This window comes from Pholcus phalangioides, unplaced genomic scaffold (assembly GCF_987345545.1).
Source record: "Pholcus phalangioides strain wild (caught in Gottingen) unplaced genomic scaffold, Ppha-v1.0 ptg000015l_1, whole genome shotgun sequence".
Lineage (NCBI taxonomy): Eukaryota > Metazoa > Arthropoda > Arachnida > Araneae > Pholcidae > Pholcus > Pholcus phalangioides.
Window position 1 is genome coordinate 53,710,992 of NW_028301608.1, and position 117,948 is coordinate 53,828,939.

General features: G+C 35.4%; 2 protein-coding genes across 5 annotated transcripts; both read right to left on the reverse strand.

Moving 5' to 3' along the window:
* Positions 1 to 15,522: 15,522 nt before the first annotated feature.
* Positions 15,523 to 31,053, reverse strand: LOC149076227 (T-cell activation Rho GTPase-activating protein-like). Its single transcript, XM_089243791.1, has 9 exons — positions 30,639 to 31,053; positions 26,322 to 26,385; positions 23,087 to 23,248; positions 22,801 to 22,910; positions 21,998 to 22,199; positions 20,945 to 21,095; positions 19,169 to 19,299; positions 18,804 to 19,011; positions 15,523 to 16,092 (listed from the first exon to the last, which is right to left on the reverse strand). Exons 1-9 carry the CDS (start codon positions 30,674 to 30,676, stop codon positions 16,043 to 16,045), a joined length of 1,116 nt encoding a protein of 371 aa, XP_089099917.1. The 5' UTR covers positions 30,677 to 31,053; the 3' UTR covers positions 15,523 to 16,042.
* A 9,259-nt stretch (positions 31,054 to 40,312) lies between these two features.
* insc (spindle orientation adaptor protein inscuteable) lies at positions 40,313 to 100,933 on the reverse strand. 4 transcript variants are annotated; one of them, XM_089243795.1, is made up of 18 exons: positions 100,798 to 100,933; positions 90,924 to 91,143; positions 82,646 to 82,939; positions 75,055 to 75,350; positions 73,031 to 73,528; positions 70,353 to 70,797; positions 67,343 to 67,676; positions 65,391 to 65,563; positions 65,037 to 65,239; positions 59,624 to 59,676; positions 58,251 to 58,365; positions 56,619 to 56,735; positions 54,361 to 54,486; positions 52,749 to 52,947; positions 49,703 to 49,884; positions 49,338 to 49,569; positions 44,938 to 45,014; positions 40,313 to 41,357 (listed from the first exon to the last, which is right to left on the reverse strand). In XM_089243795.1, exons 1-18 carry the CDS (start codon positions 100,888 to 100,890, stop codon positions 41,226 to 41,228), a joined length of 3,789 nt encoding a protein of 1,262 aa, XP_089099921.1. In that variant the 5' UTR covers positions 100,891 to 100,933; the 3' UTR covers positions 40,313 to 41,225. The 4 variants fall into 4 exon arrangements, with proteins under 4 accessions (XP_089099921.1, XP_089099920.1, XP_089099919.1 ...); XM_089243794.1 differs by having other exon boundaries at positions 41,107 to 41,357; positions 82,646 to 82,942; positions 100,798 to 100,929; XM_089243793.1 differs by lacking the exon at positions 100,798 to 100,933 and having other exon boundaries at positions 41,107 to 41,357; positions 90,924 to 91,502.
* Between the last annotated feature and the right edge of the window lie 17,015 nt (positions 100,934 to 117,948).

Sequence of the window (117,948 nt, forward strand, 5' to 3'; positions counted from 1 at the left end):
ATACATAATACAGTAAAACCCTTCTTAACAGACACCCCTCTTTTATGGCCAAATAATTTCTGTGATAAAACTTTCCAAATCTTTGATTAGGTCACCCCCTCTTTTACAAATTTTTGATAATGGTGAGCTCAAATTGCAATGACACAGGTCAGAACCATCTCAAGCTCAGCATCATAGGCTCCTGGGCTGTGATTTTTCCAAGACCCCTTACCTGGCTAGATTATTAATATAAAACATTTTTGATTATATTAAACTTTGCTAATAATGCAGTATTATTAAAACTGAGTGCAGTAATTTTTTTAGCTAAATTTCAGACCCTTAATATTGTAGGTTTACTTTCCTTTTTGTCAATTTTAGTCATTTTTAGCAATTTTATTTGGACCATTTTTAGTGCCCAACTTTGGGGCTGTATTTAACCCTAGAATACTAACTAAAAAAAATAAAAACTACATGTTACCTATAGACGTTTATACCTCTGATACGTTTAGCGTTAGTATTCTAGGGTTAACCATACATCATCAAATTTTAATAAGTCTTATTTTGTACCTGAGTTCACCAAAAAAATAACGTGTATCGAGATGTTGACAGTTCGATAAAATGACGAATCAATAATGAATTACATGATACGTATATATGATCAATGACATATATCAGGGATTCTCTCTCAAACTATACGTGCCAACCTTTGTCAGAAGCGACAGCCTAGACAAGGTTCTACGAAGCAATTCTTTGTAAGATTGCTGTGGGAGAGCCACGGATAAGCCGTGATTAGGGAAAGGTGTGGCATGGGTGAAAAAATTTGAGCTCTTCTGACTTAAATGATTTGCATCGATAAACTTACATGTCACATTAGTTTATTTCTCAAATACAATATAACCAGTGTAAGTAATAAATCACAATATTAACAGATATAAGTTCTCACAGATCACAAATATACAAATATATCACTCTTAGAGAGACCACTAATGTTTTAATTTTTTTTTTTTCTTATTCTTTAAACACCATTTAATGATATACAATGACTAATGTTTGCTAATAGTCAGCCATTAATTTATTATTTACACCATTTTATTAAAAGCATTTGGAAAACACTAATTTCTCAGGTAATTTATTTTTAATAACGAGGAGGGGGGGGGGAAGAAAGTGTTTTTGTTCCCCAAATAAGCATTTGTTTTAAGCTCTTGAAACATGAAAGAAAGGAACTGATAACACAAATGTACAAAATAATTCTAAGTATAATCACATGACCAAAAAACTATTTGCTTCTAACAGATCTTTTTAGATGCTGTTTGAGACCGAATGGAGAAATAAATTCTCCAGAAACTAATGCTGAAATAAAAATGTATTTCTTTTATGGAAGACGATCACATTTACAGTTCCGTTATTATTGAAAATACAGTAGACTCTTGATAATTCAGCCTTGCTTTAATCCAGTGTTTTTAGGGGGTTTATCGAGCATAGAAGAGAAAACTTTTCACTGCATGTTTGTGCACAAAAAGGTTTAGAGACTTGGCCTGCAATATTTCACCTCGGAGAGGCCAAGTGAGTGTGTGAGTGACCTATGAGTAACAAAGTAGGGGAATGTATGGGTGAGTGGTCAGAAAGCTCACTACTTTACTGCACACTAACTCTGGTCATGTATTGCCATACGGCCATTTCCAACCAGTGGAGTTGGGTGGGAAATGAAGGTTTATTCTATTGGTGGCTACCCCAGTCTTGGTAGGTAGAGAACTTGTTTCTGATGTTCTTGCCATTCAAACCCATGGACCTTGACGGTAACCTTCATAGTGGAAGACAAGCATCTTACCATTGGGTGCCAGAAAATTCACTGACGAAATTTCACACCACCTTGCACTTCACCAAAAAGAAAATTCATCGACGACAATTCATTGACAAAGTGACATAGTGAGTGGATGAGCAGATGAGGAGTCACTCATTCAATTGCTCACTCACTTGGTTAACTCATACAATCATTCACTCACTCATATAGGCTCTCACCTACTTACTTGATCACTTATAAGGTCACTCAACCACTTACTTGGCCATCCAGGGTGAAATGTCCTGAGAGGGAGGAAAATGTCTCAGTCAAATTTTTCCAGATCCTATGCAAAATTTAATATTATTCAAATGGGCTTTTTTAACTAACTTCCAGCATTCCTGCGATTTTATTAATCCAGTGCACCTTGGTCTTACATGCACCATATTAGGGGAGAGTCTACTGTATATGCATTACCAAAAGATAAATGAATTTTTGAACAAGTTTATCTTGGAAATTTTTAAGGAATTTTTTTCAAATTTTATCTTTATTTCAAGAAAAATCAGCTACAAATGTCTGGAAATAAAATTTATAAATGTCTAAAACATGGGCCAAAGTTTCCATGACACACACTGTTCTAGCAGAATTTTTTTATTTTTTTTTTGTGCGAGCATGGTAGCTCAGGCCAATAAAAAGATTCATTGCCCTCACACGGGGACTGTGACAAGACACTCCTGTGTCTTATTATAAATTTACTTTAGAGGGGGGGGGGTGGCCAGTGAATAATCCTTTCAGCTAAAGAATCAGCTAATCTCAGCCTAGAGCAGTGGTTCCCAACTTTTTTTTCCTTCCCACACCCCCAGAGCAAGACAACTTACCTTCCCACAACCCCTTCAATAATACATTTTTTCTTATGTAATTGATTACATTAACTACCCAATAATTCATTTCTATGAGTTATATCACTTATTGTTTAATGTTTTTTTGGTGATGGCTAATATTTAATTTTGGCTTTTTTTCCATTCAAAAACGAAACTAAGAAAAAGATTAGTTGTGAACAGTTCACTTATTGTGATTCCAGCCACTATAAATTATGTTTGAAACTATAAATTAATGTTTCTTTGGCACTTGACTGAATTTTTTAATGTTTTTCCTGAGTCATGTGTATTGACAACAGTATGAAATCTAAGCACAACATGCTAATAACACAAGTTACCAATGTAAACAAACTACAAAATAGTTTAGGTATGGCATTTTTTTCTCAACCGAAATGGGAAACAAGTACGATTGCTAATCGAAAAAGAAACTTTTACAAAGTAAAATTTGTACGACACATTTTTGTGAACAGAAGTCAAAATATTAGTATGATTCATATTTTTTTTTAGAATTGAAAAATTCAATTTTTATCATTTTAATTTTCCTCAGTAATCTCTCTCAGTCAACATATAATTTTTTTCCCATCTCGCACCCCCGGTTGGGAACCACTATCCTAGAGGAGCCATGAAGAGATCGCAGTCTGTTGCACTGTTTTAAACTGCACTGTCATGAGCAGGGCCACAACTAGGGGAAAAAGGCAGCACTGCACTAGAGCGGGAGCCAAATTCACCTTCTAACTGTTACTTCTACATTACATGAGGGTGACAAAGTATCTAGTTGCTGTCCTGGTCCCGAGCACCTATTGGTGAAACAGAGGACTGTGCCCTGTCCATAGCCCCTCCCCTCCCATGCTAGAGGTCTCTTCAGTGCACAACCAGTGAGCTCAGCTCTCTGGTAATATGTACAGTATTTAGTATGACTGAGTAGCCTTCTACTACTTAACCAAACATGCACCTCGTACACATTCCTCTGAGGAATTAATAACAAATTGGTACATGTCGGAACATGTTGTATGAGTATATGCATGGCTTAACATATTTATGTTGTGTAAGAAGTAAGTTTGTTTCGTGTTTTTACTGGTGCTGCCATCTGTGTTTTATATTTTGAAGTTAATATGGTAAATGTGTTTGAATTTTCACATGTGTGAAAATCTTGTTTAAAGTGTACCTGCTCTCTGCAGAGAGACTGGCTCAAATGGGGGACCGGCTCTGATTCACGCTTTGAAGTTGGGAAAACTGCAGAAAACCAACATCAGCCACAACCACCACTGTACGTCAATGGGGTTTGAACCTAGATCCTCAGGCAAGCCTTTGTATAAAATGTCAGATGAGGTCTGTACCGTGTCAATAGTTGAAGGAGCTTACCCATGTGATATAAAAATAAAACAACTTTGAAAATCAATTTTGTGGCCAGTCCCGCAAATCTGCTGCCAGAATTAGGCAACTTTTTAATGCAAAAACATTTTTTTTTCCTGCTACTTCAGGACTTACTGAATTATGGTAACTGTGTCGAGGGGCAAAAGTCTGAAGGAATAGTAAGATCCAAGTTTTGCCCAGGCAAGTTGGTAAAAAAGCCTGAAATATGCTTCATTTCAGACTTTTAACAAGTCAAAGCCTATTTTTAATAATAATTATTTAATAGTTATAATAATAAAGTAATCCATTAATTCATCACAGTGATCTTATTAGTTCTATGCTAACTAAGTGCTAAAGAATTATCATTAACTAATTAATTAATTTAAAGGTTGTCATACTATTCAGAATAAATTAATTAATCACCTCAAACAGTAAAAGTTGTTAATAATGAACCAATTGGCCATCATGAATTTATTAAAGTTCCTGACACAAATAAAAATTTGTAAGTATAATTATTTATTAACAATAATTAAAGGTTAATTAATTAGGTATTCAATAAATACAAATACAGAGCCACAACAGACAAAATGCCCAATGAAGTGACTGAGAAAAAGATGCCCATAACACAAATCTGGATGTCATATATTTCAAAAATACAGCAACCAAATTACAAATTAAACTAACTGGATTAAATTAATTGACTTTTTAATCACAAATGAAATAGTAAATTAATAATTAACTGATGAATTGATTAACAGCCATGAACTTATTATTTCCTAATGCTAATCAAGTAGGTACAGGATCATGATCCACTTGGTGTGTAGGATAATTATTCATTGATTATTACGACCACAAAAAATTGTCAAATAATTATTAATTGCCTTTAATTAATAATTATTGATTGAGTGAGAGATTAATAAGTGTTAGGAACTAACAAATTCGTGATGGTGAATTGATTCATCAACAGGCTTTTACTGGTCAAAGTAAATTAATTAGCTAATGATAATAATTCCTTAATTATTGTCAGAAACTAATAAGTTCATTATTGTCAGAAACTAATAAGTTCATTATTGTCAGAAACTAATAAGTGTGGTTCATTAATTAATTTTTATGTCATGTTATTATGTTGTTTATAATCAATGTAAATTAATAAATACAATTATTAAAAAATAAACAGCAAGAACTAACAAGTTCATGATGATTGATTAATTAAAAACAGGCTTTGACTGGATAAAAATCTGACACGAAAACGCTAACAAGCGTATTTCAGGCTTTTACCAACTCACCTTGGTATAACTTAGGTTTTACCAGTCTTCTGGCTTTTACCGTAATATACAGACATGTGAAAGACAAACAGCATTTCTTATCACTTAATAAAATTATAAAGCAAAGAAAGCTCTTAGCATCCCATGGTTTCAGATCAGTATGCAAGTACAGAAACAAATATTATTCAAACCAAATGCATCTCTTTTTCTTTTTTGTAATTGAAAATAGGATTAATAACCATATTTTTTCCCCCAGTAAAGTTCATGTAAATAGATAATTTTTATCCAAACACATTCACATTATATTCAAGCAATTAGCACTATTCTCGTATAACAATGGCTGACTATATTCTCCCTCTAGTAGCGATAAAATAAAAAAAATGCAAAGAACAATATTTGCAATTTAATATAACATGATGCAATTGACACAATTATAATAAAATACTTAAAACATTTATATAAATTCTTTTTTTTTTCATAACAAGGAACATTCGATACTTCAATTTTTTTTAAATATCACTTCAATTAGAGCTATTATTCAACTTTTAGTAACTCTACGAACTGGGTCAAATTCAATCACTGTCTTGGTGGGATAATGATATATAATTAGTGTGGGGGGATTAACAAATACAGTAAAATCTCTTTCTTTAATAGACACCCGCAATCACAGGAAAATTTGTCGATAAGTGATAGATACCCATGAAAAAAAAAAGTTGTCCATATCTTTTATTCATTCCTTTATATGAAATTATCATCATTCTTTATCATCATTCGAAGAGATCCACAGAGTTTTTGTTCAGATAATTACACACTCTTACGCTGCCACAAAAGCATTCCAACAATATGTTAATTTTTATATCTATTTTATATCACTGAAGGAGTGGTATTTAACAAGGGGGAACATGGACCTCTTGGGCCATCCTTGGAGAGATGTCATGGGGGGTGGGGGGGGGGGTGGGGGGGGGGGGTCCATTGCACATGATGAAAAATTAATTCATTTATTGTTCTTGCATTATTATGTGCTGTATATCATTCGGTAGGGGGGGTGTCTGTAGCACTCATCTGATTGGCGGGAGGGGGATGGGCTGGCCCAGTAGCATGTGTAGGATTTTCTCAAATAGGGATCTGGAAATTTCGCTTTCAACATTTTGCCCAGATGCTCCATTTCTCAGTGCATTTCACCCACAGAAATTTTACCCCTCACATTTCACCTGCCTGATCGTATGGGTGACTGAGTGAGTGACCAAGTGATTGGGCAAGTGACTGCATGAATAAATGAGTGAGTGACTGTTTTGCTGTGTGATTGGTCAAGACCGTATGACTGGTGAAGTGAATGGCCATATGAGTGTATGAATGACCATATGGTCATGCACTTTGTCACACATACGGTAACTCCTATGATCATTCATTCACTCATTTGTTCATTCATATGGCCACTCACACATTTACTTGGTCACTCATGCACTCACTTGGTCATTCATATGGTCACTCGCCCACTCAATTGCGAAATGACAGGGACAAAACATTGGAGGCAAAATTTTGTTAAACCTCTCAGATGGGGAGGGGGGGGAGAATCAGGGTCGAAATTAGGTTTAATGGCGCCCATTATATGTCCAATTCCGGCTGTCCTTTGTCAATGATAAATTATCACTGTTTTTTTTGTTAAATATATGATACATGGTAATTTATGGACTCAATATGTATACACATTTGTTATGTGAGGTAAGAAAATTCTGTACTTTCTGTCATTGAGTTAAAATTTTATCTTTGAGCGATTTCTCCAAAAATAACTGTTTGAGATCATTGAGGCCCTCTGCAGACCTCGAGGCCACATGCTGCAGCCTGTCTAGTCCATAGGGAAATCCGACACTACAGGGATATAGGTTTTTTACTGCAAAAATTCACCACAATCTCGGCTTTTGCATACACTGGTCTTATCGGCTCAAAGGGTCTGCAGAACACAAAAGGTTAGAAACCGCTGCTCCAAAGGATGATAGTATTTCCTGAATGAGTGTCTATTGTTGAGGCATATAGTTAGTAAAGCACCTGGACAGAATCTTAATTCTGGAAGAATTATGGAAAATGTTGAAATCTGACTATAGTTTAAAAATAAGTATGAAATACACTATCAAACATAAAAAAGTTCCTAGAAAATAAATTTGTTAGTGGTCTTGTTTGTTACATCATCTATTAAACATTGATCACACTACTACTACTTAACCATACATGCACCTCGTACACATTCCTTGATGGAATTTCTAACAAATTGGTACATGCCAGAATGTGCATATAGGTGTTATAAATCTACCGTGAAGTTTATTTCTGGTTAATGCTTGTTATGTGTAGTGCTGCCATCAATTTTCCTAACCGTGAGTGAAGTGTAATGATTGAATAATTGTACCGTTGTAGGTCTGTTGCTCTCTGCAGCGAGACTTGGATCATACTACTACTTAACCATACATGCACATTGTATATAATATTCCTCTGTGAAATTTTTGATGAATATGATTATATATTAGCCATGATTACATCATGCCCACCCCCCCCCCCCTCCTGCAGCAGGGCTCTAGGTTGAGATCTTTGGAGGGACCCTCTATAGAAAATTTATAGGTTTTTCTATAGAGGAGAAAAATTTATATGCTCCTTTGTTGCTCCTCCCCTTTGTTGGGGCCATGGGTTACATGGAAGAACGCGTGTGTGATTATCCGTGGCCCTTAATATATTTATGATGATATTTTACACCACACACACACTGATGTTAATACTTAATAGATGGCATCACATACAAGACCATAAAAAATCTGAGAACTTTTTTTTCAGACATTGTATTTTAAATTTAAATTTTTACTTTGATTTGAGTATAAAAAAATGGGGAAAAAACTTGGGATGTCTGTCGAAAGAGGTTTTACTGTATATACATGTATAATATGTACAGCTATCACGTCTTCCAATACTTCACAAAAAAAAAATCAACTCTTATAAAAAAACACATGCACACAAAAAATATGAAAAAAGTAATATCAAAGATAATCACAAAAAATTAAAAACTTTATATTTACACATCATTTCTAAAATATAACAAATGAAAATTAATACAGAAAGAAAAGAAAACACATATAAATAAAGTATCTCAAATTTGAGAAAATTATTCGAAAATAACATCTTAATTTAATGTTTGAAAGTTCATCTTTTTCTCTTTTTTAAATTTTATGTTATGACATGAATGTTAAAAACGTATTCAAAAGAGGTAGTTTAAAAAATATAAGCTCGTAACATTTTTTTAAAACATTGATAATGTGACTGTAGATTTTTGAACATCTTTTTTATATATAAAATGCGAATAAACTGTGTGTTAAAAATGCTAACAGTGACCTAATGAATGTGTTATGATATATTGGGTAAAAAAACAAAACAAAATAAATGTATTATATCAATATTTAAAATCATCATAATTTTTACATGGAAAAAAACATGCACAGTATACAAAAATTTTGGTTTGCACAGATCTCTCTCATGAACATGTGAATCTTTTTCACTGGACAAACCCTTATTTATAAAAACTGGATTCAAATGTTTATAACTTTCAGATACTGAAGCATCTTTAAAAAATCAAGTTACTACCGATTTGTTTGAATGTACTGTTAAATAATGATCAGTAACTATTTTCCGTGTTATTTTTCAAGAACCATTTAATTAAGAGTTGACCGCCCAGCTGAGAATCCATCATTATGTGTATTTTTATATATATAGCTACCTGAAGTTCTTATAACAGCATATTCCGAGCATAAGCAGGTATTCCCACGTTTGCGCCTATCACCCAGTTACAAAAAAATTCTTGGGAGAACACTGATGTGTTTAACAACAAAGAAAATAACATCCATGATGCTTGAATTCAGACTTACACAGATGAAGACTGATGGGGGTATCTATTCAGTTGGCAAGGGGAAATACATAAGTTCTAAACAGTTCTCAGCTGTAAAAAAGAAAACTTGAAAATATTCATAATTTCACATGAATCTCTTGAACCATATGATGGACTAATCTAATGTGGCATTGTCTATACATATTTACCGTATTCCCCCTGCATTATACCAGTTTGCCATAAAAATTGAAGACAAAAGCCTTCTTTTATGTCAGCGTCTGGTCCATTCATGGCATACCAAAAAAAAGCAAGGTTTAATAAGGATAGCATGACACACTTGCAGAACCGATATCAATCTACATCAGAAACTCAATAAATATGCAAATCAGAGAATAAAATTATAGTTTTCACTGTAGCAAACAAACATGATTTGTCCAGGAATTTGATAGAGTTTTCTTGGCAGGCCAAAAAACATGGGTATTCCCAGCATACTGGTCTTTTTCACTGTTTCCGAGCATGCCGGCCAATGGGAGGAATATGGTAAGATCTAGTTCATGCCCACGCTACACTTTCATGAAATAGTCAAAAACTTGCATGTTTTCCACAAATACAATATTAATTCCAATTTAAAAAAAAATTTTCAATTAAAAATTACAAACTAAAATTTTGTTGAAATACACCTTTATAGCTACCTGGCTAAGACCTCCAGATTGTGGAGCCATGCAACTATGCCCAGATTTTTCATGGAGGGCTGTACATAATAAATATTGTAAAAAAAATCAATATGATTCATCAATGGCTGGAGCCCCATCAAACTTCCTTATGGGGCTGGGGGAGGGATCCTGCATAGAGCAGCCAAGTGGTTTTGCAAATCAGCCTTCAGCTATGCAAGTCTGGGTTTAAATGGGTAAATAATATAGAATTTCTAAGTATATAGTGAGGCGACAGACCAATATAAGTGAAAGACCACTTTAGCATAATATTCAGCATTACTGTTTAATGGGCATTTAAAAAAAATAAATTTTTTTGAAGAAAATCTACACGTGTTATATCATCTTCCATATAGATAAAACAAAAATTTATAAATTCTCAAACAGGTTTTTAAATTTACTTTTTTTTAAACATTTTTTACATGAAAACTTCAAAATCTCTTCTGATTTAAATAAAACTCAACTATATTTTTATACAACTTCTTAATATTTTCCTCATTGGAAGCTTTAACTTAAGGGAAAACTATATTCCAGCTAATCTTCAATTTATCCTAATCCACTCAACGTATAAAAATAATCGACAAAAATTGTATTTTTCTTTCAATATAAAAATATGGTTTTTTTAAATCTTGAATTTTACTAATCTGATGATAATTTTTTTTAAATAAACTTTTATAGATGATATAGAAATTTTTTCATAGGATTTGATGACGATTCCTCTACAATGAAATGTGAGATATTCCGAAATTCAAAACTGTATCATGATTTTTTTTGGTACATAAGTATTACAAATGGTCTTTATACATGTTATATATACTCACATCACTATGATTATAAATTTTTGTAATTTTATATGATATAATTCATTAAATTATTATTATTCAGTTCACTTAAATTTTATCTCTGATTGGTCCAACAAGAAAGGGGTGATCAAATTTTGCATTTGAATGATATGGAAATCAATACATATAATATGTATATACATACATTTATCTGATGGAAGAAAAAAAACCCATATTGAGTATCACATTTAATATGAAAAACAATATTCTTTTCATAATTATTATAAATATTTTACACTATACATTCGGGGAAATTGAAATTTAAGGATTACCGGGTTTTCGAATTGAGTATTGAAAGCTTATCATATACAGTGTATCTCGCTCAAGACGTCATTGTTAGGCCATACAAAAGAAAGTTTTAAGTGGGTAAATGTTGTTAAATGGGGGTGGAGGAATAGGACTTTGGAAGTAAGACTTCTTAAATGGGAGGAAAACGTCTTAAGCAGGGACTTCTCAAATAGGATGTGCTGTAAAAAAAGAATTAAAAAGGTCATTACTGCATCAAGAGGAAAACAATTTTTTCTACATAAAACATTTTTTTTTAAAGTTTATAGAAAGAAATAACGTAAAAATTGTTTTTTTATAGAAAAGAAAAAAGAGATAAGTCTGGAATGAACTTGAGCGTCATAAAATACAAACATACGCACACACACTTAAAAATAAGCCTCGATAAGAGGTACAGAAGTTAAAAGATGCTCAAATGGCCTTTTAACAGAATTTTACCTTCAAACACACTACAGATCATATAAGACTCTACAACACATCTTTGAACAACTACAACAACAATGACAACACCTTTTCGCATAATTAAGAGCTCTGAGCATTTTAAATACGAAAATCTCCCACTTCTTTTTTTTTATTAGCAGCAGAAATTCTCCTTCTACGGTCATCATATTCTACATTTCAATGTAATAGGGCAGGTTTTGTTAGAAGTTATCTAATACTGAAACAGTCTTTTTACAGAGCACAAATGAATTTTGTCTTTTGTTCATGAGCACAATCTTAACCTCCTCAAGAAAAAAGCACCTAATATGCAGACACTCACATTGGTTTTGAGTGCATTTTTTCGAAGATCTATTGAGCACATTCCCACTGAAGTAACGTCAAACATGATTAATAATATGATTTAATCAATTAAAATTATCTCTGTTAAAGGACTTTTCTTATTGAAAATAAAATAAATAGATTAGCATAATCAAATTATTTCTATCCACATTTTTGATGTGCAGTAAAAAAAATCCCTTTCTAAAATATAAATATGAGATTTTGAAAATATCAACAAATTTCACCCATCTAAACTGATGTCCATACATTAAGAGACTGACTGAGAGTTTACATTATTAAAATGTAAATTTAAGACATAATATGGCAGAGAGTAGCTGAATTCAGCTGACAGCAAATGTATAAGAAGGATAGAACTATGGTGTAACCCGTATGAAATGAAACATCAATAGGAAAATAATATTATATTTCAAACAGATTTCCGTTTTATAAAGCATTAATCATCGATGGGACTGTCCATTGATAATTTATGCTAGTCCCATGGTTCCATTCAAGACAGGTTTTCATCTTATAAACAGGTGTCACTATAATTATTTCATGATTTTTTGAATCAGATGACCGGAAGTTTTGAATCAATCAATTCTGGGATGGAGATAAATGGTGAAACCGGATAATGCACAAGACATTTATTGTGTCTGTTTTAAACAGCAGATTTTGTCCCCTCATTTTGCCAAATGAAACATGAATTAATGGAGGCGTCAAGACTATTTTTTCACTAAAGTTATTGTGCGTCCATGGATGCCATTTGTGCATTACAATGAGAATCGGGAGTATACCTCTACCGAACTCTGATGGCACAAGACATCACAATCATGAAAATCCTCTTCTTTAAATTTATTTCAAGTTCAACTGCATTCAAATTAATACATTCTATTATCATGAACCTTTCAGTAACTTTTTCTATTGAAAATACAACTGTTTTTTAATCTATGGACACTAAAGGTAATGTAATAGTCCAGTGTTTCTTAAAGTGGGTGATGGGATGGTCTGGGAGGCAGTAGAAGCTATGAGTATAGCAGGGCTTGACTGATCAAAAAAAATTAAGTGCCAGCAAGCTTTGATTGGCGCCAAGTATTTTTTCCCTCCTGTCCAAATTGGTCCAGAATAGCGTATTCTTTAACTTGTTTGGAACTTAGGGCCCCTTTCCATTCTAGCAGACATGCTGAAATAATTTTTGATAATTTTGTGCTGTCTCCAGACTTCAGTTACCATATATACAAAAATAAAATAAAAAATACAAATGTTTCAACAGCTGGCTGATGAAAATTCAGATAAATTCAGGAAAGAAAGAAAATTCAACTGCCCTTGCAGGGAATTAAATCCATATACTCTCACTCACCGGATAAGCAAACTAGACCACTATGCTACAAAGGCATCGAACCTCAATCTTTTCTTAGAGCCTGTGTGCTGAATGGAACTGTACATGGACAATCAGACCTAACTCAGGCCAAAGCTAGCAATTGCTGACATTGCCACCAGATGGTGACTTATCCAACGATGGTGAAATCATTCTTGGACAAAAAAAAAAGGCACCAATAATGATTTTTTAGTGACCACAGCGACTTGGCACCTGGGATTTGTCAAGCCCTTAACATAAGGTCTTATGGGATAGCTTGAGTTGGGGAGAGGGTGATGAGAGAGAGAAAGAGAGGGAAAAAAAATTGAAGAAGGAAGCGATGGTATAACAAGTTTGTTAGAAACTATATAACAGTTGATCTAAAGCTCTATAATGAATGATTACATTTGAAATAAATACTTATGAGTGTAAATGAATTTTGGTGAGTATGAGCCAAACATCTCATAATACTGAATTATTGACAAATAAAAGTAAAATTACAGGTATGCTCGTTTGGTGTGACCTCTCTTTTATTTCAGCTTATTTTTTCATCACCTCTGCTACAAATTACATTAGCACATTTTAAATTTTATCAATTATTTTACTTTGCTATAATTTAACTCTCTGTTGTGAGCAATAAAAAGTGTAATAGAGAACTTGTTTATAAGAAATCTGTCTAATCACTTACACCAGATGGAAAGTTAAATTGTTATTAGTGATTGTAAATATATGCCATTCCACTAATTAATGTAGAATTCATGTCACTAAGTTTTACTAAAATATTTGAAATGCCATCTCTAAGTGTAAAAGGTCCCCCCCCCCCAACTATATTACAGTGGTACCTTGACATATGAGTGCTTCAGCTTGTAAATAATCCACATTACAAGCTGACATGTTTTATAAAAATGTTCCAACTTGCAAACAAATTTTTTGAGCAATAAACATGCAAAAAATGGTACTGAGATATTTTAAGGGAGGCCACGGTAGAATATAAAGTGAAAGCGGAGTCATGATAGGAGTTAAAGGGGCCACAGAGAGCTGAAAACAGAAAATTTGGATGTAAAAAATAAAGCTTTTAATATGATGGGAAAAATTTTACTTTTATAATTCATCAGAACCACCCATAAAACAGGGAAAATCCTTATGCATGGCCCCATACGTGCATAACCCTGGGGTCCCCATGTTCATAAGGGGGGGGGCCTACCTGAGATGAAATTTGGTGATATGATTCATAAGAATAAGTGGTAAAAATGTGAAAGCTGTTACTTTCAGCTAATGATGAAGCTCCCAGAGTATCACTTTGCCCAGGCTCCTATGATGTTGATTTTGGCCCTGAATAGAACTAGGACAAAAGGGAAGTTTACTGAGCTCAAGCCTTCAGAAACTGATCGTATTAGGTAGGCATTGAATGAACTTTTGCAATCAGCGGTTACAGATTTTTCACTTTGCTGATCTCTCGGCACTTGTAGCTCACCATTAAATCCAGAAATTGGGATTGAGGGGGTGTCACCTTATAAGATTTTTTCTGCAAAATCAAATTGTTGGCAAAATCTGTAATTGCCAATTCCTATTGTTCACTGAATGTCTACTTCAACGAATGCATATTTCACTGATGTACAGTATTGCAAACAAAATGTTAAGTTTTTCCTGAGCTAGAACACATTATGGTTAATTGTAGGCTCTTCCAAAAGTTGGAATGAAAAAGTTTTTGGTAAATTTGATCGATTATAGCTAGAAGAGCGTCTCTCTGTGGAATTGACGGTTACAGATTTTGGCGACAATTCAATTTTGCCTCTTGGGCTCATCTTTCAATGCTTGTAGCTTGCGATTAAATCCAGATATCCTGATGAACATGGTGTCACATTAAAGGGATTTTTTTTGCTATGTATATTGCCATACATTTTTTAGAAACTTCACAAATTTAGATCTTTTTTCAAATTTGATGCATTTTACTTCTATTCATCAGGACCGTCTCAAGAGCATCATGGGCACCGGGCCAATTGGTTTCCCTGAGGCCCTACCTCCTAAATTCTAGAAAATTTCAACCGAATCTCATTTTTGTGAGGCCCCTCTTCTCCTGAGGCCCCCAGGCTGTGCCCGGGTGGGCCCATGTGTTAAGACAGCACTGCTATTCATCATAACTCAAAAACTGTTAGAACAGAGTTGCTATGATGTGTTATGCTCCACTTGGGCTCATCTATTACCCACTTTCATTTGGTGGATCAATCAAAGTTCACCCTGTATATGAATATTATTATTGTTGGGATGGGGGTCAAATTAGAGATAATAATTTTGTATTGAAAAATGTGGTTTGACACGTGAATTTTCAAAGATGCAAATATCTCTCAGGAATAAATTAAACTCCTAAGTTGAGGCGCCACTGCATTTTACGCACAGAAATCATGTATAATCAACTATAAATTAATTTTTTTTTAATATTTCATTTGATATTTTTTTTAGAAATGTTATAAACATTAGGTTTATTCATTGTATTACATTTATTAGACTATAAGTATTAGATTTTTTTAACGTTAGATGTAAAAGGGATTCTGCTGCTTCTATATGAAAGAATTGATTTCACATTGATTTTGAGTGGGTGACTTTTTTTTTCACAGAGCATTTGATCGCATTTTGTATACTGACCAAAACATACCAGCTGCATTACATAAGTTTTATCAATGCCGATAAAACTTTATAGCTGTTGCACATTTTAACTGCAATTAAATGAAAGACAAATATACACACAGCATTCTCACATGACAAAATTTTAAAATGCGTCAAACACAGTTCAGCAGCTACAAGTTTTTCTTTTGCTTTCTCCCACTTAAAAACAAAAACCTTTTCCATTTTCTTCATTCTATAAATGGAGTGTTGGGAAAAGGGAAGGGAAGGAAAAAATGAAACAGATGAGATGTATTCACGAGGATTAATTTCGTTCCCATATTCACAAATGTTACTACCAACAGTTATCACTAATATTAGGCAGACATTGAGCAAGTGACTTTTCCCTTGTTTGGCACAGCACCACCTGAAAGAATTTAATATATATATATATATAACTTCAGCATATTCAGAACTTCAAATTATATTTCATCTGATTTAAAAATAACAAAACATTTCTAGTATTTTAGTAAAAATATTCAACACTTAAATTGCTCCTGTCACTTTCGAATGAGAGGCCTGCCCAATTGCTTTCAGATGATTTAAATTAATTATATCAATGATTTTTTTAGATTTAACTTTTTAAAATTATTAATTAGTTACTATACCTAATAACTGGTGGTTATTCATGCTTACCAATCATATTAGTAAGTTTGATAAATTTATCACTTTTACTGGTGAATATGCATAATACCCAAGCATCGTTAGTAAATTTGACAAATACCTGCAATTTTGATAAAGACTGCCGCCTGGCAGTCGAGTGGTTAGGGAACTAGCTTCTCACTGTACAGGTCTGGGTTCGAATCCCGGTTCGGGCATGGATGTTTACGAACACTAACAAATTCTCTGGACGGATCATGCTGATCCCTTGGGAATACGTGAGGATCACGTTATTATTAAAAAAAAAAAAATTATCACTTATACTGGAGATTATACATGATAACAAAGTGTCATTGGTAAATATGATAAATGTTTTAAATTTATTGCCTTTACCTGTGATTATGAATAATATCCTAGTGTAATTGATATAAATATGAAAAAAAAATTCCAAATGAGTCTAGTATGTGTGCTGAATATATATAGTCGGACCCCAATATAATGGTAACAAATTTTACGATCATTCCCCGATATAATGATACAATACATGTATAAGTTATCATGTATAGCATATCATATAGTGCAATTTATCACATTTACCAACGACGCAATGCTTAGGTAGGTATTGTGTTTAATCAACAGTGAAAGTGTTAATTTTTTAATACTTATTAAATTTACAAATGACGCTAGGGTTATTATGTATAATCAGCAGGAAAAAGTGATAAAATGCATAAAAACCAAATTTATCACATTTACCATAACATATACATGACATTTGAATATATATTTTAGTTTTTTTCTTCTTTCTCTGGCAGGTTTCTTCAATATTTTTCTTATTCTATCAGATCTATAGAATATCTGAGTTTGAGTGTCATCTATCTCCCACAAAATATTTTTAAAAAAGCGCTAAACTGTCAGTGTCATGCTCTGTGTGGCCAACATAAAAGAAAAGTTTGATCCCACACAGAACAAGTTTTTCCCTTGGTGTTGCACAGAGTATGTAAATAAACTATCATTGGAACAAACGAAAGAAAATTTTTAGGTTAAAAAAAATTTAATGGTTTAATCGTGATCCTCTGTCATTTCTCTCACAATTTAATTTTTGTGTTACCTCTTCAATACATTTTCAGTAATATTTTGATTCAAACGTTTGTACACTTCAAACCAGTGGTTCTTAAACTTTTTGATTCGAGGAACATTTTTTATATGAATAGAACTCTGTGCTGGGGGTCTCTTCAAGCCCTTTTTTTTTATTCACTAAATTTACTGATTAATTTGATTTTGCTGGAATGGTCAAGAAGTTCTAAGGGCTGCACGGAGCACAGGTTGTGAACTGCTTCCTTAAAAAATAGAATTTCTCTCCCAATCTAGAGAAAATACTTGCATAGGTGGATTATAGGCGCATAAAAAAACTTTCTCTAAATGTTATACAATAAATCAAAAAAGTTGTTCAATAAGAACCTTGCCAACATTACACCTCTATAGTTCAATCATTTCTACATTGTATTTTCTGTTTCAACCCCTTCTTTCCAACAAATTTAATTGTCTTGTCTAGGACTTATTTTTCAATTCAGGCCCTTCTGACACTTTTTTTTTTGTGGAAAACAGTGTGTAATTTTTTTCGTTTTTTCATTTTCATATACAGTTGAATCCCATTTTAACAAAATTTGTTAAAATTTAATTCAACTGTATAAGAAAACACAGTATTTAATACCGTTATAGCAAAAACCTCATTTTAATGAACAATTTTCTAATCCCCCCCCCCCCAGATAAGTTTGTATAGGAACAATGCAAAAACCTGGAGTTCCATTATAATGCCAAGTATTTATTCCCTTCAGCCAAACTTTCATTATAATGTGGTGATTTCTCAGACCTCTTGGAGTTCATTACAACGGCATTCAACTGTACATCATATAACTAGTATAGTGTCTCAATTTTTGTTTGGACATTTAACTTTGGATTGCTTTGGAAAAAAAAAATTATTTACATTTTTCTGGAATTTTTTGCAGCACATCTATGTTTCTCTTATGACAAATCGGTTGAAAAGCCTTGGTTAGGCTATCAATTACTGTATAACCTCCCCATATTTGAAACAACCAAAATAGTTTTTTTACTCATGCATTTCTAAAAATATGGGGTATATGCAAGACCATTGACCAAACAAACAACACAAATAATTTTTTTAGTGATTTTTGTGGATTTATTTAAAAATTTGTCAGTAAAACAGTGATCAGCCAAAAGTGTCAAGTATATTTCAGATCTTGACTCAAAAATTCCATTCTTAAATCGTGGATTGGCTGCACTAATATTTTCATATCTAAAATGTGTTCAGCCCCCCCCCCCCCCACCAACTCCTTTTTATTTTGGATGAGAGAAATTCTCCTGCATTAAAAAAACTTGGTATACAAGTTTTTCAATGCATATTTGAACAATAGCTAATGTACTGAAGAGAAATGAAACATGTTTTACATGACATATTACCTTGATCAGGTTGAGTTTCAGTTTGTTTTGTGCATGAGAAAATAGCGGGAGATGATCCAGGACTGCAGTACCATTCTAAGCGAGATCTCAGTCTAGCTGTCTGTCGCTCATGCACCTGTGGAAGAAATGTCAGCTCACGTGTGCTCTCAGCTTGTCTGTTTGCAGCCTTTAGTTGCCTCTCTTCTAAGCTTACAGCTGGACTAGATGCCTAAAATAGCATGACACAAAAAAAGTGGTTATTTTGCCCGCATGTTTTAATGATTAGGGAAAAAATTGAGTAACAAAAAATAATGCACTGCAAATATTTGAAATATAAAATGTTGAGAACTTAGAAACATGAAAGCTGAGCTCAAGGCACCGCTCACCACTTCATCACTGCTGCCATTAGGAGAAATGGGACTGATGTCAGAGTACAGGCTCCTCTTGCCAGGAGTATCTTTCTGGGAATCATGATTGTTACCACTTCTTGCTGGGATCATTGGTGGTCCAGGTATCACTAGAAAAAAATGCTATGCATGAATAGAAATATTTAAACTATTCTAACTGTGCTACAATTATAAACTTTTCATTTTTTTGTGCATATGTAGGTGCAATTGAGTTATTCAATCAAAAAGATGAGCAATGCACTTTTGAATGCAATCCATGCTCGATTTTATGAACCAACACATTTTTACATACTAGTTTTCTTTTCCCAAATAATATGGCATTTCTTTGAATACCTTGCCATTCTTCAAATTCATAAAAACAACCATTGACTACTTATATATTGTGCACAACCCAGCAGAATGAAACGTGTATTATTAAAATTCACTCCTACAACACATTGCAGAATCATCCATTGTCCATAATAATTTTCTCAGATGTAGGGCAACCATATTTCATTAAGAAAAATAAAGCAAATATGGATTTCAAATAAAGGAAAATATGGAATATCACCAACTGTGTCACTGAAAGAGGAAAAATTACCAGTTACTATTAAAATTGCTCAAAAGTGGGCAGGAAATACAACCTACAGCATATCTGCAGTGAACTGAAATGTGTTTCACTAAAAAAATGTTTGAGTATGAAAAATATCTATGCAAACACATAGTTATATAGTAGAAAAGTTATTAAAATTATGTTCATCCAAGATTTCAGTCAAGTTATAAATTTAAGTAAGCTACATAAACATGTGACACTTTATAGCAATATCGGGATAGATAAATTTACTACTTCCCCAAAAACCAACTCAGGCCATATCACTATATTGCAATTTACTGCCATTAATGAGTTGGATTGGAAATGAAGATGTCATCTATCAGTGGTCACCTCAAGCTTATTAGGGAAAATATCTTGTTATCTATATTCTCCAGATTCAAACCTGGGACATGACATTAACCTTCATGGTGCAAGACAAGCATCTTACCACCACGCCACTCAAGTGCTAGACAAATTTTCTGCAAAGTACAGCTCATACAGTCACTCTAGTCAGAGGAATGTTCATTAGTAATATGTATTGATGGCAGTAGTAGTCAAGTTTTTCAGTGACATGGATATTTTGTGTGTGGCAGGACATAATTAAGATATTTTAGTGACAAAAATATGTTTTGCCTCAGTCATTTGTTTCCCATGTTACAAGTGATATAGTTTGTGGGTCATATTCCACCCAGGATTATTTTCACGGATTTAAATTACTTTTTCAAGGGCAAAATATAAGGGGAAAACAATGGTGAAATCTATTGAGTGATATTTAGTTTTGAATTGCTTTGTAGGTTGAACAAAATAGTCAAAGGGACCAGAGTTTGTGTACATAATACTTAACAGCAGGGGTGTATGCAGGATTGACCTTTGGAAAAGGGGAGCGCAAAACTTTTCTTCCTGAGAAATTACCATCTTTCAAAAGTATTTAAATTAAGAGAAATTGGTTGGAATAACATATAAAAGGTTTTTTTAAAATATATTTTAATTTTTTTTACTGAAATATTAATTTTTTTAAATTTTTGGTCAGCTTGGCAGTGAGGGGCACCTGTGCGTCTCTGCTTAATAGTACATAATGATTTTACAATCAAATTATTTAGAAGGACAAACCATTTCATTGAACTAAAATATAAAACTAACAAAGCAAAACTCTGATTAAAATTTATAGAAATTTAATGTCTCACCTGACACACTTGTGTAAATCCCTCGCCTCCAGTCCCTTACCCCAGGCCTTGGTCGACCAGTAATCTGTGTGTAATACTCATAGCAGGATTGGGTAAACAATAGGTGATGTCCAAATTGGTCAATGAGATATTTTGTCAGCTGAGTAGCAATCTGGAAAATAAGGGTGCCTATCAACCATTTCCACCCTATATATTCACACTATTAATTAATCAATTAATACTAAAAGCAATAAAACAAATTAAACCCCACATAAACATCATGATTCAGATGGGCATGTTCAAAACGCTCATTGCTTTTCATCTGACACAAAAAATTATAGATTAGTAGCTGCATAATCAGGTGCAAGAATAAGAATTGAATTTCACTACTGGTCCTAGAATATGCATTAAAGTCTCCTAGAGGTGAAAGTTCCCATTCAGCCTCAACAGAGTTATCTTAAAAGAATCATGGGCCTCTGGGGGCCAAGTGATTTTTCTGAGGTCCTACTAGACCGATTCTTGAAAACTTCAACCAGATCCCATTTTTATGAGCCCCCCCCCCCTTCTCTTGATGCCCCAGGCAGTGCTCAGGTGGGCCCATGCCTTAAGACGGCATTGAGCCTCAAAGCAGAAACTATGTTGGTTGCACACAGCAGAACAATTTTACTATAGAATTATAAGAAAAGAAGGGGCAAAAGAACTCTTCTTTATATAAAATACTCTTAAGGGAATTTTTACTAAAGAACATTTTCAGTCAGCTGAGGGCTTGTTGCAGAGCAATGCAAAACATTATGCTTTGGGGTGGCCCAATAGAAAGAATAGGAACAACTATATTAAGGGAAGGTGCACAATCAAAAAGTTCCACCAACCTATGAAAGGTGTTCCTTAAAAAAATATCAATGCATACAGCACAACAAGTAACATCAGTTTGTGGTTTGTGGCCTGAGAGTGGGTAGCCATGTCTCATAACCAACCCTCAGACTTGTAAGGTTGTGTACCCTTACTTTAATGCAATGGGGGAAAAAAAATATAAAACAAATGTAAAAAATTAAAACAGCCATTTTTTTTACATACCTTGAAACGAATGACATCTTCCATAGTAGCCATTTTCCCATCACTGACACATGAACGAAATATACTTGGTGCAATGCTTACTCCTAATGCCTCTGATGTCATCCCAGTGTCTGCCCAAGTTGCAGCATCTGCTATCACACGGAATGTTCCGAACAGTAACACTAGCAGATGCTGAGTGCTTACTGGTAGAGACATCATAACTCTGTGAGATATAATTGCAGTTAATTTTAATAAAATGAAGTGTCAGCGTGAAATATTCATAAATGCTAAAAATTATCAATGGGCTAAGCTTACTTAGAAATCACCAACAAAAAAGACAAATTTCGGAAAAATACAAAATTTCTAATGCATTTTGACACATTATGGATGCCGTCTTTAGAGGAAAAATATAACCACTATTACGCAGACTGGAGATCACACTTGGGTTGGTTACCAAACCTTAACTCCTGGTTGTCCAGCTGAAAAAATACATCTGATCACATCAGACATTGTGATCATTTGACGTGCACGTTTGAGTTAAGATTTAGTAACCAACCCTAGTGGTATTCTCGATCAGCGTGATAGTGGTTAAATTTTTTCTCTGAAAATGGCAGATGGCACATATGGTGTGAGAAAATGCATTAGAAACATTGTATTTTTCTAAGTATTTGAATTTTGGTGGTTTTCAAGTATTATTGAGCAAAGTTCATTTACTCTTCCATGTCTAAGCTTATAAGTTCATTGTAATTCCATGCTATTTATGTAGATCAACACCATTACATCAAACTCAGAAACATCAAGAGACAAGAGATTTATAATAGTACCTATTGATCCGTTTGAATCTGTCCTCCGAATCAGTCAACTCCATTACACTAAACAATTCTTCCTCATTTTCAGAACCGAAGACTCCGCCAGGCAATTTCCGAAGAAATTTCTGGAAAAAAATAAGTCAAAAAATTGATATAAAAAATACAATTCTAAGATTTATAGGAAAAAAACATTTAAGAAAAACATTAATTTTAGACAAACTATTGCTAGAGTAAGCAACTCAACTGCATAATTATAATTCAGAAGCATTTATCTGAAACAGGGACAGAAGAAAAACTTTACCTTGATGACAGATGCAAGGTTATATACAGAGAGTCCTTCATGGGAGACAGTTTCGCCTTTCTGCAAGCTGTGGATAATCTTCCTTACAGTCGCCTCATGTCCTGGAGCTCGGAAAACATTCTTACAAAATGGAGCATCTTTATTTAGCTTCAATATCATGGCCTTTTTATTGATGAAAAGACAACAATGTGAGTTGTTACTTGAAACAAAACCTCTCTCCAAATGAAATAAATAGGCCTGTGTTTAAAAATCTTATAGAACATATCATGTATAGGTTATTCTCATGAAATTGGCAAATTATGTCTCATTTACGTTAATGTATTTGGCATAGAACTTTTTTTTTTTTAATTTATATTTATATTCCTGTTTCTGACATGCCACGACTCTATTCATAATTTTTTTCATCAACAGATTTTTCTCAAGAAAATTTCATTCTCCTGGCTGTCTCCAGCCCACACACTTCACAAATTTTACAATGATAACTTTCCATCTTAATTCTTTCAGTACCACATTATGAAAAATGAAATAATTATCATGAAAAATTTTTGGTAGGTCATTTGGTTAAGGCCTAAAAACAAAGAAAAAAATTTTCTTCAAAATATTATTTAGTACACAATGATTTAATTAACCTGGTGCATGAAAATGAGTTGGCACTATATGCTTACAATGAAGACAAAAATATCAATTCAAACATGTTCCTAATAATGTTTTTCATTTTGCTACAAAGATAGCCATGATTTGTTTCATACATGTGTTACCAAATATTTTTAAAAGCAGTGTTTTACTGCATTACATAAAAGTTTGGTACAGTGAAACCTGTGTATGATGATAAACCTGCCTATAATGATATTTTCTTTGGTTCCCGTAGAATTTCTATTTACTCAATGAATTTTGGATCTACCTACAGCAATAATCACTTTTTAGATGCACCTGTCTACAACAATAATTTTACCTTTTTTATAAAGCTAGTAGTATATTATTTCCCAATTTTTTTTTTGTCTTGGAAAATGACACCCCATGATCCAGAATATAAGATAACAAAAGTTCGCAGCACATGAGTTCTGCTAAGGCTGCCATATAATCCCTAATTAAATCTCCAGGATTTCATTTCAACATTACCAAATGCTGCCGATGTGCATCTGAACTTGCTAGATGGGCTCGAACATATGTGTATGTATGTAGGTGTCATTTGCATCAACACATAAACAAACAAAATTAATACTTTTTTTTTCTGTAATTTCATCATGAAATAAAATTATGCTTGCATCTATCTTTTATGCATACTTATATGTATATCTCATTAGTAAAAATTTCAGCTAAAATTTTTGCTTTGAAGTTTTTAAAAAAGTTCATAATAAAATCATAAAAAAGTTCCACATTATACCTACATAAACATTGGATGCACAAATGCTAAAATTGTCTACAACAATAACTGGTATTAACAAAATTTTTTCTAGGTCCCGACTATCGTTATAGACAGGTTTTAATGTAGTAAACACTTTTACAAGGGTGAAATATCAAACTGAATTTTATTAATCAACAAATTTAAAAATCTAATAGTCCCACACTTGTGCTGTCATCTCGTAATTGTAAAGTAGTTATACACAGCCTAAAAAGATGGTGGTAGTTTGCAGTACTGAAAGGGTTGAAATCAAAATATATTCTTATTTTCAATAATATATATTTTTAGGACCATTAAACTTTCATATTTCATCTTCTTTGTAACTTTAAATATTTTTTAAAAATAGTTTATAGCTAAATGTGAAAATTTTTCCCTTTTTTTTTTATATATTTGGAAAACATAGGTGGCAAAACTGATCAAACTTGAACCAATCAAATTTTGTGTTGAAAAGATGAAGAAGAATGTACCCATCACTTGATCTTCCTCTTTTAAATCAATTAGAATTGTAAAAATTAATTCACAAATTAGATTTATTAAGAAAAAAAGAGGAGTGTTTTTATTAAATTTCCTTCTCCTAACAACTTTTTTGTGAGAAATATATAATTGAAAATTATTTTCACTCTTTACCATATGGAGGCTCAAAGACCTCCAATATTTTTGAAAAGCACATGTTTTCAACATGCTTAGTTTTGACCAGTGTTGCAAAACCTAGAAAAAATATTTCTCCTGGCACGAGGTAACCAGAAGGAAGGTTTGATCACAAGTTGCGGGGAAAGGAGGAATAAAAATTACAAAATCTTGATTTCTTAACTGCAACAACAGGCTGCAGTATTTTTTTATCTGAAGACTATGCTTTGAGAATGCCCCTCATGCTCTGCAGAAGAAAAAAAATTATAAATTTGTTGTCTTCCCCCCCCCCCCCTGGTAAAACTGACAAAAAAAGGAGAGAGAAAAAAAAATTTTAAATAAAAATACAACTGAAATCAAATTGTTCAGTGTATCAGTGCTTGTCCAAGTTGAAAATAAACTACCAAAATGGATGGAACATGTGAGTGTCAAGCATAAATATCAAGTGCTGAAATAGGCAAACTTTTATGTCAGCTTTGCCTATCTCTTATAACATGGTTGAACACAAATTAATTTTTTTTTACATACATGACATGACATAGTTTTGAACAAACTTCGCTGCTGACCATATTCTATTTAACAACAGGGAAAGAAGTGTTCCTAAGATTTATTTTTTTTTTTTTTTTGGAATTTTTGGATGACATTTATTTTTGTTTACGTTTTGTTCAATTTCATGAGATCGACCCGAATATTTAAGTATATATACACAAGGCATTGTCAAATGTTTAATACAAATCATTTATGTTCACATATATAGGGCTTATTCTTATTTTCTTCTGAAATGTCATTCTGAAATTGCCTGTGAATAAGACTCCTTCCCCCCCCCCCCACCTTTAAAATAAGAATGACACAAAATTTTCTGATTTCATGACAGTGTAAGCTAGTCATGGCAGTCTTTTAATATAGGAAAATGATATACAGTCCCAGAAAAGTCAGAAAAAGGAACATTATTTAGGACCATTTTTCTCAAGACTAAAATTATTTTTGGTTGCTAAGAAATTTGACTGACAACTAAAAAAAAATTTTTTTTTTTGATTTGTCAAACTCTGATTTTAGTCATTTCAAAAATTTTCCAAAATGTAAAATATTGCCAAAACCAATTGAAAAGAAGAAATGATTAAATTCACACAGTAAGAATTTTAAATAAAACAATATGAGACCTGGAATCAGAATTGGAATACTTGCATAATCGAATGTAGAACTTACCAAAAGAGGCCGTGGAATCACGTTGTCTTTGCACAATTGGTCCAATGGTATACCAAAACGTACTCTAAGGAAAACAAATTTACGTAATTAGTTATGAAAACAAAAACATTAACCCTTTATACCTGACATTGTGAAAAGTAGAATAAGAAGAAAATTATAATAAATTAAAATAAAAGAATAAATCTATAATGATAAAAAATAGTTATCATGTAAATTATTTGGTAGGTTATTTTAGTTCTAGTTAAAGACAAAGTAAAAAAAAATTGAAACAATGAGATAGTTAAAAACAAATTATCTAACCCACTATACTTTTAATGCACAGCCAGGATGTAAAGAGTTAATAGAATATAAATCTCAAATCCACTAATTACGATTATTTCTATATTATGATTGATTCTACTTCATTTAATTTCATCTTATAACGCATTTATGCACAATAAAGAATTCCATAGAAAAATAAGAGTCGATGGTAAGTTTCATTCTGATATATTATTTTTGACTTTTTAATGTTAAAACAATGATTGAACTAAAATATTTTTGTTAAAACTATTTATATTTATTGCAAGAAATTTTAAGAAATTCAACTTATTTATGGACAAACAATAACTTTTTTAATGAAATATCAATACCAATAATTGGGAAATCGGTTAATACCATCATATAAAATTTTTCTGTAATAATTAGGCCAAAAACATTTTTTTCAGAAGTGGAGTATGATTTCATTATAAAACAGTCCTAAATAATGGGTGTTTTTTTTTAAATTTTCCAGGACTTCATATCCCCTTCCTATGATGAGAGGAACATTGTCATAAAATTAGAAAATTTTGTATCATTCACATAGCATCTCATTTAGCAACCAGAGTGAGAGAGAGAAAATTTCAGACGTCAATACCAATTTTCTTGTCACCATGGTGACCTGGGATTTGTCAAGCCCTGTATATGACATCTGTTTTAGTTTCACTTTCATATGTCCAAGCTTTGATATAGGGAAAAAAAAGATTTGAGATATAGTGCATTTGATTTTTCTTTTTTTTTTAAATTATTCGAGATCTTTTTTGTTAACATTTATTTTTTGAATGTCATGAATTATGGGCATTCTTTTGAAAACTAAAGAAAATAAGGCACTAAAGCCTTTAAAATTAAAGAAATTAAGACAAAGATTTGTAAATGACATTCATTGTGTGTGTGTGTTTCTTCTTTTTTTTCATTGATTCAATTTCTTTTCTAATACAGATGAGATAACTCATGAAATGGCATTTAACAGGCAATAATAATAATGCAAAAATCAGAACCACAATCTATTTACAGTACATGCTTGCGGTCAGCGCAATATGAATTTTCAAAAAGTTCATAAACATTTCAAATCAAGCAGTAGGAAAATAGAAAAATATTGTATTTTGATTATGTTCGTCTTCTGCAATGTGTTTAACATTTGTGTCTTTGAGGTATTCTTTCACAAGTTAATTTTTAATTTTTTTTCAGCTTCAATACTAAAATGTATGATTTTAGAAATAGTCAAATAAAAAATATCTCAAGTTTACAGCCAATAATTAGCAGAACTATATATATATGTCTTAAAAATTAGATTGCAGCCTAGAAATTGAGGTGTTATTAGGTGGTATTTTATTTTGACGGATGTGAGCGTGGATACAGGTGAGTGCATAGATGTACACCCTTTCAAAATATACAATAAACTATAGGTCTTCTTCAGGAATTTGACAGAGTTATTGGATTAGGAACAAAAAATTGTAACTCTCCTGCAGAGTTTGCTTGTTGGGGCCTCCAAAAAATCAATATTTTTCATCCCATTAACCCTGATATGCATAGAATGACTGTGGGTCTAACTACAAGCACATGATATTGGTTCAGTTTACATGGAAAATATGTTAAAATATAGTTTCAATGTGGGAAAAAAAGGTTTTACACAATAAAATAAAGATGATAAATAAATTCATATTTTTCTGATTTCTTTCAAAATTCATTCCTGAAGATAGAAATAGAACCTGAATTTTAATTCATTTGACTTTTAAAAAAATATGAATGTATTGTATATAATTATTATATATAAACAGTCAAACCTCTCTAAATTGATAAACACAGGGTTTCTAAAAAAATTATTATTCAAGTTCTTATGGTGTGTTACTTATTTATTGTTTCGTTAAGTTTTCCTGAGAATGGAAAACCGCAAAATTGTATCATTATGTTTGTTCCTTCAGAACTTTGTTACAAAATTATGCATATGCATAGCTTTCCTTTTTTAAGAGTCATCTGTCATTAGTAAATATTTTGATGTACCTAGATGTTATAATACTTGTTATAAATGCTTACATAAATACACGTCACAAAACACTAGTACTCTTTTCCCTACATATATTTTTAAATAAGAATATATTGTAGTGTAATTACAAAATGAATTTCTTTGCTAATTTACTCTACAAAAAATTTGTCATCTTCTGAATTTTTAACTGCTGCCTTTTTGTGTGACTTGCTTGATATTGAGAGCCTTCAACAATGCCACAAATTGATGGAAAATGAAATTAATGATTGATAATTGATGATTAAATGAAATTAATTTTTAAAAAAATATGTTAAACAATAAAATTTATTACTGTAATATTCTAAATAACATTGGCTTTTCCTGTACCGCAACACAGAAAGAGTATACATAAACTTGTTGCTAAGCCTTTTTAATGAAACGACATAAATAAGTATTATGTTATGAATACAATGTAGATAAATATAATGTAGATTTGCATGTGTGCATGCACGTGTATTCTTTATAAATCAGAATTTAAGTTTTCACATATTGACTTATTTTTAAACATTTTTGCTCTCTCATTGTTATTTTGTTATTATTATTATTTTAGTGTATACATTTCGAGAATTGTATATATTTTGTCTTTTTTTATTTCTCTCCAACAGTAATTGGATGTAAATACTTCTGTAGTTGATATGTGAAAATAAATAAATAAATTAGCAGCCATATTTAATAAAGATATAATGAGTTTTTTCTCATTTTAAGATCTGTAATTTTTTTCAAAATAATTTAACAATTTAAAGGTAGCAAATATTTTAATAAAAAAATTTTTTTTTAACGAACCTTTTTTTCAGATAATATAGATTTTATATTATCAATATCACATACACAAGAAAAATTAGTCCATTAGCTATAGAAAACAACAAATTAAGCAACAGGATGTAGATTAAATTTAAGAAAATAGAAATCATTGTGTAATGATTTAAAAAACTTGTTTTTTGATGATTGTTATAACATCAACAGGCAATGAACTAATGGGGTTCTGTAAAAAAAAAAAAATAATAACTAACTATTTGAAATGATTGATGTTTTCCTGTTTTAGGAATCAACAATTGCAAGAAGAAAAAGTCAATGCTATTTTTTGCCTTCATTTTCTTATGCGCTAAAATAGTAGATGAGAAAACACATCATTAAACCATATTAATCATATCACACTATCCACAAGATTTTCCAGCATAAAAAAATAACCCTGTCATTAAATTTAAAAAAAAATCCTGTACTATACAATTTATGTATTTTTTTTAAAAATTTGTTGATTTTTCTTGTATCAGATGTTATAATACTTGCTACAAATGTTTACATATATTAGATATCACAAAAATTAGTACTATTTTCCCATATTTTTTAAACGAGAACAGTGAAGTTCAATTAGCAGCCATTCAATGCTTCTTTCCCATTCTAAAATTTGTAATCAACTATACAAATTAATTTAAAGGGGGCAAAAATATTTAAAGAAAAAAAACCATTTTTTTCAGGTATTACATAGATTTTAGAGAACGCAAAGAACACAAATACAAGGAAAATTAGTCCATTAACTATAGAAAACAATAAATTCAGCAACAGGATGTAGATTGTATGTAGAAAAAAGAAGAAAAGAGATAAATCATTGTGTTTACTAAAAGAATATTATATCAACAGGTAACGGACAAAAGGGTTTCGTAAAAAAAAAATATTTGAAAAATGATCTGACATTTTTTCCTGTTTTAGGAATCGACCATTAAAAGAAAAAAAAGGTCAATGTTTTTTTCCTTTATTAGTGAAATCACGGGGGGAAAAAATGAAACCCATTCATGACGTCATACATGTTAAATGGCGCGTAGATACACACACACACAAGCACGTATATTGACGAAAAGGAGGGTAGAAAGAAATGCTAATTTCAATAGATTTTCGTCACTTTTCTACGTAGAAAACCGATTTCGTTTCGCAACTGACATCGATTTCTTGATGAGGATCGTGAAAATATCACATTTAAATGTTAGAATATATAATATAATTACCTTTCTAATCGTTGTCCCCTGCTGTGCCACTGTCCCATCTCGACCAGAATTTTCCATCTTCATTCAACCCTCAGAGCTGTCGCTCCTCCACTATTTCTCCTCTCCTTTTTCTCCGTTTTTCAGTCATCTTTAAACTCTTCCTTTTCGTGTTCTTTTATAATGATGTGTTGAAAAAAAACCGTTTCTTTCTCTCTCTCTCTCTCTCCCCTAATTCTTTAATGTCCTATCTCAAGGATAGCCGTTGACTTCTTTAATAGAGGCGATTATTACTACGGTATTATAATATTAACGAGGGAACGATTTATATCCAACTCGGGCTTGATGTTGTTTATTGCCTCACGTACAACCTGCCTCCGGCTGTGGGTTGCTCGACGTTTTGATCGGGATCTCCTGCCTGCGCTGGAATCTTGGCCTCGTTTCGATATACGGGAGGCGCTCTGTTTTGGCGACGGAATTCGTTTGTTGGCGACGAAAGTTTTTTTTTGTTTGGTTTTTATTTCGGAATATATTATTATTTATTTAATTTTTATTCTGTTTTTATTTATCACCTTAACATAATTTTATTATATTTAGAATTTTTTCCCTGTCTTTTTAGATTTTTTTATTTAATTTTAATTGGTCCCGTTTCGACACAAAATTTTTTACTTAAAGCAGGACTGTTCAATGTTTGGGGAGTGCGGGCCACTTTATGGGTTTGGAGTGTGTCGTGGGCCACTTCAGTTACCTGGAAATGTGCCTCAAACCAGTCAGGACGTGTTAGAGTGTGCTGTGGGCCACTTGAGTCATATGCAAATGTTCTGCGAGTCATTCGAAAGATCCAAAAATGTGCCGCGGGTCGTTTGAGTGATCTGGAAATTTCTCGCGAATATTTTAAGTGATCTGGAAATGTATCAAAAGCCATATGAGTGACCTATTAAAATGCAGGTAACCGAATGTGTACTGCGGAGGTGCCGCGGGTCGCTCAAGGGATTTGGAAATTTGCTTGGGTCGCTTAAATGATCTGAAAATGTACCGCGAGATACTAATCTTGAAATTTTAAATATGCCAAGGGCCACATCAGATGACTCGGGAGGGCCACATTTGACCCTCGGTCTTTGATGTGACCAGTGACCTCGAACCTACTATTGTAAATATGAACTAAGCGGCACTTTTTTCCAGATCACAAGTGACCCGTGCAGTGCCGTCTCAACGCATGGGCCCACCCGGGCACGGCCCGGGAGCCTCAGGAGAAGAGGAACTCACAAAAGTGAGATAGCGTTGAAATTTTCTAGAATTTACAAGGTGAAATTTTCTAGAATTTACAAGGTAAATTCTAGAAAAATTCAAGATTTTTCAGGAAAACCACTTGACCCGGGCCCCATGATGCTCTTAAGACGGCCCTAGACCCGTGGTATATTTTCAGATCACATCACAGATTTAAGATGCTGTTTCAGATCACATCACAGATTTAAGATGCTGTTTCAGATCACATCACAGATTTAAGATGCTGTTTCAGATCACATCACAGATTTAAGATGCTGTTTCAGATCACATCACAGATTTAAGATGCTGTTTCAGATCACATCAAAGACCTAGGGCGCTGTTTCAAATCACTCAAGTGGCCCGCAGCACATTCCCACTGCAATTAAGTGGAACGCGTCACATTACCAGATTACTTACGTGATTCACTGCACATTTACAGATCACTTAAGTGAAACGCGGTACATTTAAAGGTAATTTTAAATAACCTGCCACGTTGTTCCAGATTACTTAAGTGGGTCCGCGGCACATTCTCACTACAATTAAGTATTCGGCGACACATTTCTAGATCACTTAAATGGCTCGCAACACAGTTCCATACCACTTAAGCGGTCCGCGAATAAAAAAAAGCTCGCGACGGATTTATAGATCACTTATATGTAAATATTAAGTGACCCACAACCGTTAAATTTTTTTTTTTATACATAATTTTATCATTTATTTATTTTTATTTATGTTTTATCATTTTGACATAATTTTATTGTTTCTTAAATTTTTACTTGGTTTTTAATATTTTTTATTTAAGTTTTCTCTCTCATTTCGACAACATTTTATCATTTATTTATAGCATTTTATTTTTACAAAATTTTTTAAAAATATGGATTTTTATGCTGAGGGGATATTCATATAATATATTTTGAAAGACAAAATTAATTGAACTGTTTTGAATGTATTTTTCTCCTCTATTCTCTCTAATTGAGATAAGATTCGTGTATCGGTGGCATAATTCATGTTATTAAAGAATTTCATTGTTTATTAATTATTTGTTTCGTTTTAAAGGAATTATTTTTGTTTTGATTAATTACTTTTTGTGTTCTAATTGGTAATTTTTTTTCGTTTCCATTAAGTGCTTTGTTACGGTTTAATTTCTTATTTTGGCTAAGTTTAATTATTTGTTAAATTTTCACCTATACTTGAGTTTTTTTGTATTTGTAAATCTCATTTCCTTTATTATTAAATTTTAATGAACGATTTTAGCAAAACTTCATTAATCGTTTAAAGCATTTACTTACTTACTTACTTTCATAACAATATTAAAAATTTCGAATTTTATTTTTATATTAGATATACTGTTATTTATATATTTAAAAAAATTGAGATCTTCATTAATTCACTTTTCTTGTTTCTTCTGTTTATTTATGATAAGATGAAAATTAATTTAGTATTTTTTAATCGTAAAAAATCCGAAGTACCATGTAGAGTATTTTACGTATAAGAGCGTGTTTTAAAAAAATGTTTTCAGACATTTTTCTTCTTCTTTTCTTTTTGAATTCAGGTAATAATGGCAAACTAGTGATAACTGATAGAATTTCGACGTTCATCAAATTAATTATTTTACGATTTTATTTATTTGAATTTTCTTTTTTTAAAGTAGCTGCATAGCTCTATCAGTATTTATTTGCATTCCCGCTGTAGTGCCTTATAAGAATTGGGCCCTGGGGCAATAGAAGATTTAAGACATGATACATGATTTATACTGATTTGGCTCAGGAGGAGGGGGAGAGAGTTGATGAGAAAAAAAAAATTCTGAACAGGGAGAGCGTTTTAGGAAAAATAAGTTCGCTCTGGTCTACAGCAGTGATATTCAAACAGTGTGCTGCAGCATGTTAAGGTGCCGTGCGATATTTTTGCCACAAACTTATATTAACAGTAGTAATTAGAGTTTTTGCCTAAGAATCCCTTGATGAATCACAGTGGACTCAGTGCTACATTTGCTCGAGAGAGGGAAGGTCGATATGCTCATGGAATTTTTATTTATTTTCAATTTTTTTGCTTTTTATTCTGAAGAGTATCTCTCAGATTTCCTAATCCATAGTTTCCAAAACTTCTCCTTTTTTCTCCTCATCGTCCCTCTTCATGAGAGATCCAAAAAGGATTTTAAAATGCGGAGCTTGGGGTGACGGCATCTGTCATACACCCCCTAAGAGCGGCTCTGATGGGATTACACAGAAAAGCTCTGATAGAGCTCTAATGAATTAAAGCACACCCTGGGAGATTTTAAAAAATGGCTGGTTCAAAGGTTAATATTAAGATGCGTCGTCATAAATAATCATTTAAAAATGGCGTTATTTTTTGTTTTGTGGTGATGGGAAGTCAATAAATATCCAGATATGGCGACATCACCCTCATGTGACGTATGCGTGGGCAGAAGCAGCACGCAGAAGGCGTGTCGCCTTCAATAGCAGTTTGGTTGGTTGCCACGGCAACTGCGTCCACGTCCATTCTCTCTCTCACTGAGATTATTATCATTGCACATACACACTCACTCTGGTAGCATTTTCCTTCCCTCCCCCTCCCCCACCATGACCTGAATACGGCACAAATATTTATGGTGTTATCATGTTAAATATATATAGTCGTTTTATATTTATTATGAATTATTAACATGTCTTATTCATAGGTTAGATTCTATTTCAATGTATGATGTCATTTCGACTTCTTTCAAAGCAAGGGTACCTCAACCTTTTTTTTTTAGAGTGCGCGTGACTTCATTGGTTTTTGAAAACGTGTTGCTGTTTACTTTTTAGTGGTCTGTAAATGTGCCGCGGGCCACTTAAGTGCTCTGGAATCGTGCCGCGGTTCACTTAAGTCACGTGGAAATGTTCTGTGGGTCACTTGAGTGATCAGGAACTGCGTCACTGGAAACAGGCAATGTGGAATTGCACCACGGTCCACTTAGCTCTTTATATTTCAGTTCTTAAATTTTTTTCCACCCATGAACTGAAACAATACATCAACACAGCAATTCAATAAATTTTACAGTGGATTTTTTTAATTAGAATAAAATATTCAATTAAGGGTAAAATATAGAGTTTTTGCCTGAGGATGGACGGTCTCGCAGGTCAATATGCATATATATATGGTAAGAGCAGGGTCAATATGTAATAACACCGTCAAACTCGGTTATTACAATAATTTAATTTATATTGTAACGGCACAACTTGGCTATAACTTTAATAGATGGCGGTCACGGCTGATCCCCCCCCCCCATATAGAGAATAATGTTAATGAACCTTGTTTATAACGTTGATGTTAAACGCAACAACCTCGGATTTAACAACACATTTTTCAACGCTTTTTGCCTCCGTTTCTATGGCATTTTCTTACGAAATTCTGAGAGTTGGAGGTAGTAATACTCGGGCAATATTCTTGTCTGCTATTATCTGCCTACTATTCTATTGGTAAACCAACGTTGAAAAAAGGATTTACTATAAGTTCGGTGCTTTGACTTGATTTGTTTATTGATAAGATCCATAAACGGGAAAAATTCCGATATTTTCCAGTAATTTTACTTTCCCATTTTTTTTTTACAAAAATGTTCCGTTTTCTTTCTTTTTTTCAATGAAGTTTTCTTATATTTTTTGATTTATAATCTTCATTAAAACTGGGGAAGAATATCATTTCCATAGTTTAGAATTATTATTGTATTGTAATGCATTTGATTATGCCTAGATACAAATATTCACCAATTAATGTACCATGTTAAAACTTGTTTTTCCTCGTGAATACATTTTGCAGCACTTCATCAGTGCCAAGTCTGTTTGCGAGCAATAATGAGTAATTAAGCTCACAGTTGACGATGCTTCGTGTTTATGATCCCAATTTCCGACATTTTTTTTTCTTCGATAAATTATGGTCACACTAATCGTAATGAAATTTTAACTTAATGCCGGGAATACACTATAAAGTTTTATACAAGTTCTTTTAAAAAACCTGTATCTGATTATATTATTTTACTTCGAGGCCGGGATTACACTATAAAAGTTTGATAAAAGATATTTTACGAAACTTGAAAAACGCAACCAATAAGCTTATTGCTAAAGTTTTCTCGAATATAACCGATACACTTATTGGTTTCATTTTCAAGTTTTATAAAAGAACTTTTCTCAAACTTTAATAGTGGAATCCCGGCTTAAAAGCCTTGAAAACATCAACCTTGTTTATAACGACAAAATTTCACAGAATCTTTGATTTCGTTATAACCGTGTTTGACTGTATATGTACCCGTTTTATTTGTTACGAATTATTAAAATTTTTTATTTACACAGGTTAGGTTTTATTTCAATGTATAATGTCATTTCTAATTCTTTTAAAGCAGTAAACCTGTTGATATAAAAGAGAGAATTCTATCGACATGTTCTCCTCCACCTTTTCATGTTGTTCATTTTCTGCGATTGATGCTCATCGGAGCATGAATCGTTAAAGGGACAAAGATATTTCCGCTTCGTCTATTGCGAAATTGCGTCTCTGCGCATGGCCGCGTTGAAATCTTCATTTGTACTCATTTTACATGACGCAACATTCGTCATAAAAAAAGAAGAAGAAAGATCCGGCTTTAATTATTATAACACTACAGCCTAACGCCCGATTTAACATTTTTTATTTTAAGTAACTGTGTGAAAAATTATAGTACTGTGTTATAATTTTACTCTTCGTTTGAAATTATCATATTTATGACAGTTGTTTCTATAATGAATTTTTCGTACACATGTAACAAATACGGTGCAAATATAAAGGCCACAACAGGCAAAATGATCAATAAGTAACGGAAAAAAGATGCCGTTAAAAATAATATAGACGTCAAATGTACAACTAAAATACAGAAACTCAGAATGAGAGTAATTTTCACGGGGAAACTAATACGATAGCCTGTTCACTTAAATAAAACTAATAAAAACTAATGATTATGATAAAATAAAACGGACTATATATGTACAGGGTGTCCCATAAATTCGTAAATGATTTAAAAATCTATAAAAATTGAAGGAAGCGAAAAATTTAAATGCTATTTGCGAAAAGTTATGCTCATGAACGGTTTTTTTTTTTTTTTTGATGCGAAAGAAAACCAGTTTAAATTCTTGTCGATAGAGAGCGCTGCACGAGAACAAATCATCGAAATATTGACCCGAACGTTTGTTTAATCTCTTCTTTGTCCGAAACTTTCGTGTAGCTTCAGCCGGCGATTTGTGGCTGAGGTAAAATAACTTCAACAATAGTGCTTTATCTACCAATGTCAAAATCACAATGAAAACCTTGTGTAATCGCCGGTAGCAGGAAAATTCATAAATGAGCTGTTAATTGCACACCCTGCGTTTTATAGGACTTCAATTTGCATATGCGTAGTGATTTGCTTTCATGCAGTGCCCTCAATCAACGAAAACTTGAACTATTTTCGTGCCTAAAAAAATTTCTCTTTCGTAAGAATAACTTTTCGCATCAAATATACAAATTCCTTCAATTTTCATAAACTTCTTAAACTATTTACGGATTTATGGGACACCCTGTATACTGTTACACACTATCCATTGAATAAAAGCCATAATATAGATGCCTTTTTTCACACACAAAAATTGCTCCATATGTTTTGGACGGAATCACTTTATTCTCCATTCATGTACAAAACGTAAATTTCTCAGCATATTATACATGCAACTTGTATATAAGTAACAATGTGTCTTCGTTTCACACAGTAAAATACAGTATGTGTGGAAAAGTAAAAGGAATGCTCATATTCTCATCAGAATTTGCATTGAGGAGAGAGATTCCAAATCTAAAAAAGCAAATACTTGTCATGTAGGAATTTGGCTAATGCAGAGGTTCTTAACTTTTGTTCAGCCGCGACCCAAAGTCAAACAACAAGATCAATTTCGCGACCCATGGGACCGCTTGTTTTTTCGAAATTATTAAAGCCAGTGATGTGATAAGTGCATTTATAACGGAACGGTAAATATATTTGTACGACCCATCTGAGAAGCGCCTGCAAATCAAGTTTGGGTCGGGACGCATAGGTCAAGAATACCTGGCTTTAAGCGAATTTCCACGACTCATCCCGGAAGCCCCTCGAATCAAGCTTGAGTCGTGACCGCTTAAGAATCCCTGTTAGTCAAGACCCCATAGGTTTAGAACACCCGGCCAAATGAGATTCTGGACAATTCATCCCGCATGAGCAGCTTTCGGTCTAAATAAGTTGCTAACAGAAATATATATTAGCCTATATATTTCTTGACTTTATGTTGAAACAAACTCCTTAACATATCTTCTCATTTAAAGAGTGTGTAGAATAACAATGGTTAAGCGGAAGAAAAAAAAAATAGCCTTGATAACCCCTTTCGAATTACGAAATAATAAGCTAAGATAAAACCATATCCCAATTTCGAGGTAGAAGGCCCATCAATTGCCACGCGCAATCAGAGAAAGTAAAACCCACGAAACGAATCATTTTTCGGGATCTAGGCTCATTCATTAAGCATTCATAGGCTTAATGGCTCGATCCTCTCTTCATGATAATAAATGTTCATTGTACTAATTCAAGCAGTACATGGTACAGCAGTAGATTAGAAGTCAGGTGCGTATAGATTACGTTAAAAACAGAGTGATATGCCCCCCTTAGGGGAAAAGTATGAATCATGGTAAATTTAATGAGGAAATAGAAAAATGATGGTAGACTACTAATTCATATCCGACGATCTTTGATTTCGGTAGCCCGAGGTCAATCTTGGAAATTATTTCTGGATCTTTTTTCCGATTTCAAACAAGTCTCGGAGCCAATCACTCATAGGGGACGGAAACTCATTGGTATTGTATCCCCATGCAAATACGCTGATGGAATTCTGAGCATGTACAAGGTGGATGAAAAGTCCATGACACATTTTTAAAAATTTATTTTCATCATATTGAATTGACACAAAATATCATCGCGTAAGAATCAACGAAGAACAACGAACAAAAAAAGTGTGGTTTTGCACTGAAACACTTATCATGTGACGTAGAGTTTTCTGTTTTATGTATATAAATTTAAAAAATAATTCAAAATTTCCCTCACAGAAGGCACTGTGTGATGAATACTCGGCATGACACGTATATACAGCGACATAAATAGTGTTGATCAGTGTTTTCCAATCTTTTTGATGTCACGGACCCCAATAACCACCGCGGACCTCCGTAGTGAGCGGTTCTATCTATCTATCCGTAGTGAAGATCAGTTTCAAACACCATATCTCTCCGCACCCCCATAAAATCCGAAATGTATTTTCGATAATATACATTATAATTTGTATATCCTAAAAATTGAAGCGAGAAATTACAATTTAATGGCACTAAATGTGTCGTTCATGTAATGGTGGTAAATGAAAATGATCCCGCAAATTCCTAACAACGTACTCACAGACCACAGGTTGAAAAACACTGGTGTAGGTGGTCATTAGATCAACGATATTTACAAACCTTATTTTTCTGAATCTTGAAATGAGCAGTTGTGCATTTTAGCACGCTTGTTGTATTGCATAGCAACTAGTATTGCATATATAAGTTTTTCCACAGAGAGCAATCAGGAATACAACATTTAAAATTCACTCATTATGCAACAGGTGAAATAACCGGCCGAGTTGTTTGCTTCCGAACCACGAAGGCATATGTCAGCACTTCTTAAGCACGTGACAGACATTACTCAGAAACAAATTTTATGTTAGGTACACAACACATACAATGCACATTCCGATATGCACTGATTCATTAGACGTTCCTCAGAGAAGTATTTACTAGGTACATATTGTGGGGTTTAGTAGTACTAACAGTACCTAGTCGCTGAACACAATTGTATGTGTGTGTGTGTGGGGGAATGTAATCTGGAAGAATCTTTTCCTGATACCGTCGTTCTAGAATCACGAAAGTGATGGAGCGTCTTTCGCAGCTACAGGGTGTCACGTAAATTCGTAAATAGTTTAAAAATTCATAGAAATTGAAGGAATTGAAATATTTGAATGCGGTTTGAAAAATTTATTCTCACGAAGAGGGACTTTTTTAAGCAAAAACAATTAGTCCAAATTTTTGTTAATAGAAGGTGCTGCACATCAGTCTGGCAGAAGTGATCAGGCCTGAACCTGTGCTCAATCTCTTTTGTGTCCGAAACGTTCGTAAAGCTTCAGCCGGCGATTTGTCACTGAGGTAAAGAGCAACTTATCGATAGTGCTTTTTCCACCAATGTCAACACCTCAATGAAAATCTTATAACAAAAGTGAATAACAAAAAAAATTCAGAAATGAGCTGTTGATCACTCATCTGCATTTTGTACGATTCTGATTTTCATATTTCGAGTGATGTGCTTCCGTGTAGCGCCCGCTATCGACAAAAAAAATTGAATTTTTTTCTTTTTTTTTCAAAAAAACTTTCTTCGCAAACCCATTCGATTCCTTCAATTTTTTTGAATCTTTAAACTATTTACGAATTTGTGGGACACCGACGTATATTAACAGATACGTGGATTGAAACTGAGTAATGTTTAGATGTAGCCCGAGCTATTAAAAGTGGTTATATTGAAATGTAGTAGTTTCATTTAATGCAAATCCTAACAAACATTAATTACGCATTGTTTATGTCGCATTTTATGTGTTATCGAGTTAGAGTTATGTCGGGTTTTATCATGTGATACAGTGCCATCTGCGAGTGAAAATCTTTGACAAAAAAAGTTTTAATCTATTAAAAAACCAAAAAAAAACTACGCTATGATAAGAATTTTCGTGTAAACCGCACTTTCTGAGGTTAGTTTGTTGATTTTCCTTTTAATTTTTGAAATGCGTCATGTACTTTTCACTCACTCTGTACTTTAGTACGGATACACAACAAACCAAGAATGCAACAGGAACTGAATGTATCACCACAGATGCACTAGGGACGCATCCATTCATCAACAGAAATAAGCCAAGTCATAGATTTCCTATCATCGTCTATGATTGCAAGTTCCGTTGCATTCGATCATGGAGGCATTAGTTAATAATTTACCAGAGACACGCTTGGCACGCCACACAGTTTTTCCTCTAAAAATTTTAAACAAAATCGTTTCTTTTATGGGAAAACAGTGAGTATTAAATCGATCGGATCCTACTTTGATTTCTTCTTCCACGGACGAAAACACCGTCACTGATTTCACATATTTGACTAGTTATATTGACTAGATGCCAACCGGAACGTGTGTTCAGGAATTCTTTTCCCGACGTTGGATAGCATGGACTTTGTTTAGTCAGGCTCATCATCGTCATCATCATCATCGATACTTTGCATTGGTGTAATTCATCAGACGTAGCTCTCTTTCTTGCTGGAATGAGCCATGAAAGCGTCCCAGAGACTCTTGTCGACGAGCTCTCCGGCACCAAGGAGTCGAAGCTGCTCTTCACCACGGACAACCGATACTTTTCTTAACGCTGCCTGTAAAAGGAACGGAAACATATATTCGAATTCACTCAGGAGAAAAACAGATACAGTAGAACCTGTAAAGCTCACCAGCTCTGTATGTTGCCCCCCACCTGTCTGAGTGAACCATTTTCCTAGGAAGTACTACTACTACTTGACTGTACAATGCATCTCTTGCACATTCCTCTGTGGAATTTCTAATGAATCGGTACATGTAGAAGCGTGTTGTGTGTGTGTTACAGAAAATGTGATAAATTGGTTATTATGTATACTTACCAATCGACTTGGCAGGGACGGCCTTAAGTATTTTATAAAAAAAAAAGAAAAAAGATTTGCGACCTTCTGAACAGGGTTCCCCTACCCCAGTACCCATGTTCACATTGGTGCCCCTGGCGTAAGGTTCGCATTGGCGCCCGAAAATGATTAAACTACTATTTCACGTTCATCAAAAAAGCCATTCGGTAATAAATATGAACAATAGTATCCGTTGCCCAGTGAAAAAATTGTGCGTCCCCAGGCACTTTAAGGTTGAGGGATGTCAGGGCTAGAAAACCGATTGTTTACCCGGGGCCTCAACTGGATACTCTTTTCATCCTGGTAAGCATGCATTATGACTTCTTCGTGTAATTTCGAAAAAGTAGTTAAAAGAAGAATTTAGCACCCCACCCCCGTCCAGCACCCAGGACACGAGATGAAGGGGTATGTCAAAACCCTAGGCCAGATGGTTCAATGTCTGAATGTTAGATATTCTCTATCTTGGACTGAGTTTTATGTTATTGCTTTGTTAAGAAGTCAAAATGTAATCAAAACATTTTTATCTCCCTTTTGCGGCCACAAAAATGTAGCAGTCTGGTGCAGCCGCATCCTTCACATCTGCCGAATTCCAGTCCTGCGTCTTGGTGCGTTTGACAAATTTATGACTTATACCGGCGATTATGCATCGCAACCAAATGTAGTTGATAAATTTGATAAGTACTTAAAATTTATCGCCTTCATCTGCGACAATGCATAATATCCTAATATAATTGAGGAATTTGATAATGAGTTTAGTGTGTGTGGTGAATATACTGTAGTCGGATCCCGATATAATGATAACAAAATTTAAGATTGTACCTCAATATAATCATACAATACATGACCATCTATAGTGTATCATATAGCGTGATTTATCATGTTTACCAACAACGCGACGCTTGGGTATTATACATAATTGCCAGTAATTGTGATAAATTTAGGGAAATTTAACAAACTTAATAACCGGTTCTTATGCACAGTTACCGGATTAATCACATTTACCGTAACATATGCACCTCCGCGTAATTTCTAACGAATCGGTACATGCAGGACATATATATATGGGATTAATATGATATTGCACAGATGGATTGTGCGCGGCAACGGGAATCGTCAAGGACATTATCGACCGTTGTAAAATTAAATCAAAGTAAGGCTAAGTATAAGATTAATATTACATTCTTAAAAACTGATTATATAGCAACAGAAATCCTCTGGAACATCATCGTCCTTGATGGAGCAGAGTCACAAAGTAAATATGCTTGCGATAGCAATTATATTCTACAGGAGATGTGTTAGCAGCGACGGGGATCGGGGTACATCATCGTCTGCATAGATTAAGGAAAAAGAAAAAAAGCATCAAGTCTTGGTTTTGATTTGATTTGATAAGTCGTGATTTGATTTTGCCACGGACGATAATGATGTTCTTAATCATGGCCCCCCACAAGGAGGGCTGACAGGGCTCTAGCCCTGGGGCCTGGTACAGTTATCATTTCACCGGCCACTCATTTCTCAGCCACCTCGTAGGGCATTTTGCCTGTTGTGGCGTTGTATTTGTATTTATTTTTTGCTTTTTCACGCTATAAATTAACTACAGAAGGGGCCCACAAAAGATCTCAGCCTGGGGGCCCTACTCCAGGATGTGGGGAATTAATGTTCTTAATCATTCCCGTTGCCGTGTAGTCATTTTGAAGAATTAAATATTACACTCACGCGTTGATTTGGGTATTGAACACTAAGTTTCTCGAAATTGATCGCGTTATATTTTTGTTCATTTTACAGCCCTTTTTCTTTGTATCCCTCCCCCTTTTGATTTCTGATCATGTGCATTTCCTAGCATTGCCACGCTATATTTTCGTTTGTTTGTTTTTCCCTCGCTGTCATTACTATTATTGTAACTATGCCACGTGTTCGTCGTCGTATTCGTGACTTGTCTTAGTTGGGTGCGTTTGTGCCGGTTTTTCCATCATGGCTCACACCCCATTGAGGTATAACCAACTTATATCTCCCCATGGGGATAGAGTAGAGAGGCTATGGTTAGCTTTTTGGTTTGGTTTGGTACATACCGGAACGTGTGTGCGTGTGTATATATGCGTAGCTCTAATGTACTTATGTTGACAGAATTATGTTTTATTTGTGTTCTACCTGGTGCTGTCAACGATCTTCCGCATTTTTATGTGGAGGTGGTATATACTTGAATTTTTTTTCATTGTTATGTAAGAATGCTGTTGAAAGCACTGCCCGCTCAGAGACTTTTTTAAATGGAAGAACGGCTCGCGCATTCACGCCTCAAAAAGCTGTGGGTAAACTGAAAGTAAACAAACTTCATCCAACCACCGCTGTGCTGTCAATGGAGTTCGAACCTGAATCCTCCCGTCCAACAAGATGCCCATATGACAGCACAGTGCCTTCAAAGAAACGACTACGGTGCTACACTTCTGTGAGTTGAGCAGAAAACTGTTGCACCCAAGGTGGTGAACTTACACGCAAGTTTTACCGCATATTTGAATATGCACGGAATTTTTATGGAACAAAAATTAATTTTCTGAACTTTAGGAGGGAATTTATTTCTTTATAATGAACAGCCCCTCCCCCCTATTCTCACCTAAAATTCAGTAAATTCTCTCATTATCACTATGTTTTCGTTTTTGAAATTGAATCTTATCTTCTCACTTTTTAATTTACTGCCACTTTTAAGGCAATTTATTAACTTCTTCGCTTACAAATTTTTGGCAACAAATTTGGATGATCTCTATTTGACGAATCGGCGGTAAATCTGGTAGCCTTGTCCTAACCTGTCCCAGCACGTTAGAAAAAGGAGGGGAAGAAAAAAAATAAATAGAAAAAGAAAACAGCATAACAGATGAAGTAGATAAGAGAAGTATTCGGTAGATTTCTCTTTTTATCCTCAGCCTACTGGTTTTCTTTCGCTCTGTCATGTATAGATACATTACCCGTGGGGGGGAATCAGTAAAAGGAGTATAGGGAAAAAGCGGAGGAGGAAAAAGACAAGTTCGGTGCATATGGTTGCAATAAAGTTTCGCGATTATGAGGAGAGAGTTAAAGAAACACAGACTACTGGATTGAACTTATTCCACTGGCGTTTAAACGAAATATTTCGTCCGTAATCGTAAAGTGGTTAACATCGTAACCCGAAGATGCGTGATTTTTGCACTCAGCCCCATTTCACCCGCTCACTAATCGTTGTCTGAAGTTGCATCATCTAATTTCAAAATACTCATAGTACCGATACGCTTATAATATTTGAATTCTGATTCTTACATCGGAGGAGAGGACTTACCAGACATGCGACGAGAACGGAATCGCTGTCATTTCTTTCTTTTTTGTCTTTGCACAGTTTGACCAGTCGTTGTATTCCTATGAATATGAAATCATATTAATTAAAGTTTGAAGTACGTATGCCAGAAATATAGTCATTCATGCGGAACATATCTTTATGCGTTATTGGTGACGCTTATACAAGAACTTCATTTTATTTCTTTTATTTTAAGAAATGATTTCGGAAAATTCTCCACTTTCCTAGTGAGTTATCAACCCACGCAACTCACGGAAGGAAGCAGTAGATCCATAGAAATATCGCATTGATTTAATCTCAGTAAATAAATACGTACGTGATTATTGGAAGCATTTTGAGCGCAACGCTTGATTCGATGATTCCGAAAACTGAACAAAGTGGTAATTAGAAAATTCAGATTACAAAAGTACCGATATTATTAGCTACTAGCTATATTACCCGGCGCTGCCCGAGTTTTATTCAATTACTGAGAGGATTGAAAATGTGACAAACCATTATAAAAGCGTATAAACTATCATACATAATACAGGCAGCATTAAAGCAACCCATTGTAAAGACATATACACGTCTGAAACGCATTGCTAGAGAACCACGGTAACCAAAGCAAACATTCCGAAAGTAATTGTTGAGGCCGAGAAACATTCTTGCCCGACAGTGTTTTGCCCATTTCGGGCATTTGCCCATCTCTGACAAATTCTTAAAGTAGCCTATCGTTGAAGTCGGGTCCCATTTGATATATATACATGCAAAATTTAGCTACGATAGATCTAAAATTGTAGATTTGTATAGAGAAAACGCACGCACGCACATACAGAAAATCAATTTTATGTATATATATATATATATATATACATATAGATGTAATTAAAAGGTACAATATTTATATGCAGCAACTATACAGTGACATGATATCGGCGAAGGGATCCGGAAATTTCGTCTCCGACATTTCGCCACAGGTACGTTTGTGCCCGGGTACATTTCGCACTTGCACTTGGTCACCCATACGGTTATTTCATTCACCCTCGCATAAGGTTACTTCACTCACCCGCTCATACGGTCATTTCACTACCCATTCATACAATCACTCGCCCACAATCTCACTTGGTCATTCACTCACTTATATGGTTACTCATACGGTCACTCGCCCAATCACTTGGTAACTCATATAGTCAGTCACTCACACGGTCAGGGCAGGCGCAATGCCAGGGGTGAAATTTCCCCGGATGAAATGTCGGGGATGAAACGTCAGGGGCAAAATGTCGGAGACGAAATTTCCGGATACCTTCGTCGATACCTCGTCACTGTGTTGTTGTTGGATATAAATTGCACCATTTTAATCGCATAGCTAATAATATCGGTACTTTTGTAATCTGAATTTTCTAATAACCACTCTTGTTCCATTTTCGGAATCATCGAATAAAGCGTCGCGTTCAAAATACATCCAATATATATAATCACGCATTTTTTTTTTACTGAGATTACATCAATGCGATATTTCTATAGCTGTAACTGCTTCCTTCCGGGAGTTGCGTGAGTTGATAATTCACTAGGGTTATGATTATTATTATTATTTCATCTTGTTGTCAAGAACATGCTAAAATGAATCTTATAAAACTAGGGAAATCATGATGAAAGTGGATGTCACGCGAAATCTCTTTCGAACTCGTTTTCGTACAAGTTTACAACAATTTTAAACTAATATAAACAGATTTATGAGATCGATGCAAAATCGTCTGAAGAGCATTTTCCAAATCAATCGTATATGAATGAATTTCCTTTTCAAAATGGAATATTGTCAATGAATTTTGCATCAGTTAAAAAAAGAAATGAAAGAGGAAGTACAGGGTGTCTCATAAATTCGTAAAAATTGAAGGATTTGATGTATTTGAATGCGGTTCGCGAAAAAAATATATTCTCACAAAAGCGGATTCTCTTTTTAGGTACAGGAAAAAAAAATCAGTTCACATTTTTTGTCGATAGAGAGAGCTGCACGAAATCAAATCACTGGAAAGATGCAAATCAGAATCCTATAAAATGCAGGGTCTGCGATTAACAGCTGATTTCTGAATTTTCCTGTTACTTGGCTCATACAAAATACTATCATTTTGATGTTGACATTGGTGAAGTTGTTTTACCTCTTTGCGAACGTTCCAGGCACAGAAGAGATCGAAGAAAGGCTCAGATCCTATCTCTCCCGGCTTGATTCTGTGCAGCACCCTACCTATATCAACAAAAATTTGAACTAATTTCATCTCCTGTACTAAAGAAAAATCACCCTTCGTGAGAATAACTTTTTCGCAAACCGCATTCAAATACCCCACTTCCTTACAATTTTTATGAGTTTTTAAACAACAAAGTATTGATGAACACGTCGACTTGAGCGGATTTCAAGTTAGCGAAGTTTCATTTGATCTCACCCTCCCAATTATTAAACATCATTTATGTCATGAACATATACTTATATGCTGTTTATATGTTACGGTAAATGCGATAAATCAGTTATTATGCTGTACATAATAACCTGTTATGCATTTTTACCAATAGTCTTGGTAAGTTTGATGAATTTATCACTTTCACCAGCGAATATACATAAACATCCAAGCATCGTTGGTAAATTTGATAAATACTAAAAAAATTATCACTTTTACCGAGTTATCACTTTTTTTTTTTGATAAAAACGAAAAACGTTCCAAATGAGTCTAGTATTTGTGATGAATATAGTCAGACCCCGATGAAACGATGACAAATTTTACGATAGTACCCCGATGTAATGATGCAATACATGTATGAATTATCTTGTAGTGTATAATTATATCATATATCGTATAGTATATCATATAGTACGTTCATCATCATGTTTTCTAACGATGCAACACTTTTGTGTTACGTATAATCACCGTAAAAGTGATTTTTTTAGTACTTATTAAATTTACCAAAGAATTTTGGTAAAAGTGATGATTCTTTTAGCACTTATAAAATTTACCAACGACGCTTGGGTACTATGTATGATCGCCGGTGAAAGTGATAAATTTAGGGAAATTTATCAAACTCAACAAATGTTCTGTGATCATGCATAATAACTGGTTCGTTATTACGTATTAATAACTGGATTTATCACATTTACCGTAACATATATAATTGAAAAATTCCATTCCATCATCTATAAATTAATAATAAAAAAATTATCAGCAATTTCTTACGATAATTTTCCGAGTAATCTCAAATTACGGTGAAAAAAGCATACGTTTATCGAATTATTTGTTGTTTGCGAATGAGCGGTGCGATTGCCGAAAGTTCAGAAAACTTTAATTTTTTTAAAAATTTCGATCTGAAAAAAAAAAACCAAGACCTTTATTTGTTAGCTTCTTCAACCATCTCTCGATCAAAGAGTCCGGATATCATCCACTCCTATCTAGGACGGTCGTAGTTCACGAGTTTTTAGGCTCCAAAAAGAGAAAAATGACGCCCCCCCCCCCCCCCCACCAAGCTATGAGAAAGTATTTTCGACCAAACAAACGACAAAAAAAACACGAAGAATTGGTGAAATATACGAGAGAAATGCCGGAAAAATTAAATCTGTTCAAACCACGGGCAAGTTCGAAAAATTAGTTGTGATAACAAAATGCGAATCGTAGTCAACTTAAGAGGGGTTTAGCTACCCTGTGTACAGTTAAAGAGGTTTCCTCTTCATTGAATTTAGTATTATGCCAACAATGAGAATAATAAATGTCGACTTATCCGGACAGTCAAGTTATCGAGATTCTATTGTATTTAGGAATTTATAGGGACACCCTGTATGTTAATTCCACACCATTATGGAGACTAGTAAGAGAACTTCATATTGGAAATACCGCATAGTGCTATTTATTCATACGATAGTGGGATTGAGATAAGACTCTAGAAAACACAAGACTAATGAAGTATTTACAGGACTGCAGTGAGAGCTGTTCTAATTTTCGATAAGACTAAAGGTTTCCTTGGAGTTTTGGTAATTTTTAAAATTACATTTAGTTGCATGGTAGAGAAAAATAATTTATGTTAGTGTGCGCGTGTGGAAAAATTTCAACGCACGCCGTACTTCTTTGTTCTGTTTGGATCGATTCTTAAAAGTATTCGAATCGTAACTTATTTAACCCTTTAAAGGGCAATTAGAAATCATTAAATCTCCCACCCTACACAAAATATAATGTCTTTTTTTTTTAATGAAGTAGGCTTTTCTCCGATTTTCAAGTGCAAATTAAGAGATACAGGAAAAAGTTTTCCACTAAGAAATCACCTTTACAAAATATCTAGGCTTGTCAATGCTGAAATAAGAGGCTTTTATGGACGCGAGATATCTTGTTATTGCCGCTTAAAGGATAAATACGTCAGGTGATAGTCGTTACCTTGCATTTCAGCAATGTCGTTTGCGACTTGTGGTTCGGACGTGCACATCCTGGCAACTGTTATAGCCGCTTTCTGTTGGAGTCGTTCGCAAGATGAAGTTTCGGACAACGTATGACCAACACAAGGACGCACTTGTAAGAAACACAGCAAGCTGACCAATAGTGACGAATTGCCGGCCATTTGACGGCACGCAGTCGGATGGGACGCGCAATTTGCGAGGACAGTTGACACCTTTTGTTTTTGGAGAGATAAGTGAAAAAAAAAAACACATGTAAAATTCATAAGCTCACTTCATTGCAAAAACTGCGAATATTCTTAAATAATGTGTCTTTTCTTCATGTGCATATGGACAATCAAAACTCACCTGATCCATAGCGAATAAGGAACCCGCTATCTCTTTCTTAACTCGGCAAGCATTGGTTAGAACCTCCAGCGCATTGTGTTTGGGTATCCAATTACTTGCGGCTTCTGTGCACAGCGACAAGTGAGCCAGAGCTGCGGTTGCCAACAAGAACACTTCATTTGATGAGGCTCCCTCAGCCAAATCTAGGATGGACAAAAAATCGTATCATAGTTAATCAATTGTAGCTAAAAATAGCATCGTAATACGTAGCAATATAATGATTAAAAATTTCAGGCATCTGCTTCTTTAACTTTAAGTTTTTTATTGAAGACAGATGGCGGCACCAATATAACAAGAAACAAACATGACTCTTACTATAGCCACTGGAAAGATCCAGGCCGATTCATCATTCACCAATTTTACTACCGATTGCGTTGTGCCGGAAGTGTGAGTATGTGTCTGACGGTCTGAGTGCGCATATAAAGTTGTGTGTGAATTTTTAGTAGTGCCATCGATATTACAAATTCTGGGTTAAAGTGTACTGTTTGGCTATTTTTAACAATCGCAGACTAAAGGATTAGCGATAGACACGGATTGGTTAAAATCCTCAATTTAACCAATCCGTTTCCATCTTCAACCCTTTCACCTGCGATTGCAGTTTAAACTGTGTTAGCCGCGAATACTGAATACGGCCGCGAGTTATCTGATATATCCTGCGACATCAAATCTAATTTTGTAAAAATGAAGTAAGCAGAATATTTACAGATCACTTGAAAGCTCCAGAGCACTTAACCTCTTCACACCTGAGCCAAAGCTGACGAAAAAAAGTTTTTTATGATAGATTTTTATTTATTGTATGTTAAAATGCCCTTTAAAAAAGAAAAAATAATTAATTGATTAATTAATTAATTATTAATTTATATCTTTAGTAAGACCATTTGAGTTAGGTACACATCTGTGTACCCCCTCAGGTTTTAACTTGAGAAAAGAATAGTTAAAAACCATTTAAAAAGGTTGAAAATGAGCGAAGAGGTTTAGAGGCCCCCGTATAGTGCAGTTACCGATCAACTGATTGCCCTGGACATATTTACAGATCACTTAAATAACCCGCGGCACAGCTATAGATCACTTAATCTGCCTGCAGCACATTAGCGTGGGTAGCACATCATTAAGTGACCAGTGGTGCTATTTCAAATTATTCAAGTGACCCTCAGCACATTTAAGATCACTTAGGTGATTCGCGGCTGTGTTCCAGATCATTCAAGTGATCCGTGGCACATTTTCAGATCATTTAAGTGATCCACAGTGCAGCTACATATCACTTAAGTGGCCCGCAGCGCTTTTATGGATCACTTAAGTGGCCCGCAACATATTTAGAGATCACTGAAGTGGCCCCTGACACGTTTTCAAACCAATGAAGTGGCCTGCACGCTCTCAAAGGTTGAGCACCCCTTTTTTAAACTAATGAAATCGATGGGGAAAAAAATTAAATTGATAAAATTATAGGACGTTATAAATTAAACTGAAAATAATCTGAAAAAAAAGGCCGTAATATAGTGGTTAGAGAGTTTTTACAGAAAAAATAAATCTCGCCTTAAAGAATGTTATCCGTAGACCTTTATCTTCAATTTTATCTTCTTTTTTTTCGGTTTTGATTTTATCTTCTTTTTATTTGCTTCTGGATTTTTATTTTCATCACCTGCTCAGTTCCCAATTCATGTTATTATTATCATCCATAACACAAAGACAATTTTTATGATATATTTCCTATTTATAACCTTGAGGGGGGAAAAACGAACAAAGCCGAAATGAGCCTCTGGATATAATGGATATAATTTTTGATGACCATAAACTGTAGAAATGATCGATTTTTCTGTGTATTTTGTGTCCCGGCTTCCGTTATACTCTAACGATGGTTTATTTATAGAATAAAAGAGTTCAATATATATATATACAATATAAACCCGGAGACGCGTAAAACCTAGGATTACCGAAACGAACTCTGGTAAATTTCCGATAAATGCTTTTAGAGTGTCGCTTCTGGGGATTTTACGAAACCATTTACCAACACCAATCGGATAAGACCAGATTTCTTCTGTCTCTCTGGTGAGTGAGTACGCACACATATTTTGTGAATTTGTTAATACGAACAGAAAAACCGTCTTTTGGGGACACCGCAGTGACAAGAAAGAATTTGTCCGTGAAAGAGGGGTGACCTCGCATAGGAGGTCCCTATAGAAGCTTTTAAAGTAAAACTAAATTACGCGTACATTGTGCAATAATAGCCCTTTTATGGACACCAGTGGGACAAAAAGAATTCGTCTTTAAAAAGAGGGTCACAATGAAAATTATTATTTAGTAGTAAGAAAGGGGGAGCGACCGCATTTACTACTACTACCACCACATCGTAATAGCATCTGCGGAGCGACCGTTAAAAGGGGGGTTTACATTATTTCATTTTGCTGTAAAAAGAGGTGACCGCATCGTAAGCAATAACATCCAATTTTTAATTTCATTGTATCTACGCAAAGGCTGGAGAGGTTTTTTTTTGCCTCGAAGAGAACGTCTATGTGAATGAATTTTTAGTACTTAATGTATTTTAACACAAATTTTTTAATGTGTTTTATGAATTTTGGTTCGAATGTATCTAAGATATTCTGGTGCAAATATAGTGTATTTTAGCACGAAAATAACATTTTATGTATTTCAACTATTTCAACACAAATGTGTATGTATATTTAATTCAAAAATACATACACAAGCATTTTTTTCGAATTTTTCGTATTTTTCTCCTCTTCTTCTTGGTGTCTCTTATATCTTTAATGCATTACGGGTTCGGCCTCACAATTTAAAAAGAATTCTGTTCTGTTCAAAAAAAATTTCAAACATACCGAGACGATTGACGATTGGCGATTGTGCATAATCACCGAATTCTCACATTTACCGTAACATAGACATTCAAGAAATGTATGAAAGTAACACAAAAACTTTTGAAGAAATATATCCCCGTTCACTTGTGCCTGTTATTAAAATCTAGTTATTAATATCTTTACAGTACTTTACTCACTTGTCAGGCACTTGACCATAGAATCACCGCAGTTGCGTAGCTTCTGATGCTGCAGAACAAAAGCACTGTTTTCAGACCACGGGGCGGTGCACTGGGCTACGATACTGGCTGCCTCGCTCCTTCTCTTCTCATCTTCTTGAGCGTTCTCCCCGTCCGAGTTAGGCTCCAGCATCTCCGTAACGCATTCCAGACCATCACACTATACACGAAAACGGTATAGTACAAATGAGAGTATTTTTGGGATAGTACGAAAGCAATCCATATGAATGAGTGATTCGGATTTTTGAAAGTAAAAGAATATACATAGATGGACAAGACTAGACGAAACAACACAAAACCAAACAAGACAAAAATATAATTGCAAAAGCGAACGCTATTTGACCCAAAGAGATGATCCTTCCATGGCTCATAAAGAGTAACTTACAAAATTTATGACAGCACCCAATTGAACGAAAATAAACAGTAATAATTTATAATCAATTCAATAGTTTAAATGTAAAACAAACTACAGAAATGTTTCCCTCCCCCCATTGTCTTTCTACCGTGATATTCAAGCAACACTTTCAAGAGAAAGGAAAAAGACTAGAACACAGAAAAATCAGTTCAATAAACAATATTTTTACAATAAATACGCAAGAGCTCAGCAAAACTCCCTACAGTATACATGCTCAACCCATGGCCAGCTGGCCAAATATGGCACTCGGAGTCATATGATGTAGCCCGTGACCTCAAATCTAATTTTTAAAAGAGAACCAAGTGACGCATTCGCAGATCACTTAAGTGACCATCGGCACAGTTCCAGAGTGCTTAAGTGACCCGCGACATATTTACAGACCATCCAAAATGATCCCTTGGCACAATTCCAGAGTACTCAAGTGACCCGAGGAACATTTACATAAGTGACCCGCGGTGATGCAAACCACTTAAGGGGCCCACGATATATTTAAAGATCACGGTAGTGACCACAGATCCAGTGCACTTAAGTGGCCCGTAGTGCAGTTTCATATCACTCAAGTTACCTGCGACAAGCACACTTCTAGAGCACTCAAGCGGCCCGTGGTGTAGTTACAGGTCACTCGTTATTTGTGGCACGTTCCAGATCACTTGAAGGAACCGCGGCATATTTATACATCGCTGGAGTGGCCTGAGGCACAATTCCATATCACTTAAGTGATCTGCGGCTCATTTACAGATCACATGAGTGGCCCGCACTCTCGTAAAGTTTGAACACCCTTGTTCTACAGGTTCAATGAAATATGATAAGAACCAATAACATTAAGTGAAAAGAAATAAACTTTATATAGCGTACTCCATTTCCTCCCCACCCCCACGTCTCTATTTCCCGCACATCCTGCAGCGGAGCCCTTAGGCCGGTATCTTTGGCGGGCCCCAAGCCAGACTTTTCACGGGCCCCCTTCCTTGTACAGTGAATTTATTACATGAAAAAACAAGGAATGATGGTAATTTTCTCGGTCCCCGGGGCTGGAGCCCTGTCAGTTCCACCCTTATGGAGACCTTGCACATCTCTTTATTGTTCTTTCCTTAAATTACGGTCAAATTACTATCAATTATGAAATAAAATGCGCAATTCTTGAACATGAATAACATATACCTCAATTAGCTTTTGCACTGCATCACCGGAGCTACAAACGATTGTTAGTGCTCTCAGAGCACACACTTGGAGCGACCGCCATTTTTTCTCGAGGCACACTGCTAACAAGGCCCGTATCACATCAGCCTGGGAAATAAAAGAAAAATCACCAAATTTTGAAAGTTTGCAGAATATTGTGGGATAACGGTTAATCCCTCTCCGGTCAATAACGATATTTTTTCAAATCTTGTTTGGAATTGCCTATAGTCTAAACGATAAACTCCTCTCGATACAACGATACTACGATAAATCTCTCCATAACGATATTTTTGAGACTTTTCAAAAACCGCTAAAGCGATATTTTTTTAACAATTTGGCGCAAAATCGTTTTGAATTTGATTATAAACTTCGGCACTCGCGCTTTTTTGTTCTTCTGATTGCGTCTTATTACACCGGTGTTTTGCACCACAGGATCATCGAAAGCGCCAAGGAAGTAATTGGTATTGCTACTTTCTATGTATGACAAAACGGTGCAACGCGATAAACAACTTTACGGGGAACAATGCATTAACTGAATGTTATTAGTCAATTAATCAATTACAATTTTTTTACACATAAATACATAAAATCACATTTCCTAGTGGCCGATTCAGAAAAGATGATAACAACCGCATAAATCTGATGAAGTGTGATGATAATATTGCCTCTCGATATATAACGGCAATCCCTCTACAACGATATTTTGTCTTAGTCAGCAGAATATCGTTACATCGAGGTTTCACTGGATTGCATAGCTGCCAACTTTGAAGAATGGTTATTAGGGAGGTTTTCGTGCGTTCAAATTCCGTGCAAAAATAAATACCTTGATATAACGGTACTCTGCAGACCAAGAAAAATTATCGTTGTAGAGAAATTATTGTGTTATATCCAGAGGCAGCAGTTTAACATCAAAGTATGGACATTTCCAAACAAGACTTGAAAAAAATATCATAGTAGAGGAATTTATAGTTATATCGAGTAGCGTTGTAGCGAGATTTCACTGTTATGTGAAAGGAATTTTCATTTATGAAAGTAAAATTAAAGAGATTTTTTTTTCTCTTCGGAAAACGTGACAAGGCATTGTCAATTATTGCCAAATCACGAATCATCGCTCACCAGTAGATTAAATCACAGTTGAATCCCGTTATACCCCCCCCCCCCCGATGTGTAAAACCCGCTTAGCGGCAGAAATTTTCAATAACAAAATCTTCCATTTCCAGGATTTACAAGTGTAAAACTCGTAATAGCACCAAAATTCTGCGAAATAAATGGTGGCGTTAAAGGTTCGACTGTATCTGCCATGATCATTGATCATTTTGATCATTTTTGTCGCACCACGGTCATTTTCTGCACACGAGGCCTAATTAGACTGGGACCTACAATTTATTGCCGATTCCGAACGGCAAGCTCGTTTTTTATACTCATCGAGAGGTTGGTGCGCTAACCCCTCGATGGGGGACTCCCTGCGGTAGTAATTTTTTGCTGCGGTTATGTCGCCGTTTTTTTTTGTTGTACCCCTGTGTCAGGAAAGTTTTCTGACAAGGACGAACCGGGTATCGAACTCGTGATACCTCTAAACATCCTCTGGTACTTTAGGCGAGTATCTTATCGACCGGGCTACCGCGCCCCGTATCTGCCATAACTACTCCAAAATCAAATCTCACCAACAAAGAAGTCGCCATCTGATCCAAAACGAAACATATGGTCAAAGTAGATACGAGTCAACTCGCCAATTTGAGATGTTGAAAGGCCAACTTGACACTTGCTGTTTGACGGATTTTGTCTCCCCCCCCCACCCCCCAGGAAATAAAATACATCTTCTGATTTGACGCAATGGCAACAATTCATATGTACGTTTGTGACATCATAAAGATGACATTTTCATTAAGAGATAAAAACTAAAGTTTTCTCTCCGAGTGAAGTCTTGGGGGGGGGGGGTAACTCTCTCTCTCACAAAAGTAGGAATGTTTCACAATCACGGTCAAAATTCGGGAGGTATAAGAATTTTTCGGGAGTCCGGGAAATAAAGTAGAGGTTCGGGAGCATCCCGAAAAATCCGGGAAACTTAGCAGCTGTGCTATTTTCACTTACACGCCTCTCTCACTTATGCTTTGTTTTTTCTTGCTACTTTGCACCGATGCATCAGTGAGAGTATTTGCGAAATCACTGTATTTGCGAAAATAAATGCAAAACCAAAATTGGTATGTTTAATTGTAGGAAATTGTCAAAAAAAGACTTACTTTTGCCATTATATTGCATAAACCAGTCCCAAATTGTCGTCCGAGAAGAATAATGGCATATAAAGATCTCTTCATGCAAATCACTGCAGAAGCTTCGCCAAGTTGATCGACAATCAGCTAATTTTAAATTAACGTGAAAAAAAAATGATTTAAAATGCATATTGGCTGTAATTTCGATGATAGATAAAACAAGTACATTATATATATATTGATAGAGTAATTGTGATTTGCATCGAACTGAGAATTGTTAGCCGGATATGTTAATGTGTGTCGAATATTTCTATTATACAGGGTGAATAGGAAAGTCCTATTCACCCTGTATAGGATTCCTCCTTTCCCCTGGATATTCTCCTTTCTCCTGGAATAATTCACGAACCGTTTATCCTAGAAACATACTTGCTTGTTGGAAAAAGTATCCAAATGACGTGAAGACTTTCATAAGACAATGCATAATTCATATTGCAAAAGGGTTTTATGTGGTTACTAGAATAAAAAATTAACTTTTTATTTTGTTACTCTATCCTGAAAAACCCAATTAAAGAGAGGAAGAAAGAAAGAAAGTTGCTGTGTGCGTGTGCCCCTTGTGTCTCTCCTGAGCCCAACAAAAAAGTTCCATGTTTTAAGTGCAATATTCGCTGAGACAATTAAATTCAAAAATCGCTGAAAATAAGGGAAAGAACAGCATATGAAAAGCGTAGAACGAACTTGTCCGTTTGTTTATGCGATTTCCTCCCCCTTCATTTTCAGCTATTTTCAAACTCAAATATCTCAGTGAATATTGCACTTAAAAACATGGAACTTTCATTGGGCTGAGAGGGCAATAACTTTCTCTTATTGGATTTTCCAGGAGAGGGTGACCGACATTTTTTTTTTATTTTGCTTGCAATACAATCCCCTGCAATATCAATGCCGTATCTGAGGTCAACACTTTATTCGGATACTTTTTCCAATTTCCAATGGAAAGTAATGTTCGACGGTTTAAGAATTATTTCAGGATAAAATGACATTTTTTGTATAGTAACATTCTATTTTTCCTCGTTTTTTAATTTTTCCCCGATTTCTCTTTTTTTCCTCTTAATATTGGTATTATTTCCTCTGTCTTTAATGAAATTTAAATAGCATTTACTAGTTATTTGACAACATTTTCGTTCGAGAAATTTCATCTATATATATACAGTTTATGTGAATTCTTAAACTACGTAACCTTGTTAGAATTTGTTTCGATTTCTCATTCGAATTTCGAAAAAATTTCTCGTTCCATAATATTTCTAGGTTCTATATGGATGTTGCGTTATATATTACACTCCCTATACTATGAAGAATATTATTAAAACTGTTTAAAATTTATTTTCAAATTATCATCCTGATGTGTCTATCACTTTTTTCCCCCTCATATTTTGGGCATTTATTATTGTTTATTTATGAATACAATACATTAAGAATACAATTAAAATTATGAACACAAAATTTTATTCTGTATTCATGATTTTTGAGAGGAAAAAAATCATACAATATTAAATAATACGTATTTTTTTAATTTTCTCGTGTATATTTTTTAAATGGAAAACTGTAGAACTATCATAAAAAAAATTGAAGTATATTTATTAAAATTGAAAAAAAAAATTGTATTACTTTCACATGAGGCCGAACAATTTTCTCCAGATGCATCCTGAAAGATTTTTCTAAAGTATCGATCTCAGAGAGTGTCTTCTCTTTCCAATTCATGTGATCCATTGCACTCTCGTCCCTAGAAAATGTTGGAAATGGGGGGGGGGGGGAATTAATAATAAAATCAAATTAAATAATAGATTAACATTTTAAAACAAAAATAAAAAAGAAATCAATAAATTAAAACTAGGGCTGGTCCGATTAATCGACTAATCGGGCCGGTTAATCGATCAATTGTTAACTGTAGTTGAAAATTTTAGCTGAGTGACTCGACTCGATCAATTCGATTAAAATTGTTATTAAAAGTTTGTGAATTACCTTGATTTGCTTGGAAAAACCGATTAGATGTCTTATAAATCATGTTCTATACGGAACAGTATGGATAAGTGACTATATTAAAAATATTTTGAATCAATATTTTGGTCAAATTCGATTCAACGAAAACTGATGATTTCAATTTCAAATTGAATTTGATTGGAGTTTTAGAAGACAAGGCCAAAATTTATTGTTTCCACTATGAACAGTAGTTTTTCGTATTCTTAGGAGCATCAGCTCATCTCACACGTGCCATTCCAGAGGAGTTTCTAGGAAAACAAGCAACACACACACACACACAATATAATCAAAAGTAGTTTCGAAATCTGTGAATAATAACCAAAACTAACAGTTTAAAAAAGCGACAAGATCCAAGTGAAGAAATTACAAGTTTTGGCAATTGATATGTTCAGGGTATTAAATTGCTTGAAGAGAGCTTTAATTTCTTGACCTATTCCAATGTTTGTTTACATCTACCGAATATGTGAGTGAAATGAATAAATTATATTTTTGTAGCATCTACTAAAATATTATATGGTCACAAAAATTATTCAATTAAAATTCCATTAAAAAATTGATTAACCAGTTAAAAATTTTAATCGATTCCCAGCCCTAATTAAAACGAAATACAAATAAATCAAAATGAAATAATAATGAATTGAAATTAATAACTATATTTTAAAATTAAGTAATAATAAATTAAAATTAAATTACAATAAATTAAAAATTAAAAATTAACAATTAATAATTCCATGAAAACTCCGCAAAAATTAGAAGAAAAAGTTATTTATAACATTTTTTTTAGATTATGACCTTATGCAAATTATTAATTTTTTTTTCAAAGTGAGGCATTCGGATTAAGTAGACATCTTTTAAGTAGACACATATGACTTTCTCTGAAGTAAGACTATATTTCAAGAATCCGACTGAAGCAAATCATTCGAGATCTTTAGAAATGTTTGATAACGAATTACTTAAATGAATGAATGAATAAAGCAAAAATATATATAAACCCCACATACCCATTCACAGAGTTCATCAAATCTCCAAAGTTTTCAGCTATTGTGGTCGTTTCCTGTGAAAGAATATTTTTCATCACAATTTCATCACATACTTTTACGAATACTTTGGGTTCAATGCATGTGATTGATCAACCACGAGATCGAAAAAGTTACGTAACGAAAGTGAATACAAAAAATCGGTTATCGACTGATCTAAAATTTTTGGTAATACCGAAAAAAGTAAAAACTGCTTAAACCACTATGGTCTGAGGTATATTGAAATATACATGGTAAATACATGATCAAAAAACCCATTTCTTAATATAACATACCGATTTCTTTTCTCAACCCTTATTTATATTTTAGAAATTTAGAAAGTACATACATCTTTTAGTCATTCCTGCACAAAGTACGGTTATTATGAGTATAATATTTATTTTTATGTAAAAAGAGTTCTTTTATTTTTGTCGGTGTCATTCTTTATTGAAAACTGCTGAAATTTTACGTGTTCAGAGATTTATAAAATCACACCAAACTGATGGAATCGAAAATAAAATTCAAGATGACAAATTTTTTCAACTTTGCTAAGCAAGATTTCATCTGTTCACAGATAAGAGTAAAAAATATAAGTGTAATACAAAATAACTATATTTTTACCATTAATTGACTATTGTAAATTATTAAAAAAAATCCATTCTAATCTAATTCAATTGCTGTGTTGATGTGTTGTTTCAATTAAAAATACGCTAATGGCACCGGTTTACATCCGTATTTGTGAAAAAAAAATGCAATGCATTTTTAGGGGGTGAATCATAAAGGGTTAAATTCAAGGGCTACCGAGTTTTCAGAAAATAAGTAACTAAAAATAAGTTTTAAATTCATTTTGCTAAAATCTTCAACGAACTGTATGTATTCAATATAAAACCACTTTACGCTTTTCAAAAACGTACACTGTAGTCTTCTCTTCATCTCAATTAATCAGCTATAAATAGAATTCATATGTAATGGATCTTACCAAGTATAGAAAGTTGAAATCTAAAACTCGAATATCTCGTTTTCTTTGTTGTGTGCGTGCCTTAAAAATAATATTTATTTCGTCCACTTTTGTATTTAAATAAGCAAACGGAGCTGAGCAAATTTTCATTCATCTTAAAACAAAAGACAAAAATGAAATTCATTTAATATCTATTTAAATCCTCTTGAAAGCTCTAAAAATATATTTACACATTCTTATTTATCAAATAGTTATAGTTATTTTATGAAATTCAATATCATTTAGTGATAAAAATAGTAAATATTTTTAATTTTTCAACACTGATTTTCATTCTAAATACACCAATGTGATGTTACCTAAAAATATTAAGTACAGCTAAATAGCATTTATGCACCGAAAAATGTAGTTCAAAATGAAAGCATCTCTCCGTCTACTGTATTTATACATCTAATCAGTGAATCACAAAGAGCACTGAAGCGCTGCCGAGAAGAAAAATAGAGGGATTAAATTCATGATGGATGAAAATATTGAAAAAATTAGTTATTTATGCGAATTTTAAATTATATCTCCTTACTGTATTAAAATTGTTTTAAAAATAAGTTCGCATAAATACGCATAATATTTCCGAATATATGTATATATATATATTCGGAACCTACCTATCTACTATCCATGATTTATTTTAGGAACTATAACCGAATATATATATATATATATTAAGTACAGATATGATAGGTAGAAAAAGCTTATAAATGACGAATTGATCGCAAATATATGGAAAAAAAGTAAATTTCACACGCAAAAGTTTCAGTTAACGACACCTCGGTCACAATGACAAAATTCTGCGGAATCTTCGATGTAGTTATAACTGAGTTTGACTGTATTGGTATATCAAAGGTTGAATCTCAGGGGGGAAATGTATTATTGGTGTAAAAGGGAAAATTTTTTGATGAAATAGACGTGAGAATCGTTTGATGCTAGTCAATTGTAGGGGGGGGGGGGGAAAGAAGAACTTGATCATTTTTTAACCTCTCCAACGTTCTGACATAATATTACGTCGGAAGTTCTAAGGAAGAAATACAAAACACCATTCTTTCGCTTGCCAATTGTAAGTGCGGATTTTAGATAAGAAAGTATAACCTTGAGAATTTTTGTGTGAGTAGATATTAAAAACACGGTTTTTTTTTCACTCAATTTTTTTCCTTTTATTTTTCCTTTTGCATTTGCTTGAGGGAGTTGTATATAAAAATAATATCGTTCAGAGAAGGATCTGAAACTGACTAGTGAATTACCAAATTAGAAATATGTAATATAAAGTGCAATATGCAAAGCCGTGGGATGTTATTGAAAGTAATGGGAGAGCTGAATAATATTTAGGGGGGTTCAAACCCAATATTTTCACAGATACTATCGAGGCGGTGGTGAATGTTGAGTGGGTTCAGGATCATACAAGTTTACATTTACGATAATTCGGCATTATATAGTTCTTTAGCAGTTTATTTGGCATTGTACAGACATATAGTTATTTGGAGCTCGGTCTACTGCCCTTAAAATCAAAGGGTTTGAATTTTTAACGTGTTCCTGCAACAGGTCGATTGCCTCAAATCTGATTTTCGTCATTGTAGGTGATGGGGGAAAGGGGCGGAACTTTTCAATTAAGTGACCAATAACCATATGTAAAATTTATGCGAATTTGGGGTTAAGAAATTGGAAAAGCAATAAAATATGCTGAAAGGCTTTCCAGAAAAAGAAAGCTTTTGTTAGCACCTTCAGCTGTTGACTTAAGACATTAATTTCAGAATTGATTCATATTATAGAAATATGTTTATCTCTATTTTTTTTTAAATGAACGTAACTTATATAGCAACTTACAAAATTACTATTTTTGATCAAATTTATTGAAGTTGAGCTCAATCATAGAGAAATTTAAAGCAATGAAATATCGGTTAATAACTTTTTTTTGTATTTTGTTGTCGGAACAAATTTTATTCCGTTTTACATCAGTTTCGGTTTCAGTATTTTTGCCTACCAAAATAAATTAGTTTCGTTTTTTAGTGACATCTACCTATGACTTTGAACATTACATTCTAATTTTATACGTGCAAATTTTGGGCAATTTTTTTCAATTTCTATTTTCTTTTTTTTTTCATATGAGAAATCAATTTCGCAATAATTTACGCAGAATAATTTATTATTTTGATAAGTAGTGTCCACTTATAAAGTAATCAAATACAGTGAAATATCGGTTAATACGATGTTTCTTTTGCCTTCATGAGCCTGAACCATTAAAATAACGTTAAAAAAAAGTGCAAACGACCTACCTGTCTTTCTATAATTGAGGTGAGGGCAATCGACTCATTTTTTCTCAAGAAGGATTCAGCGTGAAGGCAATCGACTAGGGCAAGTTGTCTATTACAGTCGAATCCTGTTTTAACGAATACCGTTAAAGGGAAAATCTCGTTCCAAGGAAGGCTTTTCTAATCCCCTAGATAAGTTTACATAGGAACAAAGTAAAAACCTGGAATTCTTAACGAAGTGATTTCTCCGGCCTCTTTGAGTTTGCTATCACGGGATTCAACTGTATATCACCTAGGTTTCTATTATGGCTCAAGCTCACGGACCGGATACAAGTTTACACCTACGATAATTCGGCATTATATTTGGCTACCTATTTGTAACTCTAGTAGTTTATTTGGCATTAACAGGTACATAGTTATTTGACTCAATAGCTCTTTTGGATATTAGGCTTGGGAATTAATATTTCCAATTTTTTGTTTGATATATTCATTCCACGTCGCTGATTTATGCACGGTGAAATCTTAACGCGTGAGCCCACCCGGCCGCGCCCCGGGGGCCTCGAGTGCAGAGAAGGCCTCATAGAAAATGAATTCTGGTTATAATTTTCGAGAGTAAGCTTGTGTAATTGGTAAACATAAAACTTCTAGCCAGGCCTTAGAAAAATCTCTTTGCCCAGAGGATCCATGATGATGTTAAGCAGGCACTGTTCATGCATGATGTTGCTAGAATCTAAAAGCTCAGGTTGAGTCGAGGGAATTAAATTCAGGGATGTCGGAAATGCTTCAGACCCGTGGTGCTCGGCTTGACGTTCATGTAAAAAAATCTGATTTTTGAATAAATTCTGGTTTGCATGGACGCATGCAGAAAAATACTGGAGGTGATCGAGCACATAATGGTTCCGACGCAACAGTTTTATCTACGAAGTTATATAAACAGTCCCTAATGTAGAAAGTTTTAAAATTTCTCGCGTTTTAAGGCTGTGGGAAGTATACTTCCCATAAAATTCATCAATTTTTAATGTCCATGGTAAACTATTTTACCACCTCTCATTAAAGCTACCAACAATTAATGACTTCGTAAATAACAAAAAAAATTAATTCACCTAAATAACTTTAAAAATCATTAATTGATTAATTTCTTATTCGATTAATTTTTGTAAAATTAATTTTATCGTATAATTTAAAAATGAATATCTTTTTTTTTTTTAATCTATCTCAATTCAAAAAATATTTTAATATACCATTACTAGAAAAAATGGCCGGTTAAAGGGTGAAATAAAACGAGGCTTGTTTTAAAACGAGAAACGAATTATAACAAATGACTGTTTCTCTGCCGGAAATCGCTAGCTACTCCAATGATGAATATTTACTCATAGACGTCCCGCAATCTCTATTTTTCTCATCGTCTATTGGTTTTGAATCGCTAAGGCCGGGGATTACACTATAAAAGTTTAATAAACGATCTTTTACAAACCTTGAAAAAAAAAACCAACCAATTAGGCCTGTTAAATATATTTACAACCGATACGCTTATTGGTTGTACGAGAAGCATATAAAAATAATCTAAGGTCGGGGGATTACACTATAAAAGTTTGACAAAAGGTCTTGTGCAGAACTTGAAAAAAAAACCCCCATTCAATAAGCCCATTGGTTACCTTCGCTTGAATGTAATCGATACACTTATTGGTTGCATTTTTCAAGTATTATAAAAGAAATTTTATCAAAATTTTATAGTGTAAGGCCGTTATTACACTATAAAAGTTAGATAAAATCCCTTTTATAAAATTTAAAAAATCCAACCAATGAAGCTCATAGGTTACATTCGAGCAAATGCAACCGATAATCTTATTGGTTGAATTTTTCAAGTTTTATAAAAGGACTTTTAGAAAACTTTTATAGTGTAACACCGGCCTAATTCTGGCCGTACTAGAACAATATATATCCCCCCCACTACCCCGTGTGTGTTTTCTCAAAAAAAAAAAAAAAAAAAAATACTGCTTCCATTTGTAAATTTCTGCATGAAGGAAGAAAAAACATACATTTCATTGAAAGAAAGAAATGAGAAAGAAAATCATTTTTTGAGATATATGGAGTTATTAAAGTAAAAAAGAAAGTGCAATTTAAATGGAAAATATGTATGTACCTCTTTGTGGCCATTTATCGCAGCTTGCTTTTTCCTTGCAAGGAATTCCCTTAGCGCCTGGCAGAATCTATCAACTTGATTGCGAAACGATTCCCATCTCGCCGTTGGAGATGATTTTGGATCGTTTTGCTCCAAAATCCTACGGGAGAGTTTCAAGTGTTCGATCACGCAGTTCCCGGAATCCCAAATCTTGTCAATTGCTTCTGCAAATAGGAAACGGGGGTGGGGTAAGATAAGATACAACATTTTTCGCTTGATCTGCAAGAGGAAATATGGAAGTTTAAGAAGAAAAAATTTTTGAAATTTTTATGGAGATGCAGGTATGTGTATTTTTTTTAATATTTAGGTCAGTACCTTGAGCATTACCGACCGCTAGGGCGGCGAACAGCGCCTTATCTCTGCTGCTGATCTGTTTAGCCTGCAGAGCATTCAGACATTCGCCATCCGTAGTGCGACGGACTTCCATCAACCACGATGTGACGGGACATGCTTCGTCATAATCTTCTCCAGTATCTTCATCGGACATCCTTCAACGAAAAAAAAAATTAATACGTGAATCAAGTTGATTAATTTCTATTGGAGGATATATACAATGAACTCTCGCTACAACGATACTCGATACAACGACCCTAAACAAAGATATTTTTCAAATCTTGTTTGTAATCACCTATAGTCTAATTTTAAACTCCTCTCGATACAACGTTATTTTTTTATTACGATAAACCCCTCTATAACGGTATTTTTTGAGATTTTCTTACCGCTACAACGATATTTATTTATATATTTCGCTCGGAAAATAATATCCTGCAATATATTTTTTAAACTCGTCACATATTTTGGTTCTTCAAAGAGCGTCTGGTAATAACTGCTATTGGTATCACCTTATTGCCGAAAGTCTTCGGTATCATTTTTTCGTGATACATCAGGGTGTATTGTAATAAGTCTCTTTACAGTGGCAATACATATCTACAAAACTTAATTTTGTTTTTCAACTAATTAATTAAATTTTTTTGCTGCGAATAAATACTCTAAAGTTCATTTTTTGGTGGTACTAACAATGAAAAAAATAGAAAAGATGCCAACAGCAACATAAATTTGATGTCACGTTGAAGATAACGTTACCTCTTGATATATTACGATAATCCCCCCCCCCCTTGCAACGATATTATTTCTTGGTTGCAGAATGTCGTTATATCGAGGTTTCACTGTATATATTTATTGAAATAAAATGAGCATCTGTTTGATCATTAAAATTTTAAAATACTCCTGTTTCTGAAGTTCATTAATAAATAATAAAATGTTTAAAAATAAAATTCAATAATAACAAGGGCTTTTTTAACATTTGGCCAGCCCAATAAGGGTGGCGGAAGTGTTTTAAATTTGAGGTTTAAGTGGAGAATTATATTTCAGAATTATTTCTGAAGGTGGGGGGGGGGGGGATGCTTGTCCCTCATGCTACCAAATATTGTGGGTGCCCAATAGGGTGGTGAGAAAAATAATTTATACATAATATTTTTTTCATATTGCCTGAATCATTAAACGGTGCCAAACTGGCTAGAACAAAGTGTCTCCACATTTCAGCCCATAATATTGCCATCTTGAGGTTCCATACCTCAAGTGAATATTTATAAAGGGGCCCCCCTTACCTTTTAACATAGTGAAAAACTGTGTTCTAGTAAAAATATCATTAAAATATTATTTAACCATTGATTAATTTCAAATTTGGTAAACGCATTTTTAATTACATATCCAAATTTATGCAGTACGAAATTTTACATATCCCTAACACTTAATTTTTTGCAGATTTTCAAAAATTCCATTTTCAACACCTTGCGTACATGATAAATTAACATGGCATCAATGTAATAGAATAAAAAATATGTAATTTATGACATATATTGAACTGAAATAAAATTAAAAATTGAAAATGAATAAAAATTGATTCAAAATAAAGAAAACTATCAAGTTTATAAACTGATGAAGGAAACTGAGATTTCACATTGACTCAATCTTAATAATAAAATTCAATTTTAAATTTTAAAATAAAGTAATGTTAATTTTTTTTCAATATAACCCAACTTAATGCGTATATAAATAAATACTGAGAATAAAAAAAGCCAAAATTTCAAACGCGGCCTTTCGGAATCGACAATAAATTGTAGGTTCCGACCTAATTGGCCCTCGTGTGCAGATAATGACCGTGGTGCCACAAAACTGATCAAACGACACGTTGATTATAACGGCAAAATTTCAAAGAGTCTTCGACGTCGCTATAACCGATTTTGACTTTACTTTGCATTGCTTACCGTGTTGGTTCGTTCAGAGACGATTCATCTTTCTTGGCCATGGAGAGATTCTCTTCCCTCTCTAAATCCAAGATGGTCGGACTCGTCTTCTTGTTCTCGCCCTGCTGCTCCTCGTCTTCTTCGGCAGTTTTTTGTTGGCAGTCCAAGATGGTCGGTGCACTCGCAGAATGACTCTGTTGCTCGCGAAGCGTCTCATCACAAGTCGATTTCTCTAAGTTATAGTAATTTTGTTCCACTTTCATTTCCGGGAGACTCGAGTTTTTCTTTTGTTCTTCGGCGCAGCTGGAGCTTCGACACACAGAGATGTTTTCGTGACTCGACTTCGACTTTTTTCCTGGAATTAAAATAAAAAATGATAAATAATAAGCAACGACAGAGAAGCACCGCTTAAAAAAACTCCTTCTGTAGGTAATGATGCACAATACGACACGTAATAAGAGCATGAAATGTTTTTCCTTTCTTTTTTTTTACAGTATGGTTTTGAAAATTCTGAAATATTTGGGACAGTCGTCGTGTCATGGAAAACAGTGGAAATCGTGAAAAATAATATTTTGAGGATACTATAGAAATGTTATCTCTGTCGGAAATTTGCGCAACTATGGATAAAATTCCTTCATTTTTTTTTTCATCCAAAGCATTTAGCCCTCTTTAAGAAGAAGTGGCGGAGAAAGAACTAATAACATTCATGTGAAATTTTGCCTTTGATGAACGCTTTAATTTCAACTCTTTATAGTAAAATAGAATTTATGACTACATAAAATGTATTAATTGATTTCTTTACTCTTCTACAATTTGAATAAACGCCAATATTTTTACAGAGTGGACGTGCTGGACACATTTTTAAAATTGATAATAAGTCAACCAATTGACGTAAAAAAGTTGCGGTTTGCATATACAGTGGTACCTCGGCCGACAAAGCTATTTCGTTCCGGAATCACGTTCGTCAGCCGAAACGCAATGTCCCATAGGTTTCCAGGGAAAATCGTTAATTCGTTCCAGTCTCGTACTGCCTAAAAATTAAAGATAAGTTTTTTAAAACAACATGTGTGAAGTGCTATAAGGAATCATTCAAGTATTACGTCAGCATCTAGGGGGGAGAGGGGGTTTCGGATTTGCTGACTTTTGATGACATGGGGGGGGGGGGTTTGAAGGTTGCATCAGCCACCCCTTTTTGAAGATATGAAATATTCTAAGCTGCTGACGAAATTTCGCTGACAGGGGAGAGGAGGGTCAGTATTTTGCTGACTTTTGCTGACAAGGGGGTCAAAAATGGCTGAAAATCTGCTTACATAATACTTGAATGACCCCTAAAAGAAGACGACAACTGGTCGAAGGCTAAAATGAACAGCTGTACAATTGGATAAATAAAAATTTACAGGAAGATACAGGAGAATACTGAAGACCTTTTTATTTCAATATTATGTCAACACCAGCTAGACTTCACCATTTTCAGAGCACGCGTTCCTTCAGTGCAAGACTAATAGCATCGAACTGAACGGTCTGAACTTTCTAAGAGCTCATCTTTCCATCTGTATGTATCAGACATAGAAATGAGCTGACCAAATCAAAAATGTATGGGGACATTTTTCGAACTCGATTGGGTCGTGCAAACATCAGTTTTCTTAGACTCCTTTATCTTTCAATGCATTTTCTATTCGCTGAATCTTTCAGTTTACATGAAACAGACTTTCAGAAAGGAAGGTGGAGCAGATTCTGAGGCGGACATGAGTTGAAATGTTTGAGTGACAGTAATTATCTAACCATAATGATTGTCACTAAAATTCAGCTCACAACGTGGCTGTTTTATGATATCTTGTGCATCCATATCAACGAAAATATTTGTTAGCCGAGGCAGAAAAATCACGAAAAAATCTTCGTTAGCTGAAAAATTCGTAAGCCGAGTTGCTTGTTAGCTAAGGTATCATTGTACTTATGGCTTAGAGTTTTTTTGTTTTTGTTTTTTTTGATAAGGTAAAAAAAATTCTAATTTCACTCACAGGTGGCACTGTGAAACGAAAATATCGACGTAACACATAAAATGCAACACAAGCAGTGCAATATTAAGGTTTATGTGAGAGAGAGAGAGAGACAATTTGCTTTGCATAAAACTGCCATGTTTATAAATGAGCACCCTTTCACCCGTTGAAATGTAGCTCGAGCTAAAAAGGGCACTCATATTGAAACGTGGTATTTTTATGGAACGCAAATTGTCATGAACACACACACACACATCAATTATACATTCTTTGTGTTGTATTTTATGTAACACAATTTCTACAGCGCCACCTGTGAGTGAAATTTGAACTTTTTTTTAATTATCAAAAAAAAAAACCTCTCTTGACCATGATAAATAGTTTAGCTCAAACTGCACCTTTTTATGTCAATTGGTTGATTTGCTATTAATTTTTAAAATGTGTCCAGGACTTTTCGTGCACCCTGTATATTTCGCAACCTGGAGCAACACTAGGCTTTTCTTTCCTTCAAACCAAGATACAATGGAAGAAACCTCCTTCAATACCTAGCGTCGTGCGTGAATTTTTAGTTCTGCCATCAACTTCTTCAAAACATGAGTGAAGTGTAATGAGTGAATATTTATACCTTTGTAGGCTTCTTACAAGACTTTTTAACGGGGAGATCGACTCACGTTCCCGCCTCGAATTTGAGAACCACAAAAGCCATTAAATATATTTTTATTAAGATATGTATATTATGCCTTTTCATAAGGATGGCATAACTCTGAATAATAAATGCCCAATATGATACATATCCTAGAGTCACGCATCAAAAATTGATGTCATAATATCGTTGCTCACAAGAAAGCAAAATAATGAAACAGAAACCAAATGCTTCTGAACTTCAGCCTTCATGTCACCGGCGAGTCGGTGTGGTTCGAACCTAGGTCTTCGCGATTAGAGTCGAGTTTGTCACTATAAACACACGACCGCACAGCAACAATGGGGATTGGGTAGGGGCTTTAATGGATAAATCTAATGAGAATAATATTTTGTACCTTCGAAATCACCACGCAGAGATTCGATCAGGGATCTCCTTCCGGTTGACTTCCTGTCTATTTCAGGTGACATGCTCATCAGATCTAGGCTCTTCCGGTCTTTGTGTGGCTTCACCGGAGTGTACGGAAGACGTCGTCTGACGGTCAGTTTATCAGCAGATGGTTGTTGACGTTTCGGCGTAGTGTCTTCGACTCGGTTCTTTTTCTTCTTGCTCCGGCTCGGCAGGCTTCTGTACGACGCGCTGTTGAAAGCCATCGAACAATGAGCTGCTGCTCCCCCTTCCCTCGGTGTGCTAGAGTGAGGTCCCTCGTCCGTGGTCATCACGTTTTCCAGGGATCCGGCGTACGATGGACTTCGGATGTTGGACACCCCCGCAGCATCGCCGGAATATTCGCGTTCGTTCGACCCGTCTTTGTTTGGTTTGGGAGTCACTTTTCTGGGAGTCTGGAAATGAAAAATAACATCTCATAAAATATATATCACAATCACATGCTTCACACGATAGCCACTGTATGCAAGGTGATTCGCGAAGAGTGTCACATAGGATTGGAAATTCGACGGCCATTCTAAAATTAAAATAAAATACGAAAATTGATCAGCCAAAAAGGGGTGGAATCGACTTGCAACCCCACTCACTTCCGACGAATGAAAATTGGGGGGGGGGGAAATACAGAATATAAATAAGACTTCATTCATACGCCTTCTTCATTATACATAAAGAAATCCCGTATTATTTAAGGATAAATTCACCGGACGCGGTAGCCCAGGTCGATAAGATGCTTAGAGGTGTCGCGAGTTCGATACCCGGTTCGTCGTTGCCGAAACTTTCCTGACACAGGGGTACAACAGAAACGACGACATGTCCACAGAAAAAGATTGCTACCACAGGGAGTCCCACGTCGAGGGGGTTAGTGCACCAACCTCTCGGTGAGTATAAAAGAAAAGGCTCCCGTTTGGAATCGGCTATAAAAATTGTAGGTTCCAGTCAAATTAGCCTCATATGCATCAAATGATTATTTCACCGAAATATATCGATTATTGAAGTTCTTGATTTTTTTAAGGCAATCTCCGCGTTCTTTTTTAATATTTGGTCCATCAGATTTTTAATCACGGAAACGTGACAAAAATCAATAATTTCAATCGTTTTCTCATTTTCGCGAAATTTCTTTCTATCGTTAAAGGTGTCTTTTGGTGAAATAAAGAGAGAGAGAGGCGAAAATATTTTATTTATACCAATTCACATTTTTTCGATTGAGGGCCACGTGCAATAATTTTAATTTTTATACTTAATCTCAATTCTCACCTGCCATTTTGCTATTATGGACGAATTAAACTGTTACAGCTGAATTTCTATTTTCTGATGATCATTTTTCACGTTTCACTTAAATTACCCGTAGAATTTTTTTTTTTCGTGCACTCTTCGTCTTATGTATCAATGGTTCTTAACCTGAGGTCCTCGGACCAGTTATGGGTTCTTGAAGAGATTTCAGGTGGTCCATGAGCTTGGAATAGAAAACAATCAACTTATGGCTTTTTCATCATTATGGGCTGAATATTATTCGGTAAATGGTCCGTGGCCTGCATCTTATTTGGCAAAATGACGGATAAAAGCATCGAAGGCTCTACAAAAATTAACCAACTTCGGCTCGATTCCCTGCTTCATTGATTTGGCATTGACCGCTTTTGATAAGCTACCGCAGTGTTTCCCATAGTAGCCAATATTGCTCCCCTTGGGGGGGGGGGTAAAAGTTAAGAATTTAGTACAGGATCCTTTGGGTTTGCTTGAATTGAGGCAATGGGAGAGAAAAAATTGTAGGGGAGGTGGAGCGATGGAACAAAAAGTTTGGGAAACTACGCACCTCCATATGAGCCAGAGTTGACAGTACTAACAGTTACTTTTGCATTTCCAGATGTTAGCCATTTGCAGATTTGAGGTGTAATCGGTGAGAAGTCTGTCTTTTTTGAAAATATACGGTACATATCAAAAAACACTATTTTACTCGAAAATATCTTCGAACGTCTTTACCCCCACAATTCACGACGCTTTATGAACTTTTAAGTGGTAAAATGCGCATGGTAACAAAGCCATGGCTCTCCACAAGGGTAGGCTAAAAGGACTAAACGAAGGTTTTTAAACGCTGGATGATGCGAAGATATGTTTTGGAAAGAGAGAAACTTCAACTGCCTTTGCGGAGAATCGAACCCACGTCGTTTCACTTCCCGAGTGAAGGCCCTAGACCACAAAGACAACGAATATCTTAATCGTTCCTAGGAGCTCACGTGCACTGAACGGCATCGTACATGGACGGTCGGATCTAACTCAGGCCAAAGCTCACAATTGCTGACATTACCATCAGATGGCGACTTATCCAAGGATGATATCACTCTCCGCTATCCTGCGAAGGGGTTTTTTTTTTAACTTCGCATCAACCAGCTGTTAAAAACTTTCGTGTGGAGAGTGACATAATCCTTGAATAAAAGGACTAAACCTGGGACGATTCTAATCATTTTTTATTTTTGTTATGCTATAAATTCATTATAGAGGGGCTCTTCCTGGTCTAGAAGTGTACAGGAGGGTCCTGCTGCAGGATCTGAAGGCCATCAACGGGGAAAATCTCAATAAAGGTCTAAAACGCAACATTTATAGATAAACTTTAAACATTCACGACTGATTTACCTTTCTGGGAGTTCTCAATTTTCTCAACCATGATGCTGGTCCTTTAGTTCGTTTTTTGTTATCGTTGATGCTGCTGCTGCCTCTATCATCACCATTTTCGGCGCTGGTGGTGCCGTTCTCCTTCTCAGATATCGATGACGACGACGACGGCAATACCGTCTCTTTCTCAGTCAAATCATCGGCAACGGGATTATCTGTCATTGTCAACTCTGGTGTACCGATGGATACCTCACTGGATGAAATGACTTCAAATTCTGCGACAGAAGTTGTTGGAGGCAATTTCGCTGCCGCAGTTTTCATAGAAGTCGTATTAGTGGTAGAAGTAGAAGCTGGTATCAGAGCAGTGGAGTTTGTTGGTGTGACAGCGATAGGTGACACAGCGATCCCGTCTCTAGTTTCGATTATCAGCTGTTCCGCTGAGGGTGTCGGAGAGTCTTCACCGCCCATTTGACTCGTGATGCTCACGTATTCCGGCTTCGGCTCCAAGCTAATGTGCAACTGTTGCAAGGTAGAAAAGAATACGTAAAAAACCAACTCTAATAATTTTCAACATTACACAACTTATATACAGATTTTTTTCAGAAAGTACTCCCCTAATTAGGAAATGGCATAACTTGGAAACGGTGATGGATAGCGAGATGAAACAAGTAATTCGTTCAATGGGCAAGCCAGGAATTTCAAATGCTCCAGTTCGCGAAATTAATTACGACTCCATATAATAGATGGCACAACAGCCCTAAAACAGTTGAAAATATTGTCCTTTGCAAAAATGAGTCAAATCACATTCCGATGAATTCAAAATGGTCACCTTTCCTAGCAAGGACATGACAAAAGTAAAGAGTGAAGTTTAAAACTACTTTCTCCTACAATGTTGACACAACCCTACCTCACTGAGTTAACGGAAGAAAGTTGCTTCTGCATTAATCCGGGTATTGTCTCTATGTGATGTCTCTACTGTAATGGATGCGTATGACTCACAGTTGAACTGTTCAAGCTTATATAGCCTTTGAAGACTCGCTGCAATTAATGATTTTCAAATGGTGACTTCATGGGAAGACGTAGTGAAATAAAACGACTATGGCACCATCGATTAATCAAAATTATAATTAATTTCCCAAACCGGTGTATTTAACACTTCATGCCTGCAAATCAAACGTACCACTTGTTTCATTTCCTATCTGTCGCAGTTTCCATGTTACGTCATTTCAAAGTTAGGGACTTCTTTCTGAAACACTCTTACGTTCATAACTATTTAGTTTCAGATGTTTACGTTTTTCTGTAAGCATATGCAGCTATATGCATTTTGCTCGATTTGTTTTTAAAAAAATGTTTTCATTAAACCATATATACATGCACATCCCATGGCTCGTGGGACAAATGTAACACTCGGAGTCATCTCATGTGTCCCGTGACCCCAAATCTTATTTTATAAAAAATGAAATAAGCGGAACATTTCCAAATCAAGACCCGCGGTTCAGTACCACATCACTCTAGTGGCCCGTGGCATGCTCCCAGATCACTTAAATGTCCCGTATTACATTTCTAGATTAATTCAGTGACCCATGACACATTCTCAGATCAATTAGGTAGCCTGCTGTACTGTTCCAGATCGCTTAATTAAGTGGTCCGCGAAACTTTTTCCCAATCAATGAAGTGGCCCTCACTCTCTTAAAAGTTGAACACCCTTGAATTAAGCAAAAAAGAGATCGCAGTTAGGTTTGACAGCTACATTGAGAATAAAAGATGTGGATGTGGAGCAGTCGTTTTCAAAAGGTTGTCCGCGGAACAACGGGAGATGCGTTTCGGAAGAAAAACATAAATTGGAATAAAAATAAAGCGTTTGACTAATACAGAGAGCATGGGAAATTTGTTTTCCTGTGTTCAATTGAGAGGTCCTCAGCTGAATACTCGCTGAAAAATACTCATCTATGCTGAATTATACTGAGTTTAAGGCGACTGGATAAGGAGGACTGGTAAGGCTATTTCAAGTGGCTATAACTGAGTGCATTGGAAAGAAATTTTACCTTGCTGCCCAGGATATCATAGTTCCTGTACCAAGGAGAGTCTTCTTCGGTCACCGGTGGCTTGCCATAGTAATTGGTAGATTTCCAATTCCTCACGAACAGATAGTTGTTGTTCTTGAAACACGAATACCAACCTCTGCCAACCGTAGCACTAAGATCATGATAAGGAGTCAACATTTGTGACTCGGCTTGACCATTTCCATTCATCGATGTCCCATTTCGATTCGAATCATCTCCTCTCCGTTTCTTGTTGGTCTTGTGTTTCGGCTCTGAATTTTTGCCTCCAAGGTCTGGACCTGAAATTATAATTATGAATAATTATAATAAGATTTTGAAAAAATCACACAACGTAGACTTTTATGTAGGTTTAAACAAAGATATGCTTTTAAAGTTATCAAAAGTGGTAAGAGGGAAAAAACGGCATATAGCACAAAGCCTGATGTAGAGTCTTCTTAATGGAAACATTTCACGATGAAAAGAAATCTCCTATTACGAACACCCACGAGACGATAAATCCTCTCCCACACGATATTACACGAAAGATATCATAAGAACATTAGAGAGGCATCGATGCTGCCAAATCTCATTGTGAAGTAGCTCTTTAGAAGTCTATATATAAATGTACTTAAATTTTTACCTTCCACCTCACTTTTTAAGTCGGATCTTATCGACCTCCTTGATGTGACCTCCGTAATGAGATTTGCCTGTATACCCTTTTTGCTGCTTGGGGCCATTCAAGTATTACGTAAGCAGATTTTCAGCCATTTTCGGAGATCGTAATAAGATCGTTTTTCAAAACCGCTTGAATTAATCAACATCTATGCATCTGTTTCAGTTCCCCATCCATAGGGTCTATGACTCTTCTTCCTCATAAATCAGTATTTTTCAAAGTGTGCATCGCTAACCTTTGTCAGAGGCGTCGTGACAAGCTTGAGATATTGATGTTTGTGCCTGTTCGTGCTTTAATTGATTCTTTTGCTGGATGCAATATGTACTAAACTTTTCTAGGAGCCGCAAATATATATGATTAGGGCAAAGGAGCCACGGGTGACAAAAGTTTGGGAACCACTGGCATAAGCCATCATCACTCAATAAAGCACTTGAAGTAGCCTCACATCAGTTGCATATGACCAATATTCGATTTTTCAAAATTTGAAATTTTTCCTCTTTACAAGATATAATAATTCCTGCTACGAATACGCGCGCGACGACGCCTATACGACAATTCCTATTATAACTCCTACGAGACAGTGAATCTTCTCCTACACGATGTTATAAGAGAGATATCGTACGAGCATTAGCAAGACTCTCGACGCAATCGAATACCGTTGCCGCTGTGCGATCGTGGAGGCAACGCGCTGGACTCTCATCGTCAGAATTCAGGTTCGAACCCCGTTAGTGGCTCAGTGGCGGTAGGCTGAAGTTGATTTTCTGCGATTTTCTCACTTCGAGATGCAAATGCAGACCGGTCCTCCATTTGAAAAAGTCTCTCGGCAGAAAACCAGGCAGGCCTTAAACATGATACGTAAATAACATGAAAATTCAAGCATTTACCATCTTCACTTGAATTTTTTTGAAAACAGATGACAGCACAAGCAAGAAACCGAAACAATCACAACTCTGACAACATAAAGCGTTAGGGAAACGCATACACTCAGAACACTCACTCCGGCATGTACCGATTCTTTAGAAATTCCGCAGAGGAATGTGTGCGAGTATATACGGTTATATAGTAGTCAAACCTCGTTATAAGGTTGCTCTTTAGAAGTTTCTCTATTGCCCCGTGTACATGGGAAATGAAAAATCCGATTTCCCTTCACGCTGGAGTAGGGGGGAAATAGCAAAGAATTATGGGGAACGGGGTATATGCACGTCAAAAATCTTCATAGAAGAGGGGTGTGAATAATTCCTTTTTCTATTACCCCTGTTTCCCTAAGAGGGAAAAAGATGTCAAGCGGCTGCCAGAACCACAGAGTAAGAATAATATTTTATATCTTTAGTCTATGGCCAGAACTCTCAATGCTACCGAAATACTGCGCATGTAAACGAGGCATATAACGTTCTTAAATATTTATCTGCTACGATTTTACCTCGTTTTTCAAGTCGGATTTCATCAACCTCCCTGAGGAAACTGTCATGCCAAGATTTGCTCTTTGCTGCTTCTGTACATTTTGCACACGAGAACATAATCGTTTTTCAAAAAGCTGCAGGAATTCATCATCATCTATGCATCTGTTTCAGTTTCCCATCACCATAGGATCTGCGGCTTTTTCCGTTTGAACCATCACTCAAAGAAGCACTTGAAGTAGCCTCACGTCAGTTACATACGCCTCATGACCAATATTCTATTTTTGAAAGTTGACATTTTTTTTTTCTTTTGCAAGATTGAAGTCGATATAATTCCTGCTATGGATGACTGTAAGATGATTCCTATTACGACTCTTACAAGGCAGCGAGTCTTCTCCTACACCATATCATAACAGCATTAGAAAACCTCAAAGCAGTCAAATCCCGTAATAAAGTTGCTCTCTTTAGAAGTCTCTCTATAATGTACTTGAATTTTCACCTTCTATGATTTAACCCTACTTTTCAAGTCGAATTTTATCAACCTCCTTAATGTGACCTCCGTAACGATATTTGCCAGCATATCTTTTTTTTGCTGTTTCTGATTATCAGAACATGATAATTTTTCAAAACTGCTTGAATTCATCATCGTCCATGCATCTTTTTCAGTTCCCCGTCACCATAGGGTCTATGACTTCTTCCGTTTAAACCATCACTCAAAGAAGCACTTGAAATAGTAGCATTTAAGGTATCCTCACATCACTTACTTACATATGCCGCATGACCAATATTCAATTTTTGAAAGTTGACATTTTTCTTTTACATGAGCTGACAGAATTTCTACGGCGGATGACACAGATTCACAGCCATATCGAGAAATAATAAAAAGGTTCACATTCCAAGCTTCAGAAAAATTCACAGAGAGGGGGGATTCAGATAGCGGATGTAACCGTGTGGCCCGATTTCCATGGGTTTTCGATATTTATCTCTTGTTCTTCCCTACAGCAAAAAAGAGTGAACTCAGTTTTTATTTCACACAACAGCACCAGAAACCGAATTATAATAAATATTTTTTTTCCTCTCCATAATAAAAAAAAAAATTCATCGAATGCGTATTGAAATTACGAGAAAATCGGGTTTAGCATATATTCCCTAGTATAAAATGCTGGCTACGTGACGTGCAACTCCGATTAGTAGATTATTATATAAGTATCCATACACACACACACAGGAAAGAGAGCTACCGCCCGTTGCTCTGCGACCCGTAACCAAAAAATATCCACTCAGAATCCGTCTCGGGAATAAAGCTGAGTGTCCTGTGTGTGTCAAAGCTTCTTCCTGATCTTAAATTTGCAAATTCTCGAAGAGTTTCCAACAGGAAAAAAAAACAAGATAAACGGAACTTTTCTTTCCAAGGGGAAAGAAAAAGACATTTCTCGCATTTCTCACATGTCTACGCTTGGCTTCCCGGTTAAGAAAGCTTAACCGCGGTTGATTAACTGGAAAATGTGAGAGTAAAAAAATAAAGAAAAGAAAGAAAAAAAAGATATATTTTGAAGACTCATTTTTAAGTTAAAAACTTCAAGAATCTTCTGCCGTATTTAGATTTTTAAATACTCGTTAAAGCACTGGATTATAAATTAAGGCGTGCTTTTTTTTCTTATTTAGTCATAGGATTATTCATTTTCACGCCAAAACAAAAATTATAGATATACGTATCAAATTGCCTTGGCCAGTGTCAATATTCTATGATCTAGTGTTTCTTAATTCATTTTTAGCCCATGTGGACAGTATTTTCTACTCGTGGTCCCGTTGACTTACCCAGGGCCTCCCACCTTCATCCAAGAGCGAGACCCTATCTATTTATTGAATTGATTTTAATGTAAACTTAATTTTAAATGAAAAAACTTCGATCTGGAACCCGGGACTAGGTAAGGATCCAAAGGTGGAGTGGGACGCTATCAACCCTCAAAAAACATAGAGTATATCTCTTTTTTTTCCCCCCCTTGCTTTTTAAATTATTATTATTCTTGGTTTCATGGGGGGTAGGAACGCAATACCGTCTCACAAAATCGGGAAAAAGATTTTTTTCTTGAATATAGGGGACAATTTTTCTAGAAGATCTGGTGATTTTCACTGTGACAGTTATAATTCGGATCAGGATAATTTTAAAACAAACTCGAGGGGTTAAATTGTTGCTGTTAGCAATACCTTCATAATTGAAAGCTATTGATACTATAGTATATATATAGTCGGTCTTTTCTATCCTAATCCTGCAAACGGTATAATTACTACAACTAGGTATAACTCAATTTTTTTGAGGTAATGACTGGTTTGATAGAATAATGACCCTATTTATGTATTGCACAGATGAAAAGCACGGTTAACTTTGAGAGGGCGTCAAATTCTGAAGTGGGGATTCTTTTCTCAATTCCTAAAATAAATCATTTCAGGTGCGTACTAACCCCTTTTACGATCACGGATGAAATATTTCGTCCAAACGCCAGTGGAATAAATTCAGTATCCAGTTCTTTGTGTTTTCTTCCTTCTCTCCCATCAACATAAAGCTTTATTGTAAACCTATGAACTAAAGTTGTCTTCTTCCTCCCCGTTTTTCCTATACTCCTATAAGTGATCCCCCCCCCCACAAATAATGTATCTTTCTACTACATACATGACAGAGCGAAAGAGAACACATAGGGTGAGTGTGAAAAGAGAGATTGACTCTGTACTCCGCTTATCTACTTATCTATTACACTGTTTCTTCTCTTTCTTTTTTTTCCATCTTTTCTTCCTTTTTCTAACGCGTGGTTAGGTTAGGACAAGGTTACCAGATTTATCGCCATACAAATATATCGATATTATATATCGATATTATCGATACAAATTTGTTGCCAAAAGCCTGTACGCCAAGGTGTTAACTGTGTAGAATACGAGCACTATCCTTCGGATTAAGTTTAAAATAAGAAAAATAAAATTAGCCGTAATACTCCACGTACCATCACGCAGCTTCTCTGAATGCTATCTCCTAAAACTCTGGTAATGTCGAACACAAATAAGTTAGTAAACAAGTTACACCCCACGCAAAAGAAAATAAAATCTCTTCAAAAATTTTATACTTCATCATTTATCATAATTTGTTTTTCAAAATAGTCAACAATATCCTCGAAGTGAAAATCTGAATGTGGTATAATTAAATAAATAGCGTGAGATTAAAAATTGCAAATTTCATCCTCCCACGCGATATTTGAGGGGAAAAAAAAGTTGACTTTTCTATTTCCAATTGTAACGATGGAAAGACTCCATGAATAGAGTTGGAACGATAATATTGACGATGAAAAGACGAAAAAAATCTGAAATTTATAATGACCTTGAACTGAGATTGGCTTCTGTATCCACAGAAACGAAGGTAATTTATTTCTGTTATTTTTCAAAATAAGATTTAGAGGGGAGAAGGGGGAATCCTTTTCTACAACATTTGCTTCTTATTCCAAGAATTTCTTTTTAACTATCCCCGAGAATAATCATCTGTATATTTTGTATTTTATTTTCATTGCTGAAATGTCACAAATAAGTAATGTTTGTTTACAAGGTATACGTATTTTCGATTCGATCGAACAAGATCAACGAAATTCTTCAGGAAATTCCGAATGTGCAATACTGTATTTTTTTCTGTCGCCTTATAAGAATTGTTCAGATAGAAAAATCAAACTTGCCACAATTAATTTGAAAATTTATGTTAGCTCTCACGTAGGGACTGAGTGCCCCGGGGCTTGTTTTTTGAGCCTTGTGGCCCGGCGCAATTGGTTTTCTCCAACATGGTCCAACCTCTCGGGGTAATTGGTTTATATCCCCTAAGGGACAGAGCAGAGCCTGGGGCATGTCTGGTCTTAAAGCAGCTCTCACGTAAATTTCATCAGGATTAATCAGTTCAGTTCTAGTGCTCGATGACAAAAGTAAAGATAATGCTTCATTAATACATCATCAACCGTCCGTCGTAGAGGTACGATTCCAATTGAAAAAATGCCCAAAATATATTTGGAAATCACACTGTGCAAGTTTTGAGAAAGAAAATACAATGTGCCACAAAATAAAAAAAAACCTAAATTTTTATACTGTCCCCTGTCCTCTGACTTCCAATTAGAAAGTTGTTGCCCTATCTCTCCTGAAACAAATGAAAAAAATTCTAATTGGAAGTTGGAGGACTTGAGAACCATATAAAAATTTATATTTGTTATTTTGTGACACACTCTATATATTTTCAATCTCAAAACTGGTACGGGGGTGATTTCTGAACACATTTTGATCATTTTTTAAACTGGAACCATACCTCTACGACGAACGGCCGAATTAAGACTTACGGGACACCCTGTATAAATATGATGATACTTTGTTTTGGTCGCATCTTTTTTTTTGAAACCTGACGAGCTTGTTCTAATGATTGCGAGGAATCTCAGATACAGCGCAGAAACTGATTGACATGATTACAGGAAATGCGAAGAATAGGTTGTAATGTGTACAGAGTGTCCCATAAATTCATTATACTTGAAAAATTCATAAAATTTGAAGGAACTGGCATATTTGAATGCAGTTTGAGAAAAAGTTATTCCCACGAAGGCGGGATTTTTTTTTTAACAGATAAAAATTTAGTTAAAATTTTTGTCCATAGAGAGCATTGCACGAAAGTTTATCACAAAATTCTGGACCTGAACCTTTCTGCAATCTCTTCTGTGTTAATTTTTAAAATGCGTTCAGGACTTCTCTCGTCCACCTCGTATGTTTACCGAATACGATATTCAGACCCTACGATATCAGACAATTTGACTGAAACGTCAAATGCCAGTTATCACTCATCGTAAGGTTAGTTGTAAATAACCACCCAATACATGAGGTTCTCATTAACCCTTTAATTGGCAAGAATTGAAATATCCACAGAAGAGAAATTTTGAGGGGTTTATATATTAAGCAAATGAGAGAAGGGTATCCTGAATACTATTACATGACTAAAAATATTGTCAATTAAAAAGATATGGCATGTTGTAATTCTCTGGGAACACACTGCATTATATGATTTACATTGATGTGAATGGTATAAAAACGTCAGTTATTGTTTGCCAACTTACTGTTCTATCATTACTGAAGAATGCACAGCAATATGTCTCCTCCACACATGGTATTTCCCTCCAAAATGAAAGGGACAAACACCGTTCTTGCTTGGCTTGTCAAGAAATAGGAGGCCTGGTCACCTTTGAGCCATTCTGCTGGTAATTATAGAAACTTAACGAACAACTCACAAGTTAAAAATCGAATGTTTAGGAGTCGCTTTGAAACATCAATGGCGAAACGAGCTCAGAATGCATAACGCCTTTATTTGAAAAATATAAGAAACTCATGTGTTGCTTGAGAGCAACCTCTCGGCCTAATTGAGGGTCAAATACGCGGTTCTGAAATAAATTACGAGATTGCAAAAAAAAATAAGCGTTAGGATATTTTCTTTTCACATTGTAATTTTTCAAATAGTCCTTACCTCGGTAGACGGACGGGTAGAACCTGTCGGGAGCCAGCGTCGGTTTGTATACCTGCTTGTGGTGTCTCCTGCGTCTTTTTTCTCTGTAGGTGCCCGTTAGAGCTGCTATGAGCTCGTCGTTGTCAGCAGCAGGTGGAGATTCGCTCGAAGAGTTGGACTTGCGACTCACGTTCACAGCAGGGTAATTGATGTCCTTGTGCAATGACTGCGTCAACGAATCGTTCCGGCAAAGCAGCACTTCCCTCCTCCTACTCCTACCGAGGGTGTTGCTGTTGTCAGCCGATCGCAGCGGAACTACTTCATTCACACAAAAAAGAACGAAAAAAAAAATCACTGAAGTTTGTAGTTGAGCTAAATAAAATGTTCAAATACTTACTTAATCGCAATCAACTTTTCCGCACATTCAACGCATATAACAATTTTTATCTTTTTTTTTTTCCAAGCGTTAAGTAATGTCACTAAAGCCGAAAGCTGGATATAATTCACTTCCGCCCCAATTAATACGTAGAAAAAGTGGAGGGGGGAAAAAAGCCGTCTCCGATGGACAGAAGTTTATAAATATATTCGTAAATAAAAGAGAAGCGAAATATATACTAGAAACACGCTGATGAAAAGCGGTCAATGTGTACAGTGTTTGTCGTAAATTAATTTTGATTTTGGCCGATAGGGAGGAAAAAGCTTCCTAATTCAGCAAGAGCGGGAAAGGCAATCAATCTCACACGGGTATAATTTTAGCTCCGTGTCCACGGGATCTCTGAGCTACATCCTTTTTTAAGATGCAGGCACGCTATATTCGCAATGACGTCAAACAGGGTAAATTGGTGTAAAAATAGACAGATATATAGGGCTATATAGGAAACATTTTTGTATTTTCTCGCTTTGTTCGGGATTTAATGTCTTCACAATCTGATAAACTGCAGGGAGTTCTTTTTAAATTGGTAAATAGTTTAAAAATTGAAGGAATAGTCATATTTCAATGCAGTTTGTGAAAAAGTTATTCTCACGAAGAGGGGATTTTTTTTATTTGTTTGGTGCAGGAAAAAAGACTGGTTCAAATATTTTTGTAGATAGAGGGTGCTGCGGGAAAGCAAGTCCCTGGACAAGTCAAATCAAGGCTCCTATAGAAAGCATGGTGTACGATTAACAGCTCAATTTCTGAATATTCCTGTTACTGGGATTTACATACAAGGTTTTCAATCTGATTTTGGCCATTGGTGGATAAAGCACTATTGGCGAAGTTGATTTGTCTCAGCCACGAATCACCGGCTGAAGCTTTACGAACATTTCGGATTCATAGGAGATTCAAGGAAGGTTCAAGTGATATCGCTTCTGATCGGCTTTCGTGCAGCGCTCTCTATCAAAAAAATTTAACCAAATTAATTTTCTTGACAAAAATAAATCCCCCTTCGTGAGAATAGCTTTTTCGCAAACCGTATTCAAATTTATCAAATCCTTCAATTTTTATGAATTTTTAAACTATTTACGAATTCATGGGACACCCTGTAATAACATATGAACATTCTCTCATCGTTGTCATGATGGCCTCGCGACAAGGTGGTCAGCTCTAATTTTGGGAATTTCTTTGGAGAAAAGTCTTTAAAAAAACGCACGGTAATGCGACGAAAAATGTATCGTTATATCCGAGGCTGTTACGTTTTCATTGACGTTGTAAGCAAGGTTCATCAAAATTATTCTCTATGGGTAAAATCTCGTACCATTAATAGCAGACGTCATAGCCGAAGTGACGTTACAACCGAACTGTAGGTGGAAGATTTTTGTTTTCATATTCATACTATGAAATATATATTGAAATTATAATGTATGATATACACAAGCCTTTTAAAATTTTGCCTTAGAGACTTACAGCACATGCTTTTAGATTTACACCCTAAAAAAAGACAGAAAAATACCTTTATTTTATTTAGTACTTTTCGTTGCCATTCAATTGTTATTTTCCCTTTTTACCACGCTTTTTTTGTGACGCATCTGCGGGAATAGAATAGAATTTCTTCCCACGCGTACACCCTAAAAGACGCCTTCGGAACCATCAAGGAACGTAGGCATTTTCGTTTTATGGGAAAAAAATTCACTTATCGGAAAAAAATGAAAAAGTGCAAGTTAGTTTTTTTTACGAATGACTCATTTTTTCCCCCATTATTGTTAGCATGCATCTCCATTTTCTGCATAAAAAAATTATCTTTTCAGAGTCAAAGCTCCGTAATCATCTACATAGAATATTTTTAGAGTCGAAAGTAAAAGCTTGGGAAAAAAAAATCACTTTTTTTTTCCTCTTATTATATTCTACTAATAGACATTTAAAAACATTACGAGGAAAAAAGACATTCACTTTGAGACTTGAAAGAACGTCTCTTTAAATATTAATTTCGTTTGACAAACTTCGTAAATAAACATTAGTACGAGAACGTAAAACGTAGTTGGTGATTTTGGAAATTTAATTCAATTTTATATCCAGAAATTTCTTTCCTGTGATTGTCAATGTATGAGAGCTCGATTGTTATTCAGGAAAGTCATGTTTAACATTAATTTCGAATATACGGTCCAACAAAGCTGCTGCCTATAAGCGGGAGGGGGGGGGGTGCGGTCGCACCAGGACTTACGGTAATGGAAGTGAAAAAAACATGTATATATATACGTCAAATATATTTTCTCTCTATTCTAGAATTATTTTCTCTCATTAATTCTGAATTTTCATCGATTTTGGGATGTTTTTCTCTTTCATTTATTCTGAATTTTAATCGATTCCGGGATTTTTCACTGATTAATTCTGATTTCTATCAATTCCGGGATTTTTTCGTCTCTTATTAGTTCTGAATGTCCATCGATAAGGCACCAACTCAAACTAAAACTAACGTAAAAATAGTTGTTAAATGCCACTTGAATGGGGGTATCTAAATGTGGAGTCTCGATTGGAATAACTTGTGAGTACGAAATCGGACACAGGCAATGAGCACTCATCTGTGTTAAAGTTGCTTACTCGCGAGTAACAGGTTGAAGATACGTTATATATCATATGAGCGTTTATATAAAAAAAAAACAAATAAGTAAATGTTTCCTAAGAAAAGCGTATTTCAAAAATTTATTTTCTGTTTTTTTTGGTGAAAATATTTTTTCTACAAGCAGTTTTTCCGGTTCCAATGATTTTTGAATGATTTTTGGACTTTGTATCAATATATAGAGTTCCGTGTTTCAACTGAAATTGATAACGCAATGCTTGGCCAAAATCAGGGTTGGACAAATCTTAGGCGCCAGGTTGCCATACGGTCACTCATAAAATTGGAATTGGCGCGTAAAATATTTTGTGTAGTTACTAAATGGCAGGCTGAGAGCAGCACAAAATGTTTGGAATTTATAGCAGCATATCTGCCAACATGAAAAAGGGGTCATTATGCTTTGTGGACTTTTTTTTTTTTTTTGGGTAAAAAAAAAATTTTGGCGGTTTTTAAATTGCTGATTTTTTATAATTTTTCCAGCCCTGCGCAAAATTTAAATTTACATTGCTGCTTCATGGATTTAAATAAAAAAATATACGAGAGCTTTTTCATAAATTTATATAAAAGTAACAGCTCAAAAATTGTCAATATAGTAATGACTCAGAATGTCAACGACTTTCAAACATACATATAATCACACTTATAATATGTGTAGATACTATTTCATGGGGGTGGGGAATGAATGGAATTCGCGAGTTATGTTCGTCAGATTTTTGAGGTAACGGATTCCATGATGACAATAGTCGATAATTTCCTGTTTCATGGGGAAAAAATATATGAATGAGGGTTCACCGCTATTTCCGTTCCAACGAGGAAGTTTTTTGTGTTTTTATAACTATATCATTCGGAAATGTTAAACAGAGGGACAGATCTTTTATGGCATTGTAGACAAAAAAATGTAGAATATTTCTTTCATTTCAAATACTTCCAGGTAATTATTTTAAATTACAATACAATAAATTATTTAAGAAAATGAATCACAGGCTAAAATGGAAAAACTTTTTTTTTGTGAAATACTATGGGGGAGGGAAATCTAAAAATTATATTAATTAAATTTTTATATCAGTGCAATTCAATCAGAACACCACGTGTAGCCAAACTGATCTGATTTTTTTAAGGCGCTAAAAGTAAAAATAGGGAAGCAGCTGAAGATTCAAACTTTGCCAAGGATTTTGGAAATCAATTTGGGCATTAGAACAATTTGGAAATATACCTTCTATTTTTGAAGAATGGTTTGGTCACCATTTAATAGGTTGAGTTTAAAATCGTGCCATTTACATTGACTGTAGAATGTGCATATTTTGGTGTAATTTAACCATAAAATGCGTAGCCTTCCTATATGCAAAGGGTCCTTTAGACGTTCATTACTTCAATCAGTTTGAAGGTAAAAATTCAGAATAGACTTTGCACGTAAGCTGAGGTCATTTTCTTTCCATTTTGTATCTTGAATTCGCTGGTAGGTATTCCATTTTGCGACAAAAACACTTTGTTCGTTGCAGAGCATGTGTGACTGTGATTCCGCTAATTCAGTGTTTCCCAAAGTGGGTAATATCGCCTCCTGGTGGGCGATGAAATGGTCCGGAGGGCGATGGAAGCTAAGGGTATAACATAGGATCTTATAGGTTCACTTCAGTCGGAGGGCGATGGGAGAAAAAAATTTCCGAAGAAGGGGACGATGGGAACAATAAGTTTGGGAAATTATGCACTAATTTTTTAAATTGTGTATTTTTTTCCTCTCTTTCTTTTCTTTTACCTTAAAGTTTGCTACCCGTATTTTTTTTCTTTGAATCACAAAAAAGGTATTTATATATTTAGAATATAATATTTATATACTTCAATTCATTTATTTTATGACCTGTTTTTGAGGCTCTATATGACTTCTTTAAGGCTCTGTAAGCAGCCAAATTCGAGATAGATTTTTTTTAAATGTTTTTTTTTCAATCTTTCTATAAACGAGTCATTAACTATAAAAAAAATTTCAGCTCGAAAAAAAATTGAGCATTTAAAGTTTAAAATTTTAACGCTAATTTTCCAATTATATGAGGAAAAATTCATTTTTTATTGCAATTTTTTTTTTCGGAAAGACCGGTACTCCTCGGAAATATTGGAACGAAATAATCAATATTTAAGGCACAGTGAAACCTCGCTACAATAGCACTTGATATAACAATAAATTCCTCTCCAAAAATATTTTTCCCAATCTTGTTTGGAATTGTATAGTCAACGTTAAACTTTTCTCGATATAACGATATCCTACTATAAACTTCCCTATAACGATATTTTTGGACGACATTTCGATATCTTACAATGATATTACTTATATTTTACTCAAAATCACCTTCAACATATTTTTAAATTCCCGTAAATTTTTCTTCTTTGGAGGGTGTTTAATTAACATCGGTAAATTTTACACTATTACCCTCCGAAAGTAATAATGAAGTTGCCGTGAAGCTATTATCTATGTAGTACATAGAAGTGCTGTGCGGTGAATCACTTAACAGTGTGGAAAAACACTTAACTGAATTTTAACTAATCAATAAACCAATTGTAACGTTTTGTTGCGAATAAATGCTTATAAATGCATTTCATGATGGTGACTATTATCAACGCCATCTATAGCTAGTGTAGTTATAGGAGGTGTTATCATAAGGTGACTGATGATAATGCTACCTACAATATAATATATATATATATAATAACCTCTCTACAACGATATTTTTTCTTGGTTCTACAGTGTGTATATATGCGAATTGCACCGCGACGAATTTGTATGCAAAATTCCACGCAAAATCGACTTGCGTACTCATTTTGGGTCACCTTTCACGCAACTTCCGGGTGTGACTGCGCTGTATTGCAGAATTCTCATACTTACTGGAAAAATGTTTCAATGTTTTTTAAGCATTATCGATCAATAAAAGAAAATATTATACCGACACAATAATTGAGAAATGCCTCGTTTATCCAGAATACGCACGTAAGGCTCCCGAGTGGCGTGATGGTAAGATGCTCGTCTACCACCATGAAGGAAGTCGTCAGGTCGGAACCGGAGGAAGAATATAGATAACAAGACATTTTCCCTAACGAGCTTCCGACGACCACCGATAGATGGCGTGCCTTCATTTCCAACCCCACTCGTTATTGGAAGTAAATTGCAGTATAGCCATATAGCTGAAATTGTGTTTGGTGAAGTGGTGTGTGTAAGTTTTGATGATCTATTAGTATCGGCATTATATCATTAATATGAATTACGCGGTGTGCATAGGTAACAGGGTGTATGGCATTTTAATGGCGAACCGTTGGTTCTAGAGGCATACTTCCAGTTAGAAAAAAATATCTGCATAACGTGTAGTACTCAGATATGTCATTCATGTTGCAAAGGGGTTGCATAGTTATTAAAATGAAAAAATTTACTGGTTATACCGTCCCCGTGTGCCAAAAACGAAATTAGGAAGCTGTTTCCCTGTCTCCCCTAATGTGCCAACTAAAAAAAGTTCCACGTTTTTAAGTGAAATATCGACTGAGATATTCGAATTCGAAAAACAGAGGAAAGTTGGGAAAAACTACTCTAAATATGCAAGAAAACCTTTTTACCCGCATTTAACGCTGTTTTTTCCCGAATTTCCCCTATTTTTTTTTTAACTCGAATATCTATGAATATTACAATTAGAAACGTGGAATTTTTTTAGTTGGGATCAGGAAAACACAGGGCAACAACTTTCTAATTGGTCTTTTGGCACACGCGAAGAGTATAACAAGTTAATCTCTTTTCATTTTACTAACTATACAACCCCTTGCAACATGAATGACATATTTGAGTACTATACGTTATTTGGGTACTTTTTCTAATTGGAAGTATGCATCTAGAACCAACAGTTCGCCAGTAAAATGCCATACGCCCCGTTACCAATGCACATCTGTATAATGCATTAATTTGACAACATCGTATCACATGAAGTTTAATGTCAACATTTTGCCTTCTTGAACAATATTTCTTATATTGGCTTTCCCCCGTGTACCTAATTTCTATTCAGGTGCTATCCAATCTTCCATTGGGTCAGTAGATGAGTCTGGGATTTTGCCGAAGTTAAACCAAATACTGTGTAGTGAAACCTCTCCAAAAGAGAACTTGCCCTTAGTTTCTCAGAAAATCGCTTCTTCGGAGAGGTGATGTCTTCTGCACAGACATGAACTGCGTATGTGAAGAAATTCTGGATCATTGAAAAACTGAAATAAAACCGCCCTTAGGGGTGTGCGGTCACACCGGGCCCCACGGTTTGCGGGAAGGAGGGCACTTACGGTAATATAGAAGTGGAAAAAATATAATATGCTCGGTGTTCAGTAGTGAAAAAGGAGTCTGAGCTTCAACTGATTTGATTCTGGAAATTCCATCCATTCTTGGAATTTTCATCAATTTTGAAATTATTTCTTTCATCAATTTTGAAATTATTTCTTTCATCAATTTTGAAATTATTTCTTTCATCAATTTTGAAATTATTTCTTTTATCAATTCTGGAATTTTTTCTCTCATTAATTCTGAATTTTCATAAATTCTGGGTTTTCCTGTTATTGAATCTGGAGTTTTCCTCTCATTAACTCTTAATTTTCATAGATTCTGTAACTTTCTCTCATTAATTCTCAATTTTCATCAATTCTGATACTTTTTATTTCATTTCAATTCCGGGGGTTTTCTCTCATTAGTTCTGAATTTCGAACGTGAATTCCTAAAATGAATTTTTCCCACACTGCGTTCGAATCAAGTATGAAATGTGACACCAACGAGTGTGCAGCTCGTACTAAGCATTATCCTATTTCACATACTACTATATGCTTTGCATATAACTAAAATGCGATCTTATAATTTATTAATTTTCGTTTCAGTAAAGACACTCTTTTGCGGAGACTTCCCAAAAATATTCGTCCGTAAAAGAGGGGTCGATCAGGTGGGGGTTTGAAATGCATACTTATACACGGGAAATTATTATTGAAAGAGGAGTGACCGTTAAGAGGTGTTTTACTGATACGAATGTACATGGCTTTATAGTACTACAGTCGAATCCGGTTTTAACGAATGACGTTATAGCGAAAATCTCGTTTTAACGAACACTTTTCTAATCTCCCCAGATAAGTTTACATAGGAACAATGCAAAAGCATGGAATTCCTTTGTACCGAAATTTCGTTATAACGAAGTGATTTCTCCGGTCTCTTGGAGTTCGTTATAACGGGATTCGACTGTATTAGGTATATGTCACGAAAGTCGTTGACTTACCCCTTGAGAAAGGTGTGTTCGGAGTGAATGGTGTTTTCGGCGTTGTAGCAGCAACAGTTACTCCATGCACCCAGTCATCGTCATCCTCGTATCCTCGGTGTTGACGTCCGTTCAGGGGTGTTGCTGTTGTAGGTGTCCTCCCTCGTGGCGTCAACGTCGATCCAGCACCAGCACAACCGGCACCGTAGTTCGCGTTGTTCAGCACAGAACCGCGGTTAGCCTGCAGAGCAAAGAAAGGAAAGAATACTGTTTCTCTCGAAATGACGAATGACTCCGTAATTTTTACGCAATCGCCTTCCCGTGTGCTACTAATTTCCTTTTTCTCCACCCCCTCGTCCTTCGTCGATTCTACTACGACCGCAACCGCGGCTGATTTCGGCAAGGGCTGATTTTCGAAATCCTTGGCTGGTGCCACGGCCACCACTTCGTGGGCGAACTCGGAATCCGCAAGAAACTCCCCGTAAGTGTCTTTGTATGGATTCCTCGTATCGTGATGGGTTTTCGTGGCTGTTCGGCTGCAGGACTCTCGAGTTCGACTACCTTCTTGCCTGGACGGCATCGGGCGCAAATATGCGACGTTTTTTCGACTGTTCCCTCACCTACTCTACGTCTCTACCTCTCTCTCTTACATCCCTGCCAATGCTATTTAGAAGAAAAAGAAAAAAAAAGAAAAGCTACATGAGCGTAAAAAGGCTTTAACAACGGATTCGCCCATTTTTTTCAGAGAAGAAAAACTGAAATCATCAACGGCTGTGTTGCCGTAGGTGATATCCGCTGCTCGCTGAACTGAAAAACTCCTCTTCGAACGAAAATCCAACCCCTCGAGAGAACCTCATGCTCGATTCTTTTCTTTTTTTTCGTCTGTCTGTCTCTTGCCTTACATATTATCAATTCTAATGACGCACTTACACAGAAAAGAACCCATTCTTCAAAAAGTTTATCAAGAAAACACTCGCAAACCAACCCATATAACTGTTTTTAACCTCTCGTAACTATGTGTTGTTTTTTTTTTTCTTTTCTTTTTGATACGAACGAGTCAGAGGTCCAGACAAGGTGAAAACTTTACAATGAAATAGCTTTTCCGTAGCACCTAATAAAAACACATTGTCTCTTAAAACTGTAGGCGATTTTCCATTGCAAATGCCGCTGTTCAATCATCGCGATCGTCCAAGCATTTCGTGTAGAAAAGAATGGACGGTCGTTGTAAGGACTTATAAACAGAATGAGTATTTGTTTGTTTTGTTTTTACTGCTCGTATATTTCCATGAAATACGTTTTCAAAAAAAAAATCGGATTTTATCTGTGAAATTCGAACGTTTAGTTCTAATATTTTCTTTAATATTATGACCTTGATTGAATACAATGCATTACCATAGATAGCAGCCTATGTACGTAGGATATTCGCAGAATACAATCATCGCTTTATTTATGATTTAGTGAATGATGCATGTTGAAAAAGACAAAAGGGGTTTCTCGATAAGTTTAAATGCTACAAGTTACTTGCACAAGTTTAAATTTTACAAGTTACTTTTTCAAACTTAAATTTTACAAGTTACATCTTCAAGTTTAAATTCTACAAGTTTAAATTTTACAAGTTACTAATTATTCAATTACTTCTAGAAATTCAAAAATATATATATCTTAAAAATTAAATAAAATTTTATCACTTTTAAACTCGAATGGAAGAATAATCATCGCATTATTTTGAATTTTTATCATTAAGTTATTCACTGGTGTTACGTTTGATTTGATTTTTTTGAAATTATTCAATGATTTACTTGAACTGGAATTTATTTGCTGCGGGGATGTTTTAGGGAGCAAAATGCTTTAAAAATTTGGAAATACCGTCATTGCTCACTAATATCACATTAAATATATAATTAATTATTACTAATTGTGCACTAATATCGCACGATATTTGTTGAGTTTTCTATGATACATGGAATATGAGTAACATTAGGATATTCCAAGAGTAATTTGTGATACAGGTATTTAAGAGTAATATAAATACAAATGCAAATCTAATAAATACAAAGGCCGCAATAACTAAAATACAACAATTCAAAATAGGAATGCTCATCAGGAAAAAATTGGTACTCCTTAAAATAAAGCTAATAAAAATTTATTTTTATGATAAAATAAAATACTCTGCCCATAAAAAATTGTGAATGTCTTACAGTATTAGGCCGATATTACGCTAGAAAAGTTTTATAAAAAAATTTTTTACAAAACTTCCCAAACGCAACCAGTAAGATCATCGATTACATTCGCTCGAATGTAACCGATAAGCTTATTGGTTGTATTTTTCAAGTTGTTCGTATAAAAGAACTTATACAAAACTTTTATAATGTAATCTTGGCCCAATATACAGTGACACCTTGACTGACAATACGAATTCGGCTAACGAACATTTTCGGTGATAGATAGATGCTCGATGAGATATGATAACATAAAACAGCGGCGTCGTGATATGAATTTTAGTGAAAATCAGCATAAAAATTTCTGCCACCAGAGCCCGAACTGATTCATATCCACCTCAGAATCTTTTCAAGGTGTTTTTTTTATAAAAGTTTTTGAACCATTTCATGTAAAATGAAAGATTCAGTTGATAGAAAATCTATTGGAAAAAAAAATAGGAAGCCTATGTTTTTAGAGCACGCGTTCTTTTAGTGCAAGACTCAGGATCAAACTGAACAATCTGGAATTCTAGGAGGTTATCTTCTCCATCTCATGTATGAGACACAGAAATGAGGTGACCAAATCACACAAAAGGATTGGGACACCCACGAACTCGACTGGGTTGTGTACATAGTGTAGAACAGTCGTTCTCAACCTTTCCAAGTCCGCGGCCCGGTTTCATTCATTTTTGTGAGTCGAAGGCCCGGTCAAACATACGACCAACGGAAAATGACTGAGGAAAAATGAAATGGCTACTCACTCGCGGCCCGGTATGAATGATATCAGGGCCCGGCGGTTGAGAAACACATTAGTGTAGAAGAGAAAGATTTTCTCAGTACACCTCATCTTCCTGTAAATTCTCCTTCATCCGATTTTGAAGATGTTCATTTTAGCCTTTGGTCAGTTTTGTGTCTTTTTATAGCATTCCTTGATTTTTCAAATAACCTATCTTTAAATTTTGCGCCATATTTTTGGAACGAATTGAATGATTTTCCATAGAAACCCATGGGAAATCACGTTTCGGCTAAAGAACGTGATTCTGGAACAAATTATGTTAGTTAGCAGAGGTGTCACTGTATTCCAGTTTGATATACATCATACAATCTTATTTTTATGCACGTAAATAAAACAACGGCAATTTATTTTCAATTTAAACATAAGAATCACACATCGAAAGAAATTAAAGTAAAAGCGAATATCAAAAATTATTTAATATTCACAAAGCTTGATGGAAATACATATTATAACATTTACGAATAAAACTAAAATGTAGTATTTTCAATTAACTATTACTAGAATATTCAATCATAAGTCATTTTTTTATTTTCCATCAACTGATTGATTTTTTGTTCTTATAATTATTTTGTTATATCTTCATTTATTTTAATTTCAATCATTTTATATTTAGTTTTAAATAGTTAAGCAATAGTTTCTAGTAAAAATGTTACAGTAACAAGTTTATAGTATACTGGGTATATTTCTATGATATATCACACTTTACATAAGTGTGAGTCTGTTAGGGATAATACTGTATTTTTCTTTAAAATTCTACGCTTTAAAGAGTTTCAGCTTGAAAAAAAATGATAGTGTTATTAACGGTTATTTCACTCTTACTTTAAAATTTTGAATTAAAAAGAGCATGTAATTTTTTTTTTCGAAGTTTAAAGTTAAGGCAACATAAAAAAAAGGGGAAAAAAATCCGAAAGAGTCGTGAAAAATAAATGGCAAAAATTGTTGTCGGATATAAAGAAGCAGAATTTTCGAAACACGCCCACGCGTCTCTCAAAAATACCGGGAATTTCACATTCATTTCCTAGAGATTTAGCAGACACGGGGGCATAACATCGCGTGGGTGTCGCTGCTTTTACCTTCACATTTTTCCTGGACCTTCTAAAAGGATGTCGGAGAGAGTGTGTGTGTATGAGAGAGGTAAAAGGTGCGTATCCTTCGTAACCCTTAGCAACGAGGGATGTAAAGACGAAGGAGTATAAAGTGAGCAAGAAAAAGCTTATATGATGAAGATGATGCCGGAAGTATTCTCTACTTTTCCAGAACTTCCTAAACTGCCAATATTGATTATGATCAACAATTTGGTTTTGGGTGATGGTATATTCGTACACTGAAGTCCAAATCCGAACAAAAACGTCTTTTTTTTGTTCACGAAATTCAAGTCCCTATGATAACATTAACAATGGACGTGCTTAACCGAAGAAATTCGTAAATATTGCAATCAGTAAACAAATACGTACTTGGGAAAGGTTCGATATAATCATGAATTTGAAATGACTTTAGAAAGGATGACATGTTTTTGGAGCAATTATAAAATTTTTTATTGCATTAAGTGCAATAATATTTTATTTTAAATAAATACAGTGAAAGTCGGTTATAACGACTGTCCACAATCACGAGGAAAATTGTCGTTAAAACGGATTTCTCATTATAAGCGAATATCCATTTTTTGCTCCGTGAGATTATAAAATTGTAAAAAAATTGCTGCTTCTTCTGCATTTAAACGCCTTTTAGATCATTTCCATTGGATGATTGAAAATCGATGATGAAATTGATTTTCGGTCTTGCCGCAGTTGAATTTCTAAGACATTCTTTGCACAGAATGTCTTATTATCAAAGCGATTTAGTCAACCATCTAAACAATTAAAATTCCCAATTATTGTATCGCTACTCACTTCCATGGCAGTATGGAATCGTCTACATTTTCCCGCTTATCGGAAAGTTTTTTCAACAAGACTTTTTCAGCTTTCGGAAACGACTTTCAAATTCAAGCTCTGGTCCGTGGTCTCTTTGCCACTGGGAGAGACAAAAGTTGAATACCGTATATATTCTTGTATAAGCCAAACCCCCCCCCCCCTCTTTCTTTTCGGGACCAAGAAAACCGCAATAAATTAAAAACCCATATTAAAAGTCCCAAAAATCTAGAGGGGAAAAAAATTCGTACGTTTTTTCATGAAATAAAATTTAAAATGAAAAATGATTCGAAAACTTTCTAATCCATTTCTTCTGATTCTCAAAGCTATGGCTTTCTCCCCAAGGGTGGGGCTGACAGGGCTCCAGCCCTGGGGCCCGGAACAATTATATATTTTTTTTGTTTTTTATAACATAAATTCACAATAGAAGAGCCCGGGAAAAGTCTGGCTCGAAGGGCCGAAAAAGGTCCCTGCCTAGGGGCCCTGCTGCAGGATGTGGGGTCCATGCTCCAAGCTTTACATAGAAATCCAAGTCACCATACGGTATGGTATATTCGTTTTCATCTTCCACTGCGCTGTCATTACCGTCGTCACTTTCAAAGAATATGTCGTCTTCTGTTCCGTCCATCGCGTTACTAATACGCCACTTTTTGAAGGATTTTATGATGATTTCGCTGGAAACAAAATTCCAAACCTTGTGAGAACCCAGTGGCACACTAGGCCAATGTCGGGTCTCTTTAAGGCACCGCTTTTTTGTTGTTTCTTTATTGAACTCTCATACATTTCGGTCCATATATTCCCACCGAGTGTCAAAGCCAACGATGTTTTTGATCCCCCCCCCCCTTTGGTTCTGTGGGGTTTGAGCTAGCTGCAAAAATTATTATACTTAGTAATGACGCCATGTAAAGTAGTCCAATAACGTCGCGGATCTTCAAGCTAGCCGTGCGCAGGCCAGTAGCTATATAATTTGGTAAAGAGAGGGATCGGTATTTTCTCAAAAACTGACCCGTGTATAAGCCGACCCCCAAGTTAAGAAACAAATTTTTCAACAAAAAAACTTGCCTTATACCCGAAAATATGTGGTAATGTCATCACAAAACCCATGTGTACAGTGGGGAAAAGCCCAAAAATAGGAAGAAGGGGTTAAAACACTGACTTTTCTATTCTTTGTAAGAAGTGCCTCAGAGTAATTTTTACGAGGAGTATGTGCCATGATAAGAGAGAAAGAGAAGGAAAAATTGTCATTTTTTCAGAACTTTTTCGACATTACAGCGAATGCTTCCTAATTTTCACAATTCTCTGTAACCGAATATGTTTTGTATACGCCTCGAAATCCTTCTCTACATCTGATTTTTTCTATATATACACACCCATCTTTATCATGTTTATCATCTATTATTCATGAGTGTTTTTGAATACTGGCTTTGTAAATAAATTATTTATGGTTGTGAAGACTTTCTAAGTTACCGAAAATAAAAATAAAAAGTTACTTTTTTTGGAATCGTACCTTTATATATATTTAAATCTTTTTTTTTAATTTTTAATCTGAGGCTTAGATTAGCAGACATGCAGCTGAGCATGCAACATCTGCATGTCCACTAAAAAATTTCCATAAATTCGTAAATATTGTGATTTACAAAAATTATTGGAGCAAGTACGGCTACAGTTATGAATTTAAAATTAAGGCTCCTTGTTTTTACACGCGTCAAGTAGTTTAGTAGTAGCCGTCAAGTACACAAAAATCTGTCCCAACGTGGGGACTTTCGAGTGAATGTAGCCAATATGTTTATTGGTTTTTTTCATGTTTTGTGAAATATCTTTTATCAATTTTTTATAGCGTAATAACGGCCTAATGTTGTTTCGATAAAAAGTACTAAATATAAAGTAAAAATAATAAAATGAAATGGAGTGTTTCTTTATTTTTTTCTTGGAATTGTGTCTATATTCCAATCTTTACACTGTAAATCAAAAGCGCTTAGATTGACGGACGAGCAATTAAATTGAAAAGGTTTGCAATAAATTTTGAAACGAGTTGAAAATTTCTGGCAAATTTTTTCAACTTATTTACATGCCTGGCAAACTGGGTCCATACAGTTTACTCAAATCATATGGGTAGTGTATGGTAATATTCGATAAAATGCTGTGCATCATTTTAAAGCATGCGAATTCGCGATATGAAAATTCGTTGTTATTCTTTTAAAATAATACATCAATAAAAATGTATTAAGTATTGCATTTCTTGGTATAAACGCGGCTCTTACGTTTTTGAAGAAATAAGTGGGCAGTTATGAACAGAGGCTTCAAGCGCTTATACGCAGATGCAACACGTGCGTTAGTTTTTGTTTCGAAAATCACAGTCTTTGTGAGATACGTGGGATATAATAGACAAAAAAAGTATTATGTAACGTTCAAACACAGGTTGCCCTATAAATTCGTAAATAGTTTAAAAATTCATAAAAAGAAATGGAATCAGTATATTTAAATGCGGCGAAATTATTGTTATTAATTATTTTTATTCTCACGAAAAGAGGTTGTTGTTTTTTTTTTTGTTTTTTTTTTTTGATATAGAAAAAAAATTCGTTCAAAGTTTTTACGATAGAGGGGCAGAGGAAAACCATTCCGGCAGGAATGATAGGATCTGAAACTTTCTTTAATCTCTTCTGTGTCCGAAACATTCGTAAAGCTTAGCCGGTGATTCGTGGCTGAAGTAAAAAACAACTTCACCAATAATACTTTCTCCACCAATGTCAAAATCACAATGAAAACCTTATGAAAGTGCCAGTAACAGGAAAATTCAGAAATGAGCGGTTAATCGCGCACACCCTACATTTTATAGGACTCTCATTTGCATATTTCCGGTAATTTGCTTTCTTGCAGCGCCCTCTATCAATTAAATTAAACTAATTTTTTTCCCATATCGAAAAAAAATTCTCCCTTCGTGAAATAACTGTTTCGCAAACTGCATTCAAATATACCGATCGGTTCAATTTTTATGATTTTTTAAACTATTTACGAATTTATGGGACACCCTGTATAAATTGAATCAATTGCGTTTGAACAATTAAGAATTACGAAAGCCTGAATAACCAAGCGGAGATCGAGATGTTGTTCGGAAAGAAAATTCACATTCCTCTGTGGGGAATCGAACCACCAATCGCTCACTGTCCGGGCGAGCGTTCTAACCATTGAACTACAGAGGACAGACATTTTCACTCCTTAGAGCATATGTATGAATGCTGAACGGGACCGCGCATGGACAGCCTCCAAGCTCAGCTAATTGCCCTTACGAACAGTTAGAGGTTAGAGAACAGTTAACCTTACTTACGAGGTTAGAACACGCGCCCGGACAGTGAGAGATTGGTGGTTCGATTCCCCACAGAGGAATGTGAATTTTCTTTCCGAACAACATCTCGATCTCCGCTTGGTTATCCAGGCTTTCGTACTTCGTATGAAAAGCGGAGAGTGACATCGTTTCTCTCTATATTAAGAATTAATTCTAGTCATTCAACAAGAAATTTTCTTTAATTATCTGTAGGTCTATGTGGAATATATACATATAAAAACAGTAATGCGCATAAGAGGGGTTGAATTTTTTCTTTTGGAAATGTGCGACACTTACGTTTATCATTAAAATATATTTTGATGGGGTTTTTTTTTTCCGAGAAACGCGGTATCAATAAATTGGCAAATTATAAGTATTACAAAATTCATAGCCCTATAATAAATTTACAAGAAAGGAGAGCTTTCAGTTTGGATCATCAAAGACAAAGCATTACAACATACGACAAGAAATAAAATTTGAAAAATTTTTACTTTTAAATAAAAAATTTTAAATATTTTATTTAGTAGAAACATTTCAATTTCAGATGTTGGGTTTCAAATAAATTTAAACCCATAATGATACTAGTGCCCAACTGTCTTGGTAAATATGTATAGAGGACAGTAATTGTAACAGCAATAAGCATTTGAAAATGTCTGGTGATTCGGAATATTCATTTCGCTCCACTTTCAGATGAATATCGATGGGGGCCGTTTAAACAGCACCACATGGGCCCTCGGACCAAGAAATATACTTTCTTTCGAGCAAACTCCGGTCTATCACCTTGGGCAATTGGCGACTGAGTTGTGTCGGAAGTGTGAGTATGTCTTTACCTAACAGTCTGAGTGCGTATATAGTTTCTCGTGCGTGAGTATTTAGTGCTGCCATCTATATTTCAAATTTTGAATGGAGTGTAACAATTGAATATTTGTGCCGTTGTAGGCGTGTTACTCTCAGTGGCGAGACTTTTTAACGGGGAGATCAGATCGACTCGCATTCGCGCCTTGAAGTTGGGAACCCCCAGAAAACCAACTTCGGGAGAAAAGTACTGGGAACCCCTACAAATATAAAACAATTAATGTCGATTGTTATGCCGATGGCATCAGAGCCCCCCCCCCTCCTCCGTATGAACGAATAAGCCAATAGAGCGAGCTCATCGGTTAAGACGGCTCTGAATATTGGTTTACATCAGCTGTTCTCAATCATTTTTCCACTCGAGGAACCCTATTTAGCGTATAATTTCTATAGCAGAGCCTCGTAGGCGTCACATGTTACTCATTTATCAAATTTACTGATTCGTTTTATTGTCTTGAGGCGACCACGGAGACCCTGAGAAGTGCACACGGAGCACGGGTTGAGAGCTCCAGACCTACAGATTTGGATGCTCACCGTTGCGAAATTTCTCCATCGCATCCCTTAATAAATTATCACTCGATGACGAGAAAAATAAACAAGATGAAAATATTACTGTTTAAATTTAAGGAAAAGTTATTTGTTAGATTTTTTCTGTCATAAATATTGATTCATTAGCTTCTCTACAAGCAACGCATGACATTTTACTCGGCTTTCCTCCGCGACCTCGAATTTCATTTTACCCGAATCGCAGTACTACTGTATATATATGTATATAAATTGTGTCATCACACACATATGGGAAAAAACGACAAAATCTTACCTTATTGGATCGACTCTTCCGGCCGTCGACCGATCCCACCACTTGGCCATGATCGGACGTTGGAGTCCTTTGCTTGCTGGCCTTGTGGCCCATGTTTTCGATACGTCTATCCTGTAGATGCGTTCATGGGACTTCTAACGGTCGTCGCGAGACTAGGCAGGCAAAAGTGTTTTTTTTTCAGGGGTTTCACCCTCCCCAATGAAAACATCTGCGCCCGGTGAAATCTATAATAGAGTGGAGTGAGTACTATACATCAGAAAGACATCTGCCACGCGCCAACCGAACGCGCGCGCTCTTTAATCCGCCCCGGGATATGTATATCCTCGGTTGTACCTTTAAAAAAAAATTACGAATCATTTCCACTCGCCCCCCCCCCTCTCAACTCTTCTCAGCTTTCTGTTGTGGTTTGATATTACTCGCAGTCAAATCAGCTGTTACCTGTAGGGGGATACGCGTGTTTTTTTTTCACGCTTCCTCTCTTCACTCCTGGTATCCTCCGTGAATCCCTATACTAGAGGTGAGTGTGGGCAAGATGAAACACAGTTCAATATTTATGGGCATGTGTGTTTCTGTGATTTCTACGCCTTGTTCAATGGCCGTATACGTAGATAAACACCCACTCAAAAAAAAAAACAGGAAAAACGGTCACCCTAACAAAGTGGAATTTCTCAAGAGTTCCTGTTGCGTCACTTCAGCGTGCAGGAAAGTTTCCACGGTTCATTAGCTTTCAGCAATCTACCACTATGCTAATTATTACTATTCATTACAATGGAACCTAAATTTCAAGGGCTCATGTAAAGAGACAAATTCTATGTATATAGGGTCTTTTTTTCATATTTTACATCAGTTTCGTCCGGACCACAGGAGCACGGCCTGGGGGGCCCTCAAGTGCAGAGGGCCCCCGTGAAAATGAGATGTGGATGAAACTTCTGAGTGTGAGCATGTAAATTGGAAGGAGGAAAAAAAATCTATAGCCTGGTATTGACTTCAAAAAAATTACTTCGCCTAAGGGCCCCATGATTCCCTTAAGACTACGGTCTTAAGGAAATCATGGGGCTCCTGGGCAAAATAATTTTTAAAGTAACAAAGTAATTTTTTGAACCTTAAACAACCGTCTTAAGGTTCTGTTTCAGACCGTTGACGTAAAATTACATACAGTATATTACAATGTATATACGGTTCTTTTTAGCACACAAATTAAGTTTTCGAAAACTATTTAAAATTTTGTCTCTTTCCCGAAAAATTCATATTATCCCAAGGCCTGAACTTATGAGCAACAGGCCCTGATAACACCAAGACACTGATACAGTTTCACGGGCAAAAAATGAATGTTTCTGCTATTGCCATAATAAGACTCAATTCGAAGAGGGTTGGGGAGTCAAAAGCAGAAACATTCATTTTTTATCCGTGAAACTGTATCAGTGTTTTGGCGTTATCAGGGCCTGTTCCTCATAAGTTCAGGTCTTGGGATAATGTTAATTTTTGGAGGTATAGTGTTGAAGCAAAGGCCACACAGGGAGAAGGGAGCATGTGGGCTGGTGCCTAAAATGCAAAATGCAACTAATTTTAGGGCCCTGAAAATTTGTGGGCTCTGGGCACGTGACCCATTTGCTCGTATGAGAAACAGGTCCTGGTTGTTATATTTGATGAAATGGTGGTACCTGATTCTAATCTCTCCCCTCCCTGTGGTGTCATGTTGAAAACTACGAAAGCCACACACACACATAATCAGGGTTCCCTTTCTCGATCTGTGTCAGAAACTTATTCAACCACGTGAGGCATGAATGAGCATTGCGAGACCACTTCGGTGTAATACTATTTTTTTTTTTTCGTATTACGATATCAGCATAGTAATTACCAGTCGAAGTACTATCGAAGCATCTGCATCCATAGCTTTGTATTTGTAGAAATATCTTTTTTTGTAGCTATTTGTAATTTAAGATTAAATGGAGTCTAGGTTTGAATACATAACCCACCGTAACTGATTGCTATCTACAGATGCAATTGTATTTGCATAAAAATCTTCACGTTATGATCAGAGACGTATTTACTGGGAAGAGGGGCTAAGCTGGCCGAATCCCAGTGTGGCAAAAATTTCATAAATCAGTATTCAATAAAATTAGACAAGATAGAGGAGGGTGGCAAAACCATAAATCCGCCTCTGGTTAAGATGTGCTGTTATTATAATCCATAGTAATATATAGCGATTGGTGAAAAGACAAACAATAAATTGTTCAAAGACAGAGATATAGACGGCTTTTTCCCCAGCCCAAATATATCAAGGAAACAGATATTTTCCGGATTTTTATTTTTTTAGGAAGGCACCGTCGTGTCTGTGATGGTGTGGATGGTGTCATTCCTTCCGGGAATGCCAGAGGGCTTTGGTTCGAGCCCCAGTGGAGACCAGGTGACTTTTCGTTCCCAGTTCAGCTCAGCACCAAAATCCAAAACATATCTGTTTCCCTAATAAATTATTCAATTGAGAAATACTCTGCTTTTCAATGAATAATACTGAATCCGAGGATGATGTTACTGAATAATGCTGAATGTAATACTATGAAAGTTTTTTTTTTAATTGTATGTCCTAGGACTGTAGCTTCAGGTGCTGAAGTAGAAGTATTAGCAGCCTCTTAGCTTGAGCAAATGGCCCCCGTTAAGAGAGGCTATTATTGCCTCTACTTGAGCACCTCACGCTACAGTGCGTGAAATACAAAAAGGCAAGTTTGAGTCTCCAGTGATGTAGATAGTAGCATACTTTCCCGTTTTGCAAGAGTGCCTGGGTTTGAGTCCCGGCGCAGACCAGATTACTTTTCTTTCTGAGTTCACCCCGATATAAAATCCAGAAAATATCTGTTTTTCCTTGATATTGGGCTGAAAAAAAGCCATCTCTATTTCTATAATATAGGTGAAAAAAATTTTGGCCAAAGATCGATTAGTTGATGTAATACGGCCCGGTAGGGACCAAATCCATTTTTTTTAATCGCCAACGTGTGATGCATGTCTGTACAGGGCAGCTGTATTGCATTAGCACCATGTGACGAGGAAAAAACAAAGTGAAAAATTTGAGAGAAAAACTATAAAAATAATTATAAAACCATATAGTTTTTTCCTGCCAAATTTTGGGAAAAAAAATGATTACCGCATCATGATTAAGGTTTGATAGTTTGCCATAACTAACGTGGACATAATTATCACGAAAAAATACCCCAACTGAACGATGATTCCAAATCACGTCTTTTGTTATCGGGCTTTGGCCAAGGATCACCGGCCACTTCTCAAACTGGCTAATTTCGGGTTTTGGCAGTAACATATGTGATAAAAAAAATTTCAGCCCTGCATTAACCTCATTATCAGTTTTTTATTCAAATATGATTCATAATATGAATTGTGATTCTTTTACTGAACGGTGCTCTTCGCCACATCAAGAGCAGCACGTATACTACTGTACTAGCATGATAAACCGACAAGAGCGCTGTCCATATGCTTTTGTCATTTCACTACACAGTGTCCTGACGTCAACGATCACGCCATTCGATACAGGAGTTGACGTTTTCATTTCAATGGATCCATTATGCGTAGTACAGTATTACACTGACTATGTACGTGCCATGTCATAGTGCTGAGCAATTGTTAAATTGAAGGGGGGGGGGGAATTGTGTTTACCACACACACACACAACACAACAACAATTATAAATACAATAGACTCTCGACTATCCGGCCTAGTTTAAAAACAACAAATTAATGAAATTACAAAATTACCTTTTCTTTACATTTGTGTCATCATTTATCAATGAACAGTGAAACAAGTTTAAATAATTTTTGTAAGAACTTAGCCCCTACGTTTGACGTTTATGTTTTGTTCATTTTGAAAGTGCTGTGTATAGCAGTGTTTCCCAACCTTTTGGAACCCCCTCCCTCTTTAATAAAGGTCAATTTCCACGTTACTTCCCCATAAAATCCAAAATGTGTTTTTTTTTAATGATTTGCATATCATAAAATATTGAAGTAATAAATTACAGTTTTAAAACACTAAATGTGTCAAAGAAACAGATTTTTTTGGATATTATGCTGAGGTGAACTCGGAAAGAAAAGTCATCTTGTCTCCGCCAGGACTCTCTTGAAACCAGGCCCTTTTGCATACCGGGCGAGCGCTTGCCTGGATTAGAGTCCCAGTGGAGACAAGATGACTTTCTGAAGCAAATTTTTCCGTTCAGAACAGTTAGTACATAACACAAACATGTATTAAGTACTTGCCTGTACTTAGAAGTCAGAAAATATGAATGACAGGGTGGGTTTTGATATAAAAATGTGTGTGGAACTCGACTGCGGGCCACTTAAGTGCTCTGAAACTGCGCCACAGGACACTTAAGTGATTTGTAAATATGCCGCGGATCACTCTCTTAAATGATCTGTAAATGTGTCGCGGGCCACTTGGGTAGTCTGGAACTGCGCCAAGGGTCACTTGAGTGATCTGTAAAAATGAGCGTCTTAGTTCGTTTTTCAAAAATTAGATTTGATGTTGTGGGGCACACATAAGATGACTCCGAGAGCCATATTCGGCTCTCTGGCCGTGAGTTGACCGTGTATACTCTACGGGAGTGAGTCAGAACCTTCAATTATTGATGTTATAGCCGAGTTGTCGTTACAACCAAGGTCGTTATAACTGAGAATACAACTATATATTTTGATCGAATCTAAAGATTGAGCCTGCATCTGGAATGGAAGTGAGGAGGTCACCTGTACACATGAACCATATGCGCGCGCGCGTGTGTGTGTATTGCCCGCGAAAATGCTACAATCCATATAGTTTTGGGGTGTCTTTTTCATTTTTTTTTTTTTTTTATTGAGTCTGTTTCGGTTTACAATTGCGTTTTCACCGGAACGGGGGGACGAGTACGAATACCTTCCGGCGGAAAAATGGAGGGAGTGGGGAGATGCCCGAGAGAAAGGAAGACGAGGCTTCTGTTGGAATCCCTCCTTCCGCCCGGTTGAAGAGCTTCCGTACCCGCACGAGCGTGACCGACTCACTCATCATCGTCATCCCTCCCTCCATGTATATTTCGTTTTTTCCATATATTATTTGTACCAAAGGAATCCCTTTACAGAGTTACATTCAGTGAAGGGGGAGATTATTTTATACTGGGGAAAAAAATACAGTCGTAGAGAACATGTCGGGAATTTTCACTTAAAATTGAGAATTGTATTATTTCTGTTATCTCTTAAGATGAAAACAGTGCACACACAATTGGTGTGAGCTAGCAAAAACTATTAATGTACCATTTACTAACGAGCTTTTTTTTTTTTGGCTTATTTAGGCGTCTGTACCTATTTTCATGATAAGGACGTGTACAATTCCGCATCCGTGGATATTTTTGGCGTGAATATGTCTTCAGAACAGTATATGCGGGACAGAAAACCGAGCCAGGCGAGCTTTGTTGCACTAGACTAATCAGACTAATTACAGCGATTAAACATCCAGGGTATCATTACAAAGCTGTTGCAACGTGCCTCCTAGATCCGCGGTTCTCAACCTCTGGAAGCCCGCGGCCCGGTAAATCTCTTTTGTGTAAGTGAAAGGCCCGGTCATACACACAACTAACGAGAAATTAATGGGAAAAATGAAACTGCGAATCACTCACGGCCCGGTGTGGATAGCGTTAAGGCCCGGTACTGGGCCGCGGCCCGGTGGTTGAGAAACACTGTCCTAGATACTACTAGTACTATCCTAGTACTTCCAGGAGGCTTTGAACATGCACCAAGCTGAAGCTTCACCCCAATGCATCAATCTGGAAAGCCCAGTTGTCAACAGTAGAGTAAAACTAACCTGTCTCACGATAGTGTTGACGGTTGGTGACGGTCCTGATAAGTTTACATAGGAACAATGTAAAAATCTGAAATTCCTTTATAACGAAATTTTATTACGAAGCGATTTCTCTGGTCTCTTGGAGTTCGTTATAACGAGATTCGACTTTAATAGAATGTGTTCGCCAATAATAATAACCAATGTTTGCCATTACGCATCTAGATGCTTGGGTTACGCATCAAAATTCAATTTTACTACAAATTTCATTGAGGAGTGAAAACACCTCTTCAAATTTTGGGTAACTTTTCCTTTGAATAGAGTTACTTCTCTGTTTTTCATTTAAAAAAATGCCCCGCTTTTTAGAAAATTACACCTTAAAATTTCGAAGAGGAGTGAAATTACTCGTCAAAACTTTTTCTGTCGGATGTACCCAAGAACTGTATTTATTTCATTCTACGTCCATGAAAACATTCATTTTATTCTTGTCAGTAAAACTGCACTTCATAATTGGTAGTCATTTCTCGATTTGTGATTACCGCGAATATAATTTATTTATTTACGACCGATCGACCTCAACACTGCCACCAATACGATATTTATTCAGTATGTGTGCGACACATTTTTTTTTTCTTTCGAGAAGCTTCAGTGTGTGATTCGAGAGTATTATTTAAGTGAACTTGACTTCACTAATAGCATTTGCAGTCCGTGGACCGTGTCAAATCGGTGTCAACGTAAATGACGATAAAGGCCAGTGGATTCGCCAACTCGTTACTTAATTCAATTTCTCACATTAAATATTCATTCCTCTGAGAAAATTGGCTTAGTAAGAACAAAATCAATAAATTTGAATGGAATATTAATTAATTTGATATTGGATGAGTAACATAGATCAACCGTTAACACTAGGATGACACGCATTGTCTAAGTATCACTTCCTTCCTTCGTGAAAAAATAGATGTAATTTAAAATTCGAAAAGAGACTCTATGGGAAATTTTACACTTTTTTAAAAGTTGTTTGCGAAACATGTTTGATCAGAAGAAGTATTACAAGGCCACGTAGTCATTGCTAAAATTACTATGGAAAAACCTTGAGAAAAAAACTACGAAACATGTTGTAAACCTGAGAATAAGAAAACAGAATAAAGAGGTACTTTTAAAGACAGAGTTATCATACACAGGGTGAGTTAAAAAAGTCCATAAATACTTAAAAAATTGGCAAAAGTTGATAAGTTATTGAATCGAGATGCAGCTAGACCAGTGGCGGATCCAGGGGGGGGCGATGGGGGCGATCGCCCCCCCCCAAGAGCCTTTAAACAATAGGTGAAGGGGCGATCGCCCCTCCCAAGAGCCTTCAAGCAAACATAACTCCAGTTACCTCACTTTTTTTCTTTATTAATCCTTAATTTTTTTAATTAATTACCTTTTTTTCTCGAAGTTCCTTTCCCTAAAATTTGTTCCCCAAGTTTCACCTTGAGATTTCTTCTGCTGGTAAGGTCGAAAAAATAAAGAAGTCATAGCCGGAGGAGGGTCAATTGTATTCCCACCAAGGTTCTACAGGGATTCCATACGATTCGGCTGTCACGCTGCCTTTTCGCTTACCCCCTAGCGCCTAAGGGCTCATGTAGAGAGGCAAAAAAATGTACACCCTTCAGTTTTCTTGGTAACGCGCAGTAAAGCACAAGCCATCCAATAAGACGAATCATCGTTTTCTAGCCTTTGTTATCTCTTTTTTTTTAAATTCAGTCCTGAAACCCGCAAGCTTGACGTGGATCAAAAAATGACCATGTCTTCGAAAAAAACTGTTTTCAGTAAGCAAAAATTTTAAAATTTTAAAGTAAATGGATATTAAGAAAATTAATTCTATTACTTTTTGTAGCACATCTGGGGTTTTCCCAGAGAATAAAGCTGCATTCGCTTACGGATTCACTGATGATGACATTAACGGGGGGTTCCCCCACAGGGTGAGGCTAACAGGGCTCAGGACGATTCTTATCAATTTTTGATTTTCACTCTACAAATTCACTATAGTGGGGCCTAAAAGTATGAAAAATCTCAGCAAAGCCCCCCCCCCCCCCTCCTCGAAAACGTAGCTCAAAAGACCTGCGCCAGAAGGTGAGCATTTGAACACACATAGCTTCTCTATAATATCTATGAAAATATAGGCCTCTGCCCCATCTAATAATTAAAGCCTTTGTAATTTGAAATAAGTACCTGGATTAAACATTATAAGTGGATCGCGCGTATAATGCTTTTCCAAAAACCGCCATAAAATCGTTTTAAGCAGAAAAACGCTTTAAACGGGAAATATTAATATTTCCCGTTTAAAGCGTCTCTATGGTCTGAGCATTAGTTGAAGATGGAACCACGAAAATGAATCGCACTAAGCGGGAAAGGGTTCTAAGAGCAGTGCCGCAACCAGATGCTTGGTCATCATCTTGGTGTCCCTTGTAATGTTAAAGGGCAGGTAAAATGTGGAAATTCACGCCCCCCCCCCCGGTCCAGCGCCCGGAGCACCAAACCTATCTCCTCTTCCCATGTTTCGGCCTTGAGGAACGTTATAAGTGGAATCCACTATATAAAATTGATTGTGTGGAGTCGGATGTTCTGCGGGAATTAAATTTAACCACCATCTTTTCAGACAAAAAATCTGAAAATTAATATTGTGCACTTGATAATCATAATTAAATAATAATGAAAATCATTTCAATTTGCATGAAAGTAAGCTTTTGCTATTTAACGTATCTGTGGCGAAAAACTGTTTTTGAATAGGTTTTTGACAACCATATAGTCTGCACAAAATTGAATAAGAAATTTATTATTTTAAATCGCGCAATATTAGAATTTCATTAGGAAGTTTTTTTACTCTTAAATTTTTCTTAATTATGCAGAAAAATTAGTACCCATATTTTATTGAAATATGCGTCAATTATTTCTTGTTATCGAAAACAGTCTATACTTGTTTCAATAACTTTTCAATGCTATATTTTCATATTTAAAAACATTTTCATATTTTATCTTGACGTCCTATTCGAATAAGCAAGATTTACCATTTAGTATTTCGTGTATTTGTGTTTCCAAGATTTTATATTTCCTGATTAGTAATTCTCTGAAACTCCTGCTAAGGTGGTTCCAAATTAAAGTTTTCATCCTTTATGAGTTGTTTATTTGAAACCGAACCAGAGATTCAGGTTAGGAGATTGAGAGTAATTTTGATGTTCAGTCAGAAGCGCATTTACGGTTTTGCCGATTTGAAGGCTATTCAAATTTCACCGCCCTTCCACTCTAGTCTAATTTTCTCGACTACTCTATCCCCGAATTTTCCATCCCATGTTATAGCCCCCCCCCCCCCCACTCCTGCAAGTACACCTGTATTAAAGTCACTCTTTTAAAGGTCCGTCCCACGAGAGTTTGCTAGGTGACGCTGGATAAGATAATTAAAGTTAAAGATAATAAAAGTCTTTGTCAGGATCCGCGGTCGTCTCGGGCCTCGGGGAAGCAATAATTTTTAAGGCTTTCAATACAAAGGCAGAGGAACGAGCGTCTTCCTTTGTGAATGACCGAACAAGCACGGTTTACTTCACGCCGGCTGTTATTTTTGCGGTTTATGTCCGACAAAGACTTTTATTAACTTTAATTATCTTACCCAGCGTCCCCTAGCAAACTCTCGTGGGACGGACCTTTTAGTCATTTACATGTTTGCACCCTGTTTGGTCACACACGTGTTTGACGCTGGTTTTGGTAATTGTTTCGTTACTTACACGCGCTCTAGACAATACCGTCTTAACGCATTCCCCGCGGGCGGGGGCCTCAAATGCAGAGGGACCTCTGGTTTAAAATTTTAAAAGTAAACGTGTCTCGCCAGGTAGGGGGCTCAGAAAAATTACTTTTCCCGAGGGCCCAGTATACGCTTCTGACGGCTGACTCTAGGCCACTCACTGAACTGGTCCCTCACTTTTTATGTCACTCATTTGATCATTCATTACTCCCGCTCTAAGTCACGCTTTTGCTCATTCACGTGCTTGCAAACTCTCTAGGTCACTCATTGACACGGTCACTTGCTGTCTGGGAAGAGGTGGGTTTATTTGACGGTTATAAAATTTTCACCGCCCTTCTACCATTTTGCTAATTTTCTTGGCCACTCAATCCTCAAATTTGCCGACCTTCTGAACTTGCCACCCTGCGCTATAGCCCATTTAGTTCTGTAAATAGGACATTGTCTTCAGTAACGGGGCATGAGGATGGTTAAAATCAGTGTTGCAAAAAAAAAAAATTGAGGGGAAAAACTGAAAAATTACCAGCAAAAAAAAAAAGGCTGATGGAATTCAATTTTTCTAGAATTAATAGAGATATGAATTATTAGTACAGTAGACTCGCTAATCTGGCACATATCACACCAGGGTGTACTGGGTTAACGAAATCGCCGAATTACTGCAGATTGATTGAAAAAGTCCATTTAAATAACAAACTTCTGCTCATAAACATGTGCGCACTGTTTTCCTCTTCTATGCTCGGAGAAAACCGGCCTAAAAACACCGGATTACTGGAGGGATTATTGAAAGTCTGACTCTATACGTAGTAGGATGGGAAACTTTATTTGAAGACAAAAATGGGTTTCAGACGCAAAATATTTTCATAAATCGGGTATACAAAGCTGGAAATTTGTAATTTTTTAAATTTTATCGTCTCGTTTGAAAATTATAAGTGATAAATGAGGAAGTTAAAGGTATTATTTGTAAATACAGACATGTCATAAATGGGTGTTTTATTGTGTGTAGTACTTATTTTCATTTTAAGAAAGGATACAAGTTTGGTGTGCTATAAAATTGTTCACAGAAAGAAAAATTAACTGTCTAGAACGTGAGTAACTGAAAGAAGACTGCTTAATGTTCTTTACATCAATCGCCAAGTCCTCGAAGCGTATACGTAAACACGAAAAGTTGCTGGAGTGAGTGTAGCTCGGCTTTGGATGCTTGAGTTTCCAGCAGCGGTTCCGAACCTTTTCAGTGCATACGCCAAGCAGATCATGAGTAAATGCTAAACAAGGTATTGAGCGAAACAAGAGGGACCACCTTAGGGACCCCATGGATGGAAACAAAGTCCCTTTGGTCGGGTCCAGTGCCGAGTGGGGAGTACTGAGCTGATATGAATTAGTACGAGACAAGCAGAGCCAGTTGAGGGCCCCACATGGATCTGCCGGCAAATAGATAGAATTCTCTATCGAACGAGACAGACCACAGAGGGCTCACCTGGAATCACTGATGTAAACAAAGCTCATTTGGCCGATCCCATCACCGGCATTCAAAATCTGAACAGGGAAAACATCTACCCTGTGCTGTACTGAAACCGAAACTGCCTTATCACGGACCCTACATATGAGAGGACAAAAGCTGCGCCGCATAGGTTCAGCTTTTTATCTGAAGCCATGAAGTGATTTAAAGTTTGAGCGGTCACAAGAATTTTTCGCAAGCTCAGTGCGACTCGTTACGGGTAAGGAGGCTGTCGGTGTGCGCGTAGTAGCCTACCTATTTATTTGATAACTACTTTGTTGTTGTGCGTAAAGTTCATGCTCCCAAGGGTGGAGCTGACAGGGCCGGGGACGATTCTCATCATTTTTTTTGTTTTTTTAAGCTATAAATTAACTATAAAAGGGCCCGTGAAAAGTCTGGTCTGGGGGGCCCACTAGAGGCTTTAGCCTAGGGGCCTGCTCTAGGATGTGGAGGCCATGGTCAGGGCTTTAGATAATTTTTTTTCCTTCAAATGTTCAAGGATCGTCTCTCTTAAACGAGGTTTCTTGTATCCGAGTTAGCTTAGAATTCATTTCCTCTGGTTAACCGAGATCCTTATTTTATTCATATTAATTTGCCTAATTGTTATCATAACGTCACAAAGAGAAACGTTTAATACTTTCACAGGGATAAAAAAAATTAAATTTAAACGGAAAGTATCTCTCTACTTTGACTTGAAAAGCTGGAAAAAAGCATTTATCGAATACATTCGGATGAATTTTTATTTGTGCGCATTGTTTTGTCCGGTTAACTGTGAGCCTTAATTTTTATCAAGCGAAGGAGGAAGAAATAGTATTCTAGGAACATTTTAAAATACCAATTCTTCATACGCTTTTGATATTCTGCTCTCTTTTCATCTGCAAAGTTTTTATTTATTTGTACAATTGCTCATGATACTGTTAATAAAAAAACATTTTTAGCTGGTAATGTTACAATGTTTATTCTGTATACAGAATTCCTTACAATGTTTATAAATATAACACACATTATTCAGTCTGCACCTCAAACTTTTTTTTCGTACGGTATTTTTCGCGAGGGTAGCCGGCACAAACGTTCAAATTTATTATCAAAAACAGCTTATTCATTAATTGTAACACCAGTTGCTGCAAGCAAGTTTTTAAATAAGTATGCTGCATATTGAAAAAATATAATTTTTATAAATATAAATTTTAATTTAGATTTAATTTTTAACTGCCTTCAATTTTTAATTAATTTTTATTTTCAATTAAAATGTAATCGTAATTAATTTTAATGTTAATTAATTTTTTAAATGAAAATTAATTGAAAGTTTTAAATAATTTTAATTCTTAATTAATTTTTTATTAGTTTTTTTATTTTAAGTACGTTTGGCACCTGCGGACACTAGTTTGGTTCTCACCGATCGACATCTTCATTGTGAAAAATCGCCCCCCCCAACACATCACCCTGGATCCGCGCCTGAGCTAGACGCGCAGATACTGTCCTTAAAGTAAATTTATTTTGTGGTGAGTTTGTGCGTACGTGTGTTCTTTTGCAAATAAACATATTTCCAAGCCTAAAACACACCTTACCTTATAGCTGAGCTACCTATTATCCTATGCTCTCACTAGTCAAAAGTAAATCACGCGACTAATAAATTAGAGACTAATTTGCTAGAAAAAGTTTGAGGATAACCAAAAAACCACTATATCTGGAAAACTTGTGCTTGTAGGTGCATGAAAGCTTTAGACTGACAACTATAAGGGGAACCAAACATTTTCCCACTGAAAATAATTTTGATGAATATTGTTCTAGATTTCTAACTATGGTTTCCCGGAACTGAAGAGGTTCCTGGGGCCTGATTCCGCTTTTTTGGGGATTCTTTGCATGATTAAATGAAACGGAACCCTTAAAAACCTCGGAACCCGAGAAGCTTTCCAAGAAAACTTTCTTGTTACAAAGCGAGTTTCTTTATTTTCAAATTTTAACGAGATGGGATCGTTTGGGAAAAATCAGACCACTTGGATGACTAAACAACTTTGAAACAACAACATAACATTTTTTCCCATCGAATTTTTGAACCCTTTATTTTCCGTTTCTTCAAGAAATTATAAGTTGTTAAAACGATGTTTTTTTTTATAAATTTTTTACCCACCAGAAGTGAGGATTTCTGAATTTACTTATACTTCACGGGGCACCCACGCTCATCTAAACACGCGAGTCCCATCCATGCACGGCATGGAGACTTCAGTTGCATTAAGGGCTTCCTGGATAAAATTTGGTGCAATCAAGGCCGGCATTTTTTATAATAAATTTATTATGACGATGTTTTCACTCTCGGAAATTTTTACACATCGAAATAATTTTGAAGGGAAACGTGGATAAATAAGCGCAGGTAAATATAATGCTTTTCAATGTTAAAATGCTCTATTCAACTCTTTGCTATTCAATGCTTAATTCATCTCAACACACCTCCTTTCTTGCACTTCCAAAAAGTGTCACCTATCTCTAGAGAAGTTGGTTTGTGAAAAAAAAACTCAGGCTCTTTCTCGTTAAAGATCTTTTCACTCTTTATCAACATTTTCCCGAATGACTTTCCTTTCTTTAGTCGATTTCCCCAGCACAAATTTGGATTCCTCGTTCATCTCCAGAGCCTCTCTTTCAACCAACACCATAATAGAATCTCTAGTGTCGTGCTGTTTCGCTCGCACTGTTCTGACTGCCCATTTCTGTATACCTATATCGGTTCCCTATATCAGGGCAAAGTTTCTCGCGCGACCCTTGATAGTTATAAGGCTGGTCCGCGGAAACCTTGATGATAATGAGGCTGTTCTACAGAACTTAAATTTTTGTATATTTAATCCAAAAAAGCTTTTCCCTAAGAATTGAAGAATTGTAACAGTTATATTTGATAGATGGCGTAAGTAGTTACAGTTCATTGATGTCTTTCTCACTTGTAAAATACAGGGCGATTCTAAATTCATGGGACAAACTTTAAGAATTGATATAAGACACCTAAACAAGCATTTTTGATCATAGAATGTGCCGTCGAATCACAATAGCAAATGCGGTAGAGGGTGTTTTTAGAAAACAATTTACTGATTTTTTCGACAGATTTGATGTGGTATTATTCATTCGAGGGTGCATATTCACCTTCGGATTGGAGTTTGTTTCTATAGGTGCAAGGACCATCAAGGTTATGCTGCGCCAAACAATAAACAAGCGGTATAATAACTTGTGGTAGAATTCGCGTTAACTGGTTGCACCCTGAGAAGACCTATCATATTACAATACCCTGCGCCCTGGTCACGAGCATTGATTCACGCAAGATCGACTTTTAGGGGGGCACATTTGGTTTGGGGCGCACAAGGAGTCTCTCCCGAAGAAATTTTGGGCTACTAACCTTCAAAAAGCATTTTAAATTAACAGATATTGATAAAGATAACATACGGTACAAAGGTATTTTCTTTATATATTCTAATTTTTTACTGAAATACTTGGAAATATTTTAATTTTTGATCGTCTTGGGGAGGGCAAGCCACCCCTCATGTTCTCTCTTGCGTACTACTCCTCTGGTCCCAAACATATGAACTAAGGGCTGTTACTTGACTAGAATATTTCGCTGCTACGTATATGCGCAAAAACACATTTGTGATACTTGATTGATAAAAAAAGTTTTCAAATTATTTTTGGTAAGTTTTACGTAGAATTTTAATGCGTTAATATGCTGTATATAAGCTAAAAGCTCAATTAATCATTTGAAGGACAGACATTTTTCCAAAAGCCATAGGAAAAAATTTAAACAAGTGCTTCCACTATGGGACCACCTTCCCCCTTCAAAGAAGAATCGGTATATCGGTCGATTTGATATATTTACTCCATCACAATGTTTTTATTTAGGAAATTCTCTTGTGGCATCTTAAATCATCAACGTTACACACGCGCCTTCCCCAAGGGGGTCGTGACCAACACTTCGGAAACCACTTTATCAAAGTAATAGAGGGGAAGAAAGAGGACTCTTTTCCAACAGTCGTATCTTAAGGGCGACGAAATATCATTCGCCTCAGGCGGCAAAATTTCTAGGACCGACTCTGGCCGCAATGATTTATGACATTAAATATGTAAATCAAGAGGTAGTGCCTGATCTCTTCCTCGTTAAATTCTGGAAAAAGCGAAATGTGTGAAACATTACAAAATTCCTGATAATTAATAAATATCCCAATTGAAAAGCACCGTTAAAAGCGGTTCTATTTTGGTTGAAAACAATTGTTTTCATTGTTCGTGTGTAGCGCCATCTGTTGTAAATATATGAAAGGAACATGGCCGAAGATGCATGCGCATGCGTCGTCATGACCAAGTTTAGAATTTTCTGACAACCCTACTTCATACTGATGCACACTTGAGTTATTCGATATTATTGAGGTTTAAATTAAAAACAATACAATTATGATATTAATAAATATCATACAAGCAGTAATATTAGTTGAAATATCAAATTTACTGCAACATTTGAACAGTTGTTGTCTACATATAGTAAAATAACATCAGTAAAAACAATAAGTATAGAAACTGTTTTTACGATTGTTGCACAGTGTAAAATTACTGTTGAAATTTCGAAGCAAACGTGATATTTTCATTAATGTTATACCATGCAGTTTTGTTTTTTTTCATGTGATGAATAAGTCGAAAACCGGTCCCCAATATCATTCTAAGAATTTTGATAGTTGTGTTTTTTATTTGGTAGATGGCAGCAGAGGTTTGATGTAATGTAAAAAAAAAATATAAAACTGTACTGTATAGTTATTTTTAACATCATCTATAAAGTATATTTATGCTGATAAATTTTTTTTACCGTTTATTGATTATGAAAGAAAGTAACTAAAAAACGCACCATTTTTTTCATATAGTTTACAAAATTTGGACAATTAGAGCCAAAATGCTTCCGCGTACACAAAGCGTTTTTGCTACGCAGAAAAACATCCTTATATTGTATAAGGAACAAATAATATCAAACATCTGAAAATATGTATTCTGTATAATTCTGTGCGCAGAGAAACAAGTCTGTGCAGGTGGGAAGGGAAAAAAAAAGAATGTGCGTACATCCTTATCTAGAAAAAAAGTTAGAGGACATATTTTTCATGTAAAAATAAAATTTTTCCTTTCCCCCACGAGCATCTTGGTCCTCACGATGCGACCCCTGTTGCTTGATTCAATGAATAGCACCATGATAATTTCAGTTAAAGTATATGTTAGAGTCCTTGTCCGCGAGCTTTTCTTTTGGTGATGGTGCTCAAAGCTCCTGTTTCATGAATATGCCCCGATTCAACGCTCGTGCCTACGCATCAACATTATGGCCGTAATGCTCTTGGGCATCCCACAGTGATGTTCAGGTGTCTCTATCCATAGCCCACTAAACAATTAGTGAATGTCTAGTAGGCCGTGCGCTATCTGGTTTAAATTCACGGCATACAAATTTACACACTTTCTCTTAAAAATTATATTTCCGGGTCTCAAATAATCATGAGACTCTTCTATGAATCCGAGTTCCCTGGACTGTTCAAATTGTCTGTAATTGCCATTTTACTTGCCTTTGAAAATGTTTTTGTCTGGTCAAATTTTTAATTGGCTTGTATTTGACAATTTTTTTTACGATAGTTGTTGATATCCCGTATGCAACTAGATTTCCGTATTTTCAAAAAGGAAATATGGTCATTTATGGTCACTCCCAGGCATTTATCTCACCCACTATGTCTAGATAATTTTCTTCCAGAACACCTTCCGCTGGCCGCTGACAGGAGGTTGCGCACCCCTGAGTTAAAAGGTGAAATTTTCACCCCCCTTTGATCCGGCACCAGACCCCCCCCCCCCCCAGTTACGGCTCTGATCAGCAGGGCCGCAACTACATGCTTGATCGGCCGGGGGCAAACACGCATCTTGTAATGTTGAAGGAGAAGTTAAAGGATGGAATTCCCCCCCCCCATTCCCCTGGCCCAGCACCCAGGCACCAGACCCGTTTGCCCTCCAACCCCAGTTGCGGCCTTTATCACAACAAAAATCTACCCCCCCCCCCCAACCCAAGGACAATTTTTCCCGGTTTTTTGCT

What these genes read in the sequence shown, in the direction of transcription:
- LOC149076227 (XM_089243791.1), bottom strand. Translation starts at nt 30,676, where the DNA reads ATGGGACAGTGGCACAGCAGGGGACAACGATTAGAAAG. An exon ending in AGGGGACAACGATTAGAAAG is followed by an intron (nt 26,386 to 30,638) that starts GTAATTATATTA and finishes TGTTTTCCTTAG; the next exon opens with AGTACGTTTTGGTATACCAT. An exon ending in TGATTCCACGGCCTCTTTTG is followed by an intron (nt 23,249 to 26,321) that starts GTAAGTTCTACA and finishes ATCAATAAAAAG; the next exon opens with GCCATGATATTGAAGCTAAA.
- insc (XM_089243792.1), bottom strand. Translation starts at nt 91,482, where the DNA reads ATGCCGTCCAGGCAAGAAGGTAGTCGAACTCGAGAGTCCTGCAGCCGA. An exon ending in CTACCCGTCCGTCTACCGAG is followed by an intron (nt 75,351 to 82,645) that starts GTAAGGACTATT and finishes TTATAATTTCAG; the next exon opens with GTCCAGACCTTGGAGGCAAA. An exon ending in CGATAAATGGCCACAAAGAG is followed by an intron (nt 59,677 to 65,036) that starts GTACATACATAT and finishes ATTCTTTCACAG; the next exon opens with GAAACGACCACAATAGCTGA.